The sequence below is a fragment of the Equus asinus genome, chromosome 24, assembly GCF_041296235.1.
Source record: "Equus asinus isolate D_3611 breed Donkey chromosome 24, EquAss-T2T_v2, whole genome shotgun sequence".
Taxonomy (NCBI): domain Eukaryota; kingdom Metazoa; phylum Chordata; class Mammalia; order Perissodactyla; family Equidae; genus Equus; species Equus asinus.
The window spans coordinates 25,721,011-25,865,189 of record NC_091813.1 but is presented as its reverse complement, the minus strand read 5'-3'; the positions used below and the strand labels follow the sequence as shown (position 1 = coordinate 25,865,189).

Below are 144,179 nucleotides of genomic sequence, written 5' to 3'. Positions count from 1 at the left end.
GACCCACATATAAAATGGAGGAAGATTGACACAGATAATAGCTTAGGGCTAATCTTCCTCAGCAAAAAAAGAAAGAAAAATAAAATTTTTTTAGGTGTCTAATAAAACAGTCATATTACACATTTTAATTGTAAAATACATCATATGCATGGGAAAAGTCTGTAAAACATATACATACAGGCCAAAGAACAATATTAAAATTAATACCCTGGGGCCGGCCCCGTGGGCGAGTGGTTAAGTTTGCACACTTGGCTTTGGCAACCCAGGGCTTCATTGGTTCGGATCCTGGGCACGGACATGGCATCACTCATCAGGCCATGATGAAGTGGTGTCCCACATACCACAACTAGAAGGACCCACAACTAAAATATACAACTATGTACTGGGGGGCTTTGGCGAGAAAAAGCAGAAAAAAAAAAAGATTGGCAACAGTTGTTAGCTCAGGTGGCAATCTTTAAAAAAAAAACAAAATTAACACCCTTGCATGAACCCATTTGTCAGGTAAAGAAACAGAGTGTTATCAGTCCCTTAGAAGCCACTGAGATTCCCCTCCCTTCTCCCCAGAGGTAATTATTATCCTTATGCTTGTGTTAATAGTTTGCTTTTTCTTATGGTTTCACCATCCTTGTAGATATCATCAGGAATATGTAATTTAGTTTTGCTTATACTGGAACTTGATAAATGGAAATACTGTATTCTATTCTTCTTCTGTGACTGCCTTCTTTTGGTCCAACATTGTGAGATCCATCCATGTCCATGCACGGTCGCTATAGTCCGTTTATTGTTGCGCAGTGTTCCACTGTATGCCCATGCCACCGTGTATTCCTCCATCCTCCTGTTGATGGACACCTGAGTTGTTTCCAGTTAGGGGTTATTCTAAACACTGTGCTGCAAATATTCTTGTATGTCTCTTAGAACAAATGTGCCGTTTCTTCTCTGTGGGCCACGGAGGTGCTCTGCTCAGATGTCCTGCAAGAGAATCTGTTGTGAATAGTGTGGCTGATTGACAGCCCCTGCTACGGCATCTTTGGATCAATGGTGGGTTCACATCAGCCCCCTTGCCGCCCCCCAGTTGCCCCCAGCCAGTGACTGAGCGCAGTGTAGGAATCAGCAAAGGAATGCTCTGAGGAAGAATTTTAGTTCAGGGCCTTCCCATCAGCCTGGCTGAGACTTCTCAGAATTGCACCGCTCTCTGAGGCTCTTCCTATCCAATCTTCCCGACATTCCTTGCCAGACCCCGATTAGATCCTCGGTCCATAGGTTAAGAGCTGTTACAGGGAAAGGCAAGGGGAAGCATCTAAAACTGCTCTGCTGCCTGACTTCAGCCACTCATCAAGACAGTAAGACAAAAATCACATTGCATCCCAGGGGCTGGTGCCACCAGTAAGAAAGGATGCAGAGAGGGCGGTCCCTACATCTGTTTAGTTTGCTGGTATGGCTTTTACATGTGTGCAAGCTGAAAATAGACGGCAACTGCATTAGGGATGGTCTTGAGAAATCTTCCCGACTGGCAGAACCCTTCTGTCCCTTTTAGATCTTAGATCTTTCATCTGAGGTAGTTTTCCTTCTGAATAAAGTACAATCTTTAGAATTTTCTTTAATGAGCATCTGTTGGTGGCAGTTTCTCAGGTTTGGTTTGGCTGAAATGTCTCATTTTGCCTTAATTCGTAGAAGTTTCTTTTTTCCTTCTCTCCTCCTGCGCTGCCCCCCTTCCTTTCTTTCATTCTTGGATGGAGTATAAAATTCTAGGTTACTAATCACTTTCACCCCACACATTTCAAGAGATTATTTCACTTGTTCTTGGCGTCTGCGGTTGCTGTGGAGAAGTCAATTTTTAAACTTGTAGCTCTTTACGCTGCTTTTAAGATCTGTAGTTTCAGTATGGTATGTCTGGCTGTAGATTTTTTTTCTTTTTAATTCTTTGGATTTGTTGGTTTCTTAAACCTATGGATTGTGGTTTTCCATCAGTTCTGAAACCTTCTCTGCCATAATCCCTTCAAATATTACTTGTGCCCCATTCTGTCCTTCCTCTTGAAAACTTGGAAGAAATCAGCATAGATAACCAAAGTGTTCAGATTTGAGAGAATTAACTTGTCTGAGATATTTTTATTTTGGTGGAAATATTTATAAATTGTAAACTGGAGCTCCCTCGTTTTTAGACAAGGATATGGACAATCAGGTAACCATTTCCTGCAGTGGGGGCAGGAACCAGCTCTTATACACTTAGGAGAATTATTGTTAAATATTCAGGAATTTTTCAAGCTGATCGTTTACACCAGAATTCAGCAAATGCTAAAAATTAGAGCTTTGTGCTTTGTTTTGGCTTTTCTTTTCTTTTCTTTCTGTCTTTTTTTGAGGAAGATTAGCTCTGAGCTAACATCCGCCGCCAATCCTCCTCTATTTTTGCTGAGGAAGACTGGCCCTGAGCCAAGATCCCTGCCCATCTTCCTCTACTTTACATGTGGGATGCCTGCCACCGCACGGCTTGACAAATGGTGCATAGCTGGTGAACCCGGCTGCCGAAGTGGAACCTGAGAACTTAACTGCTGCCCCACTGGACCAGCCGCCTGCTTTGGTTTTTTTTGAAGAGCTAGTTTACCAGCATCCCACTGGCTATCATACTTTAACATGTTCTCCGCATTGAAGCATATAGTGCAAATCTGTTGGGTTATTCCTCTTCAAATGACTCTCCTTTATTAGATGGGGATCTACATTTTTTAGCCCAAAGTGGCAGCACCAGGAATGGCTTTTGGCAGGACTTCAGCCCTTTAGAAACTCTATTAGTCTTTCTCCATCATTTGATTCTGAAAATTGATATTTTTCTTATTGATAGTACAAAGCCGCTGTATTCCCCTTACGAGCAGACTGCCAGGTGGTCTTTCCTGACTCATCTCCTTCCTCCTTCGCACCTCCCACAGATATAATACACTGAGTGTTTCTCTAATTCTGTACTTTTTATGTCATACAAGCTTTTTATGCCATCGCATGGCAAGCTACATAATTTGCAGGCCCCAGTACAAAATGAAAATGTGAGGCATCTATTTTCAAAAATCAGGAAAAAATAAATAAAACTTTTTCCTTTCTTCCACAGTCTCTCTCTCCAGTTATTATAGTGTTTTTTATTTGCTACTTAATATCATTCTAAGTAAAAAAACATTAAAATTTTAAGTTAGCATGAATTTTATCATTCATCTTTATACTGTGTGATTCCAGTTTTTAAATATAAGGGCATATACTTTGTATGCTGAATCACTGAAATTACATAATTTGTATTTCATAGCTTGCACATGCATGCATATTTGGTTCCCTTCAGTACAGTGGAAGCACTTCACAGAAATAATTCAATGGTTTTTCTTTCACTTTTTGATACACATACATTCTACCAATGCGTCCTATCTTCATTTCCTGACGAGTAAGGAAGGATTGAAACGAAAAAGAACCATGAGGCACTCTGTCTTTCCCTTTCTTTCAAAGTCATCGTTTTCAGCGTAAGTGGTTGGCTAATACAGAGAAGTAACAGAAAGAAAAGACATCCTAGGGGTCCCTGGTCACTGATGTTTCTTAGAACGCCATTGCCTCCTTTCTGCTTTTGAAGCAAGTCCTGGTTGGAACAGAAAGTGTAGCCTCCTGGGGCTGTCCGAGTCCCCACCCACTTACTCAGAGATGCAACATGTTTATTTCGTACTTCCTCTGAGTCTCACTGAACTTCCAAATATTGCGGATCCGCCGAAACTCTGTGCTGTCAGATAAATGCTCCCAGCAAATGATGGTGGATACCCATCGTGTGTTGTGGGTATCTCCTCTGTTCAGGTGCGTGCTCCATTGTCCTATTGGACTTCATTTACAAGACGCAAGTGTGAAAATAAAGTTATTAAGAATTTCAAGACAGTGAGAGCAGAATATTAAAGAAGTCCGGCGGGGGGGATGGCTTCTGTGGACAGACTGTGGGCCCATAAAGCCGACCCTGTGCTGTCATTTGCCTCTGGACCTTTGCACGTACTGTTCTCCACGCTTGGAATATTCTCCCTCCTGCCTCCACTTTCCCTGCTAGGTCCTACTCAGCCCTCAGGCTCTGGCGTGGACCCCAATTTCTCTGGAAGGCTTCTCCTGAGCTTCCACCACTAGGTTTTGTGCCCTTCCTCCATGGTGCTATAGCATTCTTTGCCTTTCTTTATTATTCTATTGTAACCAACTGTATCATATTAAGATGACATGAATTCTCATTTAGATTAAACCTTCCTCATGAACAGGAACTTTGTCTCATTCATGGCTGTATCTCAAGCAACTAACCCACTTCCTGGCACATACTAGATGCTGAATAAATATTCTTGACTATATAAATGAATGAATCAGTTGAGAAATTCTTTCATTATAATTTCTTCTAATTGAATGATGTCATCTGAGCTATGGAGATATGTAAGATTTTTTTGCCTTTAGATGAAATATTTTCAGACTACTAGTCTTCTGGTTTTTCTCTGTGTCCTCCCATGACATTAAAGGGCTGTCTATTAGTCCTTGTGGAAGATAGTGTGTCCACCTTTCTCCTGCTTCCGACCTGTTGAGGGCTTGGAATGCAGATCTTACACTTGGTAGAGTTTTGCATGAAAGAAGGGTAAGTGGATACAGAAGAGAGCGTGAGTCTCTTCTCTGAGGAAGAGCATGAACTGTGTGGGTGAGCTGTGACATAGTTGTATTGGCTGCTCCGTGGCTTTTTGCTTATTTCCCAGTTCTTAGCTACATTTGGAGTGTGTGATGTGTTGCTCTGTCTTGAATTGCTTTGTTCAGTTCCACTCTCCATTCCTAGCCCACCTCGGGAATTTGTAGGCTGCACCTGTCGGCCCTGTGCTGTATGACAGGAGGAGGTGTCCCAGCATGCCTGACAGAACTTCTGACCCCAACCCCATGAGAAATTCAGCCTGCTTATCCTAACTCCACCTGCTACTGGTTCCTTTCCTTCCTCTCTGTCTTAAGCAGCAAAGTTTCTTCTGAGTTTTGAATCTAATTTAAGACAACACAGGCCTTATGTAGGATTGTGGCTTGATGTCGCCTGGAGCACCTGTCCCCTCCTGGCCCTGTGCCCACCCTCCTCCTCTCTCTCACTGATTGGCAGCGATGTCTCCCATCCATAGCTCCGCCCCTCACCAAGCTCCTTGTGTTGTACTCAGGGATGGCTGGTCACCTGAAAAACTATGCGGGTCAGAGAAGATTAGGCAAGTTCTGATCTTTTTCTCCATCCCTCTCATGATTTTTTAAACAATGCTAAATCCTTTTATTTAAAAATTCCTGTCCTGCTTAATCAGTCAGCAGTAGAAACTCGTACCTAATAACCTAGACCACAGAGAAAGATCTTCTGTTTCCTCTTTTGTCTCTTTCTCTTCCCGTTTCTAGGACCTTCCCTCAATTCTTTCCTCTCCTTGCTCACAGAGCGTCTCATTTTCTCGTGAAACCACACCTTTAGGGAGAGTTTTGAGATGGGCCTGTTGCCTCTGTGGACTCCGGCTCCTGTTTCTGAGTGTGCACATCCTTCTCTGGATCGGCCGTCTGCTGCAGACCAAGCTTCCTGGCAGGAATTCCCCTCTAACCCCCCAGGGGATATCTAGGGTGTCTCTCAGCCCTTCCTCTAGTTTCACATACAAGATTCACTCTTCTTTTTTTTTTTTTAAAGATTTTATTTTTTCCTTTTTCTCCCCAAAGCCCCCCGGTACACAGTTGTATATTCTTCGCTGTCGGTTCTTCTAGTTGTGGCATGTGGGACGCTGCCTCAGCGTGGCTTGATGAGCAGTGCCATGTCCGCACCCAGGATTCGAACCAACGAAACACTGGGCCGCCTGCAGCGGAGCGCGCGAACTTAACTGCTCGGCCACGGGGCCAGCCCCGTCACTCTTCTTTTTTTTAACTTGGCCAACTTACTTTATTTTATGTTTTTGAAATTATTTCATTGAGATCATATTGGTTTATAACACTGTGTAATTTCAGGAGTACATTATTATATATCAGTTTCTGTGTAGACTGCGTTGTGCTCACCACCAACATCACTCTTGTGTTCTGAGTTTTTAGGTATGAATTTTGGAGCTGTCATAAACACATCTAGTTTCTCTAGTGCTTTCCTTGTTCAGAAAGAAATATTTAGCATATATTTACTGACATCTACCAAGTACCAAGCACTGTTCTAGGGACCAGGATTTTAGGGGTGAAGAAAGCAGATAAATTCCCTGCCCACTTATAGCTTATGTTTTAGTTAATATGTATATTAGTTTTGTAGTTGGTTAATATGCATATATGTCAATATATGTTAAATATATTATATATTTTATTATATATAATTATATTGTATATGATCTATATTATATACAATGTATAATACGTACATATATATTATAAACAAATAAGTCACTATATAGTGTGGCAGATGAGACAGGGCTATGGAGAGAAACAGCAGGAGAGAGGGGACAAGGACCGTCGGGGGAGGGTATGGAGCAGATTCATATTTTACACAGGGACTGGCAATGTGATGTTTGAGCAGAGGTGTGAAGGAAGTGGTGGTCTGTATGGGGAAAAGTATTCTGGGTAGAGGGAACAGCAAGAACAAAGGCCCTGAGACAGGAATGTGCTTGTTGAGATGACATGTTTGACCTATAAATCATTTAGAAGTTTCTCAATCTTCAAATGTTTCTAAAACTTTATGTGGCAGAATTTCGAACCCAAAATACAATCACCTCTCTTTCACATTCAGCTTATCTAGAGGTAGAATTAATGTGTCCTGTTCAGGGTTTGGGAAGGTGTTGGACTTGGGCTTAGGGAGTTCAAATGCCCCTTTGTTTTCTATGTCCCCCCAACATGAGACTTGAGCATGCATTTCTAGGATTCCATCCTTACCGTGTCACCTGAAGGGTAGTCTTAGCTCCCTTCACCCAGTGGAGTGGGATCTGGGCATTTAATGAGCTGGGTTTGGACCCCCTAGGGTGTTGGATGGGGGATAGGATTAGCATTTGAGTACTTATTCCTTTCTAGATGGCCATGATGGCTAAGGAAGGCAGTATGGTGCTCTGCCAAAAGCCAGGGCACTAAACTCAGACTACTGGGTTCTGCTACTTATGGCCACCTAGTCATACACCTGATGTATCCCATGGAGGCTGGCGAATGTGAGTGCTCTGGGATGTAAACCATATACAAGACATGTTTTACTGAGATAAACGCAAAGGGTGCATCTGAAGCAAAGGATACCAGTGGACGTGAGGCTAGGGGATGTTCAGTGAGTCTCTGAAGTCAGAGTTCATATAAAAAATATTTCACAATAGAAAAGGCACGGACATCGTCAGCCCATCAGGGTGACTCTTAGAGGTTTCCTGCTGTGCAGATGTTAAATCTTTCGTGATTGGATTTTGAGGAGAGGGGAAGGGGACCAGAGGAAAGGGCTGGGGCAATGGCAGTTTATGAAAGGAGGTTGTCAGCTCTGCTTTTCATTATTCCGGTGAGAAAACCACCAGATTCACAGGACCAAGGGTTATGCGTACAGGGATGGGGAGGAGGGGCAGGCGGGCGATCTTGCAGGCCACCGAGAATTGTGCCTCCCACACTGCCAGACTTGTTTTGAAGATTAAATCGTAATGTATGCAAAGTACTTAGCACGGTGCCAGGAGCACAGTGCCTATTGTTGTTATTATTATTGGTAATTTCTTTGAACCTTAATTTTCTCATTTGTGAAATAAAAATAAAAATACTGGAGATATAAGAATTAAATGCAATAATGTAGGTGAATGCACTTTTAAAATTGTAAAGGGTTATTCAAATTGAATTGTATTAATCTTCATGTGGGGAGGAGGTTGGGTAGAGGGGGAGAGACAAGGTCTCCGAGGACTTTTAGGGGAGTTGACATTTCCAGACAACATGAGATTAAATTGCACTGACTGGGCCCCGGGTAGGAATGGGGTATGGGAGGAGGGTTAGAAAGGCCTTTGCTCACCTCTGAATCTCCTGAGTGCCATGAGCTAAATTTCAAGAGTGATTCTTGTACCCTGAGTTCAAAGGGATGAGAATTAAAATTTATTTGGAAATGACTCAGTGCCGGGTCCAGTGTTAATAACAATTATAATAATAATAATAGCATTGAAAAATAAAGATAACTTATACTGAGTGCTTAGTCTGTAGCAGGTGTTTCATATACATCATACATTATAATTTTCTCTAAATCCCTGTGGAGGAAACAGAAAACCTCATTTCGCTGAAAAGAAAACTAAGACTAAGATAGTTGTAGAATGTAGGTGTTTGAGGCTAAGTCCATGCTCTTGCTTTTCCATTTTGTTTCTGTACTCAGTGCTTCTTACCCACAGCACAGTCAGACTAACAAAGTCAACCTTAGAAGTTCACAATGCTTTCCTTTTTTTTGCTTGTTTTGGTTTAATAAAATCTAGAAGTTGCAAATAAGCTGATTCACCCTGAATTCAATCACGTTGGTGGGAAATTTCTCTGTCTCTGTGCAATGGTTCCATTTAACTTCAACAGCACCGGAGAGCTGGTGCAAACGCTTCCCACCTGCCAAAAACTTGATACGTTTATTTATTTATTGGCATTAATAGAAATAAAAAATTAAAGCTAATAGGAATCCCCAAATATAGTCATGTATTGAAACTTATAAGCAATAAGTGATGCAAATTTCAACTCTTTTCAGAGACCTTCAAAGAAGATCAAGGTAAAGCACTGGAAACGCAAATTTCATTAAGATGGGCTGCTGGCTATGATAGCAAGAAAGAAAACAGAGCCAGCGTGAGCAGTCCCAGCCAGCAAGCCCAGAATGCTGCCTGCCGCTTTCCTTGTGCTTCCTGAATTGTTAGATAAGATAGATTTGGAAATTTTATTTTTTTCCCAAATGGTAGGTCTTTGATAAACAATCTGGAATCACAAATAGGCTGTATTCATTAACTTTCTACCCAGCCTCACTTTAGGAAAAGTCACTTTATTCATTTTTATTTGTAAAATAGTTCTTTCAGAAGAATACATTTTGAATGAAATAGATGAATTAGAAGCATGCAATGTGTACACGTGCTCTTTCTTGTCTGAAAATGACCTGAGTGTCTCAGCATCAACGGCGTGGTGTTAGCATCTCCGTTGTGAGGACAGATTGACCCCGACTGAGCCTCATCCTCTCTTTTTGGCCTATCGTCACCATCGGATGCTTGTGCAAGATGCCCGGCTGGCAGTGGAGTACATGGTGATGATAAAAGCTCAGAGACATAGAAAAATATAGAGGGAAAGCATTTTAGATAATATCTATCCAGGGTTTCCAAGCTAGATTAAAGTATGGACCCCTTTAATTTTTCTTTAATTTTTTTTTCTGAGGAAGATTGTCACTGAGCTAACATCTGTGCCAAACTCCCTCTATTTTATGTGCGATGCTGCCACAGTGTGGCTTGATGAGTGGTGCTAAGTCTGAACCTGGGATCTGGACCTGCAAACCTCGGGCCACTGAAGTGGAGCCTGCAAACTTAACCACTACACCACCAGTCCGGCCCCAGGACCCCATTTAACGGCAAAATTCTTTGGGCCCTCAGTGTTGACTTAAACTGTATTATGATAATTTTTAAATACATATATTTATAACATGAAGGCCAAAACTAATTATTAATTTAGTATGACATACTATTTTGCTAAAACAAAATTTAAATCATTGAATTTAATATAGAAATATAAAAGATGTTTGGGTTTTATGTATCATTTGTGGATCTGATTCTTTTGATCTTGAACATAGTAGATCATTATTTGGGTCTTTGTTATTATTATTGATATGATTTTGCCTTTTAAAAAAAGGAATTCATATTAAACCACCAACCTATTGAATGGACCTATCAATTAAATGATATAATTCAATATTGGAGATATAGGAACTGTTGTTCAACTGAAAAATTTCTGAGTGTTGGCTGCTACATACATCCTAACGAACTGTTACCGTTGATAGACATAAGCAATATATTTCCTAGCAAAGTGAATATGATTCTGAGTGCCCCAATGTTTTTTCGTTTGTTTTTAGTTCACTGTGTTCAACCCACTTTGTGATACCTGACTTGTAGTACCTCTATTCTCTATTCAAACCACTGAACCCTTCATTTCACAGTGCCACTGCGGTACCATGTAAAGACTTGGGAGAAATTGAATTGGTTGTCTATTATGTCTATATCTGTTTTCTTGCCAATTAGCCTGTGGCAAGAAAGACATTATTCTGCTTTATTATATTGTTTTTGCAATATTAAATCAATTCCCATTTAATAAGTAAATTAAGGGAATAAATTCTTATTTTATAAAAATGTCTTTAAATTGCAAAGGAGAGAAAATTTTTTTATCTACAACTGGTAAAAAAAGGTAAATGTGGGCCAACTGTAGTCATTTTGATGTTAGAATGGTGGCCATACTTGCTGACCAACATGTGCATAAGATAAATACCATGATTATGGGCGATCCTTGGGCGCTACAGGATTGTAAATGCAAACACAAACCTAAGTACTGAATTACAGGCAGTCTTGGTAATATGGTAGATAGTTATCCAGATGATGCAAATCAAGGGATTTTAACCTTGGCTAATTCAAGGATTCAAGGAATATTAACCTTGGCTAAGTTATTATTGTTGATTGCAAAGGCTTGTTTATTTATAGACACTGGAACCCTGCAATGCTGCCTCTTTCATTTTAAATGCATGGAAACTTAAGCAGTAGACATTTGAGGATGCGGCCACACTCCGCCTACACAGAGGACAGCTTCTGGCAACCTCTGCTTCTCAGAGCACAGCCACGAAGTAGGTAAGAAGACTTCTGAGCAGTTAACAGACGACTTGAAGTCCACACACTAAAGCTTAGAGACTTTACTCAGGGGAAACCACTTCACTTAGCTTCTCCTTCAGGTACTATTTGCACAGTCCTCTCTCTCTCCCTCACGTGCTCCTTTTTCCTCTTCTTCTGGAGTCCAGCTAGTTGTTACTATGGAGAAATCAGAATCCAAGTTAATTCCTTCAACTTGATTAAGTATAAAGATCTTATTTACACAGCAGTGTGCAGCTTAAGGGCACAGACTGGAGCTCAGTTGAGTTCAACTCCAGGCTTGCCCATGTAAATTGCTTGGTAACTGTAGGCAAATTTATCTAACTTCTCTGAGCTTCAATGTCCCATGTAAAATGGGGATAATGGTAAAACCTACCTCATAGGACTAAGATGATTAAATGAATAAAATATATAGAACAATGCCTGGCACATAATAAATATTCAATAAATATTAGTTACTCGTATTATGCTTTGCAAAATCTGAAATGTGAATTTATCTAAAGGGGGCAAAGCAGAACAATTGCACCGTTAGTGTAAGAGACAGATACAGCATCCTTATTGCCAACCTCTGTTCTGGAATGAGCTGGACCGCACATTTAATGGACAAGTGTATGTTTAGGAAAGGGAGATTTATAGAGAGATGTTTGTTAAAGTTTCTGTCAGTTTTATTTTTGATGTAATGATCCCCACTTTAGAGTCTTTGGAGGCAGTATGGAGAACCTGGAACTTCAGGCCCACAGTTGCCTTTATTCTAACTCAACTGGTCCGGGGTAGGGTTCAGTCAGGCATGCCTTTATTATCCTTTAAAGCAGCCAGGGTTAAGAATCTTTGTGTTACATATTCTATGTATTCAGATCATTATTAGCAAAGCTAACATTACCTTTCTCTACCTCAGTTTTTTCATCTGTAACATGGGAACGTTGGATGAAATACTCTCCAATTAATTTTTCAGTTCAAGCATCCTGAGTTTGGCTAGCAACCATTAATCTTCTATGTATGAACATTTCAACAAACTTAACACTTAACCCAAGTAATTCAGCTTCATTGTAGAAAAATTAGAAATAAAGATAAGCAGAAAAGAATAAAAAGCCATTTATTGACATTATATAAGCTTTCCTTACTTTCAGAGTTGGTATATGTGTGTGTGTTAAACTTATTATTTTCATTAGTTGTTTGCGAGACATTTTTAACAACACCTGTCTGATAGATCAGCTGAAAAACTGAGTAAATAACAGAATGGTTTACTTTGCACTGTTGGTAAGAATGTAAATTGGTTCAGCCACTATGGAAAACAGTATGGAGTTTTTTTAAAAAATTAAAAATAGAACTACCACACGACTCAGCAATCCCTCTTCTGTGTGCATACCGGAAGGAAAGGAAAACACTAACTCGAAAAGGTAAATGCACTCCATGTTAATTGCAGCATTATTTACAACAGCCAAGACATGGGAACAACCTAAGTGTCCATCGATGGACAAGTGGATAAAGAAAATGTGGTATATATACAATAGAAAATTATTCAGCTATAAAAAAGAAGGAAATCCTGCCATTTGCAACAACATGGATGAAGCTTGAGGGCATTATACCAAATGAAATAAGTCAGACAAAGACAAATACCATATAATCTCATCTATATGTGGAATCTTTAAAAAAAAAACTGAACTCATGATACACAGAGAACAGATTGGTAGTTGCTGGAGGCAGCAGGCAGGGAGTGGGCGAAATGGGTGAAGGTGGTCAAAAGGTACAAACCTCTAGTTATAAAATAAATAAGGCCTGGGGATGTAATGTACAGCATGGTGACTATAATTAATAATATTGTAGTGTATATTTGTAAGTTGTCAAGAAAATAGATCTTAAAATTCCTCATCACAAGAAAAAAATTTGTAACTATGTGTGATAAAGGATGTTAACTAGACATTGTGGTGATCATTTTGGAATATATAAATATATTGAATCATTATATTGTACACCTGAAACTAATGTAATACTATGTGTTAATTATATCTCAATTAAAAAAAATCCCTGCCCTCAAATAGTTGATCTTGTTATTTATTTTTTTCTTTTCTTTCTTTCTCTTTTTTGAAGATTTTATTTTTCCTTTTTCTTCCAAAGCCCCCCCAGTACACAGTTGTGTATTTTTTGTCGTGGGTCCTTCCAGTTGTGGCATGTGGGACGCCGCCGCAGCATGGCCTGATGAGCAGTGCCATGTCTGCACCCAGGATTCGAACCAGCAAAACCCTGGACTGCCGAAGCAGAACACGCAAACTTAACCACTCGGCTACAGGGCTGGCCCCGATCTTGTCATATTTAATGTCAATCTTCCTCCAAAGATTCAAGGACTTTCAATGCCTGCATAATAGAAACCTATATTTTTAATTACTTGGTTTATGGTAAATCAAAGCAAATGATTCACAGCTTTATAAATAGTATCTTTTTAAACCCTCATGTATCATATTTCTTCATTTCCTTAAGGATAAAGGTACTACCTTGATTGTATTCCTCACCTTAGTCATTAGAATTTTGTCTCCTCATATACACTCTACGATGTGAGTTTCTAGCTAATGTATTGCATGTGAAATTTCATTCTGATGTGCTTTTTCTAAATGGATGAGAATGTTTACTCTGAATTTAGAGTTTGCTTAACTGTGTAATCAAAGAACTGTATATGAGGCAAGATTGGTGAAGCTTTGAGAAATCTGACTTAATTCTACTTTTTGAAAAAGGATGCTGTACATCCTTCATAATGGCTTGAGGCACAAGATGCTTCAAGGGAATTCACAAGTGTTTCTTCAGTCACAAGATCCACTGGACTGGAACCATGAACATTGTCTCTTACAATATTGTCTTCTTCTCCTTTTTCTTTCATATTTGGTCTCCATCTATACAATTCTCACAGGAAGACACTTTCTACCAAAACCTCCTATATTTGAATTGCATTATTTTGCTGGGCTATTATTCCTCCTCCAACTACTCTTTTTAAATGTGTAAATCAATTTTGAAAACTGAATTTTAGAGGACAGTTGGTTCTTTGACTAAATTGTCATCTAGTAGTGCCATCTGTCATAGATGACATTTTTTCCCCTCGCTGCCTAACTAGGAACTTGCAAACATTATTTGAGTTGGAGCCAGGGCTCTGGACTGGAATGAATGTTACTTGACTTCACTATTTAGCACAGTCATCAACTGAGATCTTTGTAGGTACCATTGGAAAAGATAATTTATTAGTTTAAGGAGACCGTCGGCATTCTTGACTCCTGTTACTCTGTTAGCATGTTGATTCAATGAGGGTAGCATTTGCCAGGAAGTGTTAGAATGTGAAATACACCCCTACTTATTCAACAAACCTTCAAAATATGTATTGAGAACATATTTGTGTTCAATAAGAGATGACGTCTTTTATCTCTCGTTAATTGACAATGAAAAATTGATACAAAGAAATAAAATTATAGTTAACAATCCAAGTGTAAATATAACCCCAATTTTAATAAATTTATCGCTTCGTTTTTCAGATGCTGTCCACAAGTCTAATTTTTAAACGTTCTCTTATGCCATCCACATCACCGGAGCTTCCCTTCTTGAAGTCACCGATGATGTCCATGTTGCCAAATCCACAGGTCAATTCTAAGTCTTCGTCTTGTCTTATCTGCAGCATTTGGCAAAGTTGATCATTTTCTCATTCCAGAAATTCATTCTTAAGACATTTGGCTTCCCGGCTATCAGATTCTCTCGGTTTTTCTCCTACCTCACTAGCCACTTTTTCCTTTTTTTTTTCTGGCTCCTCCTATCTTCCCAATCTTTTAACTTTGGAGTTGCCCATGGTAAAATCTTTAAGCTTCTCCTCTTCACTTTCTTTACTCTCCTCATTGATGATTTTATACAGTTACACACTTTCAAATACCAACCATACACTAATAACTCCTAAATTTATGTCTCGAGTCTGGACTTCTCCTGAACACCAATCTGGTGTATCCAACTACTATCTTAGCTACTTGGAAGCCTAATAGACATGTCCAAAATCAAACTCCTGATTCACCACCTCCACTCCCCACCCCACCTGGTTCCTCTTGTGGTTTTCTGTCTCAGTGAATGGAATTCCATCTTTCCAGTTGCTTGGGCAAAAATCCTCAGAGTTATCCTTGATCTTCTTCTTTATCATACACCCCACATCTAATCCCTCAGCAAATACCATTGGCTGTACTATCTTAAAAAGATATTCTTTTTTGACTACTTGTCATCATAGTGCCCTGGTCCATAAGGCTATTATCTCTTGCTTAGCTTATTGCAATAGCCTCCTACCTCATCTTGTCTCCCTACTCTTTACTCTGAACTGTAATCAGACTGACATTCTGTTAAAGCACTAAGTCAGATCCTGGTGCTCTTTTTAAGAACTGTGCAATGGTTTTCCCATTTCCCTGAGAGTGAAAGTTGAAGTCCTTATTATAGGCAACAAGGCCCTATGTGAGTTGAGCCCCATAACCACTGTGACTTTATATCTTACTATTCGGACTGTTCCCACCTCCCCCACCCCTGCCACTCTGCTCCCCCTCAGCACTCTGGCGTCCGTGTAGTTCCTGAGTAGGTTGGGCATGACCCCTTCTCAGTACATTCTTACTTGTGGTTCCTCTTCTTGGATTGCTCTTCCTCAGGCATCCACATGGCTCTCTCTCTTCCATCTTTCAAGTCTTTTCTCCAATGCCACGTTCTCTTTCAAGACTTCCCTGACTACACTGTTGAACATTTTAATGCACCTCCTGCTCAGAGCTGTGGCATTCCATCCTATTCGCACTTTGGTTTTCCCAATAGCATTTATCACCTTCTAACATAGTGTATAACTTATTCATTTATTTGTCTAGTATCTGTCTCCCCATATATAAACTCTAAGAGAGCAGGGATTCCCCCCCCCCCCCGATATATCCCCAGGGCCTTAAAGAATGCATAGCATATGGTAGGTTCTCAATAAATGCTTAGTTGAATGAATGAATGAATATGGCAAAATAAGTGCTAATAATGGTCTAGAAATAAAGATACTTAATTTTTTAGAAAAATTAAAAATTTTTCCAGAGTATCATCTAGGATTGAGAACGGAGTGAGGGAGGAAGCAAAAGTACTTTAAAGGTCTCATTTGCACAGGTCAGGGGGCAGGGAGTTAAATAACATTGGAACAAATGGAAACACATACCTTTTTATTGGATTGAAAAACAATATCATACAATGTCAACTCTCACAAAATTAATAAATACATTTAAGGCAATCCCAAATTGAACCCCAGAGGAATTTTAGGGGGAGAGAGAATTGGAAAATTGAATAAAACACTTTAAAAGATTTTATGGAAGGGGCCAGCCAGGTGGTGTAATGGTTGAGTTCATGTGCTCCGCTTTGGCGGCCTGGGGTTCGCTGGTTTGGATCCTGGGCGTGGACCTATGCACCACTTATCAAGCCATGCTGTGGCGGCATCCCACATATCAAGTAGAGGAAGATGGGCACAGATGTTATCTCAGGGCTAATCTTGCTCAAAAAAAAATTTATGGAAGAATAAATGTTCTAAAACAAAAAAGTATATATTTTGAAAAATAAAAAAGAATAGTAAAGGAAGATTTGCCCTTAAAGATATCAAATGCTGTTGACCTGGGCATATGCAATGGATTCACGAGCTGGAATAGAGCAGAACAGAATCTAAATATTTATCCCATTATATGTGAGAATTAACAAAGGCAAAACTGCTAGATATATCAATTTAGTAAGAAAAGATGAAATATTTAATAAATGGTGCTGGTGCAACTGGCTATTAATATGAAAAAAATAAATTTGCATTCCCACTTTCATCCTCATCTTAAACCATAAACAAAAGTTTTGAATGGGTTAAAAGCAATGTAAATATATTAATATGTTGCAAGAAAATCTCGGTGACTATGTGAAAAATCTAGGGGCTGGAGACATCTTGCCCATGACTGGAAACCTAGAAACTATTAAAGAAAAGATAGAGTATTAGATTATGTAAATATGACAAAAGATATGACAAAGTCAAAATGCAAATGAAAGCCTTGAGGAAATATTTGCAATACAGAGAGTCATCAGAGGGTTGACATTTATCATCAAAGAGCTCTTACAAATTGGATCAAGTTGCCAAAAGACCCCAGTACAGATATAATCAAAAAGCATGAACAAAAAATTCTCAGAAGAGAAAATTCAGATCGGCAGCAAACATATGAAAAGATTCTCAAGCTCACTAGTGTAAGGAGATGCAAACTAACATAACACCAAGACGTCATTATATAATTCTCAGATAGAGGGAAATTAAAAAGCCCCCAAACTCCTACTGCTGATGGGGATGCCGGACAAAGTCTTCTCCATTCACCGCAGGTGAAAATACTCATTGTTCCAGCCTTTGGGAATATAACTTTGGGCAAAAGTATTAAAATTATAAATACACATATGCTGGGACCAGAAATTTCATTCTAGGGAATCTAGCCCTTATGAAATGAAATGAAAGTACCACCACTTAACATTCGTGAAATCATGTGTATTGTAGTATGGCCTGTTAGTGGAGAAAATCTAGAACCAAAGTGAATGCCCATTATGCAACAGCTGGATCAGGGAACTTTATGCAGCCTTTACAATGAATGAATTAGATCTACCTGTTCCATTTGATTTGGAGGGGGCCTCACGAGGCAACATGAGAGAGAAAAGCAAGATGCCAAAGAGTGCCTAAAATAATCCAGTTTTTATAAAACAAATAGTTACAAACTCCTGTGTGTGTATAGGATTAATAGATTTCTTATATGCTTAAATGAAAAAGAAGAAAGTTGTGTAGACTAGATTGTTAACACTGGTTGCTTAAGGTACAAAGCGGAGCAGATGAGCGAAAGGGAGCTAAGCAAGGAAGAAAAAGAAGAAAAACGGTAATATAAAATAAAAGTACATTGATACAGTCACATCTGTGCATTTATACCCATGTCTATATATTTATTTGTAAAGGGAAATGAAATCCAATGGGAAGAAACACAACAAGATGGACTGTATGGAATTGTCTGTCCTGCATCCTCCCCTCTCTTCTCACCAGTTTCCTGCGTCTTTGCTTCGTTTTGATTTGCTTATGTAAGTAACGATTCTATTTCACAGCTTGGTAGTTGCCCAACCCAGAAATGGGAGTGGGTAGGTGTGATGCTGGGAGTGGGGCTGTGGGAACTCATCTGTCACATGCGATTGTGGCCAGCACTATGAGTAAAGCACAGGCTGCTCTGATCTAGACTGGGGATACGGGGAGGCATTCCTTAGTGGGCTCAGAAGCTGATCTGAGGGAGGAGTAGAAATTAGCCTAGAGTGTGCCCTGGTTAAGCCAGTGCCTCTTTTCTGGATCCTGTTTGAGAATTCTCTCTGATCACACTACATGGAGTTTTCAGTATGCGCTCACAGTTCATTCAGCAAGTCAGCACACGTTTCCTCGGTGCCTGTATGCTTAACACTGGGCCAGGCACTATGACCCGTGTAAAGATAAATTATATCCACTGCCAGCCCTCAAGGAGATTTTGGTTTGAGATGAGAGATAAACATTTACCGTTTAAGATCAAATGGATAAGTGCTAAAGGTATTAACAAAGTGGGTGGGAGGTGGAGGAGAGAGAGACACCAGGGGTTGCTTTCAGAAGAAGCGACAGCTGAACTGGCCTGGGTGGCTGAGGGAACAACACAAGCAAGGCTTGGAATCCTGATAGCGGTCCATGGCTTTGGGATATGGGGAGTGGTTCAATGTGTCTGGACAGGCGGGGACTGCAGATCAGGTTATGGACAGCTTTAAATTCCCTGCTAAGGATTTAGACAGGGGCAGGATGTGTGTGTTTTAGGACCCTCAGTCTAGGCAAGGTGAAGGATGGAGGCTGGAGGTGGAGGCAAGTAAGGCTTGAAGTTATACAGCAGCCTCTGTGATAAGCACTGGGGATGACGAGGCCCTGAACCAGGGTGGGGAAGTAGAAATGGAATAGGTAGGAAGGGGTGGGTAAGTGGGATTGTGAAACGACTTAAAATAATTTGACACATTATTGAACAAAGGGATAAAGAGAGAGATTGTTACAGTGACTAAGAGTTTTGGGCTGAACAAGCGGGAGGAGGCAGGTGCTACTAAACAGGTATGGGGAGGAGGAGGAGCAGATCCGTGGAAGCTGAGGGGTCTTATGTGATGTGCCAATGGAGCAATCATTCATTCACTCTATTCAGCAGGTGATAATTGGGTGCCCACTTTGTACCAGTCACTGTTTTAGGAACCAGAGATGTAAAACTGAACAAAACAGACAAAAAATTCTTGCCCTCAAGATCTTGCATGGAGAAATAGACAATAAGTAAAATAAATAAGTAAAACATATGTTTTAGAAGTGGTAAATGCTATGGAGAGGAGTAAGGCAGGGAAAGGGGACAGTTGGGTTGGAGTTTTAAAAGACATGGTTGGGAAGATCTCATTATTAGATACAGATGTGAAGGAGGCGAGGGAGCAGGCCAGGCACACACAGGGAAACAGTGTTCCAGGCAGAGGAAACAGCAGATGCCAAGGCCTGGAGGTGGGAATGTGCCTGGCATATTCGAAACACAACATCGAGACTAGTCTAGGCCATTCTAGTGACTTAGAGAATAAGCAAGTGAACACATTGATAAATGAAGATGTCAAACACAGTAATGGAAAAAATTTTCTGGAGTTCAGGAGGGAAACTTGAGCCAGTGATACAGATTCAGGATCAACTCCATAGACATGATGGATGAAGCCAAGAGACTAGGGAGAGAGGAAAACAAAGGTAGGTGAAGGACAGACTCTTCTAGACGTCCCAACTGTGGGACGCGAAGGTCACTGAGAGGAGTAGACGTGCTAGGACATTGTCATGAAGACTTTGCATGAAATTCCACAAACAGGACGGATTTAAGTTTCTTTACTTAGTGAATTTATAAGCTATGATTATTAAAATAATAGTATGGTCAAAATTATCCTGGAAAATATCCCTAGACAGTATCTTGTCTAATTAGAATAAGCTTAGCCAGAATGCTAAGTCCAGCATTGGCAAAGATTCCGCCTCCTTGCAATTTCTTTCAATTCCCTATGTTTTCCTTTTCTATCTCATATTATTAGCTTTGAACACAGGAGAATTAAGTTATTCTAAGCAGTTACTAGGTGAGTACAGATGGTTTTGTGTGGTTGCTGGGTGGCAAGCTCTGCGGCACAGATTTATCCTCATAAATCGAGTTTGTCGAAAGCGTGGAGAATATCCACTTCTTTATGGAAGCTCTGTTTCACCAACCTGTTTTTCTTTCTCTCACCCACTCAACTACAGCAAAGCACCCGAGTGAATGCTCACGTATCATGATCAATAATCTCTTACTTCTCCTGGAAACAACACATTATTTCTTCTGTTTGTTCCTAGGTACTTTTCGTTTGCAATAAATCCAGCTGACATATGGTTCCATTGATTAAGAGTGTTGAAGCTTAGTGACTGAGGACGTACAAGGAAAATATTGCTAGGGGTCAGGTCTAATATATTGCATGGGTTTATTTGTAATACAGATCAAGTAATTTTGATCTCAGTTTATGGACCAAGCAAACTAGTTAAATGTGAGTTACAGCCACAGAACTGAGGGTCTCCTAGTTTCCTCATTGCTACTTCTTTCATTAAGAGGAAGGTTAAGAATGCAGTTGTTGGCAAAACCCTTCTTTGGTCCAAATCCTGTCTTAATTATGCATAGTCTTTATGATCATGGGCAAGTTATCGTCACTCCTTAACCTCAATTTCTCATCTAGCTCCCAGGGCTGTTTGTGAAGATTAAGTGAGATAAGTCACGTAGAACACATAATGTAGCGTCAGTAGTTATTAACATTTGGGAAGAGGTTAGACTTGCTGTAATAAGTTCACACCCACCAAAAAGAAAGTCCCACAGAGTTGCTTTTGTGTCAACCTAATTACTGGATTCTGAATAAAGGGGTTATAATTATTCATTACTTGTTAAGTGTCCTGGAGGTTCAGGTTGGCATATATGTAATGTGAGGCCACAGAAATCCCAGGTTGAACACGCCAGGCCTTCTCTTTTTCCTCTAGCACTGAAAGATTTTCTGTCATGAAGGAGGTTCGTTAGATTATTTATTTTTATAATGTGAACTCAAGCCTGTGATCACAAAGGGCCCAGCTCACTACCTAAGTCACAAGAAGTTGTAGTGTTTTAACTGTAGAAAAGCTAGAGTAAAATTTCCAACAACTTCCTCTTGCCTGTGTCAGTGTCGATTTCTTAGAATCATGAAATTAATCTGAGTCTGTTCCCTCCCAGGATATAATATGCTATTAAATAACACTTAATCATTAAATGATGGGGAGGGAGGAATCTGTTTTTCGTTTTTATTCAGTATATGCCCTTAAATATTCCCTCTATTTTTTCTTCAGTGACCTTTCCTCGCCTAGCACACAAGTAAAATTATTGCTGTTTTAGTATAAAGATTTGGCTCTGTTCAACTTGAGAATGTCACCTCGGTTTTTATTCCACCAAGCTTCTAGTTTTCTAGAAAACCAAATGGCTGGCTTGTAGTCAGAAACTTCCCGTATCTAACTGACCTGGCTGCCAGACACCCGCATTTTAAAGAGAGTGTGTCTTACTTCAGCTCATTTGGGCATCACATGAGCAAAGTTTCTAAACCCTGGGGGAAAGATATTCTTCAGAGAAGGACAGGTCCAGCATCTCACTCAAAATGTAACTGAGAATATTAAAGCTCCTCTTTGTCTTTTAAGTGCCCCAAATGAAACAAGCATAAAAATGGCAGGGAAGAAAACGTCAGTAATAATGACACTGACTGAATATTTAACCCTGAAAATGTTACAAGGATCCTCCTCAGCACATTTGTTTGTGATGAGTCCCTGCTTAAGTTGTTGGTTTTGGCCTCCTCATTCTCTGATGAGAAGAGTAATTCAATGTAAGTTATGGTATGAAGGTGGATTTCAGCCTGAAGAAGTTTATGCAGAAATCTAGCCAAATGTCCTAATGTTACACAAGAATACTCATCAAGTATGCAGAATTCAAAAATATCATATTAGGTGATAGGAATCAGAAAAAATAGATGTTATAATAATTGTAACTATAATAACGTTAAAATAGAAGGATTTCTGTCAGTGACGTAAATGAATGGTTTCTTTTGGATGTGCTACAACTTAGTTTTATGGTTTCCCCTTGGTTCAGTTTTGGAATCTCTAACTAGTACAAAAACTAGGATATTTGGGGGCTTTGATCCATGCATGATTAACCCAGATAACTGTCCAACTTCTGTTGAGAGGGACTGAAATTTGAATGATTTTTTTATGGCAATAGTATGCCATCTGCTTGGTGTATTTAAAAAAAAGAAAAACGAAACTCTTGTTCTGCTTGCAAGCCTTCACTGTTTCGCTAGATTTCAAAAAACTTTGCAAGTAAGAGATGCTGGACTTTGGTGCTTGTATTTCAGCCACTTGGAATACAATACATGGGAGAGCCGAATATTAGTAAGACCCAGCTGGTGAAAACTGTTGCATTCCCATACTCTCATTTATGAGACAATCTCTTAAATCTCTCAATTGGTTTCTGGACTGCAATGCAATAATCCCATTGTGTTTGGGAAAAATAGAAGAGCTAGCAGTGACCAATTTACACAAGGGATCATAGGAGTTGAAGTCAAGCGGTGAAGGGAAGAGTAGGCTATTATTTGAAATCCCATGGTGTGTCAGTTAGCTTTTACTGACTAACGAACCACCCCAAACCTTAGTGGTTTAAAACAACGGCCACTTATTTAGCTCACACTTCTGTGCATGAGCAGTTTGGAACGTGCTAGAGATTCTTCTGGTTTAGGCTGGCTTTTGCATATCTGTAGTCAGCTGTTGGTCAGCGCTGCTTCCAGTAATGAGGTGGCTCTTGGCTTGGGTGGCAGGGCTGACTGGTCCAGTTGCCTTTCATCATCGAGTGGGCTTGTTTGGGCTTCTTCACATGGTGGTGGTGGTGGTAAGAGGGGAAGCCCCAATGCACAAAGGATTTTCAAGCCTTTGCTTGTGTCATGTTTGTTAGCACCTCATTAGTCAAAAGGTGGCCCATGGGCAAGGGCTCTCAAACTTATGTGACAAGGTGGGTATGGATTAGTGAGGGGAATCATCTGTGGCCGTTTTTCTGACAATGCGTATGGTTTATCAAGTAAGATCAACCATTGAATTAAATGGGGAATCCTGGTTGTATAATTTTGGCACAACCCAAAAGTTGTCATTAAAAAAAATTCTGGAGATGGATCAAAAACAGGCTTAATGTCAAACATAGATATGTTCATCCAAAGTTAATACTTTGTCCAAAAACTTTTGCGGATGCTGTTTGGGTTATCAGGCTTCACGGAATTCAGAGGAAGTTATGAGCTCTCTGCTTGGAGTTACGTAGTTTGCGTTAGGAAGTGCTGAGAATCTTTGTTTAGGTTCTAGTATGGCTATCTCAGGCAGTTCAGTGCGATCCATCCAATCCTTCTGTGCCTAGAGTCTTAGTAAAAGTGTGTAGTTTTAGCTTAAATGCTTTAAGTGTGAATATAATTATACCATAGATGACTTTTAGTGGAGTGGTAGTTATAAAGGCAAGTTAGAATAAGATACTGCATTTCTAAAGGATTGAGGGGCTGGCCCAGTGGCGCAGCAGTTAAGTTCACACGTTCCGCTTCTGGGCGGCCTGGGGTTCACCGGTTGGGATCTCGGTGTGGACATGGCACCGCTTGGCAAAAGCCATGCTGTGGTAGGTGTCCCACATATAAAATAGAAGATGATAGGGGCTGGCCCCGTGGCCGAGTGGTTAAGTTCGCGCGCTCCGCTGCAGGCGGCCCAGTGTTTCGTTGGTTCGAATCCTGGGCGCGGACATGGCACTGCTCATCAGACCACGCTGAGGCGGCATCCCACATGCCACAACTAGAAGGACCCACAACGAAGAATATACAACTATGTACCGGGGCGCTTTGGGGAGAAAAAGGAAAAAATAAAAAAAATCTTTAAAAAAATAAAAAAAATAAAAAAATAAAATAGAAGATGATGGGCAGTAGTTAGCTCAGGGCTAATCTTCCTCAAAAAAAAAAAAAAAAAAGGATTGAGAATTATTGATTCATGGAGCTAAAAGAGGCAATTTTCCATCCCTGCCTGATATTGTAGTGAGGCCAGAGTGTGACCCCCAGAGTGTGATCCCTGTAACACATTTTTGGAAATGGGCAGAAACTGCTCTTAGGTGATAAGATTCATCTGAATAAAAAAAAAAAGGTACAATCACTACGCCACCCCTCCATCCACCCCAGCCCACTCTACCCAAAACTTTAGTACTTCAGAAAATTCTAGAAGATCAAATTTATTTGGTTTTAAGAAGAGAAACTAATTTTGTTCTTATCTAAATAATTAGCACCAATTATCTAAACTAAAGTTAAATTATTTCCCCACTTAGTATTTCAAGTAAAAACTTTCTTTTCTACATTAAAACTTCCCTAAGTGACTCTTTCTTTGACGACTGCTCAGTGATTCTTTCCACATCTTTTAAGGAATTTGTCAATTTTGAATCCCCCTTTTTTTAAAAAAATTTTTTATTGAGTTAATAATAGGTTACAATCTTGTGAAATTTCAGTTGTACATTATTGTCTGTCAGTTGTGTTGTAGGTGCACCACTTCACCCTTTGTGCCCACCCCCCATCCCCCCTTTCCCCTGGTAGCCGCTAATCTTTGTCCATATGTTTAAATTCCTCATATGAGTGGAGTCGTACAGAGATTGTCCTTCTCTATCTGGCTTATTTCACTTATCAATCCCCTTTTATGTTTCTTTCTTGCTATCACGTACCTGTTGCTCCAGAATTGGTTTGAGTGCAAGCACGAATAAAACGCTGGATGCAGCGCAGCCTCAGTAATTAGCGTGACTTGGGGAGGTTGATTTGAAGTGGTGAAAGGTATGAACTGAAGCCACTGTGAAGAGAAAAACACTTATAGAATTATGTTTCCACACTGTGTTGAGCTCTTTGGATGTTTAAAAAACAGTAAAAGTCAATGGTACCCGACTTGGAAAAATTTAAACTCCATTTCAAGACCTGCTTATGAAAAATACCTAGGAAAAAAAGCTGCACTGCATAGCTAGAGGGGGTGGAATGGGATTCAGAGAAGAGCAACTCCATAAAAATGACTAGGAAAATAAGTCTTTCTTCAAGGAGGTAGGACTTGAGTTGAAACTCATCGGAAGTGGGACTTCTCAAGGTGAAATGACTAAGGAATTGAGATCCTAAATCATAGCTGTTGGAGTCCTAGGCATGAGAAGCATCTCTAGGGTCTAGATTCTGCTGTTAGAATGCACTCCAAAGTGTGAGGTGATGAGGCACCAAGGAAGAAGGGCCAAGTCAGGAATCAAACTACCATGGGATGCCCAGGGGCCAAAAGCAGAGAGGACAGATGAAAGGAGGGGGTCCTACTGGGGAATGATGGGATCCGGTGGCGGATACATAAATAGAGCTGGAGTAAGGAGGGCCTTGACTACCCAAAGGAAGATCTTGGGTGTGATTTGTATACATAAGGAACTCAGGAATGCTTGAAAAGAGATACTTTTTAAGATTGGAGCACTCAACATATAATTATTGACTGAAGATGGCAGTGAGCGCCTGAAGGGACAGCCTACCGAGCTGCTTTGATGACCGGATAAGGCTAATTAGAAACCTGCTCGTTACTTATATGCCATTGGTAGCAGTTGAAATTTATTCTCTGTTGGTTGCCCAATTCTTCTGCAATCTTGTTAATACTTACAATTGCCTCAGTAATTCCTTTTGCACATATGGTACAAGTAGAAGCTTCTGATTCTCCAGTTCAAAACACCAATTTCAAATTAGTGCTGTCTGAATCCAGAAAGCACGACGTACGTTGAACAGTCATCTTAGAACACTGGAGAGCTAGAGAACAGAATTAATTTCTGCATTTCCATCGCAGGCGGTCTTAATAATCAGAGTGCTGTTTTTGCAGAAAAGGTAGTGTCACAGACTGAATTGCGTCATTCCCCCCTCCCCACAGATTCTTATGTTGAGGTCCTAACCCCAGTGTGACTATGCTTGGAGACAGGGCCTTCAGGGAGGTAACTAGGGTCACATGGGTCACAAGGGTGGGGGCCTCAGCCAATAAGATTGGTGTCTTTGTGAGGACAGAGAGAGACATCGGAGAGCTCTCTCTGTGTAAGTACAGAGGAGAGGCCATTGAGGACACAGTGGGAAGGTGGCCATCGAGAAGCCAGGGAGAGAGACTTCACCAGAAATTGAATTTTCTGACATCTTGATCTCGGACTTCTGGCCTCCAGAACTATGGGAAAATAAATTTCTGTTGTTTAAGCCTCCCGGGCTGTGGTGCTTTGTTATGGCAGCCCTAGCAATCTAACACAGGTAGGAACCCTCAAAATGAAAAACATTAGGGCATGTGAACTGTGGCTTATAGCTGATTGACTTGCCTTGTTGTCTGTACTGGGTTCTAGGCATGGGAAGTACCTAGGGTTGCAGGTTTCTATTAGAATTTCTTTAAAGAGTATGAGGTCCCAGATCTTGACTTTGTCATCCTCATGTACATATAGCTCTCCAATGTCAGGGAATAATTTCTTGACAATACATTGACAAGGACTATTGTAAATTTTGGTCATCAGTGAGAAATTCAGGAGAAAATTTCCCCGAGGAAATCTACACTTCTGTGCAGACGAGAGTAGTTACGTTTCTTAAAACAGAGTATTGATTCAGGGGCTCTGATTGAAGCTGGTGAGTCCTGCTCTCTTGACAACAGCAGGGACTGACGCAGTTATTTGTGTAGTGGGTAGATGGTTGAGGGGTATTACTTGATGCTATGCCAACAAGCTCTTTCTCCTGATCAAATCTGTATTGCAATTTGTATTTGTATAATAGTTGGTTTCCAGGCAGAATCAATAGGATTTTGAAAGGTAATTCTCACCTATGTTTCCTAGAATGCTTTCAGGTTTTCCATCCCCTTAAAAATCAATTTGTGTGATTCTAAGGTTAAAGCTGGTCTGCCAGAAACTATTTTGTGCCACAGGATGTATAATAATAATAATATTGTCTCCCTCCTTTCTTTCCAAAATGACAGCTGTTTTGAATCTCTTTGCCATAGGAAAAATCTATTAATTCAAGCAGAATCTATTAAGATATCTTGCTTTCAAGCTTTTAAAAAATTTTATTTTAGTAGCATAGTTACTGTAGTTTCAAGATCAGTTCTGGTCTTTGGAACGGAAGCAATTCTGCCTTACCTGGGATGATTGTAACTTGGAATTGGTATTCTCTGTGTGGCTTTTGCCCAAATGCTGCTTATTTCTCTCCTAGCATATTTTATGGACTTTTCAGATGCCTTCCTCCCACCCCACCCCCCAACTTGGCCGAGAGCCTTCAGCATTTCCTGAAGTTGGCTTGGTATTCCCTGGCTGATCCCTTTTGATGCTCACTCTTGTCTATGCCACACAGTCTCTTTCTGCATGGCTCGCTTCATCTTTCCAGCAGTCCTCTGGGGCAGGGTCCCTTAGAGGTCACTCAAGCCTGACCGTCTTCTGCTGTGTCCACTCTAGCCCTTTGGATACACGCCCCCTTGGCTCACTGTGGGTGCAAGTGCAGCTTTCTTTCATCCCAGCCTTCTCTTCCTGCTCCTGCAGTCGAAAGCCACTCCGGCCAGCCTCTCACCTTGAGATTTTCCAGGTAGGAGCACGCCCCAGTATCTGCACTCTGAGGCCTCAGAGGACACAGGTTAGATTCTCCCCTGTGGCTGGACCAGGCTGACTAAAACATGCCTACTTCTCAGTAACATTCCCCCGGGCGACCCGCCTCATTGTTCACCCTTCGTCCTCCCAGCAAACACCACCATTCTCTCTGAGTAGTTCTCTGACAGCCCTGTCCTTTGGCTAGTGGCAGGGCGTGGTACTCCTCTAATGAGGGTTGGGGTGGGAAAGCTTGACACTCTGACACTTCTGTTCAAAGGGCTCACTAATAACCTTAAATAATTTCTTAGCTTTCTTCCCTGTATCCTGGAGATTGGTGATGTGCCAAGGATTGTAGATTTCATTTTTTTGGAAGCTTCTTAGCTGGTCCTGTATGTGTATTTCACACCTCTCTTTAGAATGCAGGGATCCCAAAAACCTATTAGTTTCAACTGAGACTAGGAAATGTGCCATTTAACGTTCTATTTCAAGAAGAATGATTGGAATTGAGAAGGGGAGGGAAATGTCATAAGATTAATCAAAATGAAATCTAAATACAAGCCATCAACAACTTACGAGCAAAGTAGAAAAGCATAACAGAAAAAATACGTTTTAGTATTCTGACCATTGCAATGCATGATGCTAGGGAGAGTTAAGCATAGATAATAAATACACCATATGCTGTCTTACGCACCTACTTCAAGAGCTCTTTATAGGACGCATACATGAAGCGCCAAACACCAGGGAACATATTAGATAGGAGAACTTAGCTGAGCATTCACACTGCAAGAGCAGCATTGGATTCTTGGGTTTATTGTCACATCTAAGGTGACAAGATTGTTAATTGGGTTTACAATTAAATATGTGTAAATGAATGAGTGAAATGCACTAGAATTTTATAAATAATGAAAATTTGATAGAACAGTAGCAGGTATTCTTTTTAGATAAATTTTTATTTTTGAGTAGTTTTGGATTCATAAAAGAGTTGCAAAGATAGTTTCCCAAGTACTCTGTACCCAGTTTCTCCTACTGTTAACATTTTATGTTAGTATGACACATTTGTTACAAGTAGTGTATATAATTAGTGATACATTATTATTAATGCTTTATTCAGATTTCCACAGTTTTTAACCTAGTGGTCTTTTTCTGTGCTCGGCTCCCATCCGGATACATCATATTTAGCTGTCATGTCTCCTCAGGCTCCTCTACAGCGTCAGTTTCTCAGACTTTCTTTGTTCTTGATGACCTTCACAGGTCTGGGGAATATTGCTCAGGTGTTCTGTAGAATGCTCTTCACTTTGGATTTCTCCTGATTAGACTGGGGATGTGGGTTTTCAGAGGAAGACCGCAGAGGTAAAAAGCTGTTCTCATTACATCATGTTAAGGCTATGTGCTGTGATGATTGTTTGTCACTGTTGATATTAGCCTTGATCGCCTGGCTGAGGTAGTGTTTGTCAGGTTGCTCTACTGGTGCAGTCACTTTCTTCCCCCTTTCTGTAATACTCTTCTGAAGGCGGTCACCATGCACAGCCCCTACTAAGCAGTGAGGAGCTATGCTCTATCTCTTTAAGAGGACGCTATCCACATAGATTATCTGGAATTATGTAAGGCAGTTTTCCTATTCCACCTGATCTACCCATTTATTCAATAATCTGTTTATATCACTGTGGAATCATGGATACTTATTTCATACTTTGGGCTATTATCCAATACTTCATTATTTATTTTGTTGCTAAAATTGTTCCAGCTTTGGCCGTTGGGAGCTCTGTCAGTTGGTTCCTGTGTCCCTTTGACATACTCCCGTCACTGTGTTTTTGAACACATCCTTGCTTTCTGGAGCTATAAATGCTTTAGGCTTATCTTGTATATTCTGTGCCCCAGCCCTGGAATCAGCCATTTCTCTAAGGAGCCCCAGTTCCTTTTATTGGAGAATGGTATTAGAAAGCAAGATCTGGGCACCAGGTGTGTTCATTGCTACTTGGGACTGTTGTATTTTTAAACTTTGGAATTTTTGTGTCAGAAACAAAGTAAACAGTTGTAATGGTTGTGCCTGTGGATCTGTCTGTGAGGGTCAGAGATCAATGAAGAAATTTCCAGCAACACTGGCACCTGGAGACCACAATCTGAGAGAGGTTTTAAGTTTTAAAGTTGAAGATCGTCAAGGCAATTAGGATAGACTTTCTGGGTCGGGGGTGGAGCCTTTTGCTTTGAGGAAAAGTAGGAAATGTTCCAACCTTCAAGAGCTGAATTTCTCGAGACTGGGAGGGTACAGAAGTGGTTGTTTCATGAGTGTTAAGTCCTGTGTCCTACTTATGTGTAGCCCCAAAGAGATGGCAGGACCTTGGATGGGGACCTGGTGTGTACCTACTATGTGTGGGGGCCTCGGGTACATCAGAAGTCACCACAGCAGAGTCTGGTGTGAGGGAAATATGGTGACGGTGGAAGAAGACATCTTCAATTGTCTATATACTCTGGGAAAGGAGAATGGACTGAGAATGAGGGCTCTCTCCCATGTTTTTCTGGAATGCATAAACCCTAAGTTCATTTATATTTCTCAGTGTATTCATTGCAGACAGCAATATTTATTTCTTCTTAAAAAATAAAAACCATACAACGTGATGATTATAGTTAATACTGTTGTGATATATAGGAGATATATCTTGATATATAGGAAAGTTGCTAAGAGAGTAAATCCTAAGAGTCCTCATCACAAGGAGAAAATTTTTTTCTTTGTTCTTTACTTCTTATTTTATCAATGAGATGAGGGATGTTAGCTGAACATATTGTGGTAATCATTTCACAATATCTACAAATCAAACCATCACGCTGTATGCCTGAACCTTACAGTAGTCCCCCATTATCCGTGGTTTCAGTTACTCGCTGTCAACTGCAGTCCGGAAGCAGATGACCCTCCTTCTGATGTATGATCAGGTCAGTAGTAGCCTAAAGTTATGTCACAGGCCTATGTCATTCGCCTCACTTTATCTCATCACGGAGGCATTGTATCGTTTCACATAATCACAAGGAGAAAGGTGAGTACAATAAGATATTTTGAGAAAGAGAGATCACATTCACATAACATTTGTTACGGTGTATTGTTATAATTGTGGTGTTTTATTAGTCATTGTTTTAATCTCTTACTGTGCCTAGTTTATAGATTAAACTTTATCATAAGTATGTCTGTATAGGAAAAAACATGGGGCTCAGTACTAACCGAGGCTTCAGGCATCCACTGGGGGTCTTGGAATGCAGCCCCCATGGATAAAGGGGGACTACTGTATACGGTGATGTATGCCAGTTATTTCTCAATAAAACTGGAAAATAATTCTTAAAAAAAATTAAAAACCAGTCAGCCTAAATTTTAGAAAGTGTGTCTATATACTTTCAATTTTCATGAGTTTCCTGTTTTCTATGCGCTTTTGTTGGAAATGTATCTAACAAACATCTAAATGACAGATGCAGGTGGTTGCTAGAGCTTTCCCGTGTTTGGCACACTGGGATAAGGTCAGGAACTTGGAGCAACAAAATAGATTAAAATGGAGAGGGGTAATGTTCTGGTTACTATTGCTGCATAAGACGTCACCCCCAAAATGTACTGGCTCAAACGACCGTTTTATTTGCTCACAATTTTGTGGGCAAATACTTCGAGAATGGCTTGAGTAAACAGTTTCAAACCTTTGCTATCAGATGTCAGCTGAAAAGAAGTCATCTGAAAACTCAAGTCAACTGGACATGCCATGGCTCACTTTCGTGGCAGTTGATGCTGGCCGTCAGTGAGGAGCTCATCTGGGGCCATCAATTGGAGCACTGGCCTGAACTCCCCAGCATGGTGGTCTCAGGGTAGATAGGTTTCTTTAATATGGTGGCTGGCTTCCTCCGGAGTGAGCATCCCAAGGGTACCAGGTGGAAAACTGATGGTCTTTTCTGACCTAGCCTAGGAAGTCAGAGTACAATTTTGTCTGACTCTATTAGTCTAGGCAGTCACAAACCCACCTAGATTCAAAAAAAGAGGGCATAGACCTCACTTTAAGATGGGAGTAGTATCTTATAGTTTGGGGGCTATGTTTTAAAATTACTGCAAGCAACAGCGTGTTTTCAATTTTAAATATATTTCTTACCCTAGTCTACGTAAGTGTGTCTGTCTAGGATTTCAATTTTGGTTTTGAATGTCATAGAACAGTGTTGACTTGTTCCATCTCTTTGAAACGTGGGCTAATGTCCAGGGATGAGTCATAAGACACAAGGTGGAAGATGGCATGGCTCTTATGACTAGGAGTGTGCACGAGGCACGGCCGTGCACGAGGCATTGTGAAGAGCCTGGGCTTTGGTGAGCCCCACACTCTGCCACTTCCTGACTATGTGACCTAAGCAAGTTACTTAATTTTATGCATTGACATTTTCTTATCTGTAAAATGAGGACAATTAAAGTCTTCACTCATCAATTTCTTCATACAACTATTGAGCATCTATTTTGCACCAAATTTACAGCATTATGGAGAGAATTATGCAGGAGAAGTGCTTGTCACAGTGTCTGGAACATGGCTAGAAAGCAACAAATGTTTTAACTATGATTAGAATAAAGTAGTAATAGTAATATTTTGGCAACATAACGTAGATGAGGAGTTAGAGGAACCCCTGAGTCAGCCTGAGACCCACGCAGTGGACCAGAGGAACCAATGTAATGGTCAACAGAAACCGTGGAGCTGTTACCAAGGTTGATGAGATTTCGTGGTCAGGGAAGAGGTTTTGGGTGGAGTCAAGCAACAATCAGAACCTCGGCATCTGTGGGCAGATAGGGGGCGCTCAACCTATGGGCGGAGCATCGGGGCGGGGGATCCTCAATCACACGTGGGCATGAGGTCTTGCTCCCTGAGGCCCATTAGGTATCCGCTGGTGTTATGGGCTAAGTTGCATCCCCCCAGATTCATATATTGAAGCCCTAACCCCCAGTACCTCAGAATGTGATCGTATTTGGTGATCAGGCCTTTAAAGAGGTAATTGAGTTAAAAAGAGGCAATTAGGGTGGGCCCCAATGCAATCTGACTGGTGTCCTTACAAGAAGAGGACATCTGGACACACAGACATCGGGGGAAAGACCCTGTGAGGACACAGCCAGAAGGGGTCCATGTGCAAGGCAGGGAGAGAAGCCTCAGGAGACACCAAAACTGCGGGCACCTCAATCTGGGACTTCCAGCCGTGAGGAAATAAATTCCTGTTGCTTAAGCTGCCCAGTCTGTGGCATTTTGTTACGGCAACCCTGGCTGACCTATACAGACATTGGGCTGGGATGTGGGGGCAGGTAGAATAAGGGAGGCAGGGAGGAACCAAAAGAGGAGCCTGGGACCAGGAATGGGAGTCTCCAGGGGCAAGAAGAGCTGCGTTACAGGGAGCATGGGTCTCAGGTCTGATTGGCAGCAAAGATGACCTCGGGAGCCACACAGCCCCCCTTAGACTATTGAACTGGACTAGACAGTGGGCCTCAAAAATGGTTGTTTGGGAGGTAGAGTCCTCTGGGCCTTCGTGTTGGAAGTTATTGATAGACTTACCTGAGAAGGGCTGGGGAATGCAGAGATTCCAGAGACGACGTGGTGGGGATGGGAGTGGGAGTGGATCATCGGGGCTCATCAGCGATTTAATTGGGTATGGCATTAGCTGACCATAAATTTGGCTTATTTCAGGGTCGTGATTTTCCTTTGGGTCAGAAGCATGATTTTATGCTTTGCAGGGTATGCATGAGTACGTGTGGGCACGTGTGTTTATATAAAACTGTATGGGACTCAGGAATATATTTTAGTTAAGTTTATTTTAGTCTTAAGGCAATCTGAGTGGTTAGTGCACTTACTCATATTTTTCTGTTGTCTGCACTTTTAAACCTGCCGTCTCTCAACATTTAATAATTTAATTTGAACAATTCTGGTTTTATGTGTCAAATTCAGTAATATATCATTCAGTAGACCATCCTTATAGAATCTGGTACAGTTGGCAAATTTTAAATTAAGAACAAAATCCACACCCTAGTTACTAAATTTGGTAAGTCAAATGTTAGGTGAAACTAGTTGATGTCATAGCTGTTTGACATTCTAAAAATTTATCCCAGTAATGATTTGTTTTGGGTTTATGTCATTGCCTAAATGTTTTTGATGCAGTCTTGTATGTCGTTTCTTCTTTTATTTACCTATATTATCCCCAAAGCCAATCTTTCTAGTGTTCAGGCATATTATGAAGTAGATTAGTAGGCCATGAGAAATAATTCATATTGTACATTGGATAATAACATTATGGCCAGTAGAGGGCATCAAGGAATTGTAACAGTACAGGCTTTGATAAGACAAAAATATCGGTGTCAAAAAATATTGCAGGACGATTTCAGCCCAAGCATCTGTATTAAAATAATTCCATGATGCAAATGTGTTTGAAGCATCCTGATTACATGACTGAGTGATAATTTTGGGTCTCAATCACTGTAGACATACCTCAGTTATACATTTTGAAATAAGAGTAACACATGTTAAAAAGGAAAGGAAACGGTTGAATTTTGACATTCTTAGGAAAAACACAAAGTGTTATACTTCAAAATAAATAGTACGATTTCTAACTTTTGAAATACGTACATAACAACCTTTTAGTGCCTCCCTTTCCTCATCTCTTAAAAGTGGGAGATGGAGGAAATGCTCTTCAAGGCCCTTTCTGGTTATATCATAATGTGACCAGGAGTCTATTTGTCTTCTGGGAACACCACTGCCAACAGGAGAATTCAGATGCGTCCTGTCCATCAGCCACTGGAGGGCTCCCTGAAACCAGTCAGAACTTGGATTAAAAGTGCCAGGCTGTTTCCGGACATTGTGTGTCTGATTTCTTAGTATTATTTATCAAAATAGAACTTGTATTGCATTGTGTTATCTTAGGCAGTTTTAGAGATTTTCTGACTGTACTTCCTTCCTCTTCAATCTCTCTCTCTGGCTTCGTAATTCACCTTTTTGATTATTATGTCATTGAACTCCCACAACAACCTCGGGAGTAAGTATTTTTACCCTTATTTTTATAAATGAAGAAACCGAGGCTCTGAGAGATTGAGCAACTTTTCCCGATGTCACTTAATAATTTTGGGATGGAAATTTGAATCTGCGTTGTCCTACCCCATGTTCAGTATTTTTTCAGCCTCCCAGAGTAAGTCCCAACCTAATTCCAAATATGTTACTTGAGAGAAGTAACTTATTAAACTACAATCACTCATGGATGTATTTTCAAAAATCATACGGTTTTAGAGGTGCAAGGAATTAGCTGTTCTAATTCCCCATTAGCAAAAATGCTTATGGCTTTCTCCGTATTGCCACCTCTCATTTCATCTTCTGTCTCTTATGTTGGTCTCATTAGCTCAGTCTCCTTCAAAGAGCAGAGAATATGGCCAGTTGGTTCTGACTTTTACAATTCTCAGGGGCCGTGCATAAACCTCAGGAAAGGACTTTGGCCAGGCCTTGGCACATGCCCACCCCTCTCTGGGGGTGCTGGTCAGGTGCTCGCTGTGTGACAGCCTCCCTGGAGCCACATGAAATGGGGGCAGGGGGACATCTCTGAGCTATTGAGGAAGCTGTTTCCAGAGGAACAGAGAAATAAAATGGCTTCTGAGGATGGGCTGTTGGCCCCGGTGGGTGCTACAGGGAAGGTCTGTGGGCAGCTGGCAGCAACAGGAGGCCCCTGGTGTCTGATGGTTTTCAAAAGAGTGAAGAACACAGAAACAGGGGCTGGCCCTGTGGCTGAGTGGTTAAGTTTGCGCGCTCCGCTGCAGGCGGCCCAGTGTTTTGTTGGTTTGAATCCTGGGCGCAGACATGGCACTGCTCATCAAACCACGCTGAGGCAGCGTCCCACAGGCCACAACTAGAAGGACCCACAAGAAAGAATATACAACTATGTACTGGGGGGCTTTGGGGAGAAAAAGGAAAAAAATAAAATCTTTAAAAAAAAAAAGAGTGAAGAACACAGAAACAAATTTCACTGATCCAACTCCTTTTCTGGGGGCCAGTCGATGAATGTAACCAAGGGCAAGTTTAGGAGAGGCCCAGAGAGTCTTTCGGTGGTGCTAAGGATCGATCCTCAGAAATAGTCTGTAAGATACTTTTTGGTTACCAACGTAACAAAAGCCAAGGAGTGCAAAACTGTAATTCCTGGCTTTCTTGACAGTGAGGGCCAATCCTTCGTGTCAGGAGGTGTGATGGGCCTGCTCGCCTGGAGCTCATGCTCTCTGTGGGGACTTTTACCAGGACACACACGGCTGAGAATTACTGCTTCCTGGAGGGGTGCAAGCTCCAGAATCCGGTCTGGGGGAGCTCTGGAAGGCACGTGAGCCACTTTTCAGGAGGCTGACTTAGGTGCACAAATCAACAACTTCTGTTAATGGTATAGGTATAAATCTTGGAGCTCACCCACACGTTTTGGATTCTTTATACTATATTAAAATGCAAAGTGAATAGCAAAGTAAAATGCAAAAAGTGTCTTTTATTGATGTCTCAGTATCACCTGGTTTTTGTTTCCGTGTCTTGCTGTTGCATCTGTTAGGAGCCTGGGTTTGCAAGGTCCCCTACAGGAAGGAGCAACTTTCCTCCTTTTCCCATTTCTTTCTGTTTCTCTTTCCTTTTCATTTCATTTAGAAAGACAAAGTGCCAAAGCATTTCCATCATCTCAGGACCCAGGTAAGTTAAATTCTCCTAACTCAGGTCCTCGATTTGTTGTTGCCTGAAGAGGATCTTTAAGATCTAGAGTTCTGTTTGTTTGTTTTTTGTGAGGAAGATTGGCCCTGAGCTAACATCTGTTGCCAATCTTCCTCTTTTTGCTTGAGGAAGATTGTTGCTGAGCTGACATCTGTGCGAATCTCCCCCTATTTTTTGTATGCAGGAGGCCATCACAGCATGGCTTGATGAGTGACGTGTTGGTCCGCGGCTGGGATCCGAACCTGGGAGTCTCGGGCTGCGGAAGTGGAGCACGTGAACCTAACCCTACGCCACCTGGCTGGGCCCTAACACCTCGAGATGTTATTAGGACAACAAAAAGGATTAGTTGAGAAGATAGGAACCCATGGGATAAAGTACATTTATTGAGAGAATAGCTAAGCATAAATACACACAGAAAATTATTTAAAAATTACTGGTGTAACTTAATTTTGGGCCAGGTATTAAATGCTAATTCCTCTACACTGTGCTGTGGGCGAAATGATGACAGCCTGAGAGCCCAGGCGAGTGCTCTGTCCTGGTCTTGTTCCCTTATCTTTCATCATGCTGCTTCCACATGTGTGCTTGAGGTCCAAGCGTGGACGCTTGTCCTCACTGCCTCTCTGCCTCAAAGACGCTTTCTGATTTTCTGCATCAGCCCCGTCCAGGTTCTGCGAGTACGCTTGTATTGTGCTTCTGGTTTCTTTTTCTGTTATTAATTGCTATTGCTCAAATGATGAAATGCAAGAGATTTCCTTCTCCTGCCAACTTCTCTTCAAATAGCTTTGGAGGAGAATGGCCTAGACCAAGTGACGTGACTCTGTGTTATGCAGAGTGTGGTCCCTAGAGCGGCACCATCAGCATCACCTGGGAATTTGTTAGAAATGCACAACCTTGGGCGTCACTCCAGATCTATCAAATCAGAAGGATGAGAAATATTGCCTTTTACTGCACTTTAACACACTGTTGGAAAATGCTACTTAAGTGATCTCTCTCTTCCATTAGACTGAAATCTGAGCCCGGGAAGGAATCTGTATTGTCTACTTCATCATTGAATATCTGGGACCAGCATAAGCCTTGGCAGATAGTAGGTGCTTGGTAAATGTTTGTTGAATGATAAATGAGTGGATATCTGCTGGAATAAAGGTTGTTTGCTTAACTGAGTTAGTAAGTAACCAACATGTTTAGAGTGGCTCAAGGAAAGAATAGTGCTCACAGTGGAGACAAATGAGGTGTGTAATTAACACCTCTGATCTTAGTGTTATTTCCTAGAAGAGATTTTTCTGCCCAGTTCACTGTGATTAAACAAGGGTAGACAATTTCCATCGTGGGAAAGGATTGGTCTATTTGGCAAAGCAGGTGACTCTTGCTCTACTCTACTGTGTTCTCGAATTGTGAGATTTATGATCTGCTGCTGAAATTACCACACTGCCCTTGGCAGTCTGAAACTTTGCTCTCTTTCAATTTTAAAAGGTCGTCTTCCAGGTAGTCTACTGATTAGTCTGCCCTCCAGTTTATCTCTGAAGTCTGAGATTCCCCCACCCTCCCCTTCCCCCGACTTTCCTTCTGTTCCGTACTACAGACTCCCCCTTACTGCTCTCTGGCTTATGTCAACACCTGTCTATTTGGTCTTCATTCTTCCATTCTCTTTTATTCAAGGATGTTTTCAAAACTGCAGGTCTGATCGTGTTCCCGTTTACTTAAAAACCTTGGGTGATTTTCTGCTGCCTGTAGGACAAGATCTAATGTCCTTAGTGAGGCATTCGAGGCCCGTCATGGACATGCCCGCCCAGACAGCCTCCTCCGCTGCCTTCCTCCTACTGCACACTCTGGTCACTTCTCATTCCCAGAACACCATTTGTATCTTTGCATCTCCATGCTTTCGTTCATGCTGTTTGTCTGAATGAATTGTCAGCCTACTGAACTCGCATCACGTTCCAGTTCAAAGTTTCAGTGAAAGCTCCTCTCCCTTATCTCCCACAGAACCGCTTATTTCTTTTTCTGCGCTCACCCAGCACATTGTGCTTCTCTCCATTACACAGGGTATCACACTCTTGCAACCACTTACTTCTTTACTTGACTTTTCCCTTCCATTAGACCCATATCTTCCTTAAGGACTGGGGCTGTGTCTCATTCACAACACAGTGTTGCAAAGCTTGACACACACATGTTAATAAATGTTTGTTGACTGAATGAACTTTATCTTCAAATTATGTTTTAGTAGACTAAATCCATCCCCTCTCATGTTGGATTTTAGTAATTTTTTCTGGTTATTTTTATCAAGAAAGGGCTCATCTCACTGGAAATATGCAGATCCACAACATTTTTATAAGATTAAAGGAGGCGATGGTGACTGTGCCAAGCCTGGCTGAGCACACAGTGGTCATTAATGTCATAACTCTGCTCCCCAAAGCCCTCAAAACACCGGAAAGGATGCAAGCGGAAATGGCGAAGCCTGGTTCACAAGCCCTTTAAAGATGCTTGTTAATATCTGTCATGGGCTCAGTATTGTGTCTTCCCTAAATTCGTATATCATAACCCTCTCCCCCAGTGCAATGGTATTGGGAGGTGGTGCCTTTGGGAGGTAGTTAGGATTAGATGAAGTTAGGAGGGTGGAGTCCTCATAAATGGGATTAGTGCCCTTGTATGAGTCATGAGAGAGCTTGCTTCCTGTACCGCTCTCTGCTCTCCACCATGTGAGGATTCAAGAAGTCAGCAGTCCGTAACTCAGAAGATGGCTCTCTCCAGACCCGACCGGGCTGGCACCCTGATCTCACGCTTCCAGCCTCCAGCACTGCGAGAAATACATTTATGTTGTTTATAAGACACCTAGTCTATGGTATTTTTCTTATAGCAGCCTGGACAGACAATACTTCGACCTCTCCGCCCACTGCCCTCCCACCGTGCCCTCCCTACTCATTCCCACGCCCAAGGCTAAGACTTACGAAAGTCAAAATCAGCTGCCCTGTGGAGAAAGGGTGGGTCACATTATCCTAGGAGCCAAAACAAAAAACAGATAGCAACCACAACTTATTGAAAAAAAAGGCTATGATGGATAGAATTGAAATACATGGAGTAAAAAGAAAATGGGGAAATTTAGTTTCATGAGAGGAACTGAAGGGTATCAGGGACTAGCGGAAACTGTGTACATTCAACACTAGAAAAGTCAGTGGAAATAACAAGACTTGAATCTGGTCTAACTGCACTTACTGTCCACACAGAGCCAGCATGCCTGTTCCAGAAGCTCATGGTGCAGAGACTGAGCAGCTCTGTGTGTTAGGGCTCCTTTAGTTGGAAGAAAGAGAACAAGGCAGGTTACCTCACGTGGTGGAGGTTGATCATAATGGTAACTGCTGGAATAAGAGAAAAAGGCGTCTCTGGAATATATTCTTTTTTTTTTTTTTTAAAAGACTGACACCTGAGTTAACATCTGTTGCCAAGCCCCCTAGTACGTAGTAGTATATTCTAGTCACAGGTCCTTCTGGTTGTGCCATGTGGGACGCCACCTCAGGATGGCCTGATGAGCAGTGCCATGTCCATGCCCAGCATCTGGACTGGCAAAACCCTGGGCCACCAAAGCAGAGCAAGGGAACTTAACCACTTGGCCACGGGGCCGACCCCTGGAATAGTCTTACAGCTAAACCTCCAGGATCTGGAGCATCGTTTGGGAACCGGGAGTCCGTCCAGGATTGTAACAGTAGCTCTAGAGGGCAGGTGACGTTAGTTTCTCAGCAGCAGGAATGGATTGAGCTTCATTCTTCTGCTTTGCTGTGGACTCGAGTTGCTGCTCTTTCTGTTTCAGCTTCACTTGTCTATCTTTCTACTTCTGCTTCCACTGACAATGGAATGTCTCTTCACGTATTTTTCGTTCAAATTCTTGAGAGGTAAGAATCTCATCATTGCAACTAATCACCTTCTGCCTGAAGGGAGCTTTTGTCCCAGACTGCCTCATAGCTCATGGCCAGCCTATAGTTCCAGCTGTTCAACTGCAGATAGGGGACGGGGTGGGAGGGTGGGTGTCACCTAGTGCCACATGGTAGATTATGCTTAAAGAACCATCTAGAGCTGCTTTTCTCAGCAGGAGCTGTGTCCTGTAACTCATTTAGAAGGAGGTCGTGAGCAGGGGAGCATTCTAAGGCAAGATCTCTTCAGTATAGACGTATTTTGGAAACTCTGATCATGATTTCTCCTAAGTATTACCAATGAGGCTGATATCTTCATATCCTCCTATTCCAGTTTGTAAAGTATCCAACAATCATACATGAACTAACACATGAAATGTACAAAGTACACCCGACACAGCATTTCTAACTGGGCTCTCGTAACGTTCAACTAATGACACTTGCCTGTCTCGAACTTGCCCTTGCTTTCCTTCCTGGGGTGAGGACATTGCTTTCGTTTCTATGTGCATGTGTATGTGATTAGAAAGGGAAGTCAGGCCCTAGTTTTTCGTTAGTGAGAAACTGATAAATAAGTAATCAGGTAAAGTTGTCAGGTAAAAAGCTGCTAGCTGCCTCAAAGATTTTATAGTAAATGTCAACACCATTTACATAATGGTTCTTATTGTTTTCTGTAAAACACCTCTTCTGCCCCCTTCCCCAAAGTATAGGAAGAAAGATGGCTGATGAGTTAGCTTGCAGCCTCAGCTTTTTATATGACTGCTTCATACCTCTGAATGCATATTTTATTTCAGCATCTTTCTTACTGACTCACACAAATACTTCTGTTATATCGCCAAGTTGTCCTCCTTTGCCATGCAAATTCTAACTCAGGCTTGATTGCTTAACTGAGTAATTGATTTATTCATTTGCCAATCCCTTACTGAGCGCTTAACCGTGAACCAGAAACACTTGGGGTCACTGGTCTGCTTATTATTAGATTGCACCTGAGTCTAAATTTTCCTCAGGGATCTCTTTCCACTATCATTCCTTAGGATGTCTTCACATCAGCTTTTCTTAAATCATCCCTTGATGTTGACTGTTTGATACCATATAAACTGGAAAAACATGTCCATATGACCTTATTTCTTGTGACTATGTTGTTTATACATTTTCTTTGAAGAACCATCCCTTCTCCTCCACTCTTCAGAGTTTCTGCTATCACCTTCATTTTCCCTAAGATTTGGATGTGCAAAATGGTCTCTCTGTCTCTTTTCTCCCCCACCCCCTTAAGCAAAGGTAATGTTATAATTCCCTCTAAAATGCTGTTTTATCCAAATAGAAAATAAACATAATCAGCTTTCTACAAATTTGCTCTTAGATTTGGGTCTCATGGCTTTCCGCCTGCATTATCTGCCCTCTTTTTCCTTTTATTTTCCTGCAGAGATCCCAGGGTCTAGTGTGAGGGCAGACTCATGGCAGATGCTCACTCGTGTATGTGGACCCAAAGCCACCAGCAATATTATCTTCCAACCTCTGCTCTTTCCATCGCTACAGTCTTGCTTTCTGCATATTCTGATACTTCTTTTTCTTTTTCAATTAAAATTTTCATAATCTACTCAAGCTCACAGCAGATGGTCAATATTTTTTTGTTGATCTAAAACTCGGCTTATATTCTCCCCCAACTCCTCCTGTTGCTGTTTCTTTTGTATTATCATTGTCCTCATGCCCCTCTTTCCTTAAAAAAATTTTAATATTTGACAACTCCACTTCCATAAGAGAAGGAACCCTCCTGACCCGTGACATAGCTCTGCTTCTAAATTTCTTGAAACCTGTAATCAATGTGTTCATTTTAACTAACTTCAACAGATATGTAAATTATGTAAATTGAAAGCCACCATGCACCACCCCCTGTGCTGGGTGCCAGGAGCTTCCAGGGAGCCAGCGGATCACTCTCCTGCAGCAACTCTCCCCTCAGAGGGATTCCCTTCTGTTCCAGAGGAAATAATTTCAAACTGTTTTTGTGGCAAGGCTGAAACCTGCCACGTATTCTCCAGGGTGAGGTTTATGGGGAAAAAAGAGTTCCCCTGTATAATTTAAGTGTCCCAGGGAACAGCCAATACCTTCCTTTCTACCATTTGAAATCTCTCCTCCTCATACTGACAGCTGCCTGAGGTTCCCTGTTTTTCATAGAGAGCCTAGAAACAGGTGTTAGATTTTTTTTTTTTTTCTGGGAAGGATTCACCGTGAGCTAACACCTGTTGCCAATCTTCTTCTCTCTCTCTCTCTTTTTTTGCTCCCCAAAGCCCCAGTACATAGTTGTAAATCCTAGTTGTAAGTCCTTCTAGTTATTCCATGTGAGCCACTGTCACAGCATGGCTACTGACAGATGAGTGGTGTGGTTCTGTGCTTGGGAACCGAACCCAGGCTGCCGAAGCAGAGTGTGCTGAACTTTAACCACTAGGCCATCAGGGCTGGCTCCTGAGATTCTCTTTTAATTCCAAGTCTGAGTTGACTTACGTGAGATGATACGTACTGTCTTTGAAAGCCCTTCCATCTGATGAAGATGCGAATCAATTCTCTGAAGCATCAATACGTGCATACACTCCTTCTTGCAGATAGACATTTTATCGGGTCCCTTTTCCTAACGATCTCTGCCAATGTCATGGGAAACTCTTTAACCAGCATGGTGTCAGTATTTGTTGGCCTGACTAGACCTTGATGTTGAGCAGATTCAAATCGGCCTTGAGTCTTTGAAACCCTCCATGACTTGCAATAAAAGTTCATAAGCAGCACTTTCACCATGTTTGGTCTTTAATTCCTCAGATAATTCCTAACCAACTCTTGAGTTAACACTAGGCTATTGAGCAGCCCACGTTGATGCTGATACTCCTGAGTTTCTCTGTGGGTGGCGATATTGGTATTTTGGGTGGAGCAATTCTTTGATTTTTTTTTTTATTGCAGGATTTAGCCTTCTTGTCTCCTACCACAGAATGCCATTATTTAGATAACTAAACATGCCCATCCACATTCCCAAACATCTTTCAGAACTACTGTGTGACACTCAGACATTTTCCCATTTCGTTAATCACTTCTCCTCATTTCCTGCTGATTGTAGTCAGTAATTTAGGCACAGTGCTTTTTCACATGTTGCAGATGGTGGCCCTTGACAACTAAATAAGATTTGATCTCACTCTCATATGCAATGGTTGTCATTTTTCTCAGCAGTTTTAATTAAAAAAATTACCTTTACTTGTATTTCTATTATACTCACATGCTTCTTTTCACTACTTTCCTGATGCTTTCACAGCTTTTGCAAATACTCTACATAATGAAGTTAAAAGTTGTGTATAGTAGACCTTAAAAACTAAACAAGCACGGCAAATACACATTTGTAGACTGAGACCGATGTGATGGTTGAACCTAAAATGACTTGTGCTGGTTACCAGCACGGTTGCTGGACCTCGCTCTGGAACTTACCTTGCACATAATTATCAGAGTTTTCAAACTGAAGTTCATAAGGATAGGAGGCCTATGCATGATCCTAAGCAGAGAGTGGTAGCAATGCTAAGAGGGATTCTTATTGCCACTGGTCATAACCAAAGCATTTACTGGGTCTACGAAGGAGTGACTTACCTCCAAGGATTCTTTCACCAAGTACACAAACTGGGAAGTCCTAACTTATCAGTTAATGCAGGTGACTGAAATGTCACCACTGGGGTTTACTTTTAATGTGTCAATGCTTACACTGGAAAAACTGACCATATCAGAAGATACTGTTACTTCACGCAAGTTTTAATTTAAAAGGGCAATAGTGGTCAATAGCAGCTAGTGCTAACGGTTAAATGAGTAAACCAAATAACAGATTTTTTTCCAACAGGTTTGTTTTATACTAGGAAATATATACAGATTTTTCTTTGCTAAGGGCAGAGGTAGGTAGAGGTGAGAAAAATGCATTTAATTACGACTTATGTAGTAGGAAATGAGTTAGTGAAAATGAGTAAGTGAAAATCCGTTATGCATTTTCTTTTTGTTTTTTATTTACTTAGACTCTTAAAATTTTAAAACTCTTATAATTGCCAAGAATTTTCAATGATATGTGGAGGATGATGTTGAAAAGCAAGGGAGTTGCTCATGTAATTTCTACATATTATAGTCATGACAAATTCCAGATTTTCAGCATATGTACAATCTCAGTCAAATCACCTGTAATTTAAATCTCAAATCTTTGTATACAGATCACCACTGGCTGGGGAGCCAGTTTGACTTGTCTGGTAATATTTGAGCTGCACATTCAGAAACCAATATCTCTTTGCAGCAGAACTGCTCATTCTCCCCTTGCATTCATTCTCTTCTTCCTTTTATTATAAGGTCCTCAATTTCAGCAAGGCACATGGCTGGCCAGCTAGAGATTTACTCCCCTGTTCTCTCTTGCAACTTGGGGTGGTCATGGGACCAAGTTATTGTCAATGGAATATAAGCAGAAGTGATGTGTACAATTTCCTCATAACTGCCTTAAAAAGAAATGGTTTGCTCTCTGCTTCTCTCCCTTCCTATGGACTGGAATGTGGATGTGATGGTATGTCAGCTTTTGCCATGCAGATGGGATAAGCCTTGTGGGCAGGACAGAGCCACAAGATGGAAGGAACCTGAGTCCCTGGATAATATTGTGGAGCAGAGTCCCCCACTCACCTTGGGATGCCCTTCCACCTCTTGACTGTCAGGTCAGAGAGAAAGAAACTACCTCATTTAAACTACTATATTTTGGGGTCTCTTCTTTGAGAGCAGCCTCACCTGAATCCTAACTAATAAAGGACATTCATTTATATTCAATGAGAAATCCACTTTCTTTCCATGTGGAAGTATTTCCTAGCTTTTTTGGGAACAAAGCTGGGAATGGTAGGGTAACTTTTGGGAAAAAAAGAAGTCAATATTGCACCATAGGATTTTAGAAGTTTGGTTTTCTCACTGAAAGAAGACGGCACATTTATATTTTCTTTTCCAGGGACATAATTCCACTCACATTAACAGACATTTATCAAGTGCCTACTGTGTGTAAAACACTGTGGGAGTTCATAGGGATACAGAGATGAAACAGACACAGTTCCTGCCCTCAGGGAGCTCACAATCTACTAGGGTAGACAGGAGAAATACACAATGAAATGCACTGCAAGATGGGATGCATATAATAATAGAGATACAAATGAGGTTCAATGGGAGCATAGAGCCTGGAGAGAGGACTTCCTTAGTAACAGAGAAGAAAGGAGGATCTCAGGAAGACTTTACAGAAGAGATTGCACTTGAGCTACATGAGGAAGGATTGGTGGAAGAAGGATGGGAAGCCATGGGGTCAAGCTTCTGGAGCAGTGGGAACAAATGTTAGAGGAGCTCAGAAAACACAGTATGAAGAGTATGAGGTGGGTCAGAAGAGTGACGAGATATAACCCTGGAAAGGTAATGTGAGGCCACATAGTGAAGGAGCCGTGAATATTATACTAAGGAATCTTAATTTATTTTATACTGACGAGGAAACAGTGGAGGATTTGAGTACTGCAATTAAAAATCAGCAGGTCTAGGATAGTGCTTCTCACACTTTAGAGTGCACCAGGTCTCCTGGAGGGCCTGTTACAACAGAGATTGATGGGCCCCCTACTCTCAGAATTTCTGCAGTAGGTCTTCAGTGGCGCCCTAGAATTTCCATTTTTGATAAGTTCACTTGGGAACTATGATGGTAATGCTGCCGGTCTGGAGATGCCACTCTGAGCACCACTGTCCTAGGAAGATGTATCTGGCAGGTGTGTGGGAGCAGAGTTGCAGCTTGACGAGTCCAGTGGTAGGTGGATCAGGTAAGATTGGTCTGGGTGAGAGAATCAAATTATTGGAGAAGAAGGGAGCATACACAAACATTTCTGTAGAGGCAAATGGACAAGACTGTAAGACTGTCTGTGAGAGACAAGCCACAAAGAGAGTCACATTTTTCTAACATGAATGACCAAAAGCATGGTCATCTTGTTATCTGAGACTGAGAAGGAGGAAGGAGGAGAAGGTTTGAGAGTGGGAAAATGATCTTGAGTTCAGGTTAGAAAGGTTGTTTGAGGCATTGACAGAGTATTCATAGGGAGATGTTCACCAGACATAATTCATGGGTCTGGAGTTTGAGAACTAAAGACGCACTTTTAAGAACCATGGGCATGGAACTAATTGTTGAAATGATGGAGGTTGGGATGGAGTATGAATACACAGGAGATGAGAGCTAAGGACAAAGCCCCAGGATGAAGAAAAGGAGGCGAAGAATAGGAGGTAGTTGGAGAACCTGGAGAGTAAAGTATCCTGGAAGCGAAGGGCTTAAACAAGAAAGGGATGGCTAGCTGTTTTAGCTGATGTGAGAATGGGAAGTAGATACAGACAGAGGCAACGCCACCAGATTTGCCTATTGGCAAGTCATCAACGACCTTTGGGAGAGCAGTTTTGGGAGGACTGGGAGGGGCACATTCAGATGGTAAAGAATAGAAAAGTCAGTGGAAGGTGAGAAGGGAAGGCAGAGCGAGCGGATTGATGATTGGAGAGACTCAAGGGAGGGAGTTAGGAGAGAGATGAGGCAAGAGCTTGAGAGCAAAGTAGGGCCAGAGGAAGTTTATTCTAGTGTCCAAGAGACTTGAGCAAATTAGTAGGTGAGATTAAAGAAGAGTGGGGAGAGAAGGGGGTAAGAAGGAGAGCAAAAATAAGACAGAGAGAGAGGAAGAAGCAAAGTTAGTAAAAAGTTGAGAGGGGATAGATTTAAGGGCTAAAAGGTGGAGATGGAGAGAGGGCAAATCAATGTCTTCTCAGTAAACAAAGAGAGACGATCTGTGGACAGTGAGGAGACGGACGGGGCTGTGGAGGAGAGATGAGGAGCAGATGTTTAGAACAGTCACTTATTTAGGAGTGTGCAAGAATTTACAGACTTTCAGTCCTTTCTCTCATCACTCTTGACTTAGTCGTGAGTTCCTCCACATGACTAGAGCGGTCACTCCAGGTCAGCTGAGGCTGAGTCCGGCCATGCACCGTGTGGCCTCGGGTCCCCCCCGCAGTCTCCTGGCCCCAGGGTGCAGTCTAGTGTGGAAGCTACAGGGATTCCAGGAGACACAATTCCATCCTCATTTCCTGCTGGGTGGCCTCTGCTGTAAACATCGATTGTCAACTTTTAATTTTTTTTCCAAGTGCAAAACCGGTAATTTAATGCGTAACATTCTCCAAGAAAGTTCTTCAGATAATATATTCCCTCGTTTGATGACTGTACTCCATTAAGCTGCTTTAAAAGTTCTCCAAATTTGACGTGCACTCCCACTTTAATCCTGCTGGAGAGAGAGTGTGTTCGAGGCTTAGCTGGGACTCAGAATTGGAAGAGGCCCAATGTGTCTGTCAGGAAACACAACAACACATCGACCAATTTAGATTATTATTTTATAATCTTATTTGCTTATGTTTCATATTCGTAGTCAAAGACCTAGGAAAATGCCCATGCATTCATTCTAGGTTCTTTTTAGAGAATGAGGAAGCGTATTTAATTGCGAACTAAAAAGGGCATGCCAGCTGTACTATCTGTGCCTGAAAGGAGTGGGCTATTTAGTCATAGTAAATGACTTTAGTTCAGGTCTGCAAGCAGTAGATGACAGCACACCACTTTTTTTTTTATGCTTTATGTAATCATGCAATTCCCAGGGGAATTTGTAAGCATTTGGAGACATGATCTCAGATTTAATGCCACACAGGGGCAAATTATCAGATATTTGAATTATAAGTAATAAGAAATTCTGCAAATAAAGATTTATTTTTGCATTTTTTAATTGAAATGGCTAAAAAAAAGTATTCACTGTTTCACCTTATTATGACTTCCATGAAATTCTGTTTTTGTATGATAACGTTTATTTGAAATTAAGTACCACAGATAAGAGCAGAGGTAGAAAACAATACGCGAAAGAACAAGCCTCCAACAAAACAGAACACAACAGACAAACAAAAACCAAGACCACACATACTTACAAACTCTCCTGAACCAATTATGTTCGAGAATTAATGAGTGGCACCCCTTACCCCCGTCCACTCTCGAGGCTGGTAAAAGTCATGCCTTCTGGCTTTTTACAGTCTAAGTATGTTCTCGGCACCTAATGAGCTTTTTAAAAGCCAGCTTAAAGTCCTCATTAAAACTTGTGTAGAGCAGAGGGTTGATCAGAGAATTAACATAACCAAGCCATGTCAAAAAATCAGCTACTCCGGAGGACACGGTGTAGATGCTCAGACCTACAATCAACTCTTTGATGAAAAATGGCAGCCACGACAAAATGAACGCCCCCAAAATCAGGCCCAGGATGCGTGCTGCCTTGCGCTCCCTGGTACTAGAGATTTGCTGGCGTTCTCCCGGATGATCGAGATCATTGTCAAAGGGAGGGATCCTGATGGAGGTGTGGATCTTTTCAAACTCTGTGGTGGGGTCTGAGGTGGAGAAGTCAGACACACAGAAAGTCTGTGTAAGTTTACAGCTCGCAAACGAATTTTGGCTGTCTGTGCTTCTGTTGCTTAAGTGCCGGCTTGATCCTCTTTTCTGGTAAAGACTCTTGGCTGCGTGGTAAATCCGGTAATAGAGAATCAGTATCAAAGTCAAGGGGATATAAAATGCCCCAAGTGTGGAGTAAATGGTGTAGATGACGTGGTCATGCTGGATGGTGCACTGACTAAGGGGCAGGCTGAGTCGGCGGTGGCTCCTCCAGAACAGAGGGGGCATGGAGATGAAGATGGAGATGGTCCAGACGGTGAGGATCATCAGTCCAGCCCTCTTGGCGGTCCTCTTCCTGGCATACTCAATAGCGTTGGTGATGGCCCAGTACCTGTCCAGGGCAATCACACAGAGATGGAGGATGGAGCAGGTGCAGCATGTCATGTCCACACTCAGCCACACCTCACAGACGAAGTACCCTAGCTTCCAGCTGTCCATGACAATGTACATGATGCTAAGGGGCATCACCAGGACTGCTACCAGCAGGTCCGTCACAGCCAGAGAGCAGATCAAGTAGTTGGCAGGCTGGTGGAGCTTTTTGGTGGTGCAGATGGCCATGATCACGGCTGAGTTTAGCAACATGGTCAGGGAGGTGATGATCACCAGGGTCATGGAAATGAGCATCTTCTCAGTGACGGTCTTGGGTCTCACAGCCACGCTGGCTTCTGTGGTACAGTTAGTGATGTTCATGTTTTCCCCGTTCCAATCTATGCTGTGGAGAAGCTGTTGGTTATTTATCTTTAGCTGGAGACTACTTAGACTTGAATGTCTCTCATTTGTAAGGAGGCTATAACTTCTTCAGCTATGTAGTCTCTTGTGTTCCATTTTGTGTGGGTAGAGGGAAGCACCCCAGTATTTCTTCTGAATGGTGGGTTCCTGGAAAACAGTACGCTACTGGTTAATGAATGAAAAAGCCATATTCTTTTCAGAAAAACAATAATGTTTTGGCATTCCTAAATTCTTTACATATTTTTGATATGATTTTCCTTTTCCTCTCTGATTGTAAACTTCATCTTTACATTAGTCCTGAAAGAATACTTTTTTTTCAAAGTTCCCGAACTCCTTCTGCTGAAGACGTTACCAAATTTTAAGTCTATCTTGCCACCTGAATTACTTTCTTATTATATTTATTCTTTTATATATATATTTATGTACAAAATATTTATGTATATTTTATGTGTATGTTTATATATAAAAAGGCTTTTTTACATTTGGAGACTTATGTTCACATTATATTGCTTTAAATTCTGGGACCATTACATTAAAGAAAAAATTATATTGTTTATAATAAGCAGCCTTCAAACCAGATTTGAAAGTTTCACAGCAGATATTCAACTCCAGAGGTATTTTAGTGTCACAATGGGATTGTGCTATTTTGTCTAATTATTTCTGACATTTTACATATCCCACTGTGCATTTCTTTGGAGAAAAGAGAGAAAAAAGCATATAACATTACTTTGATGTTTATGGCAAATTGTTCTCAGAGTAATACAGTAAATCGACTGTGAAACAGCATTATCTCCAAGCTCAAAGATCTCTACGTTTTAAAAATGTGTTTAGCTTTGGTTAACATTTGTATTCTAGCTCTAGCTAGCTAGCTAGCTAGCTAGCTATCATCTGTCTATCAGCTGTCTGTCATCTGTCTAGCTGGATGGCTGTGATTAAGCTGGGCAGTCAATGAGACAGTCAGTGACATTTACCGAATGCATAACTGTAAGGAATTTTTAAAAAGTCAAGTCAAATATAAGCATCTATTCATGAGAACAAGACAATTAAAATCTGCATAGGAATATTCACTGCTAATGGCTGTGGTTAGAACACCAATCAACTCTTCTGATTTGACTCTGTGAGATTAGGTCCATGAAAGCTTCAAAGAAAAAATGGTGTTTCAGCAGTTTTAAGAAGGGACTCAGGGGGTCGGCCCTGTGGCCAAGTGGTTAAGTTCTCGCACTCCGCTTCAGTGTTTTGCCGGTTCGAATCCTGGGCGCGGACATGGCACCGCTCATCAGGCCATGCTGAGGTGGCATCCCACATGCCATAACTAGAAGGACCCACAACTAAAATAATACACAACTATGTACCAGGGGGCTTTGGGGAGAAAAAGGAAAGAAAGAAAAAAAAGACAAAAATAAGGGACACAGGGACCAGCCAGTGGCTGAGTGGGTGGTTGTGCGCTCTGCTTGGGCGGCCTGGGGTTCACAGGTTGGATCCTAGGCATGGACATATGCGCAGCTCATTAAGCCATGCTGAGGTGGCATCCCACACAGAAGAACTGGAATGACTTACAACTATGATATACAACTACATATGGGGGCTTTGGAGAGGGAAAAAAAAAAAGGAAGATTGGCAACAGATGTTAGCTCAGGACCAATCTTCCTCACCAAAAAGCATTAAATAAAGTTCTCATCACAAGAAAAAAATCTTTAAACAAAAAAGAAGAAGGGAAACAGATTGATGTGGATTAGGCTGACAGACCCAATGATGTTAGTGAAGCATGACGGCAGGAGCAGATGAGATGCATGAGGTGGGAGTGAAAGCGGGCGGGGTCTTTGGGTGGAATGGGACTGGAAGTCGGGGGTGGGGGTGGGGGCAGGAATCGGAACCTGCAGCCTGGGTGAGATCAGCTCTGGATGCAATTTCTTCTTCCCACAGGGCAAAACCAGGAAGAGGGGAAAGGGTGCCATTTATTCTTTAGATGTAGAAAATATAAGAAAATGATGATTTCACTAAAGAGCAAAAATGAGGCAATTATTTTTAAAAGAGTCTGTATGTTTCTGCAGTTACATGAGACTGGCCCTGCCTCTGTTTGCATTAGGCTCTTACAGCGTCTCTGTGGACGTTGCTGGTTTGGGGTGTGCCTAGGGTTTCTCTGGTTCTTCCAGGCGACTTGCTCCACCAACAATCACCTCTTTCTTGTAAACTGAATGTTCTCTTCTCCATGGGTACCTTTCTCTCCTTTGATAGTCAGTTTAAATGTGCATTTATATTTGAGACAGGCTACAAAATTGAAAGAGTATGGGCTTTGGAATCAGACAGCCCTGGGTTCAGATTCCAGTCATCCGCTAGCTGCTTGGGGCGCTTATCTACATTTCTCGCTGTGTCCCATGGTTGATTTTGATCCCTTTCTTTTTAGTGAAATGAAATAAACTTGTTTCTTCCTGCAAATATGAATCCTTAGTTATGCTTTCCCTGGGTTCTGGAGGTTTGTTAGATAGAGTAGTTCTCAATAAAAAGGCTTTCCCACTTCGATTGTAAGATTGAGAGAATAGAGAATAAATAGCATGGATAAGGCACAGAGAGCTTTAGAAATTTCAATTTGATAATAGAGGCAATTGGGAAATGCGGTTATGTTGAAAACATGCAGTAAAAAAAATCAGAAATAATTTCGCTTCATAGAACTCAGAAGAGCTGCTCTATTTACTGAGCTCCCATAACTCCTAATTGTCATTTCTCTGGTGACACCATTTTGTTGCTTATTTTGTAACTATTTATTTTTCATTCCCCTCAGCAGAGTGTCCGTTTCTGGAGAGTGGGATGGAAGCCTGATTGATCTTTTGAACTGCCTCTAGTTAAACGAGCAAAAACATTACAGTCGGGGGGGACTACGTTGTCAGCTCTTTAATGTGACTTACTGTTTTACTCTGTGCCCAAGCCTTTCAGAGGAGGAGTTAAGTATTCTAATCTCGTGTTGTTCTGTCCCAAACTTCACACATCCATCTTGCCATTTTTCATCTTTTTTCATTTAAAAACAGCCCTGAAAGTTTGCCCCATAACGACATGTATCACACATTCTTTTGAATGGCTGGGTGAGATTCCCTGGGGAGCAATGATAGATTGGACAAGTCTGGGCCTTGGAGCACGTCACCGTTTAAAGGTCAGGTCGGTAGGAAGACCCCACAAAGCAGAGGAGAACAGCTCCTAAAGTGGAGGAGAATGAGGGGAGAGAATTCTGTCCCGACACCTTGGGAAGAAAGTGTGTTAGGTAAGAAAGAGTGATGAGCTGTGTAAATACCGCTGACAGGCAGTGGGCGGCAGGGACTTGACCATTTGGCTGGGCAATATGGATGACCGGGATGAGAGTGTGGTGCAGCGGTGGAGACGAAAGGCTGAATGTGGTGGTTTCAAGAAAGAACTGGAGGAGAGGAAACAGAGACAGTGAATGAGGGCAATTACTTCAAGAGCTGCTGAAAAGGGGAGCAGAGAAATAAGCTGGTAGCTGTGGAGGGAGACGTGAGGCCAAGGTTGTTTTCCTTTTCAGATGGGCGATTGTTTCTTTTAATGAATCTGTTTACAGTTTTCTTTGCTGCTACACTCAATATCCTTTACATCGGGAGAGAGAGCATTTTTGGAGTGAATGAAACGTAAAAGTGGAAGCAGGAGAGCAGTAGTTGGGGAGGCTGGAGTCAGTCAGCGGGGCCTGGGGACACCAGGTAAGAATTTCTTGAGCCATTTAAGGGATCATGTTGAGGGCAGGGAAGGACCAAAGATACAGCCATACTCAGGAAATGATCCAGCCTCAACTGACTTGGCTTCCTTTTATCTTCTTAAGAAAATAACACAGGGTTTTATAATCATTACCAACTCCTTAGGAGGCAGGATGCTTTCTAATTAGAACAGCGCTTGTTAAATAGAGTCGGAACATCTCTTAAATCTCTTTAGTTTTCACGTAGTAGAGGAGGAGAAACTGTAATAACACTTAACTCAAAACGCTTTCTGCAGAATCAATCCAAATGCTAATATCAACACATCAAACTTGTATTAGTCCACCGGAATGGAAAATTAACTGCAATAACCATAGCTGAAAACGGACACATCCCATCAGGAGTTGATGCGGGCACTTCTGGGGGGTGTTTAACCTTTAGTTTCTCCTCTAATTATGACACGGAAAATACCAGTGCAGGCACAGCCACATTTAAAGGTTTTTCATTAAAATTATGAATAAGAGAGAATTGATGCAGGGTCGGTGAGCCGAGGAGTCGAAAGAAAGATTTCTTAGACTCTTAAGATCTGGCAGTAGTGCTCTTTTATTTAGAGAATAGTATAGAATAGCATGGGGACAGGACCCATGGGCAGTCAGAGCTTCTGCTGCCCCAAGCTGAGGGTTAGAGCTAAATTTAAGGCATAGGTATGTGAGTTATCTCTTTACGAGACAAAGAAAAAAAAGTTAAAATGGTACCAGTGCCGGTAGGGTCCGGTCATTGGGCAGTCCCACAACTTTTAGATAAGAATCAAACGGGATTGAGTAAATGGCAGAAGTCACCACTCAAATATTATCTTCAACTAAAGACAAAGGAGGATTTTGGGGTGGGGGGTCAGTTACATGAGGTTGCCATACAGTAAACAACTTAAGTTCTTGCCTTCCCCATTAAGAGTTTCCAGAGATAAGGCCATCCCCCCTTCCTCCTGGCGCAGAGAGGGAGGCATGGAGATTTCCTTCACAAATACAACTGTCTCTGATCAAAGGGCAAGCAAATTCCACTCCTCGGAGCCTGCTTCTTATCTGTAGTTTTAAAAGTAACCAGCCTAAAAATCCTCGTCATAAACCGTTTTAAAATTAAGCAGCCTAAAAATCCTCATCAAGAATCACTTGAAACCAACCAGGTCAGTGTGTGCTGCTCCGTTTACTGGGGTGCTTCAGAGCCTCTGATTTCTACCACCCCCGGGGCAGGCAGAGCACCAGGCGAGGCGGGAATGAGCACACAACTCATTTTTAATTTCATCATCTTATCTAGTCTTCTATTGGTTGTCAATAACTACTAATAATTCACCATAAATATTCTTTCATCTCTTCTTTGATTGTTTGTATTTTGCCCAAATTTCTTCAAATCATTTTTTAAAAAAATCTCCAATATGTGCCAATGTCTTCATTTTTGTTATTTCAGGAATGGCAGCTTGCCCTCATATTACTAATTTTATTTCTCAACTTGATCTTCAGTGGAAGCAAAGGAAGATGTAGAGGAGATACTGGTGTGTGGGGTTCTTTTTTTTTCTTTAAGGTATGCTTTTTTTTTTTTTCTTTTGGTGAGGAAGATTGGCCCTGAGCTAAAAATCTCTTTTTTTCTCTTTTCTCCCCAAAGCCCCAGAACATAGTTGTATATTCTAGTTGTAGGTCCTCCTAGTTCTTCTATGCAGGACGTTGCGTCAGGATGGCTTGATGATTGGTGCCATCTCCACACCCAGGCTCTGAACCAGCGAACCCTGGGCCGCTGAAGTGGAGCGTGCAAACCCAATCACTATGCTACCAGGCCAGCCCCTAGAGTGTGAGATCCTTTATTCCTATTTTCTTATTTATTTAAATTGTGATTGGGACATGACATGTGGTTATTATGAAGTTATCGTATTCATAATAACAGGAAAACATTATCATTGTAAAAATTCAACCAAAACAGAGCACATAGAGTTTTAGGAGATGTTTATATATTCTGGACACAAGTCTTTTGTCAGAACAGTGTTTGTGAGCATTTTCTTCTACTCTGTGGTTTGCCTCTGTATTCTTTAACAATGTCTTTTGATAAGCAGATTTTAATTTTGATAAAGTCGAAGTTATTTATTTTCTCTCTGTGATCAGAGCTTCCTGTTTCCTGGGAAGTCTTCTCTCACCTCAAGGCCACAAAGATATTTTTCCATATTTTTGTCTAGAGGCTCAATAGTTTTAGCCTTTATGTTCAGGTTGGAGGAGGTCACCATGAGGATGTGACTGTGGCTGGCCATGAGCTGGACTCGGAAATCGGAGGCTCCTCAGCCCCTCCCCTGTCCTTGGAACGTATGCTCTGCCCACTCTTTCCACAGTGGGAGCCATTTTCAAGGATGCAGCTTTGAGAGAGCAACATGGCTGGTAAACGTGACTGAGCCCCGTTGAGGCCTCTGATAAATTTGTAAGACTCTGGCAGGTGCATACAGAGATCTACTCACCTCATGTCGCCCAAGACAAGCCTCATATGTAAGTCCTCTTGCTTGTTAAATGTGTTACCTACCAATCTGGAGTGGTCTGTCTCTTTCCTTGGTCTCTCCTTGCCCTCTGGGCTTAGGGCCAATTTCAGATTTCACCCAGGAAATTCCAGAATTTGCAAACCAACAGCTCATGATCTCTTTTGAATAAATGTTTGCATTTGGATGTGAGGTAGGTGCTGAGGTTTGTTTTCCCCCCATATGGATGTCTAGTTATTTCAGCACTTTTTTGGGGAAAGACTTTCTTTCCTCATTGAAATGCTTTGGTGCCTTTGTTAAAAATCAGTTGACCACATATGTGTCAGTCTATTTCTAGACCCTTTCTTCTATTTCATTGGTCTACCTTTGTGCCAATACAACATTGTCTTTATTACTGTAGCTTTTAAAGTCTTGAGATCAGGTGGTGTGAGTCCAACTTTGTTCTTCTTTTTCAAGATTGTTTTGACTATTCTAGGTTCTACGGATTTCCATATAAATTTTAGAATCAAATTGTCAATTTCCACAAAACCTTGCTGGAATTTTAGTTGCAATTGTGTATAAATTATACATTAATTTAAGGAGTTAAAATTTATCAATATTGTGTGTCCTCCAGCCCATGAACAAAATAGCATTCTCCATTTATTTCGGTATTTCTTAATTTCTCTCAGTAATATTTGTAGTTTTGAGCACAGAAGTTTTGCATGAGTTTCTTTAAATTTATCCCTTTGTATTTTAATATTTTTGATGTTTTTGTAGGTGGTACTTGTATTTCGATTCCATTTTTATTGCCTGTATAGAGAAATACAATGGATTTTTGAATATTAATTTTCAATCTATTATCTTGCTAAATACTTTTATCAATCCTAGCAGATATTTTGTAGATTCTTATGATTTTCCTATGAAATCAATCATGTCATTTGCAAGTAGAGACAATTTTCTTTCTTTTCCAATTTTATCGTTTCTATTTCTTTGTCTTGCCTTATCATATAGACCAGGAGCCCATTAGAATGCTGAATAGAAGTGGTGAAAGCAGACATTCTTAACTTGTTCCCACTATCAGCGGAGCAAATGTTCATTATTCACCATTAACATGATATTGGCAAAGGTTTTTCTTAGATCTGTTTTATTAGTTTGAAGAAATTTTACTCTATTCTGAAACTGCTGATAGTTTTTATAATAAGTGGGTATTTAATTTTATCAAATGTATCTTTTTCAACTATTTAGATGATTTTATGATCTTTTCTTTGTTCTGTTAATGTGGTAAATTACAGTAACTGACTTTAGCAATCTTGCATTCTTGGAAAAACCCCAGTTAGTTATGATATATTGTGCTTTTTGTATATTGCTGGATTTGATTTGCTAATATTTTGTTAAGGATTTTTGTGTTTATCTTTACGAGAGATATTTGTCTGAAAATTTCTTTGCCTGAATTGATCTTCCATAGTTTTGGTATCAAGGCGAGGCTGGCCTTAAACAAATGAGTTTAAAATCTTTCTGAAAGAGTTTGAGAAATATTGATGTCATTTCTTTTGCGAATATTTGATGGAATGCACATGTGGATCCCTTTGGATCTTGAGTTTTCCATGTGAGAGGATTTTAAATTTATATATATATATGGGACTTTTCGGGATTTCTATCTATCCTTGTGTCACTTTTGGTGATTTAGGTCCTTTAAGGAATTTGTCCATTTCATCTAAGTTGTTAAATTCAGTCATAAAGTTAGTCATAATATTCCTTTCATATCATCTTAATGCCTGTAATATCTATAGTGATATTCCCTCTTTGATTTTGATATTGGTAATTTTAGTTTTTTGTTTTGATCAGTCTAGTAGGATTTTTCAATTTTATTGATCTTTGCAAAGAATCAGCTTTGAATGACTTGATTTCCTCCACTATCTATTCTTTATTTAATTACTTGCAGCCTTTATATTTATTAATTCCTTTCTTTACTTCCTTTGGTTTAATTCACCCTTCTTTTTCTGGTCTCTTAATGTAGAAGCTAAGATAATTAGTTTAAAACTTTTTTCACCACCAATATAAGCATTTAGAATTATAAATTTTGCTCTAAGCACTATTTTAGCTGCATTCTACAAATTTTAGTATTTATATTTTCATTATCATTCAGTCAAAAATATTTTCTAATTTCATTTATGGTTTCTTATTTGACATATAATATTTAAGAGTGCATTTCTTAACTTCAAAATATTTAAGGATTTTATAGATTCTTTTAAAATGATTTTTAATTCTATCATAATCAGGCTCACAAAACAGTCTGTTCGATTTCAATCATTTGAAACTTATTGAGACATTTTATGGCTCAGCTTATAGTCTATCTTGGTGATATGTGTGTTTAAAAAGAATGTGTATTCTGCGATTGTTCCATGTCATTTTCTTGACAGCATTGTTCAAATCTTCTATACCTTTACTGATGCTCTGTCAACTTGTTCTATCAGTTATTGAGAGAAGAGTGTTAAAATCTCCAGCTATGCCAATCTCTGCTTTAGTTCCGTCAATATTTGAGTCATGTATTTTGAAGCTCTGTTATTAGATGCATACTTATTTATAATTGCTACATCTTCTTCATGAATTGACTGTTATATCAGTATGTAATGTCTCCATTTATCCCTGATAATGTTCTATGTTTTGATGTTTACTTTGTATGATTTTATTACAGCTACTCTAGCTTTCTTTTAATTCATGTTTGCATGGCATGTCTTTTTTCTATACTTTTACTTTTAAACTATCTATGTCTTTATGTTAGGTGGGTTTCTTATAGATAGCCTCTAGTTGGGTCTTGCATTTTTATTCAGTCTGACATTTTTTGCCTTTTAATTAGAATGTTTAGATCATTTACATTTACTGTAATTATTGATATGCTTGGTTTTAATTCTACCATCTTTTTATTTATTTTCTACTTATTTGAGTTTTCTTTTATTTATTTCCTTAGCATTTTGTAATTTTTAGCATACAAGTCCTGCACACATGTTATGTTAGATTTATACTCAAGTATTTTATTTTCTTTGGAGTGATTTTAAATGGCATTGTGTTTTGATTTTCAGTTTCCACATGTTTATTTTTAGGATATAGAAATGTGATTGATTTTGTGTGTTGACATTGTGTTATGCAACCTTGCTTGACTCACTTATTAGTTATAGGACTTTTTTGCTAGATTCTCGGAGTTTTCTATATAGATGATCATGTCATTTGCAAATAGGAACACTTATTTCTTTTTTCTTATCTGTATGCCTTTTCTTGCCTTATTGAATGGCTAGACCTTCCAGTACTACGTCAATTATCAGTAGCGAGAGCAGAAATCTTTACCTTATTCCCTATCTTAGGGAGAAAGCATTCAGTCTTTCCCTATTAACAGGATAGCGATCACTTTTTGGGATGGAATGTGAGCAGCAGTGGTGTGCACCCCTTCTAGGCCTGGCCTACCAAAACTTCTAATGTATTATCCTTACTCTCAATCTCCATCCATCATTTGGATGGAATGGAAGTATCCTGGGTCCTGAATGACCATGTGGGGCAGAATACTACCTCTCCCCACTTCTGACTTCATTAGATGGTGATATGAGTGAGAAATAACATTTTATTTATTAAGCTACTGATATTTTGGGGTTTATCAGTTAAAGGAGCTAATATTCTTTACCTTCAGTAACACACCAATTATCCTTGGGTGACTTAATCTTTGGAAGCTTGGTGTCACAATTTGAAAAATGAGGATAATTATATCTACATTACATGTTTATAGAGAGAATTAAATGAGACAGCACTTGCTGAAGTGCTTGCACATTTCCTGAGACCTGAGAGATAGTCAATAAACATTTGTTCAACCTACTGCTTGCTGCGCATGCTCATATGTTGATATACTAATGGATTTATTATCTCTCTATTGAACTAAGGGATATTTACTTGTGTTTGTGTCTTTGAATGTTTAATCCATCCAGTTAAAACTTATTCTTAAGCAATAAAACTGATGTAACATAATGTAAACCCAATACATATTGATAAAAATATTACGCATTGTCAGTCTATTTAACCTAGTTCCTTAGTAAACATTCATAGTTTGCTTGTGCATTTGATTTTAAGAGCTGTTTTTAAGAAAATCTATACCACTTGTATCACAAGCTATGCCCATGTCTTCCTTGGATCTTTTGGAAACAGAATTGTATGTTTCTATGCAAAGATGAGAGAAAAAGGGCAAGTTATACAAATAGTTTTTCCCATCTACACAAAGATCATGTGGCAAGTAGATATATGCCTCCTTACCCATTAAGTCAGTTCTGTTCACTCACAAAGTAATTTTGAAGGGATTGTTGTTTAGAAGACAAATCCAGAAAAGGTGTCAAAGGCAAGAAGGTGAATGAAATTTCTTTAATGAGGCCAGGAGATGTAGGTGGGATGGGTAGAAGAGGAAAGTTGGGTACAGAATGAAACGTCCAGGTTTGAAAGCAAAATATGGTCTGAGTGGGAATAGGAAGTAATCTAAAGGACTGGGCAGCAGGAAGATGATACAATTTATTGTGAAAATGATTTCACTACTTTTGAGATAATAGTATAAAAGTCAGATATTAGTATAATATCCTACATAGCTCATAAAGAGAATCTAGAGAAATTTCCCAAATTTGAAGAGTTTGTCTAAAACCTATATTTTTAAATTGAATCTTTTCTACTGTTAAACATAGCCACTATTGGCCAGCCAGCACACATTTGTGTTTCTGTGAACTCTGATTAGCTTATAGGTTTGGCCTTTTATCTTTATCACTTTTGTTGACCCAGATAGGAGGGCCTCAATTTTTGTATGTTCAGAACATATTCTGTTTCTCAGACTACCACACCAATAATTCTTAGCTTGTTCAGTGAAAACATTTGCTTTCCTTTCATTCTCCAGTGTGTTGTTGCCACTCCACCCCAGCTGTTGAACTCATTTAGCTTTCCCACATCTTTGTAAACTGTACTTCTTGGATTTGGCGATTCGTTAGCTATAAAATTCTGCCATGCTCCAGGCAAGAGCATGCAGGAAGATAAATTTGCAGCATGTATTTTTTTTAAATAAACTTTTAATTTTGGTATAATTTTATATTTATAGAAAAGTTGTACAGATATCACAGAGAGTTCCTGCATACCCCTCACCCAATTTTACCCATTGTTAACATCTTATGTTACCATAGCATACTTATCAAGACTAAAAAAGCAACATCGGATCATTACTATTAACTAAACTCCAAACTTAATTTGGATTTAACTAGTTTTTCCATTATTGTCCTCTTTCTGTTTCAATCCAGGATACCACATGGCATTTAGTTGCCACAGCTCCCCAGTCTCCTCTGGTCTGTGGCCGTTTCTCGATCTTTCCTTGTGTTTCATGACCTTGATGGTCTTGGGGAATACTGGCCAAAGATTCTATAGAATGCCCCCTGATCTTGGCTTGTCTGATGTTTTTCTCATGATTATTATGGGGTTATGGGTTTTTGGAAAGAATACCATGGAGGTGAAGTGCCCTTCTCATTACATCATATCAGAGTACATCACATCCCCATGACATCACTGGGGGTGTTGACCTTTATCACTTGGTTACAGCAGCACTTGCCAGGATTCTCCACTGCAAAGGTACTATTTTCCCCTTTGCCTACTCTATTTTTTGGAAGTGAGTCACTGAGGCTAGCCGTCCCTCAAGGGTGGGGAATTAAGCTCCATTTCCTGGAGTGGGTGGAATATGTACAGATATTATTTGGAATTCTGTAAGGAACATTTGTCCCTTCTCCACCACTTATTTACTCATTCAGTAATTTATAAGTCTATACATTTAAGATTCAGTTGCAAGGGGATAGGAGCCTCTAGTTTTTGGGAAATTACCTTTATAAAAGTGCTGTTGATGCCAACTTACATTATTTATTTATATTAGTATGGACTCATGGATATTTATTTTACTATTTATTCTCTGAGTTATAATCCAATACTCCGTTATTAGTTTTATTGCTCCAATTGTCCCAGTTTTGGCAATTGGGAGCTGCTTCAGGAAGCTCCTGTTGAACGATCTCTTTTATCAGACTGTTTTCCTTTGTCCTGTATGGACTGTCTACTTCTCTTTAAAGGTGATGGGGAAAAACAATCTGTCTTGTGAAGTATAGATAAGGATTTAGTTAATAGAGGATCTCTATTGTGGGCAAATAAAACCTTTTAATATGAAGGACACCTGTAGAAGTGTTATTTGCTTTTCAGCTGAGAATAATAAAAATGAACTTTATGAAGTACCTGTCACTTAAGCTAGCTGGTGTTTGAGGTTGTATTAACATATTTAAAATAAATGAAATGACTTTTTTTGACCCAGCTTAATGACACAACTGAAGTACTCAATTCCTCAGAGAAGATCTGGGCCCCTTCCTGTGCTGTGCACACGTTTTTCTTCTAAATCTTCTGCAGTGCGATGCGCCTCTGTGGCCGACTCGAGGGAATGAGCACTTTAGACCTGCAGAGTTTAGGTTCCCTACTGCTCTTCCACCTGGGCGAGCATTGCCGCCTCAGACCGCCTGGCTCCACTCCAGCTGCCTCCAAGGGCAGGTTCCATAAGAGGGAGGTTTTCTGTTTTTTTGGCTCAATCTACTTTAGGTTGAAAAGCAAGATAGTCTGTTGTATGGAAATGGAAGGGTCAAGAGTAGAGGCCTCCTGTGAATGCATCTCAGACTTCAGATTGATGGCTGGTTGTGTGGCCCTGAAAAAGACACTCCATGCCTTTGGGTCTCAGTTTTCCTATCTCTATAATTGGGACCTAACTATTTCTGAGCATCTTTCATGTTTAACATCCTGAGATTTTTATGCTACAATTTTATGGTGACTGGAAGAAGGCTATGTGCATATATTTATGATTCAGTTCCAAGAGAGAAGTAGCCTCTAGTTTTGGGGACATTATATTTATAAATGTTGATGCCCAATAAAAATGCCAAGGATTTCTGACATTTATATAGCACTATTACTTTTCAAATTTACTTTCACAATAATTTTCTGATTTTAACATTAATTCTCTGTTTTTAACTTTGGACACATAGAATCTTTCTATCAAACATACACGTTTATCTCTATACTTTGACTCTCATGTTGATCTTTAGCCATGTTTCTTTTCTTGGCTGGTTTTCTCCCAGTTTGTCCCTTGTCATAGATGTGGTGTGTGATCTCTCACATTTATGCAAGTCTTGGGATTGCCTTTGTCCCAGACTATCATTTCGAGGGTGTTTGTATAGGGAATATCCTTGACACATAGAGACTGGGAAAGGGAAGGCTGCTTACTGTCTAGTATGATAAAGATAATGCCTCTGTTTAGAGTAGGGGACAGGATGCTTACTGCCCCTTATAAAAGATTTGGGTTCCCTAGCTCAGTATGCAACCTGTAATGCACTTACTGCGTGTGCAAGAGTCATCTGGCCCTCTTTGCAACACTCTGTGGGAATTAGGGCTTGGGAAGTTGGCGCAAGAAAATGCTAATACTCTGGATACTGCTATTGCTGTATAAAGTCGTTACTCCCTGACCCAGGAGTTTCCTACCTTCTGATGGCTTCCATGAAACTGTGATGTGCTAATTTGTTAGCTTACAAGTATGGTAAAATCTCAGATTTTCACAGCTAGCTCTTTGCAGTGTACTACTCATTGTGAACTTCTAGTGGGTTGTATAGAACCCCTAGTCTTGGGGGGTGGTCTTCTCTTGATTCATACTTGTCTTGAGCTTGATGTGGTACCACAGAAAGAGCTGAGAATTCGGATTCTCAAAGAACTGGATTCAAGCATACATTTGGTCACTTTCTAGCTTTGTAATGTTGGCAAGTCAGTTAATATCTTTGCACTTCTTTTCCCTCTCTTTTTAGTGGAGATGGCCTGCTTTACAAGGTTATTGTGACGATAGAATAAGATAATATATACCTGTGCTATCCAATATGGCAGCCATACATGGCTATTAAAATTAAAATTAAGTTAAATTAAAAATCAGTTTCTCAATTGTACTGTTGCTACTTTTCAAACGCTTAATAGGCACATGTGATTCGTGGCTACTATATTGGGTAGAACAGATATATAACATTTCTATTAATGCCCAAAATTCTACTGGACAGTGCTGACAAAGCTCTTTATGTTATGGAATGTCATAGAAATATAATATTATTTTTCTTGTTCTTTTGCTATTATTTGAAGGTTGAATGAGACAAGTTCACCTGCATTATTGCTAACTTGTAGCAAGTTTTAAGACTCACGTGTACCACAAAGACCCCTGGCTTTTTATATACAGTAAAATCTTAGGAGGAGTTTGGCAATAGAGACGAGACTGGGAATGACAACTAAGCTTCATCTCACGGGCCAGCAGCTGCATGGACCGCTGTGTTGAACTTTCTAAGGTTGCATCTGGGCTCACATGAAAGTGCTGTGAATGGCAGTGATATTTGCTATGGGTGTGGGAGGGGCTAGAGAGCATGCATCCTATATATTTGCTTTTTTTGGTGCTATATCTGTTTGTTTACTTTGTATTTGACTGTCTTGCCTCAAAAAGTAAATGTGTTTTGACTTTCCCATAGTTATATTGTCTGACTCCTAAATTGACAATATTTACTTTGTCAACCTTTGCCTCCTTTTCTTTTTCCCTTCCTCAGTATTTTGGTTATTAAGGGCCCAAGGGGAGTTTGTTATGTTCCTTTTTACTCCTGATGAACCCTCTTAGATGCTAAGCTATTATCAGCCATGGTCCCTTCTAGAATATAGTTAATTAGATTTCAATATTTTCCAGCAAAGTGTTCAAAGACTTTACAGGGATTAGCAGCACTAATCAGAATTTTAAAGGGCACTGATATCTCTGTAAATATTATAGGATTATATTTATTTTTTCTTTTAAACTTCTGCAAGTGAGGTACTTCAGATATAATAGGAAAGGCAAATAATTTCACCTCATATAAACTCCACTTCATGGGTCCTGGCTGCTGGAGTGCTGGGCTGAGGATTCAGAGGTGGTATCTAGACTCAGCAGAAGAGAGTTATGACTGATTAGTGATCAATCACCAGTAATTAGCCTAGATTGGTATCTGAGAAGCTAAGATTTTTTATTTCCCTAGAATTAAAAGAAAAGTCGTTGTCCTTCCAAATGGCAGCAAAGGTCTTGAGGATTGCCATCTTGATTCAAGCTAATTTCAATGTCAGTTCTACCTAGAGAAAAAGAAGTTCTTCTAATCACCATGTTATGAATTCAAGCCTTTGTGAGAAAACCGATAGAATTGTGGCCCTTCATGCTGCTTTTTATTGTTCATAAGAAGCACAGCAAGGTAGTGATATAAATTTTCCCCCTTCTACCACAGCACAAATAGTAAATAACATCCCTCTGGATATTGGAAATAATGAAAATTACCAGAGTTTGTTCTATAAAATGGGAAGAATCCCACCATGAATTTTTAACTAAGAGTGTTTCCAATTCTTCAGATGTTAAGGACTAACAGAATAGATCACAACAGTTTTCTAGGGTGAGGATTATTTGGGGAAACATCTCATACTTATCACACATACAAACATCACATACTTACACAAAGTAAGAGGGGATGACAGAAGGAGAAATGTGCAGAGAAGAAAAGATTCTGGTAAATTTAATTTGTGATGAAAATCAGAAGCATTCCAATCCTAGACAGATAAGAATATTCACCTTCCTTTCATTTCAAACTGACAACACGGTTTTCAACAACATGGTTCTCAAAGTCAAGATATGATTAAAAAGTTTCCCTCTCGGGGCCGGCCCTGTGGCTGAGTGGTTAAGTTCGCGCGCTCCGCTGCGGCGGCCCAGGGTTTCGTTGGTTTGGATCCCGGGCGCGGACATGGCCCTGCTCATCAGGCCATGTTGAGGTGGCGTCCCACGTGCCACAACTAGAAGGACCCACAACTAAAATATACAACTATGTACTGGGGGAATTTGGGGAGAAAAAGCAGAAAGAAAAAAAAAATAGAGTGGCAACAGTTGTTAGCTCAGGTGCTAATCTTTAAAAAAAAAAAGTTTCCCCTTGTTGTAACATATATTGTAGAGTTTATAAGAAGCAAGTGGATGCACACATGCAATTTTATTTAATTCTCCAGATGTGGGGAGACACTTATAATTGGACAGATACTATCGGAGTTAAAGGTTGACTATGGTCCTTGTCCTTGAGATGCTCACAGTTCACCAGGGAAGGCAGACCTGATTCCTCTACATCATAGCCTGAGTGAAACTAGGCTGATAAGAGGACCCCAAGTCCCCCCATGTTAATTGATCATTCCTAGCCATAATGGTACCCTCAACACTGGCTACTGACTAGCACTATTCAAGTTCCTTTGACCTGGAACACTTTCCCTCATTTCCTCTCCTCATTTGAACCCGAATCTTTTTCCAAGTCACACAAATCCCATCCCATTTGTGAAGTCTTTTCTGACATTCCTTAAATCATTTGTTTAAATATCCAAGATCCTTAACAAGACAGGAAACAATAAGTGTTGGAGAGGATGTGGAGAGAAGGGAACCCTCATTCACTGCTGGTGGGAGTGCAAACTGGTGCCACCACTGTGGAAAACACTATGGAAATTCCTCAGAAAATTAAGGATAGATCTACCATATGATGCAGCTATCCCACTGCTGGGTATTTATCCAAAGAGCTTGAAAACACAAAGGCATAAAGATACTTGCACCCCTATGTTCATTGCAGCATTATTCACAATAGTCAAGACTTGCAAGCAACCTAGGTGCCTATCAAGGGACGAACGGATAAAGATGTGGTATATACACACAATGGAATACCTCTCAGCCGTAAGAAATGATGAAATATGGCCATTTGCGACAACATGGATGGAACTTGAGGGTATTATGCTAAGTGAAATAAGTCAGAGGGAGAAAGTCAAATACCGTATGATCTCACTCATAAGTAAAAGATAAAAACGACAAACACACAGAGACAGAGATTGGATTGGTGGTTACCAGAGGGGAAGTGAGGAGAGAGGAGGGTGAAAGAGGTAATCAGGCACATGTGTGAGGTGGTGGATTGTAATTAGTCTTTGAGTGGTGAACATGATGTAATCTACACAGAAATCAAAATATATAATGATGTACACCCGAAGTTTATATAATGTTATAAACCAACGTTACCACAATTAAAAAAAAAATATCCAAGACCAAGTTGAGACTTTAGAGGGCTCGGGCATTGTAAAAATACTTTGATGTTCCTTCTACATGTAATTAAAGAATGATAAATAATTTAAATATAAGAAAGTCCCACAAAGTACTTACTTTTCTTTTGATGACCATTTTAATGCCTTTTAAGGACATCTCAAGGATCAAATTGTCTCAAAAGCTTTCTTTTAGAGAAAAAAGAGACAGAAAAGTCTTTATTTTTCATGCTCCTGCATTGGAATCCTAAAAGGTCCTTGATTTCCTTTGGGGTAATCTAGCATCGTTCAGGCCTGCCTCCCATACTGGACTGACAGCACTATCCCTGTTTCCTTAGTTCACAGCCCAGTAAGTGGCACATAGTAGATGTTCAATAAACATCTGAGTTAATAAAACATCTTTGTTCAATAAACAAAATGACTGAGTGAGTAAATTGTAGTTAATTACCATCACTTCACGTATGCTGTCTTTGACTATTAATGCAGCATTCAGAACAAAATAGGTGTTAATAAATGGTTGTCTGATGATGTTTGTGGCAGTGATGATTAGCTGTGCACCAAAACTCATGCTTCTCATTCCTTCGTCTAGGTTTACCAGTGGGAAGTTGCAATCCAATCAAGGACTACATTTTCCATGCCCCTTTTCCTTGCACCTAGGTTTCATTCTGTGATTATTTCTTATCAATGAAATGTGAGCAAAAGTGATGTTTTTTACTTTTGGGCTTTGGCTTTAAAAGAAGCAAGAGTATTTCTCCATGCTTTCTTCTTTCATTGGCTGAATGCAGAAGATTATGAGGGCTTGAATGGCAGGACCAAAACACAGAGGAGTCTGTCTGAAATCACTGTGTAGAGGAGAGCTATCTCTTAATTCAGAATTCTCGAGTTGGACCATTATTTGAGCAAGACATAAACTTCTGCTGGGTCAAGCAGAATTATAGGACCTACCACACTGGAAGATAATTTTGTATTTTACACACGTTTTCTGAAACCACTTCTGCTTTTGTTTCTTAAGTCTGAAGAGGTGTCCTTTTGAGGCCTAAATACATATGCCCAGTCACAGAATGTATTAGAGAAGTGAGGCTGTACCTTAAAAGATCAAAGCCATCAAAACAAAGGCCACAGCAACTAAGATCCAGTTACCTCCAGGAAATAGATCATATTGGAATTTCTTACAGCAACAGGAAGGATGAACCATGTTAAAAAGCCCAATTTGGAAAATTTTTTATAGTATTTCCAAAAATAAATGTGAGTATAGGCCAATATGAACTTGAATTTAATCAGGGGGGGATTGATCAGGAAAAGTATTAGTTAAGTAAAAGTCAAATAACTCTAGAAGTATACACATAGTTAAATAACTATACTATTATTGTAATTCGAGACATGATCTTTGATTTTTTTTGAATTTTATATATTGGTTATTTTTGAAAACTAATTGCTTAGTGACATGGATAGGTTTTTTCAATCAGAAATAGAGAAAGAATTTGATTTGAAACATTTTCATACTATTGGAATGCATTCTTTGATGATTATTAAGCTTTACTATACTCTGCTTAAATTTTCTTTGGCTATGAAATTATTCAGAACTATATGAATCTAACAATGGACACACTGTAAAACTGACCAAACTTCTTGGAAAACAAAATTAAGATGAGTGAGCTGAAAGGATGCTCTGGTTCTAGGAGTGTTAGTTGGAAAAACTTTTGTTGATTTTTAAAAACAAATATTATATACTTAAATGGGGCCCCTGAACAATAACCACCAAATCAAATAATCAAACAAACAAACAAGAAACATTTCAAGGAGTACCCAGGAAAATTCGTCCACCGAAGTAGAAGACACATGAGATAGATGTCATTGTTCTCAAGTAATTACTGGCTTATTTAAACTCAAATTATTTTTCTCATGATTTTATAAGGTCTTGAAGTTAGTTAACATTTTTAATTTTTTGCTTGAACCGGAAGCATCACAGCAGAAACAAAAGGTATCCTGCTCCCAAAGACACACTAACTGTGTCCCAGAATCGGCAGGGCCATGGGATCGTCTTAATTCCCATCCCACCCCACACCTCAAATTCTACTGTAATAAGCTACAGAAGCTCTTACCATAATCGCAGTTGGAGAGTTTATTGGTGGCAGAATAGTTTAAGACATCAGAGGCTACATGAGAGGGTAGATACTAAACTCTGAATTCCCATAGTGGAATTCTTAAAAAGGACTATAGAAATACAGTGAATCATTCAAGCTGATCATTTAAAAACCCACAAAGTGAATTAGAGCGAAGCCCTCTTCTAATTGCATTAGACTGATGAGACTCTTTCTTAGTGGTAACATGCAGTCAAATTTATTCATACTCTTCAGTTTGAGCCTGTTAATAAACAGTAAGGTAAATACTACTGAACTAGCACATTTTGATTATGCATATATATTTAGCGGAAGGTAAACTAACAAGCACTTCCATATTGGTACCTGTTGAATGAAGATGGATGAAAAAAAACAAAGAGAATAATGCAGCATCTATTCCTGAGTCTGACATTCACCAAAGCAAAATATTAGTGCTTTTGGCACAATTGGTAACTGTATAAACAGAAGATGCTTTACTCTTATTCACTATGATGAGTACTTATTGAATAATGGAAATACACCAAAGTCAAAAGAGTCAAACTTTAAGTATGCTGATGTGAGATGAAGTACAATTACAATCTTTTTCTTTTTCCTTTTCTCTTCTTCGTTGCTCACGTCATCTCTTGACTCAGAAAGAAATGGTTTGAATAATACATTTTCAGCATACATGGCAAGAAATTATGGGAAAAAGAGACTCTGGTTAAGGGATGAAAGCATTTCTAGAAGGGTGTTCTAGAGTTTTGCCTTCAGCTTCCACTAGACATCTCTGAGGGGGCAGTTCCCAGTGTGTGGAGTGACCACGACGCTGTCAGGGCGCCACAGCTCGAGCTCTGTCTTTGCTACCCGCCAGCTGTTTCCCTTTGAGGAAGATGCTCAGCCTACCTGGTCCTCAGTTTTCCTCCTTTGGCTGTTGGAGTTGTTGGGGGTAGGATGGATTGGAACACTCATTTTCTTTCCTGCAGTTTCTTACGGAGGCAAGGGGAGTATCTGCTTGACTTCTCAGAAGAGAGCAGCAACATCTTCAGTAAAAACTTTCCATCCACTGAAAAAACATGAGCGACTGGTGAGATGGGGGAAAGCCTGATATTCACACCCACCCATTCCTCTCAGTTCATAGTCCTGCCCTGGTAAGGCCGGAGCTCACACAATTCAGGCTCCGTTGGTAAACAGACCATTGGAACGCGAGCCTATTCCAGCCTCACTTCAGTTCTCTCTGTTCCAGCTCCATAGCGTGACACTGGCTGGAAAAGTCAGGGTGGTCATTCTCTGATTATCTCCAATTCAGGAGAGAGGGACAAAAGTGCAATTTTGGCATCAGGTGGAAACTGAATTTGCCAACTAACTTTAATGAAGCAGATGACTTGATTCTTATTTGAAAACTTGTGTTTGTTGTGAGAATTAAATGAGTTAATAGATGTAAAATCACGCAGACAGTACTTGGCACAAAAATAAATGCTGTTTAGGTACTAGCTATGATGATTATGATTATGATTATTGTTATTATTATTTTCAATGGGTTAGATTGCAAAAGGCTGTGGCTAGTTCGCCCAATCTTCCAACATGATTCAGTACTATTACCTGATTCACAAGGTTGTCCTGAGCATTAATTTAGATAATATATATTAATGCGCTTTGTAAACTTTAAAGGATATTATATAACAGTGATGATGACGTAATATTTAGGGTCTTCATGTGACTCCATGGGGTGCTATGCTTTGCCAAGTTCTCTCGTCTCTCCTGGGTTTTCCGGAACATTTCAATCTCTTGGTCAAATAACACAGTTAAGCATAACAGCGGAATTAGTAAGTACTTTGTGGGTTTTCCAGCATGAATAATTCATGGTAAAGATATTTCATAAACAGGCCATCTCTTAACTCCCTATTGAAAGAAAGCTGTTGTGGTTCTGGGCTTCTGCCTGTTGTGCTATTTTAAAAGATTTCAGAACATTTATGTAAGAATCCAAGATTGTGACTAGAATTTGGACAGATGTCAAGAGAGTGTTTTAATGTTAAGCCAAACCTGGATTTAACTCCTTTGTGTTATATACCTGCTAGTTTTCTTTCTAAGACAAAGTATGGTCATCAAATGGCCAGGGCCATTTCTTGTTCTTAGTATTGTCTTATGTTTCTCACTAACTTTATCCTAATTTACTAAATAATCTCAAAGACCAGATAAATATCATCAGAAATTTATTGAGCACCAACTTTGTGCCAGTGAGTGTTCCACTTCTTGGGGATATGGTGTAAATAAAACAGATCAAAAACTGCCCTCCATAAGTTTATATTCTGTTCCTAGCGTAATTCATTTAAAATGAAGTTTTAATTGTGGCTCCCTTAGAGACAGACTTAAAAGTGCATTTTATATAATTCCTTGGAACTATAAATTACGGGAATAGCTCTTTATTTCTTATGTGGAAACACTCCCCAAAACTTTAGGATGTTTATTATGTTATTAATTTATTTGATCAGATTAACCTAACAGACTTATTTGCATGTTTATTTTATAATCTCCTATTAGGACAAAAGTAAATAATTGTTTTCAGCATAGATAATACCACCGATGTGTTTGAGTTGATTTTTTTTTTTTTTTTAGGAAGACTAGCCTTGAGCTAACTACTGCCAATCCTCCTCTTTTTGTTGAGGAAGACTGACCCTGAGCTAACATCCGTGCCCATCTTCCTCTGCTTTATATGTGGGATGCCTACCACAGCATGGCTTGCCAAGCGGTGCCATGTCCGCAGCCAGGATCCGAACCGGCGAACCCCGGGCCACCGAGAAGGGGAATGTGTGGACCTAACCGCTGTGCCACCGGGCCAGGCCTAAGTTGATATTTTTAAGTTACATTTTCCTCAACGTCTTTCAGTCACTAATACCTCCTTATCCTAGAACTTGAGGTATATATTTTCTTTGAAAGAATATCTTTAAAGTTTGACTAGAAGAATCTAGCAATAGTGACATGTATGTTCCTAATTTAGCAGTTCTTAAATCAATATTTTGTGGAAATTAATTATGTCTTAGGAAAGGACTTTCTTTCTGGGTTTTGCTAAATTCAATTGAAACAATAGAGCTACATGTTAAGTTAGATCTGAAAAATGGCCCTGTGTTTTAGAAATTGTGAATGGCTCAAGTTCAGGAAAGATGAAACGGAAGGTATTCTTACTAACAGTTTGAAATAATCAAACTCTGCTTATTTATAGAAAACAAAAGATAGATTTGCATAATTTCTTTTACTTATTAAAGATGTTTCTGAATTTGCAATGCATTCTGCCATCCTTAACTAAGCTTCTCTTTTGCATGGCCTCTCTGTCTCTGTCTCTGTGTCTCTCTTTCTGTCTGCATTCTCTAATCAGGTAACACAGACTTATGCTGGAAGGTTTAGGGTGTGAAAATTGCAAGGTAAGTAGAATATAATTAAATCATGTGGCTTGATAATGAATCAGTAATATGCTATATTCCACATAGATTTGATTGGCTTTCATTCAAATTACCCAGTTTCATTCTATTAGTTTTAGAACTTTCATATTTTATAATCTTTCTTTGTTCCATTTGGTTTCCCAGGACAGTGAGCTCAAGATCTTTTAACTTCTGCATAGTCAGATTCCAGACTAGTCTTTAGAACCTTAGAACCTTTCTCCCTTTGTCTGGGAGAAAAACAGGTAATTAAACTGAAGACACAAAGTAGGTCGACCAGTTGGACAGGATGTAGTGCACACTGTGATGCTCATCCCACTCTCCTCTCCAGGCTGACCCATCCCAGGGCCCTCCCTCCCTCAGTCCTTCTTTACAGGTGTATCCCCTAAGAGGACAACCCAACCAACCTTCTGCACACAATTCTCCCTCTCAGTGTGTTTCCAGGAAAGACAATCTAAGACAGAAGGGGAGTGGTCTAGGGCATTGTCTCCAATCTTTCTTTGTTTCCCAAAGACCAGTAAAAGCGTAAAATTTTCGGGGCCCTCTCCGTGGCTGAGTGGTTAAGTTCACGCGCTCTGCTGCAGTGGCCCAGGGTTCGGATCCTGGGCGCGGACATGGCACTGCTCGTCAGGCCACGTTGAGGCGGCGTCCCACATCCCACAACTAGAAGGACCTGCAACTAAGATATACAACTGTGTACAGTGGGGCTTTGGGGAGATAAAGCAGGGGAAAAAAAAAAAAGATTGGCAACAGTTGTTAGCCCAGGTGCCAATCTTTAAAAAAAAAAAAGTGTAAAACCTTCTAAAGCATATTTAGAAGGTAGATGTTTTCTAAAGAGAATTGAAGTAGGGAGTAGGTTTTTGGACAATTGGGTGATTATGGTGGAAGGAGAGAGGAGATAGATACTTATGGGGAAAATGTGGTCTATAATTAAGAAGAGAGAAATGAGATAGGGCTTTTAATGCCTAAAGACACCCCACCTTCATGAGTGAATTGCCCTGTTATAGAGCTTGAGAACACTGACTTTTGAGGCCAAGCCCACCTGGTTCTCATTCCTGAGGGAGTGGTGGATATTGCTAAAGGGACATGTGGAGGGGCTCAGGGTGCAGAGGCATCACTCAAGGCAGAAATCAAAGTCAAGTGAAATGCTTAATTTTCTACGAAAAACAAATGAAGTATTTGAGATGTAGTGGTCTTGCCTGGCTAGTGTTGCTGGAGACAGTGGGTGACAAGAATGAAGGCACTGGCTTTAGAATGTTAGGTCCAAATCCTGGCTCTGTCCCTCACTAACTATTGTCTGGTTAAGTTACTTGACTTCTCTGAGACCAATGAATTAGAGATAATATCAAAAGACAGTTGTGAGAATTAAATAATATATGTAATACACTTAATACAGTGTGTAGTAAGTATCGAGTACATAAATAGTTATTGATTTATATCATGTAGGAACGTTGTTCAAATACCATGTGACAGCTTACACAGAATACTTCAGCCTCAGCAGTGGTCGAACAGCTCTTCCCTCTGTTCTAGGATGTTGAAGAAGATATTAAGGAGAGTTTCTTCAATGGAGCTGAATTACAAAGTAAAGCTCTACTCTAGGGCATAAATTATCCTCTTTATTCCTTATAGCTTTGTGGAGTCGTTATTTAGGTATGTAAATATTTACCTGTGAATGGTAAACATAATTTATGCAATTCGGGGAAATGCCAAGGTTCATGGGAGGCTGTAACTGTTATTCTCTCAAAAAGTTACTGAAGACTTGCTGTATTTTAGTGTCATCTGCTGGTCTCTTTCTCTAAAATTTAATTTAAAATAGAATATTTGGCATTCTCTATATCCGTTAAAAAAAAGCCCTTTTTAAATTAAAACAACCAATAAGCAGCAAAACTGATGGTTCCTATTAGGCATGATAATTAGGGACATGCATGAGAAGTACAGAATTTTAAAGGCGGAAGTGACATCAGAGCCTCTGTTGCTTCAACCCCTTTTATGAAAATAAAAGAGGCTGGAGGCGTGAAGGGACTTGCCAGAGTCCTACAGCTTGTTAGTCAAAAGACAGATCAGAACCAGCGCCTCCAGACCAGAAGTCCAGAACTTTCTCCATTGCACCACACAATCTAAACCATCAATTCCCGAAAAGACACAGACGCGATGAGCTAGTGGCCTTTCAGACAGCCTGTACACAAGGACTCTCCACAGATCAGTTCAAATTACACACACACCAACCCACGCTCCCTGGCACCATTTATATTCATGACAACTAAAAAGAGAAACGCGAATTCAATGTGAATTAGTATAGTTTGGAGATGGAATGAAAGCAGATTGTCTCAAGCTTATACAAACACTTCGGTCTCCGACAGTAATAAAGTACTGCCAGGATTATAGAACTAGAAGGTTATTTTTGCCTGAGGGAAAAAGGATTGGATTTACTGTCAGAAAATTAATGATTATGAAACATGTATTTGTTTATATTCAAAAAGTTGTCAACATGAAGTATGATGACTAAAAACATTAACAAAATGGAAAAGATTCTAAAATACACATCTTTGCCCAGAATGTGTACCACAGCTGTTGTGGAACCAAACATCTCTGTTTCTTAATGAGAGTCCCTCCTGCGCTGTTATCAGGGCAGCGTCTGCTTCCCTGTCAGGTCCTTCTCCATCGTTGACCCTATTCAGGCCCCGGGGACTGACCTCTTCAGACAGGATAATCCAGCTCCCCTTCCCTCAGCTTTTGGGTGAATTTGGTCCATGAGAGGTTCTGGCAGGAGGTCAGAGGATGGGGAGAGAGTGAGGCTGAGGCATTTATGTTCCTGGCTCCTTTCCTCTTGGGCTGTCATTTGGCAGTTCCTGCATCCCTCTACCTAAGGTCATAGCTCTTCTCAGGAGCTCTTGTCCTCTAGCTCCCACCCTCACTGGGCTAGCTTCTGAGAAAACTCCCTCTTCTTGCTCTGCAGGCTTAGGAGTGCTAGTGGCTTTTACTGTTGGCAAACCTAATTTGATTAGGTAGGAGGATTCTGACTGTAAATACAAAAGCCCAATTCAAGGAAGAATTGTACAGTAAACAAGTTTATTATCTCGCATAACAGAGAGTCTGGAAGTGAAGTTTTGGTCAGGTTGGTGACTCAGTAATTCAATGATGCCATCGAGGATCCAAATTCTCATACTTTGCTCTGCCATCCTCAGTGTGACAGCATTGAATTCGGACTGGCTTGTCTTACGGTTTCACCATCGCCGTGGCTTCCTTTAATCCTGTCCACTCTTTTGTAAATATGCCTTTCATTAAAATCTCTTAAATTACCCTTTTTCATGGGCCATAAGTTTCCTGCCAGGATTTTGATTGACACAGCATGCCCCTAATTTGTACATGCACTGCAACGTATTGTCATTAAATATCTTAAAGCCTCTAGTGGCTTCTTATGCGCTTGTTGTATTTCCCAACTATACTGTAACAGATTCAAATACATATACAACCACTTTGCCGTATCCAAGAGGCGGTTTCCTTATGTTGGTCCTCCCTTATATGCGTCCATGTGAAAACTCTAAACATATCTCATTTTATTCCTTCTATCTCCTTTCCCCTTTCATGGTAATTTCTCTGACCACCTACACTTGTCCTTCAGTCTCCAGAAATAGTTTTAACTTTTTTTGAGTCATGACTCCTTTGTGAATGAGGTGAAAATACAGTTTTTCTCCCCAGAACAGTATCTAAGACATACACAGAACAAATTTGCAGATGATTTATTTTACTGAATTGGAAAGTGATTTTGACCACAGAATGATTTATTCATGGAAAAAAATCATGTAAAATCTAATGGTGACTTTCTGGAAATAATTAAAATGAATCTAATTTGTGCAAAAACACTCCCTAAAAGTAAACATTAACTCTGCCCAAATTAAGGCTTCTGATGTTAAACTTAAGAAGAGGTTGACACAGCGACATGAAAGTTATCTTGGGCACCAACTGATTTTGACATTTTTATTTTGATGGCAGCCAGTGCTAAAAAATTGTGACTCAAAGCTAGGCTGCTGTCAGAGAACGTCAGAATTCTCCAAGACTCTTTTGGGTTGAATTTATGTAGCATCCTTCCCTTTGTCTTCAAATCAGTGAGTTCACCTTTGCAAGCTGGTATTTTTGATTGTCTCTATGCCAGAAAAGAATGGATTATGAGTCCATATTTACATTTTAAAGTTGTCTGGACAGAAGGAATCTGCAAGCAAATTCTCCAGTGTTTCCAGGTGTTTTCAGATTTCTTTCTGCAGTGAAACTGAGAAGGCCTTGTAACTCTTGACTCCAACTGGTAACAGCGCTTTCCCCAGCACTGCAGGCTGGCATGGATGTCTGCCTGCAAGGTCAGCTTTCAGACTGGACCTGGGACATGGTTTGATTAGGTAGGATGATTCTGGCTGTAAATACAAACACCTGATTCAAGGAAGAATTGTACAGTAAAAAAGTTTATTATCTCACATAACAGAGAGTCCAGACGTGAAGTTTTGATCAGGTTGGTGACTCGGTAATTCAATGATGTCATCAAGGATCCAAATTCTCCCCTTATTTTGCTCTGATATCCTGACTGTGACAGCATTGAATTCAAACTGGCTTCTCTTATGGTTTCAAGATACTTCCCAGCACTATCTGATCCAACATATATTCTTGTCGCCATCCTGAAAGAGAGAGAACGTTTTCCTCCAACTATGAATTGACCAACGCTTGGCACGCGACTTCTCTATCTACAGCAGGAGCCAGGACAACACCTTGTGCTCACTGCAGGAACAATGGGACAATGAAGTCTGTGTTCCCTCAGTCATTTCGGGGGGTGGGGGGATATCCAAACAAAATCAGGATTCTAGGAGGAAGGACAAAAGAGAAATAGATGTTGGGAAAGTAACTAATGTTCTCTATGATGTTTTCAATAGTATCTATAAAAGCACCAGTAGGAAGCATATAGAAAGATTTATCTTAGTAAAAATATCTGCTAATGAAACCAAACTATGAATTAACTCTTTATAGAGTTATTCTGAGAACGGGTACTCCTTTTCTCTGAAACTTTTCCCTTAAATTCTATTATACTTTTGGAAATCCATCAATCATACATGTAGTAGAGAAGAACTTCATATTTATTATACTTTTTTGAAGCAAAACTGATAAAAAAGCAATGGTTTAATACCCTGGCTTTGAGAAGGCCACAGCACTAGACAAGACATCTTTCTGGATGGTTGGTGGGGGATGGAGTCTGACGCATTGACATCATGAGTCGCAGGATGTGTCATTCCTTTCTTTATCAGCAAAGTCAGATGTGATGCTAACAGGTGCAGGGGCTCCATCTGTACGTATAATATCCATATTTTTATCAGTAAAGTTTTGCTCAATCAAGAATCTTCTCACCATTTTGCAGATGTTGATGCCTGTGTAGTTTCCAAAAGTGACTCTCACAATAAGAATTATTTAAAGGTGTCAGTAAGCATACATGTAGACAGAATCCAGAAGTTGGCTGTACCAAGCTTCCGGATGTCAGTTTCATTCGGTTGTGTGTAAAGGAAGTGTGTGAACTAACAGTTTCTCCATTATTTACTTAGACATGTCAGTGATCCTGGAGTTGATGATTTTTGTCATTTTGACAGTAGCACTTTTTTGGGGCTGATTATAGTGCTGGAGCCCTTTGCCATGGGGTTTGGTGGCCAAGCCAGACTCTCCTCAATGCCATTCCACCGCTTCCGTTAGCATTGCTGTTGGTTAGCTTCCCTCTTCTGCCTTTTCTCCCCTAGGTCTCTTCTTCCCATGCCCCTCTTTGCTGCCTTCCTCATTCTCGCCATTTCCCTTATTTTCTCATCTCTCTCCCTCCTTCTGTCTTCCATAACTCCTTCCTTGTGTTCCCTTTGTTTCTGCCATCATTCTTGTTGCATCAGAAGAATCTTTCCAGCAACAGAATGTAATAGGCAGTGATTTTCATTAAAAAAAAAATAATTTGATTCTCTTTTGCCAATGTTTCATCCACAGAGGGATGAGTGACAGTGAAGGAAACTCTCATGGTGAAGGAGTGTGTGTGTGTGTGTGTGCATGTGTGTGATGCGTAATGAAAAACGGATACATTTTCTCTTTTAAATGATGATTGTGTTGAGGACTGGTCTGGTGGGTAGAAAAAAAGGAATCCCTCTTCCTTGAGTGTGTTTCACATATTCAAATAAAGTCAGGGTTTGGCCAAGGACTTTAAGGTATTAAAATGTCCCTAGACCAAAAATTCCACCAGTATCTCTTTTCCTTTAACTTAAAAATTTTCTTATTTGCAAGCAGGGTAAAGGGGATATCCATGTATGGGACAGTCTAGTGGAGAGGGCACTCATGTAGGATGGCCTGGAGTTAGTTATCAGAGTCTAAGCAGAGGGAAGAGGGCATCCACGTGGGGGCCAATGGCCTGGCATGCGGGTGTCAGAGAATGAATAGGTTGGGGAGGGTATATCTACAGGGCGGCGGGTAAGGAGGGTGACATGGCATGGGGTTTCAGTGACTGAGCAGGGCAAGAAGGGCATCCAAGTGTGGTCATGCCCTGAGAGCAGAAAGGAGGACATCTCTCGAGGGGAGGCAGTAGTTTCAAAGATGAGAGACTGGTTACATACAGGGAAAGTGTTTAAATAAGTAACTATATTAAGGACAACCGGAGTCAGGTTTATCACTGTTGGAAAAAGGAATTGCAAATATGGAAAGCTGGAATAAACTCAGCAGAGTTGGAAGATTTAAATGTGAAAACTCATGGTTTTCAGTATGTACAGACAGATGTTTCAATAACTATAGGTGTAAATATGTGTGGATTTATATGTACGTGTGTACACCTGTATTCCCAAGCTTCCTGATCTCTGTCCACTGGGTGGTCCTGGGAGCAGTGACACTCCAAAAGCAATTGGAAGTCCTAGGGCTCAGAGCTTGGCTTCTAAATACCATTCTCAAGGGAACCAGGAGTCCTTGTAGAAATGGATGATTCCAGGTCTAGGGCAATGAGCTTGGAACATCTTATACCACAAAACAAGGAAATGCTCAAAGAATTATGAGGACATATCAAAGGACACAGGAGCCACTTTGAAGGGCCTCAGACTGGCCAAATCTGTGTCCATTTGAGCTTCAAAATAAATAAATGATAGTAATGGACTATGGCTTATAGAATAAAATGAACAGTGAGTCCATACTGATAAAAAATACATGCATGAATAAAAGTTTCAGATTATATCCCCACAAAATATTATTAATAACATGGGGAAAAGAGTAACTGCAGAGTTGAGAAGACTGGCAGAAATCATTGTAATCAAGTGATTGAAGTGAACATAAGCAATAATAGAACAAATTGCAAGCACGCACCATTTAATAGGAACATAGCATAGGTTCTGTGATATTTTTACTAAAGATGTATAACCTGGATCTAGTCATGAGGATACATCAGACAAACCCACATTGATGGATATTCTACTGGCCTGTACTTTTCTAAACTGTTGAGGTCACGAACATGAAGATTGAAACACTGTTCCAAACTGAATGAGATTAAAGAGACATGATAATTAAGTGCAACACTTGATTCTGAAGAGGACCTTTTTGCTGTAAAGAACATTAGTAGAGTGAGGAATAAATGGCATTAATGTTTCAATACTAATTTTCTGATTTTGATGGTTGTATTGCACTTATGTAGAGAATGTCTTTTTTTTTGTAGGAAATGCACACTAAAGTATTCAGTGGTGATGGGGCATTAGCTTGCAATACACTCTCAAATGGTTTACGAAAAAAGTTCTTGGTACTGTGCTTACAACTTTTCTGTAAGTTTGATTGTTTTAAAATAAAAAGTATACATATACAAAAAGGGCAAAAAAATGAAAATCAAAGGAAGGGAAACTATTTCCTGTTGTGGGTACAAGGAGGATTTTATGGAGAAGGAGATATTTGAGTGGAAGATTGAAGGATGGGAGGATGTGGTCCAGAAAAGATGAAGGGATTATTCTAGGCAGAGGATACCTGTGAGCTTTGTGGACTAATTGAATTTCACACACACACACACACACACACGGCCACTGCTTTGGTTCAGGCTTATCATTTCTTGCCCAGACTATTGTAACAGGCTCCCAGCAGGTCTTCCTGCCTCCAGACAAGGAGCATAGAACCTACTGTGACTTTTAAGCCAAGGATTTAAGATGAGAAAGTGGATGGCAGAGTGGAAGAGACTTGAGAGAGGAAGATAGTATTTTTCTCTAGGAAAGTAAATCCTCCTATTGAACAGCAAAGGGGTATCTGGCTTCGCTAGAAAATTTCTGTATCACAGACCAAGCTACGAAGTACAGCCGCAAAAGGAACTGGCTAATTAGAAACTGCAGCTGCCAAACAAGCTCCAGTCCTGAAGGCTCTTTTCAGAAAACATCCTCTGAAGAGAGCTGTTTACTTGATCTACCTGCTCTGGGAACCAGGATCTAATTATTGAAATAAAACTCATTCCTATAAAAGCTATACATGTTTATTACAGAAATTTGTGATGAAATAAAAATTATCCATCATCCCACAACCCTAATATAATCACTGGCAAATTTTCTTCTGTACTCCACCCCACTCTATACTCATAGATGTCTGTGACAGTTCTCTGCCTCTGTGTGTGTGTGTGTGTGTGTGTGCATGTTTGTGGTTTTTTCTTTTTTTACTTAATAATTACATTGTAAGCACTCTGTCTGGCTATACAATAATCTTTGAAAACATGATTTTTAAAGTTACAGGTATGCCATTATTGTTAGAAGTTTAGATTTTCTCCCCTATAACAGATAATGCTGCAATAACATATCTTTTTTTTTTGAGGAAGATTAGCCCTGAGCTAACATCTGCTGCCAATCCTCCTCTTTTTGCTGAGGAAGACTGGCCCTGAGCTAACATCTGTGCCCATCTTCCTCTACTTTATATGTGGGATGCCTGCCAGAGCATGGCTTGCCAAGTGGTGCCATGTCTGCACCTGGGATCTGAACCAGCGAACCCCAGGCCACAGAAGCGGAACGTGTGAACCTAACCACTGGGCCAATGGGCTGGCCCCATGACATATCTTTTCTGAGTCTTTAATTATTTTCTTAAGATAACTCCTCAAAGTGTAATTGAGTCAAACGCTAAATATTTCAGGTATTTTTATACAAATTGGAAAACTGCCTTCCAGAAATAATATATCAATGTAGACAACCAGATCCTTGTAAAAGTTGGTCACTTCACCCAGCTTAGGTAACCTTTTTTTGCTGAGTGCCCAAAGTATATCTTCAAATATTCTGCTTGGCCTTTAATTAAACCCTTCATAGCTAAGAATATGAAGGGTGGTAAAATGCATAAAGAATGTGTCATATATTTCACTAACAGAATTTAAATGGCATCAACTTATGAATAGAATAAATAACGCTCCAGCCATCACTTGCTCTATTTTAAGAAGATGGTAATTGAAACACAAGATTATTCAAGTGGCATAAAATTTTACAGTTAATGAAAGTTCCACTAACTAAAATAGGTAAGATTGTTTTTAATTATTGTAAAATAAAAAATTATAATATGATGTTAAAAATCATAATACTACAGTAGAACAAAAAAATTCCCTATAGTCAGTTGACATTCACCACTCTACTTTGTGGATAATCTGCTTTGATGATGACATAAAGTAACATTTTAAAACATTTTAAAATGGTTTCTGTTCCCATCCAGCACAATGATTATCTTCTTTATCCTCCAGTCAACACATGGCTCAGACAGTCCAAACTCATTTTGGTGCCACTGTAGGCAAAATGCAATTAGGAAGGAAAATTTATTGCTGAACCCATCATGGAGCAAGGTCCCCAAATACATATAAATGACTTTTGATTATCCACTACTTTGCATTCTCTTATTAGCAGAGACAATTGGAAGCTGAATAAAAACAGAATTGATTTGCAGGCATCAGAGTAATCTCTCACAGCCATGATGCCTTCCTGTTAGAGTTTAGAGGTCCATGTGGTTTTTATAATCCTTAAGATTCTGAAGAGCAATGAGCCTACAGGACAAAAAGGGTGAAATAATCAGTTTTAAGAATAAGTATTTGATATGGGTACTTATTATTATCATTGTGTATGTGCATGTGTTCCAATAAACCTTTACTTACAGAAACAGGTAGCTGGCCAGATTTGGCTCATGGACTGTAATTTGCCAACCACTGTTCTCGATGATACCCCGATGACCGGGCTGCTGGAGGGAACCATGCTGTGACCCAGTCTGCTCCTGTGACATGGAAATCGCTCCAGGGTCTGGGGCTGTGCTGAGTTGTCCATGTCGCAACATGCAGGCTGGGGCGGAACAGGGCACTGTGTTTTGGAGTTTCTGACCAAACCGTGGGTACAGGGGCCAGAATGAGAGGGCCAAGATGGAGAGGCTGAATCTTCCTCATAAGAGGCATCTACTCTAGATTGGGCCCAACACTCCTAACCACACACACATGGTCCCTGGGGCCTGGGTCCACACGGTCCTTGCTGGGCCCCCAGGAGAACCAGTGCAGCCCCTCTTTGGTGACGGCCTAGTTGTAGCTCTTTGGGGAGTCCAATGCTTCTTCCAGGTTCTCTCAGGTGAGGAAGTTTTGTAACCATGGGCCTATTGAGAGCTGGTTCCAACAGACCCGATCAACAAAGTGATTAAGGATTGACTTTCAGAAAGTCTGCAAAGTCACACAGCCAGAGCACGGGCTGAAGAAATCTTGACCTGAAATCACGGGGACACACACACAAACAGCCCCTCCCCCCCCCAAGATCCTCCTTCCCACGGAGCCAAATGACCGTGGCATCACCCGAACTTGAAAGTGGGCCTCTCATCAGAAGCAAGGGGTTCCTCATTCAGGAAGACCCCGTGTTCCCCACCTCATCACAACCGTTTAGAACCCTATCATAAAAGTTTGGAACCTCATGATAAATGTTTAGAACCTCATGATAAATGTTTAGAATCCTACCACAAATTCTTGAAGCCCACCAATCAAAGCCTGTCCCGCCAGTGTTTCCGCTGGCAGCCTGTTCTCCCCAACCTCTTAAATTTCACCCTAAATCCTGCATCAGGGAGACACAGCTGAGGGCACGGGTCCCCTGTCTCCCTGCAGATCAGTCTCGCAGAATAAGGCTGATTTCTCCCCCAAAAGCTGATGCTGTAATTAATTGGTTTTTTTATGCGCATCAGACAAGAGAACTCCAATTCGTGCGAAACAGTTTTCCGTCCCCCCGCAGCGCAGCACTTTGCGCTGGGAGCGGCGGCGCCCTGCCCGCCTCCCTGGCCGGGCCCGCTGCCCTGAGACAGCCGCTCCTGCTGGCGCTCGGCCGGCGCCCCCGGCGTCCCCGGGGCCTGCGCTCTGCCGGCCGCGCCCAGGCCTCGCGCACCTCCTGCCGCAGCGGAGCGCGAACTGCGGCCGGGGGCGCGCACGGTCCGCGGTGCCAGCGGGAACGCCGCACGATCCAGCCGGCGGGGCGGGGAGCAGCGGCGGGGCCTGGGGGCCTGCACAGGGGGCCTGCACAGGGGGCCACGCGCCCTCGTCCTATAGTATCATCGTTTTTATGTCATCTCTCAAAGTAGGTATTACAGTCGCCATTTTATAGATAAGAAAACCAAGGATTCTGACCCGGGGAGCCCTGGATTTGAAATCCAGCCTCCACCATCCGTTAGCTCAGTGATCTTTTGCAAGCAGAATATTAATACGTGGAAGCAGTTGTTACTGTAGGATTTAAAAGAACTTTGTCGGATTAGTTATTCCTTTTTTCCTTGTATATTTATCAAATGCTGTTATCCTTCAGGCATGGTGCTAGGAATATAATAACAGTAAAAGGCAGTTTCTTTCCTTAAGAAGCTTAACCTTTAGAGGCTGTTAAGAAGTTGTCTTGGGAGTGATAGAAAACCCAACTTAAAATGATTTGAAGAAAAATGGGTTATTTATTAGTTCACATAATATTACACAGTCCAGAGACAAGATAGCCTTCAGATTTGACCCACGGCTTCAAGTGATGTTCTCTGCCTTTCCATTTCTTGGTCCCACTTCGTTTCGGTCCATTCTGCAGCCTCCTGTTGTAAGATGACTTCTAGTTGAGTCTTTGTTCAGGTTCCCCAAACTAAGTTTCACTGTACCCTATTAGCCCTCCTTGGGCACACTCCCATCCCTGGACTGGTCACTGGGGCTTGGAGAATGATTGGTGCTAAGCAGCTTTGCTCTAGGTCTCGTCTTGGACGTCTATGCTGGGTGGAGTCTATGCCGCCAGAACCACGGAAGCTTATGGTAAGAGAAGGGGCAGTCCCTCAGAGAAACTTAGTTACCAGGAGAAAGAGAAATAGAAGCTGAGGAGTGAAGGAAAATGTCCACAAAAGAGGTGAAAACATTAAGAGACTAGATTATTAAACTCTATAAAGTACAGAATCCTCTAGAGACGCATAGGAGAGTACCCAATCCAGTCTTGGCCAGGTCAGGGCAGTAGACCTGGGGAAATAATGCTCCCACTGAAACCTGAAAGAAGAGTAGGAGGTAAGCTACACTGGGCTAGAAAGGCAGGCAGAGGCCAGATCAGACAGGTGCTGGAGCTCATGTGATGGAGTTTGAACTTTATCACGAGGGTTCTTGGAATAGGTTTCTTCCCATCACCTTCTGTATCTTTAAAGCATTTGTTTTGGAATCTTCCTTAATTTTTCCCTCATATTTTTAATCTTAACTTTTCTCTGTTCCAGTCTGCTGTCTTAATTCCAGCTAGGCACTCTGCCTGTTTCCTGCATATTACTTTCTCTGTGTTCCTTGCCACACACATCTACTTGGGTTCAGTAGGTCACATCTAGCAGCAACTCTGGTGAATTGACCCAGAAGAATTTCCAGATCCCTAAACTGAATAATGGCCTGAACAAAGCACTACTCTCTATAGGGAAATTTAACATATGGCAGAGGTGGCGTTTCAGATTGTGCGGGAAACATGAACTATTCCTGAATGGAGTTGGGAACACTTAGTAGCCATCAAGAAAAAAACCAAAGATCCCTACCTCACACCAAATAAATACCAAATAGATTAATAATTTACACACAAAAATCACAGTACTAGATGAAAATTAGGGAGTTTCTCTTAAAAATAATATTGTATTAATGAAGACTTTTATAAATACAAAACAAAACCAATTTATTAAAACTAGACAATTCTTTGAGGCAAAAATATCATTAAAGTCAAAAGACAAATGACTAGGAAAAATATATGCAATTCAGATTATGTATGAAGGATCAATTTCATTAATATTAGAAGAGTTCTTCAAAATCAATCCGAAAAAAAACCACCACCCAAAAAGAAAAACTGATAGAGGATATAAGCAGAGTTCACAGAAAGGAAATACTAATGCTTTTTAAGCTTTGAGAAAAAGAAGTCTCATAATTAGAAGGAAGGCAAATGAAACTACCACGAGATTCTATTTTTCACTTAGATTATCAAAGATCACACATTTTGATAACACCCTGTGTCAGTGACAGTGGGGAAATAGGAATTCCTATACATTGCTGCTGGGAATTTCAATCAGTATAGATTTTCCAGAGGGGAGTTTGGCAACAACTATCAAAATTACCAATTCACGGGGCCAGCCCCGTGGCATAGTGGTTAATTTTGTCATGCTCCACTTTGGTGGCCTGAGTTCACAGGTTCAGGTCCCGGGCGTAGAGCTACACCCCTCGTCAACCATACTGTGGCAGTGATCCACATACGAAATAGAGGAAGGTTGGCACAGATGTGAGCTCAGGGACAATCTCCATCAAGCAAAATAAATAAATAAATAAATAAATAAATAAATAAATAAATAAATAACCAATTCATGTACATGTTGGCCCAGCAAATCTATTTATAGGAAATCGTGTATATATGTATACTTGTAGAATTGTTTCTACAAGGATGTTTATGAATCACTGTAATAGCAGAATTTTGTAGAAATAAACAAAAAAAATCCCTAAATATCCTTTAATTGTAGGCTAGTTAAAAAAATATGGCCCATTTATACCTGAAATATGATGCACTCATTAAAAATGATAATGCAGCCTGAAATAATCTCCAAAATATATCATAAGAGGAAGAAGTGAGGTGCAGAAAAATGCACATAGTATGATGCTGCACGTGTAAATTGTATGCTAGTAGGCATATTTGATATGTCTGGAAGGATATACAAGATATTGGTTTCGTTGATTAACTCCAGGGAGGGAAACTGGTGGCTGAGAGACAGAGTGGGAGGGACCGTCCCAAAAACCTCCGTCCTCCCCGAAAGTACAGCTGCCCTTTGACACTCTGTTGGCCGGACCAGGAGGCCCCTCTAACTTTTTTGGTCTTCTCTTGAAATAAAACTGTCTCTAACGCTCACATCTTCCAGAGACTATCTGCCAAGGTACCTAATGAGATATGTATGTAAAACCCTTTGTGAAGGATAGAACACTGAACACAGGTAAGGAATAACTATTATTAGTACTAGTCTAATATCTTGAATTGTGATAATTTGACAAGTGAAGCAAAGAAAAGTTGGAGTAGAGAAATAACTTTCCCCGATCCTAAGTATTTAAGCTTTCCCCTCTTCTGTGTATTTAACCTTTCCTTGTCAGACAAAGAACCACATCTTCCCAAAGTTTAGTACGGTGCTTAGCTCACTGTGGATGTTCAATGAATGTTAAATAATAATAATAGCTATTTATGGATCATTGCACCCCTTGATAATACTTTCGCTCCATTGAATCATACCTCTTAGCAAGCCATTTTTAAAATGTATTCCTAACTAAATTAAGGTGCAATAACTCACAGAGAGAATTGATATTTATATAAAAAAGAGAACTGGCACAAAACCAATGATTTAAACTGCACCTTTGCAATTCCTTCCCAGTGGCATTAATAATGGTGCCCTTTTGAAATATCTTTTCTTCTTTCAAATACCGTATTATAATTGTGATAGGCTGGCTAGAGGATATAGTCTTCCCATTTGCTGTTTTTTCCTTTTCTTTGCTTTTATGTTTTGTGATGTGCCATGGGGTAAGGGCATCAAAGGGAATAATAATCTAATTTTAACCTTTAATTGTTCTTGCTCTTTAACGCTGTCTCTGGTTTCACAATCTTCCTGCTCATTACGCTCTACCACTCCTCAGCTATGCACACGTGTACATGGGGACAAGGTAAATGATGGCTAAGGGCCCCTCCAATTCAGATGCCATGTTTCTTTAGAAAAGATGCATATTTTAGGTGTCGTGTATTATTTTGGTTATAAAGAATTAGGTCTGTTTAATAAACTTGAATAAAATATTAACCCTTTAAAAGGAACCAAGATTCTCTAAGTCCTTTAAGAATATGCCTATGGAGCTGAGTTGCAGAAAACCCGGTGTAATAAAAATGCATATTCATATCTCCAAGGCTTCACAAAAATTGGTTATTCTTACCTAGAATGCCCTTTGTCTGCCTGGCAAACTCCTACTCAGCATTCAAAACTCAGCCCGAACGTCATCTCCTTTCTGAATCTTCCCCTGACAGAGACGAGCCGGCAGCTCCCCTCTCTGCTTGCATGCCGCCCAAACCATCTCCCGGTGCTGCGGCTCTTCTCTCCGGCTCTGTCCTTGTCTGCCTTTGTGACTGGACCTCTCACAGACGGGGAGCTCCTTACCAGCAAGAGTGTCTCCTATCACCTCTGAAGGCCCAGTGGCTGGAACGTAGGGAGTGCTCAATGAACGGTTCCTGAAGAATGAATGAATGAATGAATTATTCCAAGTAAGGAGCCCTGGGTTCTAGTCCCAGCTCTACTGCTAATAATGTGTGGTTCTGAGTGACTTGATGAACTTTTTTAGATTTCAGTTTCTTCAGGTATAAAATGAGAGGATATGTTAGAAGCTCCCTTAGGTCTATCTGATGATTTTGTTTTCTTAACTAGAATGTCAATTCTTATTGGTAGGGATTCCATCTTCTGTATCATTTTGTGCGTAGCACACGGTTTAATAAATACTTATTAAATTTCTTAGAAAAACATAAATCTGAGAAAACAACCTCTAATTGAGTTGTTAGGCACATGATTGGTGTCACCTCAAACTACAGAGCTGGTCCTTCTGGGCAGTCAGCTTTGAAAGGCCGTCACCATGCAGAGCGTCGTGTCCACATTCTTACGCATCTTCAAGTCTGAAGCGCAACTGTAGAGTGCGGCAGAGGCCAGGTCTCAAAGAGGTGGTGCTTAATGGAAACGAATGATAATTGTTATCATGAATTGATATCATTTATTGAGCACTTATTTTGTGCCAGACAAATTATTCACAAGGTTAGGTTGTATTGAACCAAAACCTTAGAAAACCATTGAACCAAACCTTAGAGAAGTTATGTAACTTCTGTTCCAATAATCCATTGCTATGTAACAAAACCCTCCAAACATAATAGTAGAAAACAACAACTGTCTTTTTATTCTCCAGCATTCTGTGGATCAGGAATTCAGAAACAATATGATGGGTGTACTTTGTCTCTGTTCCTCTGTGTCCACGGCCTCAGCTGGGAAGACTTGAAGTTGGGAATGCCTGGAAGGCTGGGGGCTAGAATCAGTCAAAGATTTTCTTTGGAGGTTGATGCTGGTGGTCAGTCGGCACCTGAGGTGGAGCTGTGGATCAGAATACCTACATGTGGCCTCTCCATGTGGTCTCTCACTTCCTCACGTCTTGGTGACTGGAATCAGTAGCATCCCAAGGAGATTAGGAAAAGCTGTATTGCTTCTCATGGTGTAGTTGTAGAAGTCAGGTAGTGTCACAGCCACTGTAGTCATGGGCCCACTCAGATTCAGGGATGGGGAACACAGACCCCATCTCTCATTAGGGGATTTAATGCGACATTGTAAGAAGAGCATACGTGATCAGATCTTATTGTGGGCATCTTGGAAAATCTGCCACAATTGTCCAAGGTTTTAGAAAGAGGTAGAGATGAGATTCAACCTATCCATTTTAGCTCAAAACCTCTATACTTTTCATTCCACCTTAGGGCCTCAGTCATTTGATGATGCTAATAATTGGATGGGGGTTTCCTTTATTTGTAAGTATATTAATTTAAGTAAGATTAACCTTCTTTAAAACCTCAACTATTCCCTCCTTACTTTTCTCTCTTCCCTTGTTTTATCTTTTTACCCCCTTGGACTCAATTACTTCACCTGACTTTTGTTTTCAGCTGTTTCTTCTCTTCTCTCTTCTTAGTGATATCATTTTTCTCCCTTAAATTCTACATGGCCAAGGTATTTCCTTTATTCAATTAATTTTTCCAGAGTTTGAAGAATTATGAAAGCACCCCATACTTTCATCCCTCACCACCCTCCAAGAAAGACTGTATCAGTTAGAACTACTTAGTTCTAGAGAAAGACTGCTTATTTGTTATCATTCCTTGAGTCATTTACTTATAGCAAGTCTAGTGAGTGTGTGGGGGTGTGTGTGTGTGCGTGCACTGGCAACCCTGGATGGAGTGGCCTGGCTGTTGGCACTGCCTGGGAAAGTGAGGCTGGGATTATTTGTGAAGCCTACTTGGGCAATGATCCTCAACCCTGGCTGCACATTAGAACCACCTAGGAAACTTCTACAAAATGCTGATGACTGTAGCCTACCCCAGAGCCATTAAGTCAGAATCTACAGAAGGAGAAACAGACACCAATATTAAAAAAAAGTAAAGAACTTCCTAGATGAATAAAATATGCAAGCAAGTTTGAGAACCACTGCACTAAGGAATTCTAGTGCTTTCAGTTGAGAATCACTGAGAATCCCTGAACTGGGACTCATGGAAGGTGGGGAGTGGGAGAGATTCCATACCAGGAATGGGAGCTGCATTATCAGATAGGGAGCACTCCTGTAGAGGGTGACAAGACTCTGAGCACCGCCTGCGGTCAGTGGTTAGCTCTGGCCACACTTTGGTTCAGGGCAGCAGTGAGGATGCCCCAGGATTGATGGAGGAGCCCCTCAGACAGCTCCACTGAAAGGAGCAGGAAGCCTTCGATGCTGAGTCCCTCAAGTCAGGATTGGTCTGGAAGGCTGAATATGGGGCGTGAAGTGGGGGCAGGGATGGGGAACTTGGCCTGTAGAGGCAACAGAAATGAGGCAGAAGGTGATATTGATTGAGCAGATTTGGTTCTGAACAACACAGTCTGGGGGTGGATGAAGCACATAAATTTGGAGAATATGTCTCTAATTATGTTCCTTTTAATTTCTTTTAATGGTACTCTATTGTTTCATTTATTAATTTTAGATTATCAGTTGCAATTTTATGTGAAAGTTATCATTCCTACAAATGCAACAATTCTTAATAATTGCAGAACATTAAAAATATAAGAATACTAAAATTAATAAACATTTGTTATCTATAAAGCTTCATTTTATGCTGTTTCATTTAGTTCTTCGGTACTGTGAATCACTATTTTAAGGAAATTTGTTAAGATACTTCAAAGATTTTTGTTCAAGTTGTAACTTATTACTATTGTAAAGAGAAGTCAAAATAATACAGTGTAATCACATCACTTGCTCATTTAACTTAGACAAATCTAACTATCCATGCTTGAAAACACATATAAAGGCAGAGGAAGGAAGAAATAGTTGAAATACTGCAAATGATTCTGCTATATCACTGAGTGAGTGTATGACCCTCCATCACATTGCGAGCGTCTTGCCACCCTGAATGTGATTCTTGTGTTTATTGCTTAGCCCACATATTTATGCATATTTACCACTGAATATAGTTATAGCATAAAACTAGGCGTATATTCATGTACAAAGAATTTTATGGGCAACATGTGGGAATTTTATGAATAATTGCAAATCTACTCGATTTTTGTCTTGTGTGCTGATAGTGCCACCTACCCCACACCCCCAGATCTGATTCCAGTGCATATTATTTTATCCCTACTGATAACTAGATAAGGTTTCTTCATAATCACATGACAATTTAGTGTTTGAACCGAGGGGTGGATGTTTTCAGGGAGCCCTCCCTCGCACACATTGCCGCAGGTGAGGGGCCTCTCCTCTGTACTCCATAGCACCCCACACACACTTCTTTTTTAGGGTTTTCCAGAATTTTATCCTGAACTGTACAGTAACTTTTGCTTGTCTGTTTATCCTACCCCTAAGACTATGAGGGCCTTGACAAGAAAGTCTGTTCATCGTGTTTCCAGTGCTGGACACGGTGTTTGGCATATAGCAGGTGCTTCACAAGTATTTACAAGACAGACGATTCTACTGATCTCTTCTGATGTGTCTGACTGGTTTCACACAGCTGGTGAAGAAGACTTGCATTCAACCTTCTGTTTCTGACCCAAGCGACTTTAGGCGAATGGTTTCTGATTTTTTTTCTTGATGTGCTCCAGGGTTGGGGCCACACAACCACATTTAATAAACTGTTCCATTGTTCATCACCAAGAAATTCTCCTTAATGTGCAAAAAGAATCTCACGTGCTTTATGTTTCCCTTTTCTTTGTCTATTCTCCGTGAACAAGTAAAAGGTGCAGGGAAAAATGCTCTCAGGAAGGCAGTTCTTAGCTGGAAGATTAGCGTTGGGAGTGAAAGGCAACACAGAAGCACAGGGCAGGGGCTGCCCATGTATTCTTTCTGCATGATTGACATTAGCCTTGGGACAGGTCTTGGCGGTGACAGTCCCTTTCACATGGATGTCTTCATGTTCATGCACCTGTTTTCCCACACAGTGTTCAGTATTGGCAGACACTCAACGTATGGGCTGAGCCATGTGCCCAGAATGTGCCTTTGGGAAGGAGAAAATAAACCTCCTGGGGGCTACAGTGGACCAGGGACATCTTCACACCTTCCATGGATAAGGGCCATATATACATTTTCAGATTTAATTTGTCTCCATTCTCAATTCCAGGCACTCAGATCATATTCTTAATTTTTTTAGCAGGTCTGACATTTCCCTCAATGCCAGTCATAAGCACGTCGGCCTGCAGCTTGATCTTGTGCCACAAGTTCATGCGTTTGCTGTTTATCTTCCCTGCTGTGGATGTCAGCCTGTGACTTTGCTATGACAGCAGAGGCACATAGGTAGCCAAGTGTTAAGGGAATCTGGAGTAATTAAAGGACTCAGATTTAAAAGGGGTTGGTCAGAGGAAGCTCTGCAAAGGAGCTTTGATTTGGACTAGGTTACACAATGTGGGATATGCCCTCATCTTCACTTGCCACCCATTTCTGACATGAGGATACATACAACGATACACATATTTGTGTGCACACATCTATTTGTATGTGCATGCACGTACATTACAGAACCCAATGGCAAAATGAAAGTGACCATCACTGCTCACTGTTATGACCTCACCCCTCTCCTCCTGCTCCGCACACTATTCCTGTTTCTTCATCCAGAGTCAGCTTCTTAACAGCCACAGAGACACCTCTGGCTCAGACGCACTTAGCAAAAGAAGGGCATGGGAGTGAATCATTAAATCCACTGATAAGAAGGAGAAAATTAATTAGAATAGCCAGATGCTCAGGAAAACAGTAATAAAATTTTACCCTGAGCTTGGGAAAATTAAATTCATATAACTGATTTAGTCACACTTTAGTCTTATTCAACTGGGATGTGAAAGAATGGGAAAGAGTTAAAGTCTGATAAAATAATAACCATGGTGAGAGAAAGCATTCTTTTTTATTTCATATGTGATCTCACATTCAGTAGGTTAGCGTTATAATTAGGTCTGACTTTTAATTGTAAAGACATGAAGAGAGGTTTAAAACAGATGAAAAAACCCATTCGACTTCCATAGCAACAAGAGATTTTCTGAATCGAGTAAGCAGCAAGAAAAAGAAAAATTGACTCCCCAAATATTGGAAACTATTTGAAACCAAAATATTAAAGAATATAATGGCATTTGGAAATACGACAAGGCTCTCTTGGTAGTTCCTAGCTTCATTTTTATCACTGGCACAGTATGATTTTCTTCTTATAATTAGATAAACATACAGTATATGTGTAAAGCGATTCAGAACCTGTATTATGACTCACGATTGTGGGGAAAATAAATGTTTTTTAATATGGGTTCTCCATGACTTAAGTGGTAGAAATAAAACCAACAGCAGCAGTAGTGGATATTGGAAGTCACACAGGGTTAGCATCCGGAGAGTGGCCTGAGGCCATTATGGCCAGCAGAGTGTCTGAGATTAGAAAACCCATGAAATTGTAGGGCTGGGAGAGAATCAGAGAGGAAACTAAGGCTTGAAGATTAAGTGACTTGCCCCAAATTACCCAGAGAGCTGTTGAAACCTATCAGAATTCTGCTCCCCAGACAGCCTGTCCAGCCTTTCCCTGATTAACCCCCGCTTTCCTGGAGCGGTTGTCCCCGATCGACTCCTCTTGCCACCTGCATCTCAACAGAGTTTAACAGAACACCTGTGCTAACAGAACACCTGCCTGAGCTGAGTTATAAAGAGAATCTAAGTGGTGAAGGTCACCAGCTGGAATAATGTGAACCCAAAATATAAGCTTTTCAAACTTGCCTGCCAAATCCTATCCTAATTTATCTGGACAACTTTTTCAGTGTGCCACTTAAGTTTTGCTTGTTTAGACAGTGTGCATTTCAATTTACTCATCTGTAAATGGGGTGGAATTGGTTGGCTTCCTTACCAGTACTCAGGAATATAGTGACACTAGAGAAGAATGTCACTACAGACACAGCTGGGGATTCAGAGCTACCCAGACTCCGCCAACAGCTCTGTCTCGGCTCTTGGCTGAGCTGGCACTGGAGATTTAGGGCTCCCATTGCTGGACTTGCCTCTATCTTCTGATTCTCTTTCCAATCATTGCATAAAAGAGGATTAAAAGAGATTCAAAATCTGTTAGGAAGTTACATAAAACTTGCCTTTTCCTCCTCACACATGCCCTTGTTTCTACTCTTTCCACCACAGGATGCTCTACCCCACCTGCGTCTGCTGAAGCCCTGTCATCCTGCCTGTGATGGTTAATTTTATGTGGCAACCTGGCTGGCCATGGTAGCCCAATATTTGGTTAAATGCTAGTCTAGATGGTTCTGTGAAGATAATTTTTTAGATGAGATCAGTATTTAAATCAGTAGACTTTAAGTAAAGCAGATTGCCCTCCTCCAGAATGAGGGTGGGCCTCATTCAGTCAGTTGAAGGCCTTCAGAGAAAACAGACTTGGATCTCCTGAGGAAGAGAGAAGTCTGCCAGGAGACAGCCTTTGGGCTTGAGCTGAAACATCCGCTCTTCCCTGGGTCTCCAGCCTGCTGGCCTGCCCTGCAGATTTTGGACTTATCAGCCCCACGATAGCGTGAGGCAATTCCTTCAAATAGATCTCTCTCTCTGGAGAACCTGATTAACACACTGCCGCCTACTGTCTGGGAGCCAGGCCCACATGTGGTGAGTAGACACATCCTTTCAGAGTCTGTGACTGCTAGGATCCTCTGTTGGGCAAAATTTCTCTGGGGCTCTTGAAACAAGTGTCCCTAACAAAGACAGGGATCCTGTGGAAGCAGATGCAAAACCTGGGCAAAATGCCACATCTCCTTGCAGCTCCTGCCCCTTTGGGGTTGTGCAACTGAGAACAATGGTACAAGCGCAAATGGACACCTGTCTCATTTGTTCAAACATTTATTCCAATATTTACTGACTATCCACTCCATGCCAGGTCCTCTTCTAGACATTGGAGAATCAAAACTGAACAGAGACTTCTGCCATCACAAAACCTGCATTCTGGTTGGGGGAGAGGCAAATAAACATTTTTACAGGTTAATTTTGGATTGGGGCAAGTGTTTTGAGGGAAAAAAGGGAAGCAGAGACAGACTGGAGGAAGACAGGGTACTTTAGACAGAATGGTCAAGGAAAGTTATTTCGAGGAGCTGACATTTAAGTCTAGGCTTGTTGACGACAAGTGTCCCTATTGATCAAGGACTACATGTTCTGTTTCCAATTAAAACCAACTTAAAACTTTAAACAATGTGTGAATTAGCCTAAATGAAAAAAGTTTAAATAATAGAGAAGTATACATCACTAAAGGCCATTAGTTACCGTCTTCTGCCCCCTAGCACGCTGTTCCCCTCCCACAGGTGACTAGCATTAACCATCACGCACCCTGCACACCTTCGCCCATGCATTTCCATGCACATGAGATCTTGCTATGCATATTAGTCTTCATTCTGCCACGTGCTTTTTTTCCATTCAACAATATATCTTTGAAATCTTTCCAGGAAAATGCATATGAATCTTTCTTTTTCCCACTGGGAAAATAATTTATTTTGTGAGAAATTGTAAAGCAAGTGAAAAGCACTATACATTCAAATCAATGGACTTGGGAAATAGGCCCCACTGTGCTTTTCCTCCAGTGCCACATGAGTGAGATGTCGGGGCTGAGGTAGCCACCCAGAGTCCTTTAACAGTTAAGAGGTGAGGGAAGAGTGACAGTGTCTGGAAAGCTCACCTTGAATTCTGGGATTTAGTTCTAATGATGTTTCACAAAAACACGGATGGTCTTGGCCAGCATCTACCATAAAAGGAAACTTCCAAATACCCTAATAAATAGAGGTTATTTTATACAGCTATTAAGAGAAAAAGATTGATATTTCCTTTTCTTGCCCTTTGAAAAGGTTAATGTGAAAAATTCTTCTTAGTTGGGATTATTGGAAATATGCTGTTCAAGTAGTCACTTCAGAAGGCAGGAATTAATTAGCTTTGAAGAATGTTGAATGCTTTACTGTTTCTGAAAAGTCTCATGATGCCAGCTCTACTTGAGCAAAAATTCCCTCTGGGTTTGTGCCTAAAGTTGTTTAAAAATGCCCCAAAGCATCTACTTCCAAGATTTCTTAAATTCTGTTGGATAGATTTTATTAAGCTGTCTCAGTGTCATAGGCTTCTTGGGTGTCTGGAGACTGGCTGTTTCAACAATGGTACAAATTCCACATTGTTTTATATACTGAATGACAAGGCTGACATGTAATGGAACTCAGCCATTGAACCCAGTGAGACCAATAAAGACTCAAAAAAACAAATAAGCAAAAACCTGACTTCATAGTCTAGTGTGGCCAAATAAGGAGGTAGGCATATTCATTCCTTTATCATTTTATTTTCATAAAACTCTGAGGTTGGTGGGGTTATTCTTATTTTCACAAAAAAAGAAAATAAAACTAAAAGAAAAAATTGTAAATAACATAGACAAGTCCACAGGGCAAGCAAGTAGCATCTCAGCCCTTTCTGACTCTAAAAAAACCATGTTTTTAAAAATATTTAATTTTTAAATGTTTCATTTTTCACACACACACATTCTCTATGTCAAGCCTACACACACTCATAGACACTTAGGATTCTATTATTTAAAATGTTATTTTAGATTTAATATTGAACACTGTATTAGTTGTTCAACGCTGTGTAATAAACTACCACAAATTTAGCAGTCTAAAATCATACATGTTTATTATCTTGCGGTTTCAGACATCAGGAGTCTGAGCCTGACTTAGCTGAGTCTTCTGCTTAGGGTCTCACGAGGCTGCCGCCAAGGTGTCAGCCAGGGCTGGGCTCTCACCACAGACTCAAATGCAGAAAGATCCACTTTCAGGCTTCCTCAGGTTATTGATGAAATTAATTTCATTGTGGCTGTAGGACTCATGGCAACTTGCATCCTTAAAGTCCACAATGGAGACAGAGAGAGACTCCAGAGCACTTTGTTTGTTTTGTTTTTCTGTTGGCTGTTGGCCAGAGGCCACCTCCAGTTCTCTGCCATGTGGCCCGCTCTTTAGTTGGCAACATAGCTGTTCGCTTCTTCAAGGCCAGTAGGACAGTGAGAGTATGTCTAAAAAGGCCTAGAAGCAATGACACCTTAGTAACAAGCACACCTAGAGCCCAGGCTGTGGTTTCTAAGTACCCTTCTCCATTAAAAGAAACCAGTACTACTTGGAGAAATGGATGATTCCCAATTGGTGTAGAGAAAGTCCAAGATGAGCCCAGAACATCTTGTGACTTCAAAGAGTTCAACATATAGACATATATGAATATGCAAAATGTATTTATGTTTCACTATATATATACATGAGAGAGAGTCAGAAGACAAATAAATGTGGGAAAATGTTAACAATTGGAGAATCTAGAAGGATATATCCATGCTGGTTGTACTAGTCCTTCAATTTTTCTGTAGATTTGACATTTATGAAAATAAAATGTCGAATTAAGGGAAAAATTCCAAGAGTAAGAATTAAAAATAGTAGGAAAAGGTAATACATTCAGAACATAATTTGAAGATTGTCTGTTTTAGCATTTTAAAAGAGTCCTCTTGATATATGGGGGCAAATTCAAGGGTGAGAAAGCACGATCTGTTAAAGAAAAATTCAAAGGAAATCAGAGAAGACAATAATGACAAATTTAGGAGAAAATTGTGAGGCGATATCAGAAGGTGGGCTGGCCAAAGGGCTTCTAACTAGAACAGAGTGACAAGTTATCATTGAACCCACCGGCAAGCTTTCTGGAGGGTTTTTCTGGGAGAATCAAACTAAGTTCTCATGCCTTCACCTTCCTTCTGATGGATTTATTCAAGTGTCTCTACCTAGAGAGGAAGGCTGAGAGGAAAGCTCCGAGACACTGCAAGGGGCAGCAGCAGGCTGGGGTGGCAGAGCAAAAATTCTACATGTGGGCAGCTGCATTTCCAAGATGGGATTTTACTTCTGCACTATGACACTAGGCATAAAATGACCTGTGACAATTGATCTCAATGCTAAGTATCTGTGAAAGAAGTTCCATTTCTTTTCACGTACAGAACATTCTACTCATTTCAAGGTGCTATACGTAGACATCGTCTCATTTGATCTTGATAACCAACATATGGAGTACCAGCAAGAGCAGATATTTTAAGTCTAGGTTTTGCAGGTGACAAGTTGACAGAGAAGAGGCTCTGATTGAGGTCACATGATTGGTAAGTGCAGATGGGAAGATAATCTGCATGGAGTCCATGTTCCCTCCCAATTGCTCTGCACAAACCAAGCAGTGATGCCAGAAAGAGATATCGTTTGCCTCAACAAGACTGGCAGGGAAACTAATTCTTTGCTGGACCTCTGGAAAGTGTAGGAAGGTGTGGTGAAGTCGTAAAACAAGGGCTCAGGGAAGCTCCTGGAAGTCAAGCTTACTATCAGGAAGTAGATAGTCTATTTGCTCTGGGTTATGCTGTGCTCTTTTCCCGGATGCATCCTGTGCTTGTGCTTTGGAATATTTTTTTCATTAGGGGATGCTCCCAGGATAAGATAACAGGAAAAAATCAAATGAAAAAAATATGCTCAAGACCAAATTTGACTTGTATTAAATATTGTTTACAAACCTTCTAAAAGAATAGAGAGTATTTACAGGAGCTTCAGATTCAGAAGGAATAAAAGAAAATGACAGCTTGTTTTCAGTTTTTGTTGCACTTGCCTGTTACTGATTTGGGTAATTGAATACTTATTTCATTTGGAGAGTTGTGTTTTTCATGGCACGCAGGCTTTGTCTTAAAACACTGTAATAGAAAGTGCCTCCTGGGTCTCTCAGCCTCTGAAAAGGATCCTATAACATCCCCTTCCACAGGGTGGGCTCCCAGCACCTGTGTGTCTATTCTGTGGCTCTCCACCAGGCAGCGTGGATGGACTGGGCGAACAGCTTCCACTGGTAAAAAGACACTATTCAGCTGCTGTGTAGGTCACTTGAACTGAAGACATGCATGCTGGTGAACTGGGGGCCAAACTCCCTACGCTTGTATACACACACCAAAGAGGAAAAGAAAGTCACAGAATAAAGTTAGTTGTCATTGAGAGAAGCAGAGGAAGAGACCATATGATGAGAGGCAGACAGATAGCCTGAATAAAAACTGAAATCTATCCGCTGCTAGCTTTGCAGTTTCAAGTTTGAGCTGCTGTGGTGTCTGGCTATACATACTATCCTTGACTTCCTTAAAATACCACTTGCTGGAGATTGCAAAAATATCCATAATGTTTTGCAGTTCCTCCCATCAAGAGGTGGGTCTGTTTCCCTATTCCTTGAATCTGAGCTGACCTTATGAAGTACTCTGACCAATGGAACATGGCGGAAATGGAGTTGTTTGAGTTTTGAGTCTGAGTCTAAAGAGCTTTGCAGCTTCCTCCATTGCTCTTTTAGGAGCCCCTAAGAGACTACCAAGTGAAGAAACCTCATCTAGTATCCTGGATGTTGAGAACCATGTGGCCCACCTGCTTTGTTAGCACTAGCTGAGAGCCTGCCAACCCCCAGAAATGTGAGAACACACTAGATCAGGCTTGGGGCTGACCTGCCAGCTGTGTGCTGAAGCAGAAGCAATCTTAGCAGAGACCAGCTGAGCTGGACCAGACCAGAAAAAGTACACAGCCAATCTACAAAAGTGAGTTAAATAAAGGCTGCTCTTTTATGGCATGAAGTGTTGGGGTCATTTGTTGTTCAGCAAAAGCTAGCTGATGCATTCCTGTATCCCTGTGATAAACTCTTACGTTTTCGCTAAGCTAATTTGAACTGTGTGGTTTTGTATCTGTGTATGTTTTTACTTGCAAAAGAATCTTGACTAAGAGAGAAATTGTATCAATAGAGAAGGCTACAATTAACAGAGCTATGGAGAGAATGTGGAACTGACTGGCTGAGTCACTCAGGGGCAGAAAGAATTCCATTTGCATGATGTTACAGCGAAGCAGTTGATTAAGCAAGGAACCCACCCCAGCACCAAGGATGCCCATCAAATATGTTTACCTTTACCTTGTATGCCTGGTCTTGTGGGATGCAGTATATTCTGGGGTCTGGTCACCAACGTACGGGGTTGCAGTGAAGATTTTTGCCTCTTGTATCTTTTTCTAAGTGGGAGTGTTTGTGGTTCCGATAGCTTTCTAATTTTGCCATTTATTTATTTTTTTTTTTAAAGATTTTATTTTTTCCTTTTTTCTCCCCAAAGCCCCCCGGTACATAGTTGTGTATTCTTCGTTGTGGGTTCTTCTAGTTGTGGCATGTGGGACGCTGCCTCAGCGTGGTCTGATGAGCAGTGCCATGTCCGCGCCCAGGATTCGAACTAATGAAACACTGGGCTGCCTGCAGCGGAGCGCGCGAACTTAACCACTCGGCCACGGGGCCAGCCCCTAATTTTGCCATTTAACCATTGCGTTGCAGGATGGAAAGGAGTGTTGTCTGAACAAAAAGGAGTCTGATCTGGAGGGAAAATGAACTAATCTGGCAATCATTCATCTTGAGGAGAGGGCCTATGGATGATATTTTGGTTTCTCTTGCTGGATATGACTGATTGGATTATCTCCCTTTAGGAAGAGGGTGGGTGAGAGTGGAGTTCAATGTAGGATGACTAAATCACATATGGTAGGGAGACCTCTTAACAAAGAGGAAGACAGGTAGGGGTGTGTGTGTGGGGTAGGGGTGGGGGGTGATGCGGGCACTCGTGCACATGTGTGCCAGCCAAAAGAAAAGATAGACAACTTTTGGGGGAGTATCTCTACAACCCATATCCTCTTTTTTTCCTGCATACTATTCCCCTCCTGCTAGGACTAGATTCCCAGCATCCATGTCAGCATTCCATAATCTCACTCCCTGGCCATTGTTGATGGGGCCGGGGTAGACACCCAACTACAGCTGGGCCATCAGTCTTTTTCCTAAAAATTTGGACCTGCGAGTGAGACATGCTTATTGGTTTTCTCTCTGAGTTGTTTGCATGTGGGCGTCTAAACTAAGGAGCTGCGGAACATCTGCATTTGGCCACTGTGCAGAAGCACTGAAAGCCAATGTGGGGAGAGGAGATGAGGTGGGGGAGGGGAGGAGAGAAAAGACAGACATACACACACTGGGGTCCAGGTTCCCGATAACTTCTTAGCAGCTAGTTCTGGCTCTTGGGTTCCACCGAACATTGTACATAGCATCTTCTAATAAATTCCCTTCCTGATGAAGCTAATTTGAAGTGAGAATCTGTTACTTGTGATCAAGAGGGCCTCAACTTAGGAAAATTCACACCAATGAAGAGGCAGTTATTATGAGTCTCTTGATCGCATGAAAGGATATTGCCAATGCCTGGCTCTATCTAGTTTCTATTTTATTTGCTGGTACTTATGCCAGCAGTCAATCTTGGGGCCAAAAATACTGTGGGCCACTCAAAACTCAGGTGATGGGGCCCGCCCAGTGGCTCAGCAGTTAAGTACACACATTCCACTTCGGGGGCCCAGGGTTTGCCAGTCCACATCCCGGGTGCGGACATGGCACCGCTTGGCAAGCCATGCTGTGGTAGGTGTCCCACATATAACGTAGAGGAAGATGGGCACGGATGTTAGCTCAGGGCCAGCAAAAAGAGGAAGACTGGCAGCAGATATTAGCTTAGGGCTAATCTTCCTCAAAAAAACCTCAGGTGACATTCTTATTTGCATTATTCGCTTTATATTATTAGAAGAAAAACATTTTTCAATCTTGCAGGTATTTAAATAGATATATCTATTGCTTTTTCTTCCAGTGAATTGAGTTTTGAATATATCCTTCATCAATCTACAAATCACTTTTAGAAAATGAGTAAAAATATCAGTAAACATATAAACACATGTTGTAAGAGGAGCATTATCATCAGTTTAAAAGTGTTGTATCTGCTTAACGACTAATGCTTGTCTAGCGTGTGATTTTCCCCAGTGGTAATTCTTCCTGGAGCTCATAAATCAATACAGCTATGGTTATTCACACAGAAAGTGGGACTAGTTTTTAAAGTTGCATCTTTTAAAGAAAAAATATCAATTTAGATTTAATGATGATGTGTGGAGGCTTTCAAAAGTCTAGTTGGAAAATAACGCTATTAAAATTAATTTCTTACTTTGGAGTCTAGGCAAAAAAACTTAAAAGCTCTTCATGAAAAGAAAAATATAAATACTTCAAAGGCTGTGTGGGTGAAGTACAAAGCTAAGAACTGATAAGGAGATTTTCAGGTTAGCTTGATCAGTGTAGACAACTCTTAGATAGTGCACCCAACACCCACCCCACAAAAACAATGGGGAGGAAATAATCTATCTTAGTGATCCTTATTAACCAAGTTAATCCTTGCATTGGTTACTTTTTTCTGTATTATCAACATCATGAAATCCTTTGATTATAATTAGGATTCATTATGGAATCTGAAACAATGTCAATAATACTATTAAAGTTGTCATGATGAGGAAAATTCTGGAATGAGACATAAACTCTCCTCCCCAAATGAGGGCTGAAAACTCTGAGCACTGGATGGATAAAAAGTTATGAATAGATGAACTTGCTGTATCACCCGGGGGAATGATCACTCTTGGCGAATGGAGGCAGCTCCATTTCACTGTGGAAGAATAGGTTTGAAAAAATTTTCCCAACTTTGACACTGTTATAGATTTTTGGTTTACCCCAACACCCATGGGCACTGTCGTAGCATTTTAAACCTGAGAGGCATTTAAAACATTTCACACAGAATCTGATCCAATTTACTCATAAAGATGACAAAACTGAGGTCCAGAAAGGCTTGATAATTTTCCCATGGTTACAAAGATAATTCAGCAAAACTTCAGAGCCAGTAATAAAGCAGCTCTGAATATTTCTGAGGGCTTACTTTGCAGCAGGTACTGTGCTAAGAGTACTGTATACATTTCCTCATTTTGATTCTGACAATTTGATGAGGTTTGTATTATCATCATCGAGTGATATTATTACTATCATTTTACAGATGAGGAAATGAAGGCAGAGGGTAGTTAAGTAACTTGCTTGATGCTGAGCAGCCAAGAAGAGGCAGGGCTGCATCTGAACTCTCATCTGACTGTTCCAAAGCCCCAGGCCGTGGACCTTCCTGCCACACTATCATTCCTCCCCACTCCGTCTCTATCAGAACTTTATAAGGCCTTATGGGAAACTCTCTATTCAAGGAAGAGTTTGTATTTTAATAACAGGCAAGGTAGCTGTCTGAACATATTGTTTAGTAATAGAATTTCAAAGCCAGCCTGGACTTGAATGGTATAACATTAAATCCTAGGGAATGTGTACTTTTTCAGTAGGATAGTGGGATTTTGTTATAATTCAAGGGAATGACCTGACTGTTAATATTTAACCGTGACGAAGAATTTGAACATAATATTTTTATTTAGCAAACGTTTTATTCAGAGTGCATTTAGATAGGAGACTAATTCTCGGTGGAGAAATTCACCAGGCAGCTGTGTATTCTTTTGCCATATGCCACATTCTCTCTGAGCCAGACATGATGAAATCTAATTTACATTTGGGAGAGACCAGCTGCCTCCCCATCAAACATGTTCACCCAGTGCCGAGTAGGTAACGGGGCCTGCTCACTGAGCACTGAGTGATTCACGCATTCTGCAAGAGCAACTGGTTTAGTGGGAAGGTAGATTTTATTTGAAAACTAAAAAGGTGCAAAAGTCACCAAGTATTTATTTTTCAGTCACTTGTTATATTAGAAATTACAATAAAATGTGTTTGATTTTAATTACAACTAAATCAATAAATTTAATTAAATGTATTATAATAAAAGATATTCAGTTACAAGTTATAACCTGCAGTCCCAACAACAGGGTCTAGTCACTGCTAGTAACATTATTCTGTGGGCTCAAGACTTCCCTCAAATGCTTTTGACAGAGACATTCAAATACATGGACAAACCTTCTCAAAGCTTAATGCTTAAATCTCTGTCATCAAGATGAAGACATGGTTAACTTTTGAGAAGGCCCACAGAGCAGAGAAGAGAGAAGACTTAAGTTTGAAATTTAGCTTGGTCAATAAACCTCTGCATGAGTGAAATAGGTCCTTTACTTTCCTGTTTTACTTTCAGCCTTCAAAATAACCCCACCTCATCACAGAGGTGGGGAAGTTGAGGCAGACAAGGTCATGTAACTTTGCCTCAGTTACATGGTGAGTGATGGATCCAGGGTTCAGCTCCAGAATCGATATAACTACAACTCATAAAGTTATAAAGTAGGTACGGACAGTAACTTAGTCACTACTCACGTTCATCAATTGAGAGTATAAGATATCTGAATAAGTGACAATCCTTTCAAACACAGATGACAGAAATGCTCCTAAACTGGTTTAAGTGAAAAAGGGAATTTATTTGCTTGTGACACTTTGATGTCCTGGGTAGATCAGGCACAACTGGATCCAGAAACTCAAACACCATCATCAAGAATCTTTCTCCATCTCTTCTTTCTGCCATGTAAGGCTTTAGCTTTAGGAGGCGCTCCCCTTATGTCAGGTCCCAGCAGTTCCAGCCATAAACCCTCAAATTTCCAAAGCCAGTGGAGACAGAATGCCTTGATGACACCTGGAAACCTCTGAACTGAGTTTCCTTGATTCTAATTGGTCTGTCCTGGATCACGGCCATCTCTGAACCAATCACAGCGCCTGGGAGAACAAGATGTGAATGGTCTGGGTCACATGTAACTCTTGGAGTAAAGGGTGCAATTAGCCTGACCTGAGCCATATGGATTGAGAGTGAAGAGTCGTGGTTCTTCAAGGAAAATTAGGGCACTTTTACCAGAGGTGGGGCATGGATGCTGGGTAGGCAAAAACCGACAGATGGGCACCCCAATTAGATTGTGGCTTTGGCAATTTCCAGCACTAAAGCCCATAAATCTCTGCCAAAGTGGGTGAAGGAAGGGAAGGGGGAAGAGAATGCTATGGTGTGAATATAAATCCTACTCACAATTACATTACTAATTTCCCTCTAGGGACTTCAAGGACTCTTTTGCCACAGAACTTTTACTAAAATAATCAGAATAATAATGGACAAAGATTTATGTAAAAAATTTCCTTTCACACTATAATTTCATAGTGTTTAAAAAAACTGGTGACAACCTAAATGTCCAACAGTAATGATGGTTAAATAAGTTTATGGTATATCCATACAATATTATATTGTATACTTATTGGAAGTGGTGTTTTAAAAGAATAGTTAATTATCTGTGCAAGTATTAAAGACAATGTTAATTGGAAAAAAGTTAATTGGGATACAAAAAACACATAGTATGGCATGCTTCTAATTTTATTAAAAAAGAAACATCTGTCTTCTGTCTACATAGAGGAAAAGCACCGGGGACAGAAATACATCAAAGTATCTTGGTGGTGGGGTTTTGAGTAGTTTTAATTCTCTTCTTTATACTTTTCTGTATTTCCAGATATTCTGTAATGAATATGTCATACATTTATAAGCAGGGGGAAAAAAAACCCTTAAAGTTGTTGAACAGAGGATTTTTGAACTTTACATGTTTTTTACCTGCTAAATTTGTGTCAGTGTACAGTGAGAGAAGAAATGTAAATAGCACAAGAATCAAACAGAAAACACACTGAGATAACCAAGAGTTGGTTGGTTATGTTTGCCTACTTCAAAAGGCTGTTTTGCAAGTTGTTTCTTTAATACTTTACACCTTGATTATACACTAGAAGAACATGTATACAGGTGTGCCCAATTCTAGAGCACTTGATAAAATGTCAGAAAATTCAAGCTAATTAGATAAAGACTATTTCTATTAGAAAAATAGTAGTTATATCACAATATCACATGTGCATTGTAAAATTCCATTAGATATATGGAAATCCTCTCATTTGAGGATTTGAATTACGTGCGTTTGAATTATAGGTCAGTCTCCAAAAATTCTATTTGCATCCACTTTTCAGGGCAGCCTATCTAATATGTAAAGCAAGGTAAGATTAAGCCATATAAACTCATTGTACACATCGGGAGCAGCTGGATTTGATACACACATTTAAAACATAACTGATAAAAATCACATCTGCTTAGTTCAATTGCCAAGAAGGGACCAAGAAGCAGTAGTTGAAATATATAATCATCTTTATCATTGTTGTCATCATTGTCATCATCTTCCTCCTCCTCATTATCACCATCACCATCTCATTTCTTTAGGTTTCAGCATAAATTAAAATATACTATTTAATTTTATCCTGGTAAGGCTGTTATTATCATTGCCATTATAAGAGAACTAAGGTCTGAAACAAATAAATGGTTTTTCCAAGGTCATTCACAGAGCAACATGTAGAATTCAGACCTCTTAATCCTTGGTTTGCTGTTCTTATATCACTACCTTTATTTTGGAACTAGATTCTCAACATTAATAAAACTAATAAAATCTAGATTTTGCATGGATCTTTGTGTCTTACAAATTTCTTTTACATAGATTTCCTAGTTTCAGTCTAAGAACAGTACTATGAGGTAGCAACAGCAGCTGATACTGAACTGAGTCCTTATCAAGTAGCTTTTTGTATGTTATCATACTGTGGTAGGCAGCCTTAAGGTGGCCCTCAATGATCCATTCCTCCTGGGATTCACGCCCTTCTGTCACCCCCTCCCCTTGAGTATGGGCTGGAACTAGTGACTTGCCTCTGATGAATGTAGGACAGCAGACGTGATGGGATCTCACTTCTGAGATTAGGTTATAAAAAGCCTGTGGCTTCCACTTTGGAATCTCTCACCCTCAGCCCTTGCTCTGGGTAAATCAAGCTGGAGCATTTGGGAGAAGCAAGCTGGGTTGATAACAGCCCTGCAGAGAGGTCCATGGGGCAATGAACTGAAGTCTCCAGGTAACAGCCAGCCGGGATCTGAGGCTTGTCAACAGCTACAAGAGTGAATTTGAAAGCATATCTTCACCAAGTTGAGCCTTGAGATATTTGCAGTCATGACTGACACTTTGACTGCAGCCTTGTGAGAAACCTGAGCCAGAGGACCCAGCTAAGCCACGCTCAGATTCCCGACCCACACAAATCATGAGATAATACAAGTGAGTTGTTTTAAGCCGTTAGGTTTTGCGGTAATTTGTTATGCAGCAATAGATAACTAATAAATATTCTGAATTCTCATAATAGCCCTATGAGGTGGTACTATTACACCAGCCCCGTCTAACATGAGGAAGTTAAGGTTTAGAGAGGTGAGTAATTTTCCCCAAAGCAAGCAGTTAACAAGGGGCACATCAGGGATTTGAGCCTGGCTCACTGGACGCCAGAGCTTGAGCCCTGCGCTGGACTGCCCTCAGGGCAAGATCTGCCCCCAAGACAAGATGCAGTTTGACTAAACACAGGTGATAACGAAAGGATGAATTCCAACAGTACGCTTTGATTTGAGAAACTTCCCTAAGAAGAGGCTAGGGTCGGCAGGGCAGGTATTATTGTCCTAATGTAATGATGACAAACCATGCAGCTCACCTATCCAGGAGGCTGGGACGTTAACCCAGGCCCTCTGACGCTAAGACTCTGCTCGATGCCTCCTCGCCCTTAGGTTCATACTCATTTTTATTAAACAGGCAAACTATATGCTACAAATACCACACATTAACATAATAACAGTAATGTGTAGCAATCATAATAACAATAATATGGAACCATCAATTATTAATTAAATGCATGCTAATGCTATATAGGTCTGAGAAAGAGGCACTCAGTACACTCCAGGCAATGTGAGAGATGATCCAACAGTTAGAGGAACCTGGCTGGCCACCTTTTCCGTAGAAGGTTATAAATTGCCACGGATGCGCTGGGGAAAACAGCTCCTTCTGTGTCACAGGAGCAGTGCCTCGACCAGCAAGCTAAAACTAATCAAGTCTTGTGAGCTCTGAGACTTTTGTTTCCTCTAAAGTCATTTTTCATCCCTTCGTGGTAAGATGCTTCATCTATATGTAAGTCGCCAAACCCTGGGGTCAGCACATTTTGGTCCTCCAACGCCTTGGGCATAAAGTAAGGCCTCAGGTGGCCTTAGAAACAGCTTATCATATCGCAGAAAGGGTGAGATTGGATCGCTTTACAAGTTTAGAATCTATGAAATAGGATATGCCTGCCAATATGAATGTATTTTGTAAATTTATTTGCAAAATTGTTAATTACTACTTAAATGTCCTATTTAATACTTGATTTTCTTAGAGCATTTGTGTAAGGCACTGAAGTAAGTTCAGAGGGACAGAATGATCAGAAAGTTAAAACAGATCAAATGAAAACATAGTAAAAGAGGAAACCCTGCTTCTTTCCCTGAATGTTGACTTAAATTATGCTGGACTGTTGGTAGGAGAGTATTTATGGATTACCAAATGTCAAATTCTCCTGCAAGGTGACAAAAATTTCCTTGAGTAGAGAAGAGTTCAACATTAAAATTTGCACTACGTAATAAAGGTTTAAGATATAAGCTACTTAAGGGGGTATACAGTTCTTGTTTATTTATAGTAACGCTGGCGAGGATTGATTACAAGGCCGCACTGCTGTCAGAAATCATGGAAGGATAAATTTTACGGAATTCACAAGGACGAGTTTTGGAATGTGGAGTCCTTTCCTGCAGGCTCTCCTTCCTCCATCTTCCTCGGATAAGGTGGGCTTTCACTTCTCATTCTTCCGGGACTCGGACAGAATCTTTTTACATTTCTCAGGTGTGTTTTCTCCCCAGCAATTTGTAAGTTTAGTGCAAACCCCTACAATTAAATTGCTGCTAATCAGGCAAGCTATCAGCTTTCATATACTTTGCAGCTAGCCATCTTATTGAATTTCCCCTTCTTTTCAATGGCATTTTCATTTATTCACTTGAGTTTTCCTAGTAGACAATCACATCATCTGTAAGAACTAATACAGCTATTGCCTGACCAATATTTATAACACCCCTTTTTCTCTCTCTATTCCTGTCTTCCTTCCTTCCTTCTTTCTTTCTTGTTCTATTGCATTGATTAGAACATTCAGATGAATGTTAAATAATGGTGGTATTAGCAAGCATCCTTCTTGTATCTTTACAGTGTTTTACTAATAAGCATCATGTTGGCTATTGTTTGAGAAAGATGTTCTTATTGTGAAAAATATTCCTTTCTATTTCTAGTTTACTAGTTTTTAAAAATTATGACTATATATTGAATATTGTAAACTTTTGGTGGCCTTTGAGATGACTGCTGGCTTGTTGATATGATATTCTTGCTCACTTTTTAGGCAGTTTGCTTTCCCCATAAAGAAGACTCTGGTAATAAAATATCTACAACGTGACAGCAACATGTTTTCTTGCCTAAAGATTACAAGTCTTAATCAGGGCTGTAGTTTTCTGAGAGTAAGTTCCCTTACATATTTTTCTGTTTCTTTAGCTGTAACAGAAACATTTAGCTTTGTGTCGTGCTGACCCCATAGATCCGTGTCACCCAAGAGTGTGGTTTGCAGACAAGCAGCACTGTGAGAAACGCAACTTCTTGGCCTCACCCCACCTACTGATTAGTATAGTTGTGCAGGTGGGGACCAGGAATTTGAGGTCTAACATGCTTTCCAGGTGATTATTCAGCACACTAAGGTTTGAGAGGCACCACCATGGAGCATGCAGAAATCACGTGGCTTCCTGGATGCAGAGTTACTGCAAATGGAACTTCAGAGTCACATACTGGGAGGGGTCCCCTCTCCTGCATCTAGTAAGGAGGGATTTGTGAGTGGCATCAGAATAGGGAGATTCAGTGGTTGGAAAAAGTAGCACCCAAGGGCATTCTCTGGGGCTTGAGGACATACTTGATCTGAGGCGATGTTTAGTTATTAAAGAGAAAAATTTTTGCCAACAGGGTTCAGGGCAGTGGAACTCAGCCTGGACTCATCTGCCTTTGTGTTCTAAATGGCCAGCACCACATCCTTCATCTAAATTTAGGTCAGCATTATTTCTACAACACCCCACACAGCAATAATAGTGAAGATAACAATTGTAATAATACCTACCATTTCTTCACAGCCTATGTTGCAATATCCTTTCTTTATTCCTCACAATAGGCCTAACAGGCAGGAATTGTCATCCACATTTTAGAGATGGGACAACCCTGGCACAGAACCGTCAAAGAACTTACTTTAGGTAATAAGGGAGGGGTAGCATCAGATTATAATCATGAGCAGCAAACTGGAGAACTGCAGCAAGAAGCTTACAGAAAATTAATACACGAAGAGCAAAGAATTTAGGGAATTTTCTTAGAAGACCATGTTTCTTTTATAATGATGCTTTTGCACACACTAAAACTATTTCTGAAAGGAGACCGAACTATGGGAGAAAAAGCAAATAACGCCTAGGAATGGAGCCGGAATGAAGGCAGAAAACAGAGTGTAATTCTGCCCTTTCTGCGCCGTACAAACTCTGTGGAGTGGCTCTTGGTAGAAATTCACTAAACATAGTTGTAGGAAAATCTGAGTAGCGGCCCTGCATGGAAGGCAGAGACGGAATGATCCCGAGTTCAGAGGCAGCATCTCCAGCTCAGGGGCTGCTGTGTGTGATGGAGAGCAGGGACTTCCGCAGCAGAATCTGCTCTGAGAGGGTCTTCAAGCTGACAGGTATCAGCCAGCCCCTTGCCAGAAGTGGACAGGATAAAATCCCATTGCAGGGTCCCATGTTATTGACTTGAATAGGCAGGGATAGTAAGGAGAGGTTTGTCATGGGCACTTTTTCTGATATATTTCAGTTGTCATGCAGGTCCAATCATAAAGGAGCAGTTACAGCAAAGTCTTTTTCAAGAATTAAATACAGGTATTACCATAACACACACACACACACACACACATATACTGTCACTTTGTGACCATCTAAAAAGTTCCTTCTGAAGACAGTTGGCAGTAAAGTTCTCCATCCAGGGGCCATGGATGTTCATGGGGAGACTTGCCTCCCATGCACTTTGAGTGGTTCAAGTGATAGATTTACTTGCTGAAATGGGAGGGAAGAGAGATTAAAGGCAACATGGCAAATTTACAACAATTTGTAAGCTCTTCAGTGGCTTAGAAAGCTAGATATGATGAAATAAGTAAATGCAGATCTGAGAGTCGGAAGGAGCCTGGAAAATTATCTAGTTTAATCCTCTGTAGTTGAAGGCCATATTAAAAAAGTCCTGAGATGAACATAGGAACATGCTGCCCAGATCCCTCCTTCAAGAAAGGGCTTGGAGGGGCTGGCCAGTGGCGCAGCAGTTAAGTTTGCATGCTCTGCTTCAGCGGCCTAGGGTTCACCAGTTTGGATCCCAGGTGCAGACCTACTCATCCTTTAACAAGCCATGCTGCGGCAGATGTCCCACATATAAAATAGAAGAAGATGGGCACAGATATTAGCTCAGGGCCAATCTTCCTCAACAAAAAGAGGAGGATTGGCTGTGGATGTTAGCTCAGGGCTAATCTGCCTCAAAAAAAAAAAGGGCTTGTAGTCTAGCTGCTGGGTGTGGGTCAGGACAGCCTTCAACTGTCAGCCCCTTCAGGGATGTCCTCACCTTCGGAGAGCTGCCTCCCCCAAGATTGCGCTCTTCTTGGGGCAGGCCACATTCAGTGCCTGATGGAGGAAGGGGTTAGAAAGCCAGGCTCTTCTGGCCTAGCTTGGGACATCTCATGGATCATTTTAGCTCAGACTCTCTACGGGGTTGTTTGAGGCTGTTGAACCCACTTTGAGCTAAACTTCTCCCTCTGCCCAACCCTGCTTCCTTCCTTTCCCCCAGTGTGTCCCAAAGGGCACTCCTTAATAAATATGCTGCACAATAAGCCCCATCTTAGAGCATGTCTCTCTTGGGAAAGGAGAACCCAACCTGTGACATGCTCCCAAAGACGTCACACTTCCCAATGGTGCAGAGTACACAGCTCTTAGGTGGTCTAATTGCATTTTCAGATCGTATTAGCTCTTCCATGAAGTATTGGCATCTGCCTCCCTGCACATTTTAACTGGCTCTGTCCCCCTGAACCAACCAGAACAAGGCTAGGCCCTCTACATTCTGTTTCCTTTATTTCCATTCGTTTACCCTGAATTCTGTCTTGTAGTCTAGAAGATAAAACAAAGTTTTAGCTGATTCATCATCATCTCCTTTTTGTGCAATTGTGCTGCCGAGAGGAGACAAAATTGAAGGAAACAGCAAATGATGCGTAGGTCAACAGTTCAGGAAATACGAAGGAGTCCATGCTGCTTTTTAGTGACTACCCATTGCAATTTGGGGTGTGAGGTGTGCTTTTGCAGGAGGAAGGGGCACGGTGGGAGCCAGGTGAGAAGCAAAGGGCTTTGTAGCAGAAGCACAGATTTGGAGGCACCCTGGGCGATTCTTTTAACCTTCCGAGATCTAACAGATATGTTCTCGTTCATTCTCCTGTGCTCTCAGTCTGGGTGAAAGGAAACATTGTTCACCACGTTTAGAAACCTGGGTGTTGTCCTGCATTCCACACTTTCCTTTGCTCTTACATTCATTTAATCTCTGCATGCTATCGTTTCCCTCTCTCCCTACATCCTCGAGTCATCTCTTTTCTGATTCCCTGTCTCCATGTCTACTGCTACAGCTTTTGTTTGGGCTCTCATTATGGTACCTGTCTCCTCCAGACCCATTCCCTTCCCTCCTTATTGAAGCCAGAGTGAGCTCCCTATAAGACCAAACTAATTATTTTGGTCAACAGCTTAAAATACTATAATGACGCATTATTTATTATGTCCCAACCCTGGAAACAACCCAAATGCCCATCAATGGTAGAATGGATAATTAAATTATGGCACATTCATACAATACAGTGCTGTAGCACAACAACAAATTAACAAGCTACTGGTATAACCATCCCCAAGAATGAATCTCATGAATATAACATTGAGCCAAATCAAAGAGATCATTCTGTATGATTTATGTGTATATAAGCTCAAAATAATCCATGATGTTGGAAGGCAGGTGGTGGTTATATTTAGGGAGGAGGGTGAGGTAATGACTGGGTGGGGACATGAAGGGAACTTGCGTAGTGCTGATGCCCCATTTCTCATCTTGGTGTGGTTAGTTACGTTCAATTTGAGAAAAGTTACTGAGCTTAAAACTTAACGATTTGTGCACTTTGTGTATGTACATTATTCTTAATAGACACATTTAAAAATCCTATAGTGATTCCCCCAGGCCCACAGGGTAAAGTCCAAATTCACAGGATCTCCTCTCTGACCAGCGTACTTCGCAAACTTTCTCTCCAGCTATGCCCCCTGGATGTGTACACGTCGGTCACTCTGGATTTCTTGCAGCTCCCTGAAAAGGACAGTGGGTCTGGTGATTGGAGCACAAATACAGGTTTTTAACGAATGAATTAATTGTGGGGCTGATAATACTTACCCTGCCATGTTTTTGTGAGGATTAAATAAAAAAATATCTGTGCAGTTCTTAGCACAGTTCCTGAAGCATGGCAGACACGCACCATGCGTTAGTGCCTTCCTCTTTTCCCCTCCCATCACTGCCAACGAATGGACCATGAGAATGCAACATTCTTAGGGGGTTGCAGCTGAAGTCACTTTTTGGGAGGTATTGCCTATCAATCTCACTATACATTTGATGGAGTTTACTCCCAAATGTACTGTGGCTTGTCTTCGATTCCCAAGAATACAAATCTTGACACAAATTTGACTTTCTTGGGCATGCTGTTCCTTCCCAAATCCCCTGGAAATATCAGCACATGCCCATTATCTGATAAAGGGATAAAGAACAGCTGCAGCTAAGGAAAGACATTTCAGGGAGTCTGCTTTTACTTTATTTGGGCACTTTAGGTAGATGAGGTCATTAGAAGGATCTGAGAGTTTTTGAACTGCAAGCTGCTGTTCCTACTAGTTGCTATTTTTCAAAATATTATCTTTTTGCTATAAAAATGCTTCCCTTCTCTTGCCAGATTTCATAAAGACCTTCCATCTGGTCTGCACTGATAACTAGAATCTTGAGATGCTCATTCCTCTTACAATTTGTAGTTTAAAATGATCCAGATGTAGAAGGATTGGGTTTTACAGCTTCTTTTAAAGGATTTTGTCTTCCTAATCCTACAACTGCACATGTTAAGAACTGATCAACAGGAGACAGCTCTAACAAAGAACCTATTACAAATGTTTCACTGGCTATGTGTATCTTTCATTTGGCATGTCTTAAGGGAATGCAATCATGAAATAAAAGCACTGAAATCTATTAGGACAAGGACCGCAGTGAACCAGGTAATCCACAGTGGGGAGAGAGGAAAAAAAAAGAGCTAAAAATGAAAAATAAAATTAGAATCAAATTGTATTAAGAATAGAATTCTCAAGGATTTTGCCAGTTTGTTGTGATTCAGGAATATTCCAATTGACTGAGCGATCTCTATAAATGCTGGTGCTCAGTTTCTTAATCCACAAGATGTGGAAACAGCGACAAATTATGAAAGTAGATAGGATAATGATGAAAGTCCTTTCATTCCCAGGAGGGCAGACTTTGGTAAGTTGACTGAACTGGGCCCCCAGCTTTAGGGGCCATAAGACTAGTTCTAGAAAGTGACTCAGGGAGGAGAAAACAAGGGAGAAGTCAACCGCTCTAAGGAGCTGCTGCCCCATTTCCCGCCTTTCTCTTCCCTGTCCACCCGCCTGCGCCCTCCTCACCCATACAGCATACTCATCTTCCACGTTTCCCCACAGTTAATGTTCACGTAATTTCACACGTATAACGATGTGGGAGGTAGAGAAGAAAGGAGCATTCAGCATGAGATGCCCAGATTCACCTTTGCCTTGAGCTGCCCTTGATAACATACGGCAGGAGCAGTAAGTCCTTATTTGGTTGAAATTCACCTCTTGAGTAGCTTCAAGCCTACTTTCTCATCTAAATAAACCTACAGAAATAGAGGGAAGGCCTCCCCATATTAAATGTTAGATTTAGATCTTCTACTTTTAAAAGGTAGCATAGACATTAAATTCCAAGAAGGACCACAGAAACATAAGAAATGACCTCTGTGTAAAAGGTGAGGCATAGGAAATGGGATGCCTGAGTAATGGGAAGATAACCCAACAGGTCAGGGCATGAGGTTTTCCGCAAAATGATCTACTTTCATTTTGAAGCCTTGGGATCTTGGTAGCGGTGGGGACGGTAATATGTTGACAGAGAGGCGCTTGAGCCAGATGGGGACCAGGTACTACTACCGATACATCTCACATCACTCCCCAATAACAGTCTCTCCAAATATTAGGGAATGGAAACATATTGCAGTGTCACCTGGGCTAGAGGTGTGTCCTGGATTTTGTCTCTTCCTAGACTCCAACTATGAAAATTCCTGACTTGGTTATTTTTGTCAAAAGGATAGAAATTTATTTGCACAACTGATGCTGACCAGGCATCAATAAGAAGAAATGGGAAGCAAACGTTTTGAATAGACAGCAGAATGGCTAACAAAGGTGACATCAGGGTGAGTTGCAAGGGAGGCTGCAGCTCATGTCTCAAGTGCCCAAGGGAATGGCGTGTCCAGGACGATACCCAGGAGCACTTGGTCTGGGAATGTGCCCCGAGTAAAGTCACCATGGGCAGGAGAAAAGCATGAAAACTTGAGTTTATATCTGTGATGTTGATTTCTGTGGAATTTTAAACTTGCTGGCTGGTGGATGAAAATGGTTAATTCCGAATACTTTTTAATACATATAAAAATAATCTGTGAAGTCTTCATCCCTGGAAATCTTCATGAAAGGAACAATTACCACCTAAAGGGATATTTAGGCATGCTTATACCAAGACTCTGAGGACCACGGTCTTGGCTATGTTATTTTTTGAGCTCCTTCCCAGCTCTTTCATTCTGAGTCTCAATTTATACAGAGATCTGTAGCAATCCTTGGGCTTCTACAGCCCACATCAGGTGATGATGACATAACAGTGAAGTTCTATCAACAACGATGAATCAGTATTTGAATGAGTTTCTCTGTATAGCTCTCTAGAGATGAAACACCTGGGCAGAAGCACTTCTCCCACCTCCATGCAGCAAATGGTTAGTTGTGGAGGTGCTGTGCAATTTTAGAAACAAGCGACAACCTTTGCTTTAAACATGATACAAAAATGAGCTGAGTACCACTTAGGAGGGCTGCTTCATTTTTGCAGTTCTGTGGTCTGCGGGCTAAAGTTCTGAAGGGAGGAAAAAGGCAGGTGGGCATATTTTCTGCATTTGCTAAGTGAGCCCCAAACACCTCCACTATTTATTTGTTGAAGACAGGGTCATTTCATCTAATTTAGCAGGATAACCAGCGCACCAGCAGAAGAAAGGCTGCCTCATAATCTCCTATTTGTATTTCAAAGGCATTTCAAATATGCTCCCAGTGGAAGAGGCTGCACAGGGAGCCAGACACAGGCCCCTGCTCCCTGCCCCACGAACAGGGTTAATTCAGGAAAGCCTTGGATTCATGAGTCCACCCTGGATGTTTTAGGTCATGCACATCGTATCTGAATGTGTAACTATGGCAAATACACATTCTGGAGCAAGTTCAGACCAGAGCACATACTACTTGGAGCTGGGCGTAAAAGAAGAATGGTAAGAAAACTCTGAATTGTTTGGGGAAATACCCCTCCCCCACCGCATTCGCCCATCTATTATTCCCTCTGGACTCGGAGAGATTTGGCGCAGGAGGCAAGGAAGGACAATAAGGAAGGTAGGAAGACGCACCCTAGGATGCTGACACCCTCTGCCTCATCCTTCTAACTCAAGGACAAGCAGGGTTAGGTTGAATACAAAGTCCCATTCAAAATTGGACGCAGGCAGAAACACACAAAAGTACATATATTTTAACAATGCAAAACCTTGTATGATCCTGTGATAGGAGCAGGAACCACCTCCATTTGGCCTCAATTCCCTTTCCTTTTCACTACCTAGGGGGCCAGTCTCTCACCTTGCAGGACTGGGTGTAAATAGCTTAAGACTAAACTTCCCGTCTTAACTTGCACTTCCAAGCTTTATCTTGCAATTTAAGAAAATGAGTCAGCCCTATCGCCTCCCCACCTGGATATTTTCTTTACTAGGACGAAGCACACCGTTATTTTCTGAGGGCTGGAGCAACCGTGCAGTCCTTCCTAATCAAAGGGTTTTCAATCGGCCTTGGCTTTGAATTCACCTCGTCCTCCAGTGGTCCCCGGAGCACATCCATCTCCGCGTGATTTCCACCCAAGTTTTTTCCTCGTAGCACCCCTTCTACATTTATTTAATCTTTAAGCCGCCTCAAATCCTTTTGTAAGGAAGCAGGATACAATTCTTAAACTACAGGTATACCCCACGTCGACACTCAGGGGCACACGTTTGGGAGACCTTTGGACCGAGGAACGCATTCCTCACTCAGAGGTCGGGGGGTAGGCGCAGTGCCCAGGCGACCCCCGGCGTCTCCCTCGCCGTGCCCCAACCCCCGCCGCCGTTGCCCCTTAGAGGAGCCGCAAATCCCTAAGCCAGAGCGTGAGCCCCGACTTGGGGTGCAGGTGAGCAGGGAAGTGGTCCCTGGGAAGCGTGCGCCCCTCACCTTGAGGACGGTGCGTGCAGCCGCGTCGCACTGGGCGGACCGGGCTCCCGCTGGCTCCAGAAGTCTCACTCCGAGTCCGCTCCTCTTCCTCCCGAGCTTTATCAAAGCACAGCTTCTCGCAACAGCCAGCTGTGGGCTACGCCGAGCCCGGGACACTGTCCCCTCGGCGTCCTGTGCCCGCGCGGGTGACCCCGAGGCTGCGGCGACACGGAGCCAGGAGCGCGGGGCGGGCGGCGGGCGCTGCGCTCCGCCGAGTCTGGGCGCCCGGACTAGAGGAGGAGGCGAGAGCGAGCGCGGGGAGGAGGAGGAGGAGCGGGCGCGGGCGCGGGCGCGGGGGGCAGCCCACGGAATCAACCAGCAGGTTGCAGGCGCCCAGGACCCCGCTGGACCGAGAAGGGGGTGGGTGGGATGAAAAGGTGAGCCAGGGTGCAATCCAGGGGGTCGTGGTGGAAGAAAACTGGGAGGTCGGAGCTCCAAGGTGCTTTAAGTCTTGCTTCGGCTGTGAAAGAGAAATTCTGCAGCTGGAGGCGCCCTCCGGGCTCTCGGTTGCAAACGCTAGAGGGCAGCGCTGTCCACGCTATAAACCTGGCCTACGAGTTGGAGATGTGGACAAGGGTCCCGCCCCCTGAGCCCTTTGCTGGCGGCGGCCCAGGTGGAGAAGGGGCCAGTTGGTGCAACGAGAGGCAGACCTCATTCCCGCCTCCTGTGGGCAGTCTGGGTTGAGGAGGGACAGGAAAAGAGGGAGTAGTCGGCGGGTTTGGAAGTTGCCTCTGCGGCTCCTCCAGGCAAACCCTCGGGAGGGCAAAATTACAGTCAACGTGCGTAGGATGCTTTAAGGAGGGGGATGGGAAAGAGGGAGTGAGGGAGAAGTGGAGGAAAATAGGGGTAGAAGAAAGTGGAAGCGGGCAGAGAGGTGGGGAAAGCAGTGAAGAAAGAAGAAGGAGGTACGGGGAGGGGGGTAGGTTGGAGCTGATATTTCAGGTTGGCAGGGGGCTTTGCGCTCTTCCTCCTGGGGTTCCTGGAGCATCCACCTGCCGCAAGGCCAGAGAAGGTACCTTGGAGGGACTTTACAGAATCGAGGCACTGCTGAAGGAGGCTTCCTGAGGGCTAGTTGAGTGGCTTAAAACCTTGAAGCTGTACATGGATTGAGACCCTGATATTTCAGAGGAAAAATCAGATTATTTAAACTACCACCCTGGCAGGTGGGACAGGAGAGATGGGAGCCATAAAATGAAATAGAAAATCTTCTGCAGACACTATGATCTGTGGACAGCCTGATACAATCTTCAGGTTGATAGGACCTTGGAGCCCCTGTAGACAGCTCATGAAGTTCCCCCAGATACCAGCCTCACGCTCGCTTTTCTTGTCTGTAGTCTCACGGCTGAATGGAGAAGGCCTTCCCCCCCCCCCCCCCCCCCCCCCCCGGGTAGTTTGGCAATTGTAAAACAAATGGAATCCTTTTTCTTTAATTCAGAAAGCAAGCATGTGTGCCCTCCTTCCTGCCTTCTGGAGCGCCTCTTAGGATCAGGAGCAGCTGGGTGATAGGTGGGAAGGGGAACTTCACTGAACAAGAGAAAGAACGGTTGGTACGCTGTAGTCTTGAGTTGTGATTTGCTTCTGTTAATCCTATTACACTTAGAGAAAAGGCTTAAGTGGACATAACATGAGGATGGGATGGAAGGATATTTCCCTGCCAAAGAAAGATGGTGCTTCTATTTTGAAAAGTGTTTGATGATGGAGGTGTTATGTAAAAATAAAAAGAATAAGAAAAAATAAACAGAATAAGAATCATTCCTCATATTTAAAAAGAATATCCTAGGATCAACGTGTTTTAGATACCCCAGGAGAGGACATGGTCTTACTCTGGCACCTCTGGAGTCCTTCCAAGAGATAAAGGAAATTTGAGTTCATTCTGTTCTTTTTGAAGAATTTAGCTTACCTATTTGGTTATTACAGCATCAGCAACTATGAAAACATGTTATTCACTTGGAAACCCTCCTGAACACAGCTCAGAATATCCCTGCTTTGGCAGATCTCAGCTTCATGAGGTTCATGGTTATTCTCAAGTTATTAATTAACCCCTGGGATATATTTTTATTAGTTTTAATGAAAGTCAACATCCACTTAGTTAGGAGCTGGTAATTCAATTTGTGTATTGCTCATTTGAATTTCCATGGGCTCTGTGAGTGCTTTAAGATTGTAGGTATATGTAAATCACATGCCGATTTCATAATGGAGAATTCCTTGTCAGTTTAAAAATATCTATAAGGATTGAGTTGGAGTCCTGGGTACAGGGCATAACAAATTCATTAACTCGAAGTGAGAACTCAAAAGTCATTTATGAAGGAATTAACTGATCAAATTCATTCATTCACTCAAAAAATGTTGGTAAACATCTACCCTGTTCCAGGCATGAGCCAGCTTCTAGGAATACAATAAAGAAGATACAGTTTCTTCTCTTACAGACCCTAGAGTCTAGTGGAAAGACTGATTCACAAACTGCTAAGTCCAAACCAAGGTAACAGTTGGGTGAAGGCAGAAGTACAGGTGCTGTGGGAGCACAAAGGAGGGCAGTCTCATCCAGCCCTGAGGATCAGGGACTAATAGCTGGAGTTGGGGGTGGTGGTTGTGTGTGTATAGGAGGAGGAGTGGTTGATATTTGTGGGGAGTGGGAAAAATGATGAACAATGGATTGCCTCCATCCCCAAGACACATCTCAGTCACATTTGTTAGCTTTCCAGTTGGATGCTGGAAACTTACTTTCATATATGAGGAAGCAAGCATGCACATGCTGCATTTTCCTGCTAGGAGTTAGACTAGAAGCTTCTTAAGGTAGGGACTATGTATGACTTGTTCATCTCACCAGTGCAGAGAAAAGTCAAGACCCTAGTAGACATTTTTCTGTCGTTTCCTCCTCCACCGTAGAAGTGGAAATAAAATGGGAAGGGGAGGAGTTGTGATGGGGAGGGAGCTCACAGATATTGAGCTTGCACCTTCCTAGGTGCTCTCCATATGTTATTGCATCAAACAATCCCAATAACCCCATGACATAGTTCTTATCTCTTTCACTGTTGGTTTCACAGAATAAGCTTCAAATTGCATTTTATGTCTGTGGAGTGACAATGGCCAGAGGATGAAATGTCTACAGGTAGCTTTCTGCATTAGTCAACTTCCAATAAGTTATGCTATGATAACAAAGCATGTTGGCTGTGGATCAACTGCAGGTCGACTCGACGTGTTCAGCATGGGACACAGGCCGGTGAAGCCAGACCATTCTCATGGCATAGGGAAGAGTAATGGTGGAATATTATAATGGTCCCTAAAGATTTTGCTTCATTGCAGGATAAATCACTTCTGCTCACATTCCATTTGCTAAAGCAAGTTATGTGGCTGAGCCTGAATTTTTTGAATAAAAAGTATATTTCCTCCACTGGGAGGAATCCCAGGGAGGGGTTCTGTAGAGATGAGCCTGAGAGTGACAAAATATTGTGAACAAATTATTCAGTTGACAACTGTCTTGAACAATGCTTTTGAATGAAGGTATTTTCTCTTTAAAAATGCTTATTTATTGACTGTTTTGGTTCATGGTATTCACCAACCTCAGGATACAGAGAGCCAAATAATGAATCTAGGTTGATTAACTTAGTTGATTAGAACATGTCATCAGGGTCCAAACTTTATAGGAACAGTTGGCCTTGCACTAAGAAAAAACTCCATTCTCTGGCCACAAACTGGCTATTTCTCATGTTGGCATATGTTAATATTTGTTCTCATGAAGAAATAAGTAAGGCAGACTAGGTGGATTAGGACAGACCCAACATGGAACTAAACCTCAAGCTCTGATGGCACTGACACTGGCTCATGGTCAACACACATCTTCGTGGAAAGTAGTCATGAGAAGCAGCTCACTCAGTGATGAATAGAAATAGTTCACACATTTTCAATAAATGTTTCTTGAATACCTCCAACCTGGAAGTTTGAAAAACATATACGTGGTCCCTGCCCTCAAGAAGCTCAATGTGAGGGTAGGCGAAGGCACTTAACATGAATTCCACATGAAAGAGCTGAAGGAGCAGAGAAGCCTGTAAGGAGGAATTGGGGCAAAGCTGGATTTGGAAAGCTATGTAAGAGTATGACTGGGCTCTCTTGCTGTAGGGCTAATCTTTCTGCTTTGGTACCTGTCTTCCTGCTCCCGGGAAAAGCAGCTCAGGGGTGAACACGTTGTCTATGGTCATAGAGATGGGATGTGCTGAGCTGCGGTTGGAACCCATGCCTGGCTCTAAAGCCTGTTCTTCTCCATTCCATTGCCGTGTGTTCCAGAGAGGGACTGATGGAGCTCCAAGGAAAGCTTGGTTATGGGAATGAGTGTGCTGGGGGACTCAGGCTCACGAAAGCAGGGGACTCCTGTGGGAGTGTTTGGCAGTGAGGGTGGGTGTGCATGGGGGTGAACCAATCACAGAGTACCTTAAAACGAGTTCACTATTTTTAATTTTTATTAGTAATACGATTACTTTCTGTAGAGATTTACAACTTTCAAAGAACTTTCACTGTCTTCACAAAACCCAGCAATTTTAAATTGTTTGTAAAGAAATAAATATGGTTTATAACATAATATATTAGGTGACAATAACATCTTAACCTTATATTTATTTATTTTTATAGCTTTGTTGAAGTCTAATTTATATAACATAATGTTCACCCATTGTCAGTGTACAATTCAATGGTTTTATTAAATTTACACAGTCGCGCAGCCATCAGCACGATCCAGTTGTACCACATCTCCATTGCCCTAACAAGTTCCCTCATGCCATTTGCAGTCAATTTCCCCGTTCCCAGCCCCCAGTCCTAGGCAACCACCGATCTGCTTTATGTCTCTATAAATTTGCAGACCAGTGTGTACAAATATGCAATATTTTGCGTCTGGCTTCTTTTACTCAGCAAAATGTCCTTGGGATCATTCGTATGTAGCACATACCAGTAGTTCCTTCCTTTCAACTGCTGAATTGTTTTCCATTGTATGGATATGGCACATTTTTAAAAATCCAGTCACCAGTTGCTAAACATTGAGCAATTCCTTAACTTTACGTAGCACTTTTAAATTTACAAATCACTTTGACATACATTACCTTAATCGACCTTCATGAATCATGGGAAGAAGTTGAAGCAGGTTGTTATTCTCTTTTTATAATGACAGTAAAGATGATAAGAGTAGCTGACATTTATTGAGCACTTACTATTTGCAGCACTGCACTAAACATGTGTATTAACTCATTTAATCTTTGCAACAACTTTATGGGGAAAGGGCTATTCTTAGGCTCATCTCTTAGATTGGTTGACTGGTTCAAGGAGGTTAAGTAACATTCCCAAATGTTTGCAGCCAGTAAGGGGCAAAACTGAGGTTTAAAACCAGGCAATCTTGGGGCTGGCCTGGCAGCGTAGTGGTTAATTTCGCACACTTTGTTTCAGTGGCCTGAGGTTTGAGGGTTCAGATCCCAGACATGGACCTAGACATTGCTCGTCAGGCCATGCTGTGGCAGCATCCCACATATAAAATAGAGGAAGATTGGCACAGATGTTAGCACAGGGCCAATCTTCCTCACCAGAAAAACCAAAAACCAAACCAGGCAATCTGGCACTAGTAGTGAGGCCTAGAGAAGTGAGATGACTTATTCAAGCCCATTGCTAGTAAACAGTGTTTCTCTCCTTCTCAATATAGATATATTTGATATAAATTTATTTCTCAGATCCCAGAGAATTTTAGAGAAATTAGGCACCTAAGACATTAGTATATAGTAACTTCTTTTTGTATAGATGATGATACGGGCTGAGAAAAGAAAGATACATATGACCTCTTCCAAAGTCACACATCTGGTCAGAGGCAGGGCCTGGATTAGATCCCAGTTCTCTTGACCCCAAAGTTGGTACTTTTGTTGTGAGCTACCTCCTTAAAGATGGATTCAAAGCCTGATGTGATGGGAGACAGAAAAAAGGTGAGCTGTGTCAAGAAGGATACTGAAATGGGAAGGAAAAACATGAAAGAGACATAATTGCTTTTCTTTGAGTTTGGAGCACAAAGAATGCATGTCTGACAGGGCCCCAAACCCAGTTTAGATGCAGCAAATTCTTGAATTCACAGGTGACTGGGCCAGCGTGAGAATTCCATGTGTGTCATGTGTCTATATGGAGAGAACTGGCCACAATCCTTTCAGAAAGGGTTGGTGTTAAAAAAAGGGTTTTAAATTTAGCTGCATCAGGCTTTGGAAACTATGACTAACAAGTACCTCCCCAAGTGAGTCCTTGGAAGGAAAACAGATCAAGTTTCCATGAGAGCTTCTCTCAAAATTTCAGCTCTAGGAACTTCAAATATCATAACTGCAGTGCCAGTAGTGGAATACTGCAATAGTTACCTTGCTCTCAGTGAGTTTTCTCTCCTTCCTTCCTCCTCACATTGTGAGTAAGGGGCCCTGGTGTTACAGCTTAAATGGTCCCTCCCTTGGAGGATGATTCAAGCCTTCCCTTTGGGGCCATGTTACATGGTGGAGGAAAGTCTGTGCATCCTCCAATGCTACTGGGGAGACGAGGCTGAGGGCTGCCTCCCAGTCACCGGAGTCTCCCTTCACTGTGGCTTCATCAGACTCTGCTTTACCTCCCAGGCTCCAGAGGCACACATTCAAAGCTTGATTTTTTCTTCTCTATGCTCTTCTCTCATCAAGGACAGGCCTGTTCAGAGATTTGAGTTATTCACAAAAACTGATTTGTGTTTTTCTGTTAACCCTCTAGGGAAAGGTCTGGAGCATTTCATGTGGGAGAGAGCATTCAGGATGGTCTGGAAGGAATGATGAGTATGATTGAACAAGTTTTGAGGCAGTCATATTCCAAGCAGGAGCGCATTTTCCAATAGAGAGTGTGTGAATTCATTTGAGTCATGAGATAAAGTGTTCGGAGAATAAAATTGCTCAGTGTGGCTGGCTCTGGGCATTGTTTATTGGTCAGGGCAGGGGTAATGCTGTGGAAGGTAAGCCTGAAAGGAGAAAGCATCCTGCCCGTCACTGTAAGGAGTTTGAAGGACTTTTATCTGGATTGGATCATAGAAGGTCAAGACTGCAAGCCAGGAAAACCAGAGCTACTGCAATAATTATGTGTGAAAGGATAAAAATCTGAAATAAGGCAGAGGTTGTGGATAGAAACAGAGGTAGGGAAGTATTTGAGAGAGACTTAAAAAGGAAGAATCAGTAGGATTTGGTGACCAACTGGAGAGGAGGCACAGGAGGCAGGAGGAATGTTGGAATTTTTACTTGTTTCTAGGCTTGGAGACAAAAACTATGGTTTTACAATGCAAAGGGGAAAAGAAAGTAAATAGACTAATCCAGAAGGGCATTTTGAATACAAGTGTCTGGAGAGGTACAACAGACCTGTGGAGCAGACGGAATTGATTCGGTGGCTTGCTGAGGTTCTTGTCCTGCTCTTGTGCGTACCATGTAATTGTTGGACCAGAGAGTGGCGAGTTTCTTGTTCTTCATCAGATAATTTCTATGCACCGTTTCCAATTCAACACTTTGACTAATTTAAACCTATTTTACTGGTAAAAAAAAGAGTGGGCGAGGGGTAAGAAGGTTTGGGGGAAGGAGGAGACAGCACAAGAGGAGGGGATTTTATTCATTACCTCTACTAATGGAGGTGTTTTGCTGGTGGAGTGGTTTCTAAACCTAACCGTGCATTCAAATCATCTGGGGAATGTTAAAAACACTGCAACCCAGACCCTACCCTAGACCTAAAGAATCAATAGCTCTGAGACGGTGGCCCAGGAATATGTATCTTTTGAAGCTTCTGCAAATGATTCTTTTTTTTTTTTAAATATTTTAGTTTTTATTTTTCCTTCTCCTCAAAGCCCCCCAGTACATAGTTGTATATTTTTAGTTGTGGGTCCTTCTGGTTGTGGCATGTGGGATGCCACTTCAGCATGGCCTGATGAGCAGTGCCATGTCCGTGCCCAGGATCTGAACCAGTGAAACCCTGGGCCGCCAAAGCGGAGTGTGCAAACTTAACCACACGGCCACAGGGCCGGTCCCCAAATGATTCTTTAATGTGTTGAAAAGAAAACCAAAATATTGCTGGAGACTCAAATACGATATGTTTTCAAGGTGGGGATTTTGTCCTGGGACAGATTTTCTCCAACTGCTCACATGGTGCAGGCTTTCTTTTACCCTGCCTAGTCAGTGGTTGTCTTAGTCTGTTCCAGCTGCCATCACATAACAAAATAATGCAGACTGGGTGACTTAAACAAAAGAAATTTATTTTCTCATGGTTCTAGAAGCTGGAAAGTCCAAGATCAAGGTTCGGGCAGAGCTCAGTTTCTAGTGAGACTCTCTTCCTGATTGCAGGTGGCCGTGGTTCTTTGTTTTCTCACTTGGTGGTGTCGACACAAATAATTCATAACCAATCTATAAATGAAAATTTAGGTGAGTTTATTCTGAGCCAAAATGTGAGGACCATAGCCTGGGGCCTTCCTTCCCCAAGGAAAGAAGGGCGCCAAAGAAGTGGGGTGCACAGAGTGGTTATGTACCCTCAAAGAGGATATTTCACATGTGATTGAAATGTCCCTCTTACAATAGTCACGAGACTGCTCTGTTGGAACAGTGACTGATGGGCACAGCAAGTAGTAGGTCTGCTGTCTCAGTGGACACAGCAGGTGGCAGGTCTATTGTGTCAAGCTGAATGGTCACAGGGTGAGCACAGCAATCAGTTCCTAGCCTAGAGAGAGATGCTTATCCTTAAGGAAATCCTGATGTGGGGGAAGTTGCACCTTTCTCCTAAGGGCATTTGTTCTTGCCATTGGAAATACTTAAAGCAGACATACAATGCATGTTCAACGGCCATGTCAGCTCCTTTTGGAAAAACAAAGTCAGGCTGAATTAGGTTTACACTAAATGGCTTCCTCATATACTCCAATATATCCTATTGTTTGCCATTTCTGTTTGTTGGTGGCGAGAGAGAGAGCTCTGCTGTCTCCCCTCTGTTATAAGGACTCCAGTGGTATTGGTTCAGAGCTCCATCCTTATGACTTCATTTAACCTTAATCACCTCCTCACAGGCCCTACCTACAATGCAGTCACATAAAGGGTTAGGGTTTCAACATGAATTTTAGGGGGACACAGTTCAGTCCGTAGCAGTGGTCTATAGAGCTAATCTCACTGTCCCAAGTGAGACTGTTGACAACAACAGTAAGATGCGCGTGCACACACAGAATGTTTTCTAGCTTGTTTTCACTACAATTATTAACACTTTGTCTCCTTTCTCACTACTGTTTTAAAATTTGCAAAGTGGAAATTTTAAAAAAGTCAGTGAAAACAAGAAACGAAGTTCTTTAAAAAGTGTCAAAGTGATAGAGAGTCAGTCGTTTGGTAGGGCATATCAGAGTAGTCCTGGTAGTCTAGAATAGCAGAGAAGTCCAACTCTTTTGACTCCTGAAGCACTTGCATAGAATTATATACTTTTACAATTTGTTTAAGGATTTAAATAATCATTTTGTAATTCAGGTAAAAATATTTTAAGTTAGCATATCATAGTAACTATAATATACATGTAACAGGGTTGTGGCAGAACCAAGATCCAAATCCAGGTTTTCTGAAACAAATTTCATGTTTTTTCCCAATCCATCCTGGCTCCCGTTTCCGGCCATTGTTATGATACAGTATGATTGTATTAGCTTCCTAGAGTATTGTAATAAAGTACCAGAAAATAGATAGCTTAGAACAACAGAAATTTATTATCTCACACTTTTGAGCTCACAAGTTCAAAATCAAAGTGATGGCAGAGTGACGCTCCATCTGAGACTTTGGGTAGAATCCTTCCTTGCCTCTTCCCAGCTCCTGGTGGTGGCCAGCAGTCTCGGCATTCCTTGGCTTCAGCTGCATCACTCCAGCCTCTGCCTCTGCCATCATCGGGTGTTCTCCCTGTGTGTCTGTCTTCACACAGTAGTCTCCTCTCCTCATAAGAACACCAGTCACATTGGTCAGGGCCCACTCTAATGACTTCATCTTAACTGGATTACATCTACAAAGGTCCCATTTCCGAATGAGATGGCATTCACAGGTTCAAGGGACTGGCACTTCATCATATCTTTCTGGGGACACAGTTCAACTCAACATTGGCTAGCCCAGTAAGAGCTCCTAGATTTCTGCACCAGGCAATCGTCTTTGTCTCCACATTAATACAGCACGCTAAACCACTGAGGAGACTCTTCTATAAGTTAGAGAACATTATTAATTTTAAGAAATCTTTAAACTAAAAGGAAAATGTCTGGTTAATTTCTGCTTGATGGCTATGCATTCCTTTTAGGAGTAGAAAGTATTATTTTGTTGAAGAAAAAAGATAATCAGAACTGTCACCTCCTTTATGAGCTTAGATCCAGCTGGCCAAGTGTCTGAGTTCAGAAGGGTTTTTATGTATCTATGGGAGCACAACTCTGGAATTAGGAGCTAAAATTCTTGTTCTCAGTCTAACCATAGACATTGATCTTGATGGTACCAGTGATAGTAGGTTTCTTGCTTATTTTTAAAGCTTTTATCAGGTCTCAGCAGTGTGCAAGGATTCCACCAGAACAAATAAGATGCTGTCTACTTTCAAATGATGCTCACCCTTGCTTTCCCTCCAGAGGTAGGAAAACACCAAGAAAAACTATCTTTGCCCTTGGCAAAACATAACTTAAAAGGACATACTGTTCCAAATAGGAGAGAAGTAAAAGATAAACAGAGAGAATGAGAGAGAGAGGCACACACAGGCAGCAAGAGAGAGAGAAAGTTGAACTCTAGCAAATACTAACACTCCTGTTGCATTTGTGTTAGAATAATTTATTCTGTTGCTTAGAGAAGCATTGATAATATTTTTTTGTTTTACTATTTTTTAATACTCTTTGTTACACTTGAATCCATCTTTGCTTCTAATTCTCTTTTAAAGCCAGGCCTGATGTTCTCTCTCTGTGACCCAGCTTCCTGAACTGGTAGATCAAATTTAGAATCCGGGGATGACGGTTCAGAGGCTGAGATGATGGCACTGATATGGGTATAATGGTTGTTCACTAAGTCACCTGAGATTATACCACATTTCAGGATCACATTGTCTAAAATTTAGAGAAATCCCAGTACATTGCCAGAGAGATGATGGACATAAATGAGCGTGAATAAAGACAACGTTTTGTATCCTGTCTTGATTAAGGCTTATAGAAAGCATACTATACAAATCAATGCAAAAAATTCAAGCTTTCTTAGTAAGCCTAGAAGAGCTTCTGTCTTTGTATTTGTTTAGGCATTTTCAACACATTTATAAATTATCACTTAGCCACAATTTGAATAGATTTTGATCCAGATGGATGAGTCACAAATCTGACTCCTGATGCTCTTAGATGCGTTCCGGTGCTGATCTACTGTCAAATAACGATGGAGAGAAAAAGGCAGGATTTAAAAAGTTCTCAGTTGGCAAGGAACATACATAATATGCTACCAAAGTCCCCAAATTGGTTAGCCTGATTCTGTACAAAAGGGACTTGCTGCTTTAACCACTGGTTTACTCCATGTTGCTTATTCATTCTCCTCAGTTGAACTTGCACTGTTTCCTACGGGTCCTAGCTGAGTCTATGATTTAGCTTTGGGTGTTGCTATACTACTGTACAAAAACAGTGTTTGTAAGCATCCCATTGTTTTCTATGAACGCTTATTACCTACAGGACAAAGTCCAAATGTCTTAGCTTTGCACTCAAGGCCATGTCCAAATGTTCTTTCACGTGCTTCTGAAGCTTCAGCCAAACCTGTCCGTTGTCTTTGGACAGGGCCTGAGCCTTCTCCCCTCTGACCCTTTGTGCATCCTGTTTATTCTGCTTGAAATAAGTCAGTTGCTTTAAGTTCTCCCCATCCTTCAAGTTTCACCTTCTTCATGAAGTCTGCAAGAGCTGATCTCTTTAATTTAGTCTTGTGATGATCTCATCGAGGGGATTTAATTGAAAAAGGCAAAGTGGACTTTAATCTTGGCATAGATGTCTTCCTTTGCCTATTTTTTTTCCTCCTTTGAAAAGAGTCGAAGACCAGCATTCAAGTATTTTGACTCAAAAGGTCTCAGTGGTTATGAGGTAACTGTATTGGTCAGCAGGGCCCAGCTGAAAGAACCATCTGATTTAGTGAACTTGTCGTTGGTCCAGCCAATGGCAGTTAGACCTCTCGGTCTTAGGAGGAAGAAAGCCAGTGACAGATTTCCTCCTTGCAGTATTTCTGATATAACTGCTTTAAGGCAAACACCTCTAGCAGCTGGTTTTCCTCTGGAAGATAGAAGTCAGGGCGGTAAGGAGAATTTTCATGGCCATAGTCCTGGGCTGCTGCGGCGGCATTATGTCTTTTCTAAAAAGCATGGTACTACTCCGGCTCTCCCATAGGTAGATAATTCTAAAGCCTGAAGAGTTTCATCTTCTAGTTTTGACTTTGGTGTTCTCTCCAACACTCTCAACTTCAAGGCAGATGTCTTGAGGATGTTTGAAATAACGACTCCAATGGGAAGGCACATCCTCAATCTTGTCATTGCCAGTAGATGCACCTTCCGTCTTAAATCCTGTTAAGGCTGCAGTTTTACAGACGCCTCTTATTGCTGCTTTGGTTGCAAGCGCAGAAGCAGTGGTCACTCTTGTAGCTTGGAGGCTTTGACTGTGGGCCTCTCGTTCAACTTTGATTGCAGACCTCAGGCAGAGGACACTTCCTTTGCCAAGCCGGTGTTTCCTTCGATCTCAGTTTGCAGACTTGATAACTCTGGTTTGAGTTTCTCTCTCCGTCATAGGTTTTACTGAAAGTGACAAGAAAGACCAAACACATGGATCACTATGAATATTCCAATCATTTCCCTTATCACTGGAGTTTCTATCAGCACATGCCATTCTTCCAAAGTACAGAGGCAAGCATTTGACTATGTATGTTGCTACCTCGCTATAAGGATCACCAGCTTTCCAGTTGGTTTGCTTCCACTGAGCCCTGACACTCCTCCTTGAATAGGAGCACTCCAATTTCAGGTACCAGTTTCTATATCACAAAGATTTTATTCAGCTCATTACAAGAAAAATCCAAATAAATAGCTCAAGCAATATAGAAGTTTATTTCTCTTTCATGTGAAAGAAGTCTAGAGGCAGGCCATTTGGGGCCAGAACTTAGTCTGCTATTTATCTGCTATGCCATCCTCTGTACATAGAATCCAGCTTTCGAGGTTGCTTCATGGTGCAAAATGGCAGCTGGGGTTCCAGACATTTTGCTCAGGTTTTACATGGAAGGAATGCAGAGTACAGAGGGCAAAGGGATCCCTTCCCTGTTGTGTCTGCCTCCCTAAGAATAAGTGGAGAATCTAGTCTTCCAGCTGGTGTACTGAGGCCTGTAATTAAACCAGGATTATCTAAACAGGTAGAAGAAATTGGATAATGCATAGACAACTATTACATGATCTTAATCATTTCTCTAGTGTTTAACCATCTGTAATGCCAAATACTACAAAATTTGTAAGCCCCTGAAGATATACCTTACAAATACAAAACAAAAATGCCCAAAACTGCTCATGGCAAATGATTTCTAATAGTAAAATGCTGAAAACAACCTAAATACCCACTCTTAGATTAGTTGGACAGCCACAAAATGGAGTAATTTACCACCATAAAAATGACAAAGAAGACCATTATGAAACTATATGGAATGATTTCCAGGCTATATCATTAAATAAAGAAAGCAAGGTACAAAAGACGGTATGTAGTGAACTCTCTTTCATGTAATAAATAAAGAGAAATACACACACACACACACACACACACACACACACACATTTTGCTTGGTTTTTCAAAAACGAAACACACGAATTACAAACTAGAAACTGGTGGACATGTTTACCTAAGCAGGCAGGTGAGAATTGAGGAAGGGATGGGGCTGGGAGCTAGCCTTCTCTGAATATACTCTTAACTAGTTTTGAGTTTTGAAATGTAATATTTATGTAAATATTTTATATATTCAAAAATAAAAAATAAAAAGAATGAAATAGAAAGCAAACAAACACTAAAATGGAATACAACCACAAACAGTCTTCACTGTATATAAAGTTGGTATCATCATCACACTGAGAAAGGAACTAATTCAAGTAACTTGAACACAGTACTTTGATCATAATCACTTAGAAAAATATTCCAAGGACAAAAAGAATCCCAAAACACTTCTGAACTCTTCTTCTTAGGTTTGCTGTTGTCAATGATATTGATTGGTGTTATAACTCTCAAACTATTGTGTTTGTGTAGTGAGACATGGCAAATGAGTGAATATATAGATTTTGGGGGGAAACGAGGATTTTCATTGTGGTAGAAGGCAACTACAAATATGGAATGGGGGAAGTTAAGGAGGAACGCTGGGATGTTGGATTTGAATTGGAGATATCAGAATGAACTAATTGAATATCTGTCTATCTATCTATCTATCTATGTATCTATCTATCTATCTATCTGTATTCGTTCCTTGCTCTCTTCGCTGAAATGTCTCAGAAGCAATTATACCCCAGGAGCAACAAGCACACCACATTAATTTTCTTAGGTGAAATAGTGGTATTGTGGTTAGGTAAGAGAACATTCTTATTCTTAGGAGATGCCTGCTGGAGTAGAGGTAAGTCATGATGTTAATTTTTTTTCAAATGGCTCAGTAAAGAGTTAAATAATGTAAACCAGTTAATCCATCTGTCTGTCTATCTGGAGAGAGAGAGTAAGAGGAAGGAAATACAGAAAATTGTGAACAATTGTTGAATTTAGTAGAAGGCTATATAGGTGATTTACTGGATTATTCTTTCAACTTTTAAGTAGCTTTGAGAATAGCTGGAATCTCAGGTTTGGGAAATATTATCAGGTTGATGGAAGATAAGACACTATTAAAAATGTTTAATTCATTCAGAATTTACTGTAGAATTACTATGCTTAACTCCCATTCTTTTTCATCCTAAGATCTCGCCTTCTCTGACAGTTCCTATATTCAGCTGTTATATTGTCTGTTCCTTCCACCTACAATGAGCTCCATGGAGCAAGGATTTTGTTTCAGTTGTGACTATAGACCCAGCATCTAGCATGGTGCCTGGCACCTGCTAGATGCTCACGAAAGATTTCTATAGAGGAAACGGAAAAGAAAGAAAAGAAAATATGGATTAGAAGATAAGCTGGAATTAGCACATGTCTCTTTATATCCATGAATCTTCTCTTTATTTCTTAAAGATCCAAAATTTTACAATGATATAACATGGCACATATACATTACCGGTGCTGGACACATGGATAGCACTGTCAGCATGGACACATCCACCCGTCATCTCTGGGAAATTCTCTATTATTTCTCTGATTAAAATGTGAAGTCTCTAATATTTTAATTTTTTATATATAAAAACAACATGAAACATGGACATATTTTTAAAAATTACTTAGTCATAGAACACATGCAATGAAAACTAGTAATCCACTCCCTGTTGCTACCCCCGCTAAGAAGCAATCATTTTTTCCTTTTTTTTATTGAGATACCATAATTGATATATAACATTGTATAGTTTTAAGTGTATGAAATAATTTGGCATATGTATATATTGCAAAATGCTTCCTATAATAAGTTAACATCCATTGCTTTACATAGTCGCAAAATTTTTTTTCTTGTGATGAGAACGCTTAAGAAGTAATCATTTTTAGTGCTTTTATTTGCTTTATTTTCAGTGCTTATGTCCTTACATACAATGATGTGCTTAGACTATTGTATTCTTATTAATCGAGTTGAGAGTACCTATTGACTTCCTGTTTTGATTGGTGGGTGAGGATTGATCTCTTTTGAGACGCTGGCCACCTCTCCTCCGGTCTTCCCAATATGGATATATTACTACTTTAAGTGGTCAGAAATCAATATTTGTATGAATATATTTATTTATTGTATATGTAAAACATTTTCCTAGAGTTTTTAAGTGCTCTTTTTTCTTTTGTCCAATTCCATCCACATACCTTTAATTTTTCTAAAAGTTCTACCATATTTTGTATTCCATTGGTCTTCCTCCCTTTTTTCCTTAAAGACCTTGGAGTCAGCTTGGCATCCTGTATTTTTGCTCTTGACTGTTGGCCTGATTGCTCTCCAGACCTGTTATTCAGCTGCCTTTTTGGGACTCTCCTTCATCACTTTTTTAAGGTTGAATCCACCATTTCACTTTTCCTTACCTTTCTCTTTCTTGGTTAGCTTATTATTTTGTTGGAGCATATTGTCAAGAAGAATCCTTAGAGAAGATGGGCCTGAGGAGAATTTGTCTGAATTCGTGCATTTACAGAAATATCTTTATTTTATCTCACAGGTGGCTGATAATTTTGCCGAGTAGAGAATTAACTGCTGAAAATCATCTTCCCTGGTGTTTTTGAAGATTTCAGTCTACTGTCCTCTAGCATACAGGGTTAGTCATGAGCAACTCCATGCCATTCTTATTCCTTGGTAGATAACCTCTATTTTCCCCTTTGTGTTATTCAGATTTGGTGTTACAAAATTTCTAATAATGTGCCCTGGGTCTTTTTGTTTTGTTTTGTTTTTAATTCAAATTTAATTTAATTTTAACTCAGCGGGAATTTTCAATCTGAAAACGTGTGTTTATTATTTCTGGGAATTTCTCTAGTATTATTTCTCTGATAATTTGCATCTTCTGATTCTTCCTTTTCACCTCTGAAACTCCGATTAGCTGGGAGAACCAACATCAGATTCTTACAGATGCCATGTCTTTTGACTATCTCTGGGGATTTAATCTATGGTCTCAGAGATTATCTTTTCTCTTGAGCCTCTCAGTTTTCCCAGAGAAGGTTCCCTCCAGAGAACGGACATCTGCTTCCCAGGATTTTATATCTAGAGTGTGGGAGGCAATGGAGGAAATGGATGTTTCAGATACTGACTTTTAACCAAAGTTCTTGTTTCAGCCTGTCCATCAACTCTGCCCTATTCTGTATCCGTTATCTCGAAGGTCAGAGCAGCCTTAGTATTTGATGAGGAAAATGGTCCCTCTTCTAGTCTTTATCTGTTCTGTGAGCCATTTGGTCTATGGTTTTTTCTGTCTTGATTAATCAATTCCCAGAAGCTTCCAACTGCTTTCCTTTTTCCAAAAAATGTTTTTGAAATGCATTTTTTGCTTATGTGCACTTTCTTTTTCAGGTGTCTTTTATTCCTTTACTAAAATTTCAGAGGACTCTCACAGCTATATTATATTCTAAGTTATAATCCCATACTATGTTGTTCATTTTGCTGTTGAAATTGTTCAGCTCTGATTATTGGAAGCTCTTTCATGTTGGCTCCTGGGTCCAAGATCAGGAACTGGATGTGCTAACCGCTACTGGGGTAGCATTGTTTCTAGGCTCTCTCTGCAGACAGAGCTAGGTAATACACTATGTATACTAACCCATGTATATACACATATCTCTAGTTGTTATTGTGTCTATCCATTTGTATTTATATTAAGCTAAACACGAGTTCATACTGATGTGTCTGACTCTAACCCAGTACTGCAGGCTTCATTCTAACTGGGGGCAGTTTTAATAGTAACAAGTCTATTAAACCACTCTACCCAAAGCCCCTCTTAATTCTGAGAGAACACCAAAATTATTACTAATTAGCAGTTGAAAATTAGTCATAAATATATCTTATTACATTGTAGACATTTAATATATTTCCTTTTGTTCTGAGTACTTGATGAGCACAAAAATGTATGCCCATTTTCTGGGACTCAGGGCATGTTGACCTATTTACAATTATCATGGAAGTTTATAGCTTATAGTTGCTTGCATTGCTAATTTAAGTGACACACAGATTCTGAAACTTTTTGTTTAAGCAAGGAATATTACAGGCATAGTTTTTAAAATCTTCCTGCTTAGAGGAAACGATCTAAGTGCCAATAATCGTCTTCTGGGTTTACAAAGAAAATTTGCATGCATTTATACCTTCCAGAAGACAAGGATATCAATCAGAGTGACCAACTGCCTGGGTTCACCTAGGATTGAGAATTTTCCTGGGAAATGGGAATTTCATTGCTAAAACCAGGAAAGTCCTGGACAAATAGGGAAGAGCTTGTTTAAATATTAACACCTGGAAAACATATTTTTTAGACAATCAATCACAATTATAGATTTTTTAGTTGTTAGAGGTTATTTTTATAGGGCACAGCAGTTATCTTTGAAGTCCAGTTGTTTCACAAGATTTATTTGTTAGAAATTACATTTATATGTTCAGTTTTATGTCCCAAAACTAAATCTGCTTTTCTACAACTATACAGGAAGAGAGAATAATATTTTCTTCTTATCATTTGAAAATTTTTTTATTAGAAATTCAAATGGCCTACAGTTTCAAGGCAAAGTGCTGGAATTCTATTAGTAAACATTAGAGGAGAAAAGGCTGGCCTGAGAGGCTCAAGTCATGAGCAGTAGCCAGAAAATGGGGCGGACAATACTTTGTACCAGCACCATCCCTTAATTACCTGTAGCTGGTCATGGATGTGACTGGCTTAGTGCTAATTCCTTGACAAACACTGAACACCTAATTATGATGTAGTTTCTGAGCTTGTTTAATAATGTCTTTTCCAGGATCACATCACAGCAATAATGGCAAATATTGACATATTATATATTAAAATAACTCTTCAAATTGTGTTTTAATTTAAAAATCATTGATTTGTATCTATCTCGGACACAATAGTGAGGAAACTATTGTGAATCATGGTGAAATGATTGTCTATCTCTTAGAAGCATGGAGGGAAGAAAACAGGTGTAGGAGAAAGCTGAAGGAGTTCTGTGTGGGAACGGTGGCTGCATCCTCTCTGCAGAAGAACTTGAGGACGGCCCGGTGCCACAGGGTCCAGCTGATCTGTTATTTCTTTAGTTTTATGTGATGCTCTGTGTTGACTTGTTATCCCAGAGTCTTTAGTAAGCCTTGGTGGATGTTTCAGGTTTTTTTTCCATGTATGCTCTTGGTTTTTAATGGTGGTCAATGCTTGAAAACAGCAAGTTGGTAGCAAAAATACTCAAAAGGGCATCTTGAGATTAAAGCTGGGACTCCCCTCCCATGAGGAGATTACCCCTCTATTGGGAAGCTTGCAGTAGTTGGCTGTTACGTGTTAACAGGAAGTAGTAATTCCAGATTGACGTGGGTGAAGGGCCTCAGCTTATATGGAACACAGAAGAGATATTCATCTCTATTTCTAATACAACTTAAAAACCTGAACCATTAAAAAGAAAATTTTGGTCTCTTCTTGCTATAGAACTACAGTGTTCTTTAAAAAATATTCTCTCATTCCAGCAATAATGAATGACATGTTTTGTGAAATTAGATTCCTGTCAAACAGTCAAAGGTACCCTATAATTAGAGGACTGCTTGGCTGTGATTACTTTACCCTAACTATCCCTTTTTCCCTGCTGTATAGTATTTTGTAACAAAAGATTGCTACCTAAATCAGAGTATTGTAGAGAACGTTATGTGAATTCATTGTTAGTTTCCTTAACACGAATTTTTCAAGGTCCTTGACAATAAGAAATAAATAGGAATGAAGTTAAATAAAATTATAACACAAATAGCTTATATAAATGGTAATATTAAGAAAGAACAAGATAATTGTTATTTTTTTAAATGTCTGAATTAAAAATTTGTAGTTTCAAGTAAATATCTAAAGCTCTTCAAAGGGCATAAAAGAATGTAATGATTTCAAGGATATATCTAATCTCTCAGTTCCAACTCAAATATCGTCAACTTTAGGAGTCTTCTCTGAGTCCCTGTGCTATAGAAATATTTGCGCATCTTCCAAGAACCAGAGCTGTTATCTGTACCCCACAGAGCTTTGTACAGTCTACTCCCTAATGTGATTATATCTGTACATGTTATCTCTTCTTACCAAATCATAATTCCTTGAAGATGGAATCTGCATCTTAATCATCTTTGATTCTCCCTTCATATAGCTGGCACTAAAAAAAAAAAAATTGAATGATTGGTTAAAGAGACAATTTGGGGTCGGCCCAGCGGCACAGCGGTTAAGTTAGCACATTCCACTTTGGTGGCCCGGGGTTTGCTGGTTCAGATCCCACCTGCGGACCTACACACTGCTTGTCAAGCCAGGCATCCCACATAAAGTAGAGGAAGATGGGCAGGATGTTAGCTCAGGGCCAGTCTCCCTCAGCAAAAAGAGGAGGATTGGCAGCAGATGTTAGCTCAGAGCTAATAAAAAAAAGACCATTCAAATTATCTATTTTGTAGAAGAGAGATTCATGAACTTTTCCTAAAAACGGCCAAATAGTAGATGCTTTAGGCTTTGTGAGGCATACGGTCTCCATCTCAACTACTCAGCTTTGCTGTTGTAAAGTGAATGCAGCCATGGGCAATATGTAAATGATGGACATGGTGGTGTTTCCATAAAACTTTATTTACAAAAACTGTGGGTAGGCAGGCAGATTTGGCCATAGGCTCTAGTTTCCTGACCTCTGGTGTAGAAGATATATCATTGAATCTCCAAATGGGGAATATGTCAACAATTTTATAAAATATTATAAATTCTATATTTCTGTCCCCCTTAGTTGTACTGGCACAATTCTCCCTGTCTTTCTTGCAGCCCCCCTCCCACCACACACACGCACACACACGCACACTTCTCAGATGTGTGGTGGTCTCTGGCTTTCTCCTCATGTGTGTAGAAGGGGATCCATGTAGGTGATCGGAGGCTGCGTGCATGCAGGCAGGGCATGTTGATGGAGCCCTTTACTGAAGGGAGACCTGGCTGGGCCATTTCCTCAGGGAATTTGCTGGTACCTTTAGGTTTTTCTCTTGAGCTGATCAGAAGAAAGTTCTAAATGCTTTCTTATGCAAGGAATGAGGAAACCGTAGTAGAAATCTCAGAATATGGTGACTTCGTCCTCATTACATGAAGATGAAAGACACTATGGACTTATTTTTCTTTACCATGAGATTGCGAACATTTTGCAAACATAAACTATGTCCCCTTTACTGATGTGACACTGCATACATAGCAAGCCACCTAACACAGGGGAGATGCTCAATGGATGTTTGTTGAAGAAATGGAGAATGTGAGGCCGGGAAGGCTGGGAAGGATACTCTCTGTTCCCAATCACTGGGAATCTACACATCTGATCTTCTGATTCTGTCATGTTCTCCACGTCTTTCTCAGTTGTGATTCGACATGCGAGTGCTGATGAATCCATACTTCTTACATGTATATCTTCATGTGGGGCTTGTCAGAAAAGACTATTAAATCTATGAGAATGGGCAGAAATAGGAAAAGAATTATATTCAGCTAAAATGCTGATTCCTATTTATTCTTTCATTGACTTTTATTTCTTAAGTACTGTCTTCTTAATTGGCTGGTTGTTTAGAACTGCTTACAATCATTAGTTGGAATTAATTTAGGATACTTTAAATTTGTTTAAGCAGTTTCTCCTCTATTGTTTAAGATTACTTAATTCAATTAGATTTTAACTATGTGGCAAATAAAATGGTAACTTGGCAACCAAGTTTGGATATGGCCTAGGCTTTGATAAGCTGTTATAGGACTCAATCTCCAACTTTCTTGAATTAATAGTAGATTAAGGACAAAAAACAAGAAAACTTTTTTTTGGTGAGGAAGATTGGCCCTGAGCTAACATCTATTGACAATCTTCCTCTTTATGCTTGAGGAAGATTTGTCCTAAGCTAACATCTGCGCCAGTCTTCCGTATGTGTGATGCTGCCACAGTATGGCTTGATGAGTGATATGTAGGTCTGCACTCAGGATCCAAACCCACAAACCATGGGCTGCCAAAGCAAAGTGTGCAAACTTAACCACTATGCCACTGGGCTGGCCCCCAAAAATCCTTTTAATTAGTACTCAGTTAATCCTTTTATTAATTCATATGAGACAGGCCAGATATGCTTACAATCTGATTTTCTATAACAAATGTTAATTACCTTATTCATTTGACATCTGTCTAATGCATTGACTGGATAAAGGAGAGACTGCTAAGAGTCCCCTGTTTCTGGTCTCCCCTTCTTCCTTTTCATAATAGAAGCCCTGAGGTTTCAATGGGCCCATGGCTACCCAGCCAGAGACTATCTTTTGCAGACTCTCTTGTAGACAGGTGGGTCAGCAACTGAATTCTGGACAAGGTGAGAGCAGCAGTGACGTGTGTAACTTCTGGGTCATGTCCCTTAAAAAAGAAAGCGCTTGCTTTCCATTTCTTTTTTACCCCTTCTTCTTGAAGTCAGAATGTAGACAAGATGCTGCTGAGACAGTTTTGACTATACTGTCCAAGAGAACACCCTAAGGAAAGATGGAGCCGCCAGCTGGGGAATCTGAGCGACTTTGCAGCACTACTCCAAAGGAGAGAAACCAACAATCCCTTTGAGGCACTTTTTAACAATGGACTTTCCTATACCATAACTAATATACCCAGGAGCCAAATTTTATATACCTTTTATTAAGGCAGTACTTATGGAGGTATTAAGCACCTTTAGATCTATGTTATCAGTTACTTGTGTCAACAAAGTGCTTATGAAAATTGGTTTCAATCTTTCATTAAAGAATTTACAATATTTGTCATTATTCCAAGTAATTCTAATTAATTAGTTTGAAATTTCTTTAAAATACATGATTTCAACCTATAATAAAGCAGGCTAACTTACTAATTCTGATTTAGTGAGGTATTTAGTGTACTCACACAATCTAATATACTTAAATATATTTCTCTGCTGTGCCATCTATACTATATACACATACTGTCTCCTACATTAGGTTAGAGGAGAATAGTGTGTTTGTGTGTACGTGTGTATTATTATGTAACAAATAAGAATGAAAGAATCCACACATATGCTCATTACTAATAATTTCATCTTTACCGGTTTTCTATGCTAAGGACTGTGTAGAGAAATCTGTTAAAACTAGATATTACTGTCTTATTAAGACTATATCAGTCATGCCAAATAAAGAAACATCTTTCCAGGAAATACAAATAAACAGCCAATTCAACACACTTGGAGACAGGGATAATAGACAACGAACTTGTGAGGTATCTAGGCAGAGTGTGTGACCAAGTGAAAATCGAGCTTGTGGCTTTGCCTTATCTTTTAAAGTCTTAGAAAACGAGCTCCAAATGGATAAATATTAGTTATAAGTGGCATTTAGTGGGCTACTTTTAGAATACAAACAAAATAAAAGTTACACTGAGGTACTTTTCTCCTCTAAGTTTGACAAAGATCAGAAAGGTTGATAAATAACCCACTCTTGCTAAGCAGAACAATCAACTGCTATTTTTTCACCTTAACTTTTAATAGATAATTCTTTGACATGATACATTAGAAAGTCCAAATGGGTATTCAGTGAAAGGTCTAACAACAATGAAGACAACCCTACCTTAAAAGTATGTCTTGGGGCCGGCCTGGTGGCGCAGCGGTTAAGTTTGCACGTTTGGCTTCTCAGCTGCCCAGGGTTCGCCGGTTCAGATCCCAGGTGCGGACATGGTACCACTTGGCAAAAGCCATGCTGTGGTAGGCATCCCACATATAAAGTTGAGGAAGACGGGCATGGATGTTAACTCAGGGCCAGTCTTCCTCAGCGAAAAGAGGAGGCAGCAGTTAGCTCAGGGCTAATCTTTCTCGGAAAAAAAGAAAAGAAAAAAAAATTGTCTTGTGGGGCTGACCTCATGGCCAAGTGCTTAAGTTCACGTGTTTTACTTCAGCGGCCCAGAGTTTTGCCGGTTTGGATCCTGGGCGCGGACATGGCACTGCTCATCAAGCCATGCTGAGGCGGCATCCCACATGCCACAATTAGAAGGACCACAACTAAAAATATGCAACTGTGTACTGGGGGGCTTTGGGGAGAAAAAGGAAAACAAAATATGTTTTGTTTTGAGGGACCCAATGATTTGAATCAGGAAAGGATTAATTCTCTTGTATATTTGTAGATAGGAAAGAGTTTAATGAGCAATTTTCCATAACTTTCTGTGGCAGACATTGCTAGTTCTCTCTCAACCATTTCCCCCTTCTTCTGTTGTTACTGATTTATTTAGCTGGGTATTATGGCTGTAAAACTAATGACTCTATTTGCCAGCTTCTCTTGCAGCAAGGTGTGGCCGTGTGACCAAGTTCTGGACAATGAGATGTAACCAGACGTGTCTTATGGTAGCTTTGGAGAACATTCTTTAAAAGACAACTATTGCATGCCTTTACCCTACACTTCTTCATCCCTCTTCAGTCCTGCTGCCTGAGACATGGATGCAGTGGTTTCATTTTGGACCTCACAGAGTGTGACTTCTTCTTACAATGGCAGAGTGGTGAGCTGGAAAGAGCTTGGGCTCCTGGGAATTTGGGGAACATAGCCCCATTCCAGTCCTGCACTTCTCACTCCACATTTTTATGTGAGATGGAGCGAAGTTCCTGTTTGTGCCATTATTTGCATCTCTATAACTTGGAGACAAATCCAATTTCTACTGATAGACTGACTGTGACATTTATAAAAATTGCACCTCATAACAGGAGAGAGAGCACTATGAACACATTAAACACAATGAAAATAGATTCTGAATAGATATCTGAGTACTTAATGATGCCCGATAAAGAGGAATTTGGAACTTCCCCGGGGAAAATGTGACAGCATGAGCAGTTAATACGCTTTCCTCCCAGGCACTCACCATCCTGCCCAAGAAAGATGACAGGATCTCTGAAAGGCCAAAGAATGGTGTCCATGTGGTCACAGTGAAAGCACTTGTGTGAAAATACTACACTCTAATTAGCAGAAGGAACATTCCCCAGGCTGCCTCTGATTCTCCTGCCCTGGGTCCTTGTTGGTTGAGGGGCTGGATTCAGAGAGCTGACACATAATCACCTCACTTGAACCTCCCCAAGTCCACTCCAGAGCCTCAGGACTAAGTTCCACTGGCTGGTTTTACTCTTTTGACAAGATGGCTGCTCTGGCTCCGTTTATCACATCCTGTGCAAATTCGGAAGAAGGAGGTACAGGGAGCACCCTTTGAAACGGAAAAGCAAATCCTTCCTATAACCTCTGGAAGTCTTCCCCTTATATCTCACCAGGCAGAACCTTGTCACATGGCCACCCTTAGCTGCAAAAGGATGTTTTCAAAGGTGAGTATTTCACCGGGGGCTGGGTTCAGTGCTGCCTCAAAGAAAACTGGTTTATTCGCAAGGAAGAAGAAGGGGCGGATGCCTGCCCACTGTAGGTAAGGATATAGGGAAGGGGGAGGACAGAGAGGACTGGAGGGTACACGCTCCTTTTGAAGGGAGCTGCCTTTATACAGTGTTCCCAGATTTGCCAATCTTTTCAGAGAAGCCAGAAATCTAGATTTCTTAAAGAAATTTTCTGATTTCTAAAACATTGTGCATACCAAGTAAAATATTTTACTGGTTAGATGTGACCAGCTTGTGACCTTTGACTTAGGCATTTAGGCTCAGGGGTATGAGTTCACACTATGAATCCCAGGTCTTCTCCACCCCCTGGTACCCTCTTTGTAGGACTCGGAAGTTGTCTACTGCAGCACAGACGTCCTGGGCGTGTTGACTACGTGCATAACACCCAGTGCCCAGCCAGCCGATCCTGCTTAGAGAGTGGTTTTTCTCTCTGAGGCTTACCATCTGTCTAGGTGCTACTTCTGTGTCATGCTCTAAAAATAACTCACTTCTTTTGCTTGGTCCCAGTGCCTGCTGGGATGCGTGGCTACCTATCTCGTATTTTAAGCAGCCTTCTTGTGTAAGCGTGTTAACCAGTTGCCCCACAGTGGCCGCTGAACCCTAAGAGGATCTGGTCTCTGCCGTTGGAACATGGCAAAGACCTCGAACCAGTCTCTGTTTGTCATCGGTTGAGTTTCTTTTCCTTCCAGGGACCCTAATTTCTTAAGAAATATGATGTCCATGGAAGCTGGGTTACTAATAGATTACCAGTTTCTTTGGCTTCCTCAATTTGGTGAACTCGTCAAGCAAGCTTAGTGTCTATCACTTCCCTCTGCCTCCGTGTTGATATCTAAGAGTGGTCACTTTGTACTTCTGTGCTCTGCAAGTACAGTGTTCCTTCTGTCAGAGGTCGAAGATGCTCTCTTTGCACAAATAGGAGGTGATAGTTTGTCTGAGTCCAGGTGAGTACTGCACTTTAGGTCCCAAATCTTGAATGGTAGCTACCCAATAATAACACAAATAAGGCCAGTGTTAAGACTCACATTCAAAGAAACCTGGCATTCCATGAAAAAAACAATTAAAATTTTTACTGCCTCCTCTTGAGAAAACACAAAGCCATTGTTTCATATGTTTCCTCCATTTTTCTGGTTGTTTTGGCAGAAGGATAAATCCAGTCCCGGTTAGTCCAGCATGACCAAGGGCAGTCAAAACACTGCTCATCTAAACCTGTTTCCTCTTTTATAATAGCCATTGTTTTCCTCCCAGAAGTAGCTCTATTTCCACTCAAAATATCACTAACGTCTCTGGAGTTTTGAATTTTTCTTTTTCTTTCTGTTATCTTGCCCGGTACTTCCACTGACATCATAAAAAGATAAATATCTGCCAAGGTGACTCAGGCATCTTTGTCTTAGCATGTAAAAAAGCTGGAACTGAGGCTGGGCGTCAATGGTGGGAAGAACAAGATGGCAGACACCATTTAACGTCTTTTTTTTTTTTCACCTCTGTTTTCCTATTTCTGTTTATATTACTTGAATACTCTCTCTCTCCACCACTAGGTGGCTTTAATCTCTCTGA

The 144,179-nt window shown here is 40.8% G+C and overlaps 1 protein-coding gene across 4 annotated transcripts; it reads right to left on the bottom strand.

Moving 5' to 3' along the window:
* Positions 1-43,954: 43,954 nt before the first annotated feature.
* On the bottom strand, positions 43,955-117,899 carry HTR1E (5-hydroxytryptamine receptor 1E). 4 transcript variants are annotated; one of them, XM_070496566.1, is made up of 5 exons: positions 117,412-117,899; positions 88,279-88,422; positions 87,645-87,936; positions 69,702-69,861; positions 47,547-49,497 (listed from the first exon to the last, which is right to left on the bottom strand). In XM_070496566.1, the coding sequence occupies exon 5, from the start codon at positions 49,309-49,311 to the stop codon at positions 48,214-48,216; it is 1,098 nt and encodes a 365-aa protein (XP_070352667.1). In that variant the 5' UTR covers positions 49,312-49,497; positions 69,702-69,861; positions 87,645-87,936; positions 88,279-88,422; positions 117,412-117,899; the 3' UTR covers positions 47,547-48,213. The 4 variants fall into 4 exon arrangements, 2 of the variants coding, with proteins under 2 accessions (XP_070352667.1, XP_044613425.1); XR_011497809.1 differs by lacking the exons at positions 87,645-87,936; positions 88,279-88,422 and adding an exon at positions 43,955-47,486 and having other exon boundaries at positions 48,111-49,497; XR_011497810.1 differs by lacking the exons at positions 87,645-87,936; positions 88,279-88,422 and adding an exon at positions 43,955-47,486 and having other exon boundaries at positions 48,162-49,497.
* Positions 117,900-144,179: the final 26,280 nt, after the last annotated feature.

What these genes read in the sequence shown, in the direction of transcription:
- HTR1E (XM_070496566.1), bottom strand. Translation starts at nt 49,311, where the DNA reads ATGAACATCACTAACTGTACCACAGAAGCCAGCGTGGCTGTGAGACCC.